Source organism: Sander vitreus, chromosome 16 (assembly GCF_031162955.1).
Source record: "Sander vitreus isolate 19-12246 chromosome 16, sanVit1, whole genome shotgun sequence".
In the NCBI taxonomy this organism is placed as follows: Eukaryota; Metazoa; Chordata; class Actinopteri; order Perciformes; family Percidae; genus Sander; species Sander vitreus.
Window position 1 is genome coordinate 11730323 of NC_135870.1, and position 105138 is coordinate 11835460.

General features: G+C 40.6%; 6 protein-coding genes across 9 annotated transcripts; 2 read left to right on the forward strand and 4 right to left on the reverse strand.

The window, feature by feature from the left end:
- The first annotated feature begins 19059 nt into the window (after positions 1 to 19059).
- prag1 (PEAK1 related, kinase-activating pseudokinase 1) lies at positions 19060 to 40869 on the forward strand. The gene is made up of 6 exons (XM_078271018.1): positions 19060 to 19316; positions 22789 to 23130; positions 23233 to 24986; positions 33893 to 34038; positions 35540 to 36303; positions 38196 to 40869. Exons 2-6 carry the CDS (start codon positions 22864 to 22866, stop codon positions 39354 to 39356), a joined length of 4092 nt encoding a protein of 1363 aa, XP_078127144.1. The 5' UTR covers positions 19060 to 19316; positions 22789 to 22863; the 3' UTR covers positions 39357 to 40869.
- Positions 40870 to 43952: 3083 nt separating this feature from the next.
- edf1 (endothelial differentiation-related factor 1) lies at positions 43953 to 47159 on the reverse strand. Its single transcript, XM_078271672.1, has 5 exons — positions 46918 to 47159; positions 45819 to 45870; positions 45500 to 45660; positions 44626 to 44719; positions 43953 to 44538 (listed from the first exon to the last, which is right to left on the reverse strand). The coding sequence occupies exons 1-5, from the start codon at positions 46993 to 46995 to the stop codon at positions 44477 to 44479; spliced, it is 447 nt and encodes a 148-aa protein (XP_078127798.1). The 5' UTR covers positions 46996 to 47159; the 3' UTR covers positions 43953 to 44476.
- A 386-nt stretch (positions 47160 to 47545) lies between these two features.
- Positions 47546 to 50763, reverse strand: LOC144531508 (uncharacterized). Of its 2 annotated transcripts, XM_078271673.1 has the most exons (5): positions 50613 to 50763; positions 50108 to 50161; positions 49872 to 50013; positions 49660 to 49767; positions 47546 to 47953 (listed from the first exon to the last, which is right to left on the reverse strand). In XM_078271673.1, exons 3-5 carry the CDS (start codon positions 50010 to 50012, stop codon positions 47789 to 47791), a joined length of 414 nt encoding a protein of 137 aa, XP_078127799.1. In that variant the 5' UTR covers position 50013; positions 50108 to 50161; positions 50613 to 50763; the 3' UTR covers positions 47546 to 47788. The 2 variants fall into 2 exon arrangements, with proteins under 2 accessions (XP_078127799.1, XP_078127800.1); XM_078271674.1 differs by lacking the exon at positions 50108 to 50161.
- Positions 50764 to 53417: 2654 nt separating this feature from the next.
- prrc2b (proline-rich coiled-coil 2B) lies at positions 53418 to 79186 on the reverse strand. The gene is given in 31 exon segments (XM_078271676.1): positions 53418 to 54083; positions 55281 to 55490; positions 55933 to 56005; positions 56166 to 56242; positions 56443 to 56610; positions 56776 to 57016; positions 57173 to 57300; positions 57416 to 57510; positions 57610 to 57802; positions 57977 to 58078; positions 58286 to 58573; positions 59624 to 59700; positions 60110 to 60245; positions 60340 to 60455; positions 61541 to 61704; positions 62633 to 64669; positions 64871 to 65078; positions 65196 to 65379; positions 66760 to 66998; positions 67114 to 67453; positions 68010 to 68172; positions 68282 to 68366; positions 68677 to 68840; positions 68944 to 69065; positions 69254 to 69567; positions 70100 to 70243; positions 70423 to 70486; positions 72250 to 72352; positions 72815 to 72992; positions 73100 to 73277; positions 79027 to 79186. Coding segments are annotated over 30 exon segments (6696 nt in total). The 5' UTR covers positions 73215 to 73277; positions 79027 to 79186; the 3' UTR covers positions 53418 to 53915.
- Positions 79187 to 81973: 2787 nt separating this feature from the next.
- Positions 81974 to 88667, reverse strand: LOC144530902 (inactive phospholipid phosphatase 7-like). Its single transcript, XM_078270648.1, has 3 exons — positions 88400 to 88667; positions 87485 to 88233; positions 81974 to 83772 (listed from the first exon to the last, which is right to left on the reverse strand). The coding sequence occupies exons 2-3, from the start codon at positions 87972 to 87974 to the stop codon at positions 83384 to 83386; spliced, it is 879 nt and encodes a 292-aa protein (XP_078126774.1). The 5' UTR covers positions 87975 to 88233; positions 88400 to 88667; the 3' UTR covers positions 81974 to 83383.
- A 565-nt stretch (positions 88668 to 89232) lies between these two features.
- Positions 89233 to 102679, forward strand: fam78ab (family with sequence similarity 78 member Ab). Of its 3 annotated transcripts, none has more exons than XM_078270650.1 (3): positions 89233 to 90459; positions 90544 to 90847; positions 97624 to 102679. In XM_078270650.1, the coding sequence occupies exons 2-3, from the start codon at positions 90585 to 90587 to the stop codon at positions 98147 to 98149; spliced, it is 789 nt and encodes a 262-aa protein (XP_078126776.1). In that variant the 5' UTR covers positions 89233 to 90459; positions 90544 to 90584; the 3' UTR covers positions 98150 to 102679. The 3 variants fall into 3 exon arrangements, with proteins under 3 accessions (XP_078126776.1, XP_078126777.1, XP_078126775.1); XM_078270651.1 differs by having other exon boundaries at positions 89233 to 89734; XM_078270649.1 differs by lacking the exon at positions 89233 to 90459 and having other exon boundaries at positions 90507 to 90847.
- The last annotated feature ends 2459 nt before the right edge of the window (positions 102680 to 105138 follow it).

The following is a 105138-nucleotide window of genomic DNA, read 5'->3' on the forward strand; positions in this document are numbered from 1 at the left end:
AAGGGAGTGACGCAAGCACTGCAACGGTCTGCAAATCCCCAAATTTTTCCTGTTGCAACATGTCGAAAAAAGTGTTCTAGGAACGTTTAGTTCTAAGAACTGCAAACATCCCTCCGGTCGGAAAGCCCCTAGTGTTGTTGTACAGTTAGAGGCTTTTCCTTTGAATAATCTAATCATTAGCAAGATGCTGCTCTTCCAAAGTGGCTGTCACTGTTGGTACATGTCAGTGCTTTTCTTCTTTACTTGTACTGTACTTGGATGAGGATTATATACAACTAGTAGCAGTCTGTTTTTTTTTTTTATTTCTTTTTTTCATTTTATTAAAATAGGACTGTTTTTATTAGCCTAAATAAAACCTCCAACCAACTCGTGAAGCTAACTTTAGCTTAATTAGCTAGCTACAGCTGATAAAGTCCGAAAGCGACAGTTTTCATTTCAGATGACAATCCCAGTTTGGTCTATAGCCTACCTACTGCATACTGAATACTACATGCTACATTTTGGACAAATAAGTACATACTGCTAGTATAGTAGGCGGTTTGGAATACAGCCTCTGTCTGAAATTAAGGAGCCATTGTTTCCAAAGTTACTGAGGATTTTGAGTAGTATATTTCTTAATGTCATCATCATACACTGCATGTAACGTAGGGTCAAATCAATCTGTTAGTTTACAGCCAAGTTTTCTGAGCTGATCAGGGTTTCTTTTTTAGTACAGCAAAATGTTTATGATACAAAGTCTTTAAATTGCAAAACTAAAACACTACTGAATAATTGAAAGTGTTGTTCCCCTGTTCAAGCTGGAAGTGAACAAAAAATGTAATCAATTGCAAATTTGGGACCTAAGCCAAGACTTGCCCTGCCATTTCCCAGGGTCATGGACAGCTAATAAATGAAGTACAGCCTTGCTAAGAAATAAAAAATGGAAATGTCAATATGTTTCCTCATCCATGGGTTGTTTGAACGATTAAAGAGAGAGTTTTTTTTGCCCTTTTCCAAACGGCAGAGTAAGTCTCTTTGTCTTTGGATCATCTATTATTGCTGGAGGCCGGTGTAATTGCACAGAGCACCATTTTCTGATTCAGCACTTCCACCATGTTAGAAAAGCAATCAGGATTGTCCCACAGCGATCCGCTTTATTGCTCCACTCTCTCCGTCTTTTTTCAAATGATGTGGAGTGAAACACAGAACAATGTTCAGTTATGCTCTAAGGCCAAATCAGGCGGAAGCTTTTCTCCATCTTGTCGAATCATTGTGTTTGTGTATACGTGAACTCTCCATCTGTAGGACGACATCCTCGCTGCTGAGGTTTGCACAACAGGAAGATCTTGTCCATTGTCTCATTGCCCAGGATTTATATTTCTTCATCTTCTCTTCCTCCCTCTATTGCTTCTTTTCCTCTAACTCGCCATTCTGCTCTGCTTTCCATCTTGCTTTTTTAATTCTTTCATTTATTTGTGTATTTGTTGTTTAATCATAAACATGCGCTCTTTTTTGTATTTAAACCTGCTAAATGAAATTACTTGGAAGGACGGAGTTCCCACAAAATAGGTTCAGCCTAAGCTTGTTGAGTCCTGTAGTTCAATGTTACAAAACAGAAGTTAGTTTGAATATATCAATATTGCGTTGATTAAATAACAATTAGAAAAGCATTCCATCACATTTGAGAGATTTATTGGGCATGTCTGATACAGTTGGCTCATTTTATTGATTATGTCTGGAGCATTAGAGCAAATCCAGCTCCAGAATACAAATCTGACCCATTTGTCTATTTTAGCTCACAACCAAAGCAAAGAGACTGATTAAAAGAGTTTCTATTACAGTAATATGTGACCCAAGTCTGCAGGCAGATCAGCATTAAGGCCAGAAAGTGACACAGTGAATATTCATCTGTATCTGTAGTTAGTTGTTTAGCTAACCACTAACATGCTTGCCAGCCAGGCTTGCACTGGTCAGTCACAATATTTCTCCTAACTTATTTGTATTTTCGGTATAGTTTTGCCTTTTGCGCCCCTCTAGCATTTTATTCTAGAGATATTTCCGCCAATAAAGAGTTATTGAGGTTTGAAAATAACTAATAAGAACAATAAGTTCACACAGTTTATTCCAAAGACGTACTATTGACTCCTGTCTTAAATGTCCTCTTTTGTGGAGCGGTTATACTCCGACACAGAAGGTTCAATTTAAGTGGTTGGTTCAGCTTAGCTAATAAGCTATGATAGCATCCGGCCATTTTGGACACTCTGGCTCTCCGTTCCCTCAAAGGTCATAACTGTCAAGACGGCTTGCTATTAGTCAACTGCACAAATTGCATTGCACTTGATACAAAATACTGAATTAATTGATTTCACCATTTTTAATGCAGGTGTAACCGTTGCTTAATACCAGATTTTTTTTTTTTACCAGAAAGTTGCCTGGGACGTCTACTTAAATGCTTCATCTAATTCAAGAATGTCTTCATTAAAACAAAATAACATTCCTGTCCCCAAAATGTTTCACCATATTCCATACTTTTTGATCATTTAGTTCAATCTTCAACCTTAAGAATCAAACCATGACCATTTTGTAACACATCACCAGTATCACCATTTCTGTCCATTTCTGGTATTTATCTAAATTGTTTCACTTATGACTACATCCTCAAAATTACGCTGCTTCCAATTTGTTCTTGTGTCTAATTTTTGAATAACTAAATGAGTGTGAGGAGAGGAGAGGAGAAGAGAGGAGAGGAGAGGAGAAGAGAGGAGAGGAGAGGAGAAGAGAGGAGAAGAGAGGAGAGGAGAGGAGAAGAGAGGAGAGGAGGGGAGAGGAGAGAGAGAGAAAGATTGAAGATGTTAGAAGGGACACACAAAGATTCAACGGTAGCCAAACATTTGCCTCTAAACGGACCACGGCTGAAACTCCAAACTGGGCACACTTCGGAAAAGAGTAATAGAGCAGGAGAAACCTGCACCTGTGGCTGTTCTGTCAACTAATGACAAGCCATCAGTGATCTCCGTTGTGATGGGGCTCACCAGACACACGCAAAAACACACACAGAAACCAGACAGGAATTCCTGGTCCCCCACCCCCGCCCGCCCCCCCCAGACAGGTGCTGATTAAGACAGCAAAGCCCTTCTTTTCTTCTTCTTGTACCCTACTTGGCTGAGGTCAAGAGACTGAATATGAGAGGAAAAAGCAATATAGAGAGAGAGATGAAGATTTCTTCTAGACCACCCACCAACATCCTCAGGATCTCTTCTTCCTCTTTTTTTTCTCTCATGTATAAAATCAGAAAAGCGAGGGCATGTCGCCAAATTCTCCCGTCTCAACAGTGTGCCAACTGATTGTACCGAAAAAGCTGTACAGCTCCGTTAGGGATAAATATGCAATTGTTGCAACGACTAACTAACCTGGGCTCATATAACAAAGAAACACAACTACTAAAAGGCTAACCTAGCTCATAGGATTAATTATATTGTCTTCTCTCCCTGCGTGTTGCGTTTAGCGAACAACAAAAATGAGAATAAGCTGGCCTGGATGAGTGTATGTCTTTCCTACTTATAGAGGGGTTTGTGCTGTGTTAAACTGACTCACCCATCCGACATGTCGTTTCTCGTTCCACATTTCCGGAGCCAGGCCTGCTAGTGTCCATCATTGGATTTTAAAAGGTGTATTTACAAAAGTTGTGTTGTGGTAAAACAAGAATAGTCTTTCAGCGTCTTTGTCTTTAATTGTATTCTCTGTGTGGTTGTGTGTGGTTTACAGTGTCAGCCTGCAGAGTGCTGTTTCTGTGATAAACAATCTCAATCTGAATCTCCTGAATCAATCTCCATTCTGCCGTTTGGCCTGGGTTAAATCAGCAACACACAAACACAACCCCTCATGTGTCATGTCAGTACTGGCCCTGTCCATCAGCTAACCACGCCTACTTCTCTAAAGAAACTAGACTGCTATAACACAATTAATGTAGTTTTCTATTTACTGGCTGACAGCAGATAAAATCAGGGCTTCGTCAAGTCTCAAAGTTTCTTCGGAAGCTGTTTTGGAATTTCCAAACAGATAGAAGGAAATCCATACACATTCATAAAGCCTTTTGGTTTTGTTATGTTCTGTCCTCTATTCTCTTTTAGATGAAGCTGCATTTTACCTTACAAATCCTTTTTAAGTTTGCTTCTCACTATTACATTTCATTACCAAGCAATTTGACTCCCATTCTCAGTGATAATAACTCTGGACAACCCTCCATTCTGCTGAGCGCAGCAGTCTGAAACATACTCTGCTTTTAATATTCATGCTATTGTTGTGGCTTTCCTCGCCCCGTTGTTAATCTGGAAGTTGTTTGATATGTGAAGCCAAAGCGCTCTGGGGTTTCTTGTGGTGGTTATTGATGGAGAATGGTATGTTCTTTATGACTGAAGGATCAGTGAGATTGTGTGGGAGCAAGGACAGGACTTCCTCTGTGGGTAGATGGGATGTTTTTGGTTATTTATTCTGTGGCATTTTTTCCCCTCCTTACGCGAACAGCATAAGTTTGTGCAATAATGGGTCTGACAAGACAGCTGCCTAAAAAAAACAGAACTATGTCAGTTTTTATATTTTGCATGTGTGTTACATTGCATGTGTGTGTGTGTGTGTGTGTGTGTGTGTGTGTGTGTGTGTGTGTGTGTGTGTGTGTGTGTGTGTGTGTGTGTGTGTGTGTGTGTGTGTGTGTGTGTGCGTGTGTGTGTGTGTGTGTGTGCTTGATGACTCGCATGCTTCAGAGGAAAGCTTGTGTCTTTGGTACAGTATGCCCCTGTACTTTACAGCACTCATTAAGCTTGGTTGGATGGTTACTGTAACTCATTAAAGGCTGGTTTGGCATGGCCCAGTGCGTGTGTATGGACCCATAGAGGGATAAGATTTACTCGGCACCAACTGAGGGGATGAGCAGTGAACAGACGGTTGATCATACAATATATTTTGCTCCATTATGGTGCTGCACTTTATAGGAGTATTTGGACATTTTGGGAATGAAAGTTATTCGCTTTCTTGCCGATAGTTAGATGAGAAGATCAGTGCCACTCTAATGTCTGTGCGCTAAATATGAGCCAGTCTGTGCGCTAAATATTAGCCGATTAGCTTAGCTTAGCTTAAAGACTGGAAACCAAGGAAACTGTCCAAAGGTTACAAAATCCACTTACCAGCACTACTACATAGCATAGCATGACTAAGCCGTTAGTGTAGACGTAAGAGTGGTATTGATCTTCTCATCTAACTTTCGGCAAGAAAGCAAATATTTCCCAAAATGTCAAACTATTCCTTTAAACAGATAAAACAAATCCTACTACTTTTCTATTAACAAAATGCATCCAGCAAAATACTGTTTACCATTCTTCTATACCATGAATTTTTTTACTACTATTATTATCATCATCATCATCATCATCATCATCATCATCATCATCATCATCATTATCACCAGTGTATTATTGGTGGTAGTTGTGGTCATTATTCACAGTATATGAAACTGTAATAATAATTATGCCTCATTCCAAATTTAGTTGACTCTCACTCCTCATCTCTTTCTCCCTCGACACATATATTCATTAATCACCACATTTTAATTTAGCGCCATAGACTCTGACCTCCTTTCTGTGTCTGATAATAACTATGAGAGTGAGCAGGTGCTCTCATCATCCTAATGCACTGGCTGGTAATGCGATCTCCTGGATAGACAGGTTGTAAACAAGCTGTTCTTCGTCTGTCATCTCTTCAAATCCCATGGGGCAAAAATTATGCTCATCTGAATTATTAAAATGGACATACGTTTGAATGACTTATCATCATGTGATTTGTTTTCTTTTTTTTCAGTGACTCGAGTCTGTTCAGTGTGTTCCGTGCCATCGTCCGTCCGAGGGGCCGTCTTCCTTCATTTTGGCCGATTTGACATGTATAATCGGCGGGGCAGGCACTGCCGGCAGTCAGACTCAAATGAACCATCTGAGTGCTAACCCGGAAACAGGGTGCGGAATGAGCATGACTAGAGTCTCTCAAAATCTGACGAAAATCTTTTAAACTGACCTTTGTTGATCTGAAATGAAGACAGATTCAGCAACTGCATGGCCTATTTCTCGCTTAAAATGTTTTCAGAAACACGTTAAGTACAATGTGAGATCGTATTCTGAACAAGCCGCCATGACAGTCTTTAAATTTCCGGAGAACCAAGACCCACGTGACGCGTTCGTCCAATCAGCTGCCGGTTTTCATTTTTGGGCGACAATACAGATTAGCGCCGCCTGCTGTTATAGTGACGTATTACATCTCGTCGCTTTGTGTTCCAAGGCACTTTTTTGACCAACTCGGGGAGACTGATCAGTCCAACTGCCTTTTCTACTGACGTTTGGCCGTCGGCTCTGTGTGTCTGGGCCTTAAGATCTGCTGCTACATGGTGAAAGTGGTTTGAATTTGTCATTGTCATATTAGTGTGCGTCTAAAAGTCTTCAAGATCCAGTTCAAATCCCATTTAGTCATCCCTTTTCGCAGTCAAAAATAATGTCAGTGGTTTTTCTTTAAATGTATTGTTAATAGCTTTTTTATAACGATCTTTTGTTTGTCTCAGCGGCTGGAGGGGTGTGTTGATGCTTGATTGACAGTAGCTGAGGAATGAGAGACAAAGCAAACGGGGTAAGTATAGATACGGACCCTATGCCATTCCCCACGCCGTACCCTATGCCGTACCCTACGCTGTACCCTACGCAGTACCCTACGCCGTTCCCCACGCCGTACCCTATCCCGTACCCCACGCCGTACCCTATCCCGTACCCCACACCGTACCCTACGCCGTAGCCTGACATGCGCCTCTTAAATAATGTAACTACACGTCACGGCGACACAGACTGCAACAACTGTGATTGGTCCACTAGCCTGCAAGCTAACAAGCTAAGGTGGAGGACAAAGCATGAGTTCATGTAAGTTAGATAATAAGGAGAAAGATAGCTAATGTGGGTTTTGTTCAAAGTCTGTGGCTCTTATGTTGTGTAACAGGCTGCTGTTTTGCTGTGAGTGTGACTAACAACGGTGACACGGTGTGTTTTTAAAAAATGAAGTGATTTGATTGGCTGTATGGAAACCAATTCTCCATCTACATATACAGTGAAGTAACAACATAATTAATGCAAAGATGCACCATCATGAAACAAAAAAAAATACAAATTCCCCCCCTTTGGTTTCTGATTTTTTTCCTCAAGGGAATGCAAAGGACATGTGATTTACAGAGTAGATATGCTGTATCAGACAAAAAAATAGCTGACCCTGTTTTCTTATCCTCTCCCCTATCCTATCCTTCCTTCTTCTCCTCTCTCTTTTTAATTTGGTGGGGCAGATGTTTGGGTGCAGCAGAGGTTAATGCATCATTCTTCCATCTCCTCTGAGACCTGTGTCCACAGACCTGTTTCACGCCATTATAAAGTAATTGTGATACACACACACACAGACACACACAGACACACACACACACACAATATGGAATATGATCTCTTTCACTCATAACATGTTTTTAGATTATATTTTAGAAGATCCTCACCCAATCCCTTATTTTGTTGATCAGTCTGGCATAACTAACATAACATCACATTTGCTCAGCTTGTTTAAACATTTAAAATAGAGCAAAGCTGCACCTTTGGGAAATACAAACAGTTGACAGCAGGATCATTACTACCTGGATGTTATTGGTCTGTAGTGACTGGAGTAAATGTTTGTGTGGCTTAAAGCTTCCCACAACTGCCTCTGTTATTAAATAGAAAAAAACAAACACTGGTTATATTTCATATCTCTGACACATGGTTTAAATACTGTATAGAGAAGAGGATCATATAAATCTTCAATGGTAATTGGAAAATACAGTAGATATTATAATACATGTAAATGTATTTCATTTAAAGAATATTTTCGGAACAGTGCATATACGATGGTGATTGTATTAATCATTATAATGACAATCATTACAGCAATCAGGATATTACTATCACAGCTGCTCGTAAGCAAGATGCAGATGCAGGATACGATGGGTGATTTGAATGCAGATGAGACAACCTATTGAGGGAGAGGTAATGCTTGTAGACGCTTCTCTCTATGTGAAACTTGGAAATGCAAATCAGGTTTACCAATCATGACAGGATTACCAGAAGGAAGCATAACTTGCATGCAGACTGCGTTCCTCTGACGCTTTATTAACATTCTATTCTGGTTTACACTGTGAACGTATTTGTTTTGATCCGTGCCTGGTCAAAGATGTTTTATTGTGCGACGCTGCTGCACTGTAATAACCCTCACATATTGATTTCCTTTGAATTTATTTATAATTAATGCCACTTGGGCTGTGTTTCTCTCTCACAGGCTGTATTTTAAGATAGCAGTGAAGTTCTGCAATGAGGCACATTATAGATTAGATGCTACAGAATTTTATTTTACTAATTGTATTTATATTTTGTTCAAATGTATTTGAAAAAAAAAACTATTCTATTGCATTCTTCTATTCAATGCAATATGGGAACATTTTTTTTTAATCTTTAGTACATTTGAGATTTAAGATCTTGCTAAATGTTTCCCATTTAGTTGACTCTAGGGTTTTAACACTGATGTTATTGTTCTTAAAAAAGAGGCTTGTAAACAAAGACTCTGGTGAGGAGCCACATGCATGCGTGACTAAACCCAGGCCCTTTGTCTCTGGTTCTGGTTCAACACACAAATGTAAGTGAGTGAGGAATCACTGGACTGACAGGTTCCCTGCAACTGGAGCTGACTTTGGCTTAACCTGTGTGGAAAGTTGCATTCAAGAGGCTGACCAGATATGAAATTTTGCGCATTCCTCAAACTGGTCTCAGAAGTATAGAGGGATCTGATGAGCCACAGCTATATAGAATTTTTGATGGAACAACCAAAAGTAGGATCATATTTGAGTATTGAACCATTTCACATTTTGAGAATCATTGTAGCAACTTAGCAATAACTAACATGTCTGACCAAGAGACAAAAAGTATTCATAACTAAATGGAGGTTCCCTTTCATGCAGCACAGTCCACTACATTCCCACTGACGTTTAAGTCAATTTAGTCTCTGCTAAACTTAGAACAACCACCACCAAACTGAATGCACTCTGATACAAATATAAATCTGTGATACAGGCACAGGAGTCAACCACAGCCTCTAAATAAAATGAGAAGTAAAGTCGTTCAAATCTTCCGTTTTCATCTCTGTTCCCCAGACAGACAGAAGTTAGGCTATTTCTGAAAACATGACTGGCTATTTTTACATGCTGGAAATGTCACCCTCTTGTTTACTGATTCTCTCTCCAACTTCACGGCACACCCTCTCCTCTCTTGTTCTCTATCCCACTCTGTCTGTGTGCTTTAAACCACAGATTTAACAAGCAAAGATTAAGACAAAAGTAGATCACACCCAGTTTCTGACTTTATAAGACGTGTCTTTTCCATATCTGCTGTTATAATTATAAAGCAATCTGCCTCTACTCCCACTAACTGTTCTGTTTTTTTCTCATTGCCCTCAGTTTTAATGTTTCTTTGTGTTAACCACCCAACTTGTTTTTTGTTCTTCCATCACCTTATTTCTACACTCCCATCTCTGTTGTTAATATCCTCGCAATTAAATTTAACAGTGTTCTACACCAAGTCGCTGCATTAAAAATTTAATTTACTGTACGTGTATGTATCTGGTGAAATTGGACTTCTAATAAACTTGGCAATCATTTAATCCACCATGATAGTTGGCGGAACAAGACAGTGGAACAGGGAGCCAATTTTAAAAAAAAGACGAAGTTCTATTAGTTCCTATAATAGTGCTGCAGCTATCGATTATTTTAGGAATCAAGTATTCTGCAGATTTTTTCATCAATTAATCAGATAAGAAATACTTTTAGGAAAGAGGTTTCCTTTTTTCTAAAAAAGCAACCTTTTTTATTGCCTAAATTGCATACAATTGGCAAAAGTACATTTTTGATGGCCCAAATGTAAATCTTTTTCACACCCTTCCCCTTCTTGCCTCTGGCTCTTTGCACTGGATATGCAAAAGAGCTGTTCACTAACCAGAGGGTAAATGTGACTGTACAAAGCTTACAGCAGGGCTATTCAACTACACTGTTCAGGGGGACACATTTTAAAAAGGCTAATACTGAGTGAGGAGAAAGAATAAAGAATGCAGACATCACCGGCATGGTCTGTTGACACATTCTCTACAGAAATATTGCCCCTCCCCTATTTCTCTGCACACAGTGTCTGGATGGCACGTGTACAAACGGCTTCTTCACCAAACATTTAACAAACAATTTAATTAAAACTGCAGAACAGTACCAAATGTTTCAACATTTATAAGTGCTCAAATGTTTACTTCAGTAATATCTTCATAAAATGAACAGGAGCATATTGTACACCCCAACATCCACCCCAGCACCTTCCTACAACTAACATGTGATACAAGAACATAAAACATTTGGGGGGGGGGGGGAATGTTCCAACCGAACATAATCTTGGTAGGTATTACATTTCCCTCAAAACATAATTGATAAAATAAATCAGATACATGTGAAGGTCAAGGTCAATTACACCTGGATCTGGCAGTGATAGACAGATTTATTTTGAGCAAAAACAAGCTTTAAAAAAATTATCATCCTAGAAAAAGGATTAGCGATAGCAAAAAAAAACAGTGAGAGTGAGTTTATAAATGTGAATTAATACTGATAAAAATTCACATCCATAGGCTACATGAGCTTTCACACATACAGTAAAACACATGCACAGTCAGCACTGAAATAATCCACTGCATCTATTGCACACATGAAAGGTAAAAAAGGTGTTACAACTCTTTTAATGAGCAGCGCTCTCGTCTTTGGTGTTTGACATGATATAAAGACATGTGACCTCCAGGAGGCCATCAGAGGGTGGAGAGATGAGGGGGGAGGTGAAGTCTGGAGGGTACGTGTGTCTGGGAACCAAGTGTTATTCACACGCTACTCATCACCATACATCTCTGTTCTATACAGAGCCTCAGGCACTTCACCGAGAGAGGGGCTTTGTTAGGAGTCCTCTGAGTGTTTGTGAGTGAGAGTTATAAAAAGCCGCCTGTGGATCAACAACTGTACATTTCATTTGTCTCCATCTGACTAATCATGGGTTCATCGTTCATTCATTTACTCATTTGTTTCTCAGACCCAGAACGCCCTGCATGAAGAAACAAGTCAAAGGAAAGCCAGCTGTTCAGCCCAGGAAGCGATCAGAACAAGACAATGCTAACATGATTCCAGCTTTCCCTCTCAAACTTGTTTTGTTTAACAGAAGCCAGTGCATATTTAGAAAGTTGGTCACTTGTGATGTTTCGCTACACATGTGGCAGTAAGTGGATAACAAGTTGAAGAGGGTTGTTATTATCCACAAAAGAGCCAATTAGAGCGCCGACCGTACAAAATCCCTTTGTTAAGGACCTGAGAGTGACAACAGAGTAGTCACAAAGCTCACAACTCCATGCCAACTACATCATTCACACTTCCTAAATCCTTGTTTCAGGTAAGCCTTTTTAACAACAACAAGCTTTTAAATGAGCTTCTTAAGATGCTGTGTTAAATTAGAAATACAGAAATAAGAACAGTCGTGCACTGGGGTTCAGATTGAGACTGGAATGGTGGGTTGATTTGTTTTTCTTTTGGTCCCTTTGTTTCACCCCAAGCTGATTAAAAATGTACCCTTTGCCTCTGACCCACATAATGAGAGTGCACCTTTCTTTGTTCATTCATCATCATTCAGACAAAACACAGATAGTTAGGTGGGTTCTTTAATAATAGGCCACTTAATGGATAAGTATGTGTGAGATAGGGAGAAAGTGAGATAGACAGAAAGAGACTGCACATCCAGTCAGTCAAAGTCTAATCACAGCACTGAGGATGATCAATCTTCTGGGAAACACTGCGAGGCAGACAGGAGGAGACCGCAGGGTTAGACAATGATGCAATGTTTGTGATATGTCGAAATTGGAAGTCACAACTTAATGTCCATTGGCGCACACCTCATAGCATTCCTGTTAGAAAGCAATATGAATAATAAATACTTTGGAGTATTACAGTAGTGTATTGTATGGAACTGTGATGGACTATCTTTCTGCACTTGAGGGAAATGGTTTCTTTAGTAATTATGGGTTCACTCTCTTAGAATTGTGGCAAATAAACCTTAAGCATCACATTGTTTGACTTACTGCATTTGTTTTAATGAACTGTATTGTCTATATAATTTCCCATTTTAACTGTGTGTCCCATCACCTACAGTAAAGCTATTATCTCAGCAGCAAAGTGTTAAATACCTCTTGTGACTTGGGTTTTCTCTTTGTTTCCTTCTGTTTTCTTTTGTATTCTGTTAACATTGTATTGCATTACTTTATTTTCAGTGGGGGTTTTTTTTATTTAGGTTTGCTTGTTGTCTCTGTAAAGTAAATTTCACATGATTTTGTGATGAAACTGTAAAAAATAAACCTGACTTGACTTATAAATAATTTCAGAGGCTGGATCTGCTGATGTCCTTAATACTAATGAAATGGTTTTATGACTTGGCCTTCGCAGAGGGAGTGGTCTTACCATGATATCAAAATCAGTTGTGAAGCAGGTGTTTCAGTCACTTGCAGGCATAAAATAAATAAATGCAGTCATTCCAGAAACACAGCAAAAAGCCAATAAGTCTTTCTTTTAGTTTATTAGGTACAAATATGCAAAACTTGCCAGTTTTGTTTTATTTATTTATATTGTAGTTTTCAAAATGCTGCAAATGTATTAAATGTAATAAGCATTTTGATGTGCATTCATTTATCCATAGTTTTTTTACTTTATGAAGATGCAGATTTCAAGCAGAAACCTGTTGACATAGTTGCACATTCATTAAAAGACAAAATATTTTTTTCTTACGTTTATGGCTTTGGCCTCATTTCACTACTGTTTGGTTTGGCCTTGTCTTGTGGTTTGTGGTTACTTAAAGAATGTCGACATTTATAAGGAATCATGTAGTACTTTGGAATATATGATTGTATAAAGGTAAACCTCCACAATCACGTTTATGTGTCACATCACAAATGATGTGGAACATCTTAGAAATGTATGAACTCCTTTTTTTCCTCCTTCAACATCAGTGATTTTAAAGTGCCACTACATAACAAAAGTTATCGGAACCGTTTCAGCCCATAACCATTTCCTACCATATACCAGTGAGTGAGGCATCAAATCAGCCAGGTCTTGACAACTTTATTGCATTTTGGTGAGAGGCATACATCTGGAGAGTAGATCTGGTGCATGGTCAGATTTGTTTTACTTAATATGCTTCTGCTGCAGGTTTTGAAATCTTATCATATATTTAGTGTTAGACAGACAGCAGTTATAGCATCATAGACAAAACAATCATACTATAATATATGTCTCTCTCAATCTCTGTGTGATTTGTGCTTTGGCTTGGGAGACTTGGGTAAAACTGCAGGCTCTCTGATTTGGCACAAAACTCTAACAAGTAATAGATTCCTGTTACCACAATGGCAAAGCTCTTCTAAAGGCATTTGACAACGATTTACATTTTTGTAGATGACCAGAGCTCTGTTTGTGTGTGAGAGAGAACCCCCTCTGAGAAAATAGGGCTTTGGCTGACTTGTTAAAAAATGTTGAGCCCCCCCCCATGAACTCATACACTTCCAGTGCCCTGCTATGATAGCTGAGGCCTGGTCGGACCTGGGCATCTGTAGACGGCTAATGCATCTGGCAGATGGCTCTGTGTGTGTGTGTGTGTGTGTGTGTGTGTGTGTGTGTGTGTGTGTGTGTGTGTGTGTGTGTGTGTGTGTGTGTGTGTGTGTGTGTGTGTGTATGCACATCTGTTTGTGCTTATGTGTGTTAAGTATTCAAGCAGAGCGGCAGCCCCATCCCAGCACAAACAGGTCAATGGTGTGCAATAGGTATTAGCGGAGTCTGGGTGTGAGCCAGATGAGCAGCCAATCACAAACTGACCAGCTGCTATGTGTTTGTGTCACTGCCTGACAAACGTGTCTGTCTGAAAGTCTATCAGCTTTGACCCAGCAGACTGTAATGAGATTTTACCTTCTGACTGGAGAAAAATATGAAGTATGTCTCATGTTTCTTTTTACGATCCTGTGTACATTTATCCAGCAAAAATGTAAGTGTTATACCATGGCTACAGAAAATAGCAGGTGGGACACTTCACATAAAGCTCCGGTCTGTAGTTTAACTACTGTTTTAAATCAGTATGACAGGTAGGCTTATAAAATTGCAAAAAAGGAGGAAGTGTTTTCCTCCCTGTAAATTACCATTTTTCTTTGAATTATATCCTCAGTGTTCCTTCATGAAGAAACACAGAAGTCTCCTGAATAAATTTACATTATTATATGTTAAAATTATGGCAATGAGTTTCAATTATTTCAACTTTGAGAAATCCATCAAAAGACTGGTTGCACGTGGAAACAAATAGCCCGGCTCTGTCTAAAGTTAAAAAAATATTCCTAGCAACATGCCTTAAGCTCACTAATTAACATATCGCATTTGATCAGAAACAGAAATGTAAGAATGAGAAATTGTGGTTTTACTGTAAATTACCTGCTGTATAATAGCCTCTGTATTTATTGGCGAACAGGAAGTTACTGCCACTAGCAGCTATTTGCCATGCTAAGAAAATTGCCTCCTGCCTCTATAGCTCCATGCTTAACGCAGTAAAGAGAGTGGTATCAACATTCTCATCTAACTCGGTAAGAGAGCAAATAAGCAAATTTCCCAAAGTTTCAAACTATTGCTTTAATGTTGTTGGGGTTTGTTTAAACCAAAATGCTCCTTGGGTGTCTCTTCTTACACGTTTATGTACACAGGCATGAACCTCTGACTTCTTATCCAAGAACCATTTATTTTCTAAAGCGTCTTTTGTACTTCCATTTCCTTCCAAGCCTTGAAATGAAACAAAACTTTTAACTTGAAACCCTCTAATAAGACTCTATTAAAGACAGGTAACTATAGAAACAATACTTATTCTTCACATTGTGTTACCAGTTAACTCCTAACCTAACTATGGCCTACAAGCAGAATTTCAAAAATGAATGATGATTTAAACACAGCCTCTCTTTGTGGTATGCGTGTGATAATGCACTCTGAGTTGTCTGGATGTGAGGTTTATATAGAAAATAATTAATTGCCTCTACCTCAGTAAAGTTTTGAAATAGGATAGCTCATGGTCTAACTTTAAGACATACTGTATAGTATACTATTATAAGTAATATGGGTAAATTAAAGTGAGATCCCATAAGAAAATCCCTCAATCTCTATAAACAAATTATGTGTCCTATTGATGGTTAAGTGTTTTGTGTGCGTTTTGTAATCAGAGAGAGAGCCTGTCGGGACAGGTACAGGAATGCAACGATGGAGGCAGTGGAGAACCATCATCATGGGAGACTGTGTAGGTGATAGCAGGTACTGTATACAGAGTGGGTTTATGTGTTTGATTGTGTGTGTGTGTGTGTGTGTGTGTGTGTGTGTGTGTGTGTGTGTGTGTGTGTGTGTGTGTGTGTGTGTGTGTGTGTGTGTGTGAGGTGCTCTGTCTTGCCTTGTCTTTGGATTTCTACACCAACTCCTCTACACGACTGCCATGGCAACCTAGAAGGGGAAAGGCACTACATCTGACACCCATCTCTCCCTTTGAGACACACACACACACACACACACACACACACACACACACACACACACACACACACACACACACACACACATACACACATGATTAATTCCTGCCGCCTAGCTCTCAGAGGCATACAGTTACACAAGGGGGTTACGTTTGACTGTTCAGGTTTTAAGAGGGGTGACCTGTGGAGAAGAAAGTGAGTCCTGAGGGAGCTGGTGTACATTCAGCCCCTCTCGCTCTTTGTAGTGTTTCCGACAAGCAGTAAACAGACTGACTGCAAACAGAAATTCCTTCCTTCTTTCATCCTTTATTTCAAACACCTGTTGAAAATGTTCAAATTTCACTTCAACTTTAAAAGTTGAGTTTTCAGTTTTTTTTCAGCAGAGGAAAATCTGAAATAGGATCTTTCAAATAGGATGTCTAATGTCTCAAGTGACTGACTAAAAAGTATTCTTCACATGCAGGCCAAATGCAAACAAAGACCTTTTGGTGTCGTGACAGGATATCTTTTATGGGGCCTCCTGTGGTAATGGGAAGTGACACACAGAAACAGGCAGAAACCTGAGCATCACAAAACCTGGTTTGTCAATTAGTTCAAACAAACACAGTAAGAGGGTTAAACTCTGAACTTCTCCTCTTGGGAAAGAGAAATCTATAACCCTGGAAATCTCTGTGGCAAAGACTTTTGTTGCACGTCATACCCCCCCTCTCTCTGTCTCTCTGTCTCTCTTTCTGGTATGGACAGAAAGTTGAAATGTTTTGTAGAAGGTTGATGACGACACAGCATTTTTAAAGACTGCATATACTGTATACATTTTGAATGTTCAGCTAAGTGCATCTGTCCGATACAAATCTACAGAAGAGCCCTCCTAATCTACTGTAAAAAAAACCCCAAAAAAACATACTCTGATATTCACTCTACTGAGCTTTTATTCCTAACAGACCCATTTTCAGCAGTTTAATATTACTCTACATATCATGACTGACAGTAGACTCTGAGGAAGAGATCCGGTCCTATGTGACCTGAGTAATGCCTTCAATCATCACAAGAAGTCTATTTCTTGCTACTTTGCATTAAAACCCACTTCTCTCCTTGCTGAATTGAATTTGAAATGATTGTCCCTTTAATAATTCATCCATGCTGAGAATAAAAAGCGAGCAGGTACATCAGTCTGAATGCTGGCAAAGCAGTGGACATGTAGGGCTGTGGAGCCTTAATCCATCTTTCTATGCCAAATTGGATGAATATGTTTTCAAACATTAAATATTCTATTATTTATTTAATATTCTATACTTGAGTGATAGTGGTCATGGTGCAGAGGTACAGGCACATCAGGAGACAACATACATCATATAGAGTTGCCAAAGTGCTGCTCATATTTCAGCATCCTGACATTGTATCTGGGACCTGGGCAGTTTATGGTTGGCTCTTCTCCAACAGCATCTTCATGTTGCAGTGTACAGAGTACAGAGAGGTTGCCCCTATTCCAGTCTCTCTCACACAAACTCACAGCTGTCTGCAGCATGTCAACAAACTGCTAATTGATCAGTGTGCATAGTGTGGCAGAGTCTCTAATGGCCAGATTAACATTAAGTAGCTCTGATTCCCTTCATAATTTAAGGAAGCACTATAAAATATGAGCAACTCCAAATGTTTTATGGGACACGCTGTACACAGCCTGACAACTTTAGCCTCATGCCAGCACAAGCAAGAACTGCGCATGTGACATGCAATACATTTAGACTAATGGCATCTTTGATTTATCAGTAATAATTTATAGATATGTGGTGGTTTGGTCGATATAACGTGAATCAAGAAAGAATCTAGCAAAAGAAATATATTTTCCCACACTTTATTCTTTTTTTTCTTTTAATCACCCTCGTGATTGTTCTCACTATGCAATTTCTACTGAAGAAAGTGGGAAAAGGTCTAAGTGATTCCAGCTCCCTGCTACGCTCCTCTAATTGGAATGTTCCTACAACATCTCAGCACTAAAATCTCGGCTTTTGATGGAAGATTTATCTCAGTGTGTCTGGGGAAACAGTTTTATATGACAGCCATTCCTGTGAGCATGCAGATTGACACCACATCTAGTTAACAAGAAGATTCTTAGCACAGATACACACTACTAGAACAGGATATACTATTTCCTGCATTAATTTAATGTAAGATTAAATAATAGTTTGCTATTTGCAGGCCAAGTCTAAATAGCAGAATGTATCTAGAAGCTTCCCTGTTTTTTTATGCAAAGCACAAGTTGTTTGAAATAGCCCATTATGAGAATTATTACATGCCTGTACTGCCAAAAATAGATGCAATGCAACACACGTTTAATCCTCTTGAGAGGATTGTGACTCTATCCAAATTCAACAGGTGGTCTTGTAAAAGATATCACTTTTCCTGGATCCAGTCTCTGCTGTGTCACTTATGATGATTGTCTCAGCTCTGCTATAAATCCTTGCGCGAGGTTTAGGAAACTGGTGGGTTCTGTGTCCAATCGATTCATGTACATGGATGTGTCCTTTCACAGGAAGTAGACCAGAGCAATGGGGTCCTCAGAGAGTAGGGAAGGGTTACTTAATTTGGGGGTTAACAGTGCTGTGTTTTCTCTTCAGGGCCTGTCTTTTTGGCCTTCTTATGACAAACTAAAGAAAACCATAAGGAAATGTATGATAAGAGCACAAAATAGAGCAGATTCTGGTTCTGTTTAAATAAGTCAAAAAAGCCAACTGATAGAACCTTGATGCAGTGTTATTTCACAGTAAGTCATCAGAGGAGATGCTCAGTTAAAAGGTTAATCTCTACGGATGACCGCCTTCAGTCAACACAGCGGCTGTGTTTGTCACTCTGTGAGTTCTGCTTCTCCTTTTGCTGCCTCTAATGGAAACCAGCAGGGGTCCAGCCTGGCTCGGTAATAGTGGCAGTGTTTTTCTATCGCTGTCACCCCAGGCATGATGAACAGAAGCAGGAGCAGTCCAGGGGGTAGTAGGAGGGAAGGGGCAGCAGAACCCAGGGAAGCTTGTACACCATCATCACCATCACCACATCCACCTTTACCACATCAAAGGGCTTCTGATTAAAATGAATTGCTTGCAGAATAAACCTGCACAGCCCATTGGGGTTTTAATCCCAAATTGTTTGCTTTTATGAGACCTTGTATCCTTTACCTTAAGCTCCAACTTTAAATTTGGGGGGAGGTTTACAGTCCTGTAATTTTCTGCAAATCAAATGACAGCTGGGTTGTAAAAAAACATCCTTATGACAGCTAAAAGAACAAAAGCCTTAATGAAAATCTGTGAGAGTGGCTACTGACCAGACCGCACGGTTGGTTCGGAGCTCCTCCCACCTCCTTGCGCTCTCTCCACGCTGCTGCAGAGGACTCCTGCTCCGCCTCAGCACTCCACCTCTGCACAGAGCAGCAACAGCAACAGCAGCAGCAGCAGCAGTAGCAGCGAGAGCCGAAACCAGCCTGCAGCAGAAGCAAATTCCTTGGTCATTATCTGTCGCATGTGGAATACCTGACGGATATCGGCTTCTGCGGGAATTAGAAGAGCAGATACGACACAGTTGTGTTGTGGATTTTTTTTTTTGTCTGTTTTTCTTTTTTGAGAGCTTTTGTGTTGCCAGGGAAGAGAAAGTCCGAGCAGGTAAGCAGCCAGTCAATAAGCACTAGATAACCTTGGCTACTTTAGCATGGTTACATTGTAGCTATTCTTTTTTTTCTTCTGTGTACACCTATTTTGTTGGTACAGCGATAGCCTATTTGTTGAGCCAAGTTTTTACATTTTCTAATTAAGTAGGCTATTGTATTAATGCATAATAAATCAACAATTTTTTGCCAGTTCCCTGGGTGCGGGAGGACATAAAGGATTATTCTGCTACAATAATGTACCGTAAACTAAACTTGGCTACAGGCGAGACAAGTGTTTAGCCAAATATTCATTTATCAAATCCAAAAAAGGAGTCTTAAACCGAAACACATCGGGTGTGTAACCTATGCCGAATGTGTGTTAACTAAACGTGCAACCAAAACATTCAAATCAATGGTCTTAAGGTGGAAGTTTTGTGGTATTTGTCAAAAGTTTACAAGTTTTGGCGGAAATCCCTACCGAGTTTCGAAAAAGCAGGTTGTGCCCTCCCCATGAATGAATGGGCTGTGTGAGTGAGGCAGGCGTGACAAATGTTGCTCGTGAAAGCATTTGTATTCAAAGTGGGTGATTACGCGCTGATGTGACCTGGTTATCAGACCGTAATATGGACTATAGGTTGTCTAATTATTCTGATTATGAATGACTGGACTGTGTTATTGTATAGTAATTGTAAGTGTATTGGCCTTTTTTGGGCACGGCACAGCAATTCACTTAAAAACAGTAACTGGGATAATGTAGTGAATTATGTAACAGTAACCCCTAGTAATAACCATCAGATTACCTATACTTAATTAAGGCTGGCTCACGCATATGTGCGTGCGCGCTGCTGTGTTTGGGGGGGGGGTGTCTGCGGTGTCTGCTGCTGGTGCTTGCTTGCTTGATGCTGCAGAAGGATTCAGACAAAGTGTAGTTTTACTAGCTGTTGAGTGTTGATAAGCCCTCTAACCTTTACCTTAATTACTCCTCTTGCTCACCATATCTCTGGGCTATTTAAAATGTTACCATTCAGTCTGACATTGCATCCTGACTGCATTCCTACATAGTTCTGTGTTTTTCAAGGGAAACTGACATATACATTTGGCTTTTAGACTAAGGATATAATGTTTAGAGTCCTTCACATAAGGGTAGTGGGTTTTAATTTATCAGCAAAATTGAATGTGGTTTTTGAGACATCTAGTGGCCAGGCAACAGTGTGATGTACAGAGGCCATGGGTACATGTGGCTTCAAGGCTCAATGTCTTTATTAGGTGGCCCAAATGTAGAAATTCCACACCAGACCAACATCGCCTCAAGTAATTTGTTCTTGCACTCGTCTTATTTGTCCAGCCCCCGACTTCTAACATGCTCATGAGATATTTTACATAGTCTGTTTTTTTATTGAAGGCAGGCCTTGAATTTTGTCAATTGGCTGGACTTCTCGCGGTTATGCCCTCTGTGTGTTTTTACAAGAGAAAGTGAGAAATATTGGACCTTGAGCTTGAGAAGGTGTGGGGAATGTAGACAGCGGGGGCTATCTCTGTTCAAACAAGCAGGGATGAACACGTACACAAGAAGAGGTAGAAGAACCTAAACTGAGGTGCAGTTTGAGATGTGTTTCAGTTTTCTCTGGAAATACAGAAATGAATCTGAAATTCAAATTCAAATTAAATTCCCACATGTCCACTTCTGTTGTTTTCTTTAATTCCCTGCAGGGATAGTGGAACAACATAGAGTCAATTGTCCCTGTCAGTTTGGTCTTAACTTACTGAACACACCAGTGTTCTGTCTGTCTATGCATTGTTATTGCCTGATTGTCCCACAAAACCCCCTAAACAGCTTCTCGATTGGCAGTCATTCTGTTCTCTACAGCAGCAGGCCTAGCACATTTATAATCAGTCATCGCTTCATATGACTAATGCACAAGGCCAAAAGATGTTAGGCAAGGCAGTTTCCTCTGTTGTCGCAGGAACGGTTAAACAAACAGTGAGCTAGTGTGTGCTTTCCTGCCCAAACTGAGTCAGACAGAACAAAGAAAAATGTAAACATGTATTATCTTTACCAACAGGAAACGCTTCATTCCTATAGTATTAGTAAATGGCAAGGTTTTCAAACTGGAGCCATTAATTACAAGGAGTCTTAAGAAGTCCAAGCATTCTTTATTTTTTGTTGTAGTGTTTTTTGTCAATAAACAATTGTATAAATCAAGAATCACTGTGGCTAATACAACAGTCATATTTAGGCTACCTAAGTGCATACAATATATATACCACTTTTAATTGTCTTAGGGTTTTTTTTCTGGATAATGAGTGATGGTGGGCTCATGTTGATGTTTATCATTGCACCTCAGCACCTTGTTGAGAGGCAATTAAAGCTGTGTAGAGAACATAAAGAGGGACACCCAGATGCAAGGAAACATATGATCTCTCGGAAAAGGTGTTGATCTTCTCACTGTCAGACCAGTTAAACAGAGCACAGAAGAGGGAGAGGAAGGAGGTGTGTGTGCGTCAGTTTGTTTGTGAGAGGACACACATGTTGAGTGGGAGTGTGTGTGTGTGGAAGGGGGATGGGATGTTGTCGTGGTTGTGAGATTCACCCTGGTGAGACTTTAGACATTCCTGACATTCCGACCTCCGGGATGCTTGAGGCTCCTCCGTCTTCTTCTAGCATGTCGGGGGCTGCAGAGGACTCTGGAGGGCTTTGATGTCCCTCGGCTCACACCAGCAGGCCCTTTGGTTGAACAGAAACCACATACCCTCTAATTTAGGAGGCCATGGGAACAAGTAGCACAGCACACACCAAGTCTTCTTAAGTTACATCTGTGGATGACACTTAAATCCTTACGGAGGTCTTCTATGAGCTTGGAAACACTTTTCAGCTTGGACCTCCTCATCACTGTCTTCACAATTTCAAGTAGACGTCTGAACTTTTTTTTTTAATTACCAAAATCATACAACTCAGGTGAAAAATAAAGACAAATAATTAGAGATGCAGCTATCCAACTTTTTCTCTCCGATTCCGATACCTCAACTCAGGGTATCTGTTCAGAGCCGCTACCCACGCATTTTAGCGAAAACAACAAACACATGTTATATGACATTGGCAAAAACACTGTATTTAATGTGGATCAGTCATATTATGGCCGACCCCCAATCTGCTTTATAAGGTGGCGTATCGAATTGGTGCGTCCCAAGACAAAATGAGCAGTCTGTCAAACATTTTGATGTTCTGAAACTCTGTTAGTTGTGCGTGTGGAAAAGGAAATGATGGGATAAATTAGTGAAGAGATGTGAAGAGGGGTTTGTTAAAAAATAGTTTTTTGACAGTTCTTATGTATATGTGGGATTCTGATTATGATACAACCTATGGGCAGAAAAGTGATTACATAGACATCATGACTTCATTCTTTTAATAATGTACCTCATTCTTCTCTCTCCTCTACATACTGCCTTCTGATCAACATCTTGTGACGTTGCAACCTTCTGTGGGTCAGCCATGATGGTCCATCCGGTATCTGCCACATCACTCAACAGCCACTAATGACCGAACCTTATTTAGCAAATCAAAGATGTCAGCGTGCAGCGACTTTGCAGAACACGTGTGGAAACCCGGCTCTTGTAAGAACTGCTTCCACCCGCTTAGTGCACACCAAAAGACTGTCAGCGGCCTGGATGCTGTGCCAGCCGCTTGTTTGAAGAACATCCTGGGAGGCGATGAAGAAGCGGTAGTAACAGCGCCTTCACCTTACAGCAAGCCAACCATCGCAGTCAGACCCACTATGATGAGCCTTGATACCAATGAGTCGATGACTGATGTCAACATGAACATAGAGCAGGTGATTCTCTTACATTTATCTTTCCTGTAACTAACCTCAGACTCTATTTCTGTTCAGAATGATGTATATGTTATTTAATGTGTGCTCATGTTTATGTTTTAGGAGAACACAAAGAGCCCAGTTCAGCGTTTGGGCCTGAAGAAGCTCCTGGACCTGTCGTCTCTTTACATTGACAGTAACGGCTGCAACAAGACCCATAGAGAGGCAGTTCTTCAGAGTCCTGAAACCAAGATGGACTACAACAACTGCTTCTCTCTGGCTTCCTTATCCCCCAACATCCTGCCTAAAGACTCCATGATCATCAGCAATATCTTCGTCACCCAGGAGGAGGGGAGAGGTTCTCAGAGTTTAAAGAAAAATGCCAATGGAGACACCTGTAGACCGCAGAATACAACTACCACTAAAACCAAGAGCACTTATAATGGAATTAGTGTGACTACCATGGCAAATTGCCAGGAGTCCCATCAGGCATCTGTGGAGATACCTTTTTCTGTGGATATTGTCCCTTCCAGTCCTGCCAAAGTTCATAGCAATGGTATCAGCAGTGGGAGTCCTGCTACTGTTACAACTAAGACATCCAGCACTTCTACCACTTTTTCCACCACAGCCTTAAGTGTGGACACCATTAGCCACAATTCCGCACCATCGCTCCACTCTCCTCCCGTACTGTCTGAACAGAGCAGCCTATTGAACTCCTCTTGTTCTTATCATAGTAGTACAGATTCACTTCCTGGGGCAGAGGGGTCGGGAGAAAGACAAGTTAGGTCAGGGAGCTCCCAAAGCCCACCAGCCATGGGTAGCTCACAGTCATCTCCCAACTCTCCTAATGGACAGCCAGACTCTGAACCCATTTATGCAGAGAGCACCAAGAAAAAGCGCAGGCCGCAAGGAAATGGGTTACAATCCCATCTTATGTGCCCAAACCAGACTAAGAACTCATCCCAGGGCTCTGAGCTTTTAGGAGAGAGTCAACGGGCCACCATCACTGTAATGGCCGCTCACACAGAGGAGAACAGGACTTTCTTCCTGAGCAGTCCAGATTCAGCCATCAGCACCCAATGTAACTTCAGCCCCACAGCACGTAAAGACCCCAGCAGCCCAGCCTTCCGCTGGCCCAGCCCCAGCCACAGCTTACCTTCTTTGGTCACAGAAGCCAGCCTTACCCCCGCTCTCCACCCCAAGCCTCAGTCTAGCCCACCCATTCCCCCAAAAAGGACCACTCGTTCCCCCAAACTGGGCACATCTAGCCTCTCACCATCCATGTCTTCTCCAGTCCCTCTTCCTGATCTCCCCAGACTAGGTACCTCCAGCCTCTCACCGTCCATTTCGTCTCCCGTCCCTCTCCCTGAACTCCCCATGCTTTTCCTTGTCTCTGCTAGGGAGGGCCACTTCAAGGTCCATACAGAGAACCACAGCTCAGCAGCATCCGAACGCTGGCACAAGCCCCCGCACCACGGTTCTGGCTGGAACTGTTGCATCGAGGAAGAAGAGGAGGAGGATGAGAGAGAGCGGAAAGAGGGGGAGAAGAAGAAGTTGGCCGCCAACCCAGGGACAACCTCTCGGGTGTCAGGCCTGGTCAATGGTGCCGCTGTCTGGAAGGAGGCCAGGGACTGGAAGGCCCACAGCAGCCCCCCTTCGATGACAGAGCCAGGCACGGCCCCCCTGGCTGCCCCCAACAATGGTGCCTGTCAGGGGGAGACTGAGGGCACCGGTGTAGAGGAGGAGGGCAAGCATAACGGGAGCATGCCGTCCAAGCAACCGTTGCATGGCGGCTCATCAGAGCTGCTGGCAGCAGGGAAGGGAGCTGTCAACAATGAGCCCAATCCACCGCCTCCCCCACCTAAGAAACTGCACAGGTAAGAATAACAAAGAACTTTTTATTTACCATTTACACAATAACAATTATTAACCCTCAAATAGGACAGAACACTAGTACTGTATCTGGGTATCACTATATTTGATACATTTAAAAATATATATATATTCATTATTGATTAACCTATTTCAGTTACTCATGTTGACAGAAGAAATGGCAAAATGCCAATTAGAAGTTAGTGGAGGTGTGCGACAATAACATTGCTTACTCAGATTGACCAATAGAAACAAATCATCATAAAGGTATTCAGTTTACTATATGAAGCAATGAAAAGTAAGCCGTTCTTGATAATTAGGAAGCTGTGACCACTAGATGACGAGTATTTTCTGTAGATAAAGGACTTAGATGAGCTAATTATTAATCTCACCATCGTCATTCCGCTTCATAAATTAGTTCCAGGTTCACTAACTATTTTTGATGCCATTTTTTTTTAACTCTCTTTAGTGCAGCTTAAAAGACTCAGTGGTGCAAAGTCTTATCTGTCCACATGTCATTTCCAACAAATTACCTTATTATTAATTATACATTTCTCATAATAATCTTTATGCTAAGTATGGGCAAAGCACAGTAAATGCACCAGTAATCTCAAGGAAGGGTTGGTCTTAAATATTGTTTACAATAAGTGAACTATGTAAACGAAAAAGTCTAATAGAGATTTAATTTCACGCTAGTATACTAAACACTTGCTGTAAGATGAATGCTGTGCATTCAGCAAACTTAAACTGCCCATTATAGCACATATTTGCGTGCCTTCTCTTACCTGTGAGTTGCATTAGAACTAATGGGACTGTAATTCAGCCATGGCACTATGGTTTCATTATATTCCATAATTTAGCACTTACAACATGCACTATAGTCTAAATGCATAAATGTGTTTTGCTCTCTGATGGTATAGTATAGTATATATATATATATATATATATATATATATATATATATATATATATATATATATATATAGTGTTGGTGCTACTTATGTAATAGAAGTATATTGCCTGTGACTGCACATACATGCATCTTACGGCTGTGTGAATCTTACTGTGCCTTCTCCTTTCATAGAATCATTATTCAGCCTTGAATCAGCCTCCATTCTTGCAGCTTGTGATCATTCAAACTGTTCCGGCATATTCCTCAATGCAAGCCTTGTTCTATTCATGCCAGTAATGTGACTTTTTCAATTCTAATTAACACACAAAATGGGTCTGTTAAATAGTTCCCTGCTGTGTCACATTGCTGTAAATTTGTTTTGGCTGCAGCACAATATACAGAACTGTTGAAAATAATAATAATAATAATAATAGGCCTTGTTCCATTGATATTGTCATACAGGGACAAAGCTGTCATTAGCACACGTTCAGGTGCATCTTTGGGCAAAAGAATGTTCATATTTTAACTGTTGGCATCACTTACAGGATGTGCAGAAACATAAATTTTCACCTTTATTCAAGACACACATTTTTGTGAACTACTCTGCTCAGGGCTTCTAGCCTACATAGCCATTTATTAGCAGTAACATCTGCAAACATGCTTTAACCTGAGTCTGCGTGAGGCTAAGAATACACTTCGCTGTCTGAGTCAGCTACACCAAAGAAGAAACAGAGAAGAAGCCTCGTGGTGCAGTTAGTAGAGCATCAAATGATCTCCTCAAAATAAACTTTGCTTTGTCTGGGACGGTGTGATCAGGTCTAACACACGACTGTGACTTCCTCAAGACAAACAGATGTTCTGCCATCTTGAGCTATTAAAATTTCTGTGTTTTGCTGTCAAAAACACAGATTGCTGATCACATTTCTAAGGCACTTATGTTTGTGGTAATTCTAGTAAGGACCCATCTCTCCTGTTATGACATTGCCGACATTCTGCGCTGATAAAAATACACCTTGTTGTGACACATGTGGGAACACGCCTCGAGCCAGCCAGCGACAGTTGTGGCTTTCCAAGTTTAAAAGTGGGTTTCATGTATTTAGTCAAGTCTCCCCGGTCACCAGGCAGTACTGGAAACTCAATGACAAAGTCTTGCAGGGAATCATAATCTATATCTTGTCTGCAAAGCAATCAAAACTTCATGGAAATGTTTATTATTGACAGAAAAAGGAATCTTGTGTGTAGCATGAATAAAAAACATTCACAATACAAAGATTCACGTGTACATGCACCTCGTGAGGCATCATTTTGATGTGCTGAATCATTTAAAAGCCACAGATGGTTGGAAAAATCAGCCTCCCAGAGCCTTTGATCACATGGAAAACACCAATGCTTCTCTCTGTTGTTCCTCGTAACAGGTCAACCTACATATCATGTAGTGGGTCAGCCTAAGTGGTGTGTTTGTGCATGTGCCTATGTCATGCATGAGTGTGTGCATAAGTACTCTTTAATGGGAAGGCGTGTCCACTGGTCAGTGAAGGTTGCCAAAGGGAGGGGCTTTAGTGAACAGATTGTGGCCCCTGGCAACTCCCAAACTGTCTCAGTCTTGGTTTATATCTGTGGTCGGTTGCCACCAATAGAAGTAGAATTTATAGATCAGCCATGTGGATTCAAGTCCACTGAGTTTGACTTGGGTTTGAATTGCCTTTTGCTCTCTAAACTATCATTCCAAGACGTGCTGCCCCTCCCTCCACGGAGCCACCCTGATCCCTTCAGTGCAGCAGAATAGATAGCATCTTGATGCTGTCTGAAGTAAACTACTAGGTCAATGAGTGAATGCTATAAATGAGATATGGGTGCTTAAAATTGTGCGCATCTAATGGACACTGTTGCTTTTCCTGCTGAGAGGGACTTAAATACACATATGACTCGTATGGAGCCAGGGTTGTGTTACTACACATGGCGGGGCTTTAGAGAGCCACCAGTCTGATCCAGGGGCATTTTGTGCCCGCCAGCCTGACAAGGACCTTTGCCTGTCCAGCATGAGGTAGGCACCTGATAGCATCTTATTCTCATATGTGCCCCTTAGTAAGCATTGGTGATGCATCTATCATTAGACTTGTGAAGCAAAGTGGTGATGTTCTTGTTCGTGCAGGAAAACGGTCACATTTTGAGAGCGTTTCAAAAGGAAAACACACAGCATATTTTCACACCTCTATCAAGAGCTCGGTAGTTGAAATTGTTTTTTTTAACGGCACAGTGGCAGATGTGGTCAACTTTTTGCTCATTCTTTATTCGCCCCCCTCTTTCACACCCTACCTATTGCTCGTCTTCTAATCTCTTCTAATCATTTTCTGCCTAGATTATCTTTAATTCTTTTATATGAGCCCATCCTGTTGGTAAGATTAAAATGCGGGTAAGATGAAGAGGATGATAAGTGAAATTGATTCAGTGTTACTTTATGTGATGTGGGGAAAATCAATGAAAGTGTACTGAATAAGGGAAAGACATAGCTGACAGGGAAGAAGATAACAAGGCAAGACTGGAGCAGTTTGTAAAAGATAAGGATTGGTGTCAAGCATAAATGGATCTTTGTTTCAAAGACATGGTTTATATGGCTATATAGCCATGGTAACTATCAAGGGAAAGAAAAAATACATGTCATCGTTCTCTGCACTGTGTTGTAACATACAGAGGTTGCACAATAACACAAGCACAATATAACAGTAATGCAATAAATGCTACCTTTTGGAACAATATTTTCCAATACAACAGTACCACAAATACCGTACAATCAGTTACTCTAGTCTCACCAAAACTCAACATTGTAACCTTCCTAAAGGTTGTGTATGTTGCATGGCTGTTGTAGGGGATTGCATTACATTGTGCGGGTGTTAATGATACCACCTACACCCGAGTGCATTGTGCATGAGTTAGCCTGCTTTCCTACCTGACTCCCCCATATTTTAACAAAATCCTGAATTATGTATCAACCTTAATGCATTACAGTATTTAATTTCATCACTCCGATTCTGCTTTTACTAAAATATCATTGTCTCTACATAAAATAGCCCTGGAGAGCGAATGTGTGTTTGACCGTTTGTGTCGCATTTGCACACCGAAAAGATACACATTGTCTACTACGTCATTATTTTATACTAGGGCTATAAAAAAATAACGCAGATTAATCCATTCCATATTGAACTTTGACCCGGAGCCGTTCTAGCCACTATTCGACTGTAAAATGAAGGGGGGAGACGAGAAAGCGCTGCCTGGATCATTGATTGGAACATTTACTTATAAAAATCTTCTTCCTGAATAGGGTTGGGTACCGAAATCTGGTGCTAATACGGCACCGGTGCCTTAACAACCGGTATCTACCGGACCGAATAGCAACGCAAATTTCGGCTCCTCATTTCGGCGCCACTAATATGTCTGCACTGTTCTCTGATGGTCTGAAAACGGACGTTACAGGCAACAGAAACATTGCTGCACGTGACGCTAGTTAACACTACACTCAACAGCAGCTAACGTTAGCTAGTAGCTGGATTAAACACGGAAAATGCTGACAGCTAACGCTAAACGGTGTAAAGTATGACTGTATTTCACTGTAGAGTATTCCAACACCGGGATGTAACAGTCTGCAGCTGCAACACAGACGGTGTGTTCAATGAAACTGGTAACCTACAGCTTCGTGGTGCATTTAAAGTTATTGTATAAATGCCCTTCTCCCATCTGGTGGTTGTTTTTGTCGTTCAACAGCAATTTACTAGTGAAATAAGTTATTGTTATAGTTATTACATTATTATTAAATTATTTAATTGTGACCATATGGCCTAGAAATAAACAAGCCGTTATTTATTTATAGTTATTCGTTAAGGCACCGGGCAAAAATGATGTATGCGATTAATTTAGATTAATTAATCACAGAGTATGTAATTAATTCGATTACATTTTTTAATCGATTGACAGCCCTATTTTATACATTACATTATAATATTATATATTTATGACAGAGAAGGCACTAAATAGGTAGTCAGGAAGTGAAACCAGTTGTGTGAACCTGATCCACAACAACAACACTGCAGTTTAGTTTGGGTCTTATTTTACACTGTCACACTGCTATCTGTAGCTAGTTAGCTGTAACCCCAATCCGATCCCCTTTTAAACTCCCCCAGCTCCTCTCACACATTTTATTAATATCACACACACACACATACACACACACACACACACACACAAGATAGCATGTGTTGTCAACAGATCCAGTGTGTTACTTATTGTAGCATGATTGTTTACATTCCAAATCTGGGTTACTGTCATTGCACGCAAACCTTGTGTGACAGGTTAACTGGGGCGATCACGATATCTCACGTCAGCTTTTGTTTTAGCAAAAGAAGTGATTAAATCTATTCTGAGAAAATAACCAATTAAGATGTTTATTAATATATGTTAAAACAAAGCTTTTTTTTTTGTCATGACACCATGATTTTGGAAAATTGAATTCAGTTAAAATTCATTATTCATTTTGATACTGTCTCTATCAGGTTGTAGACAACAAGTAATTATAGCGCTAGACAATTAGCTAGTCATCAGAATATTATTGGCAACATATTGTATAAAATCCTCAGATTAATTCCTATGCAAAATAATTGTTAGTTTAAGCTCCTAAATGCTTATATATGTATACGAGATGGTCAAACACTTTACTTAAATGTTTTGAAAGATTACTCGTGTTTCCGCCCTTACATGCAAAATACTTGTTGCACTTGTGGCAAGCGAGAGAAAGAGAGAGAGAGAGAGAGAGAGAGAGAGAAATTTCTTTAGCAAAAATGCATCGTAAGACGAACGTCGTAAATCGAAAAGAAATTGGAGTTGTGATGAAATTATTATTGCTTTTACTCCCCCCCCCTCCAGAACCTATAGCAAAACCGATAATGTCGGAGCTTAACGATGTCTTTCATAATTTACCCCCGGGGCCCATTTAATACCGGGGTTCAATACCCATCCCTACATATGTGTATGTTTATTCTTACACAAAGTCCTAATGTGAGTCAAGGTCTTTTTTGCATGCTTGTTCAGAAGGCTCATTAATCCATACACATCCTCCCGCAGGACATAAGCAATGACATTCTTTCACCAAGGAAAATCTCATGTTTTGGATACAAATCTGAGAGATCTAGAGTGTGACATGCACAGGTGCACACATGCACATAAGACTCATAATTCCTGTGCCCATTATCATTTCTCCGCTGCCTCAGCATTTCCACTGCCTTTTATCACCGTTCTTTTGTCTGTTAAACGATAGCGGATCCTTTAGCTAACTGCCCACAGAGAATACCTAACCCTTTGTCTCCCCCCTGCACTCCTCTCCTTTTCTCCTCCTCATCTGTTTGTTCTGCTGATTTACGGTGGAATTGAAGTCGGGGTCAGCAGATAAATGGATAGAGGAGTAATTTTGTGATGGAAGAGAGGAAAGAGAGATGAAGGGATGCTTGCAGTATAATGAGACAAGTGAATGGCTGTCACTCAGCCTAATTGGTCACCTTGATTAGGAAGTCTGCTCATGCACAGTTTTCATTGGTATTATAAGTGACCATCATGGTAGTCAGGCAAACTAAACAATAGGGCTGCAGCTTTGGATTTCTTTAGTAATCGAGTATTCTACTGATTATTTCATCAATTAATCGGATAAAAAATACTTTTGCTTTACAGTAAACAGCAATAGTAAATATACAAAAGAGAGGTTTCCTTTTTTAGACAAAGCAACATTTTGATTGCCTAAATTGCATACAATAACAGGGATAGATGCTGATATTTTTAAGCACGGGCTGCATGGGCAACCAAGCCCCTTATTCTGTTGGCAAAACTACATTTTTGATGTAATGTAATGTAAATGTAAATCTTTTTCGCCCCCTTCCCCTTCTTGCCTCTGGCTCTTTGCACTGGATATGTAAAAGAGCTGTTCACTAAGCCCAGGTAAATGTGACTGTACAAAGCTTACAGCAGGGCTATTCAACTACACTGTTCAGGGGGACACATTTTAAAAAGGCTAATACTGAGTGAGGAGAAAGAATAAAGAATGCAAACATCACCGGCATGGTCCGGTGACTTCATTCACGTGCATATTAAGTACGTTGAACAGTCCGTTCTCTTAATACATGCATGCGTCCGTCTTGCGTTATTATGGAACCCACGCAACTTCTAAGCAAGACCCGCCCTTCAGTAGCATTCACACACTACTATTAGACAGGCATCCATGCTTACGCAAGGTAACGTAACTCGATTTGTTCAGATCCTATCCCCTGACCAATCGGCTATCCTAACCTTAACCACTCGAGGTCAATGCCTAACTCCAACCAATCGAGTTGCTTCGTAGGGCGGGACTTGCCTAGACGTTACGTGGGATCCATGATAACGCGTCAGTCTTGTGTCCAGTGTCAACCCGTTGTGCGCTTGTAATAATCATCCGTGCGGAAACACAATGAGCGTACAACGTTAGTTACATTGATCAAACAAAGCTTCGAGGCAAAGAATTTTGCATCAAGGATTTTTAGTAATGAAATTATTCGAGTTACTTGAGGAATCATTTCCTACTGAACAAGAAGAATGCAAAGTTTATTTCTAGCAAGTAAAAAGAAATACAGCAAGGTGATGAAACTTTTTAAAGAAGAACTAACACAATTTGTCTTTTACAATAAAAAGCTGAATTGAGAAGCAATAAAACACACCCTTAATCAATTCAATACCCTGAGGGGTTTCACTGCTACAGCTTTTTCAAAATAGTTCTGTGGTATTCTATGCCTTTATTTATAGTCTGTAGTAGAGAGATAACAGGAAACAAGGGGAGAGATGGGAAATGACATGCAAACGGCTTTACCTTGTCTGATATGACCCATAGGTAACGGTGGCTAATGTTATGAAACTGCAGATAGATTTTGCTGTGTAACTGACATTAATGGAGTCAGTTTGCTGACTTTATTACCCCTCACTTCTTTACGTTACGTTTCATGCTCTAGCATGACAGAATTTCAACCGTTTTATCACAAAAGTAGAACAAGAAGTAAAAACACCCAGGTTACCTTTGATGGACAGTTTTCTTTAAAAGGGATCAAAATTGATGCTTTTTTTATTCCACACATTCTTATTATTTGTTAAAACCTGGCGCCTACATTACCCACAATGAAACTCCACCGCTGACAATTTGGTCAGAGATTCACATGTGTTATGCTAGTAGTGACTAATGTAGCTAGCCTCAAGCAGAGATGAGGAGTGTGCTATGGAGTCTGGTGAGCTCACTTCTTTAAACTCCACACCCCCAGATTTTTTATCATTTTCAAACGTGCAGTATTCAGACCACTTGAGACAATTTATCAGACTTTGAGTCACAAAAAGCTTTATATGACTTCTTTCATAAATGCAGCAATACAACCAAAGACCTGTAAACAGACTTTGAATCTTGGGAAATGTAAGGGAGTTTACCTGTGTTCAGTGTTCAGCAAAGGTTACATAGTTTCACTGTAACTTAGTACCTGAGGTAGTTCACTGTCTTCAAGAAGGGGAGTCAATACCAGAAACAAGTAAAACTGTCCTATCTGATAGACTCATAACGTGCCCTGAGATTATATTTTTAGTTTTTAGTGAGGTTTGTTTGTTGCAGTTATAAATCAACGCAGAATCAAGAAGTGTGTGGCTCGAACAAGGAAGTGAAACTACTCCTGGCGGTACAGTGTGCTCTGTTACTTGCACTTGTTAGTTATATACATATTGCATTAAGAAAGCATCGAGGGGAAGTGGGGTGGTTCTACATTTATTAACAGATGCACAAAAAGAAAAATATTCTTTTTCAACAAAAAACCTACAGACCTAACCAGCGGACGCTACTCTTTGCTTGGCTGATGTTTGGCAATGATGTCAGCAATGCAGACAGAAAGAATATACACAAAATATGGTTTGAATGCATGTTTGTTTTTATCTTATTTGTCGCAACATATTCACTCTTTTGTTTTTTTTCCATTACAGAGGGTGCAGTAAGATGAGTGGCAGCAACATGGAGCTGGACCGCTACAGCCAACAAGGGTCAGTAGAAAGCCCTACTTCATCTCTACGGGGGCTGGGAAGTTCCAGCCTACCCCCGGCCTCCACTGACAACCTGACTGCTGACACTGGTAAGTACCACTCACAATCATATTATTATATTTTGGTGCAGGTCCATTTGCTGCAGTAGAAACGTGCACAGGGAGTCCAAGGATCATATCTGTCTGATAGAGTAACTGATAACACAAATAATTTGTAGTTTATTAAGCAAGTCAGGTGCTTTTACAGACGTGTGCTTTAGTTGATATGTTTGCCTGCATGTCAGTTGTCTTGCTGTTCAGACACTGTTCACCATGTTCAACTATGAAGATTCACTTTGTCCGGAGTGTAACTGTGCAACAACAGTGAAAAGAGGAAAGGGAGCGCTGCAGTCCGTTAGCTTATCTCTTCTCTTCCTCTTTTGTGAAGGGCACATTCACACTTTGTATTGACTGGGTGTTCATTTTCATGACGTGAGTTTAAGATTTCTACAATCACCAAACCTGAGACGTGTCTCAGAATGAGTGGCATAAATCCTTGGTTTAGAAGTTATTGTCATCCTTCATATATCCTCTGTGGCGCAGACGCTTGTAATTGCTGTAACTTCCTGGCCAATGTTGTTGGAAGAGATAATTATGGACTCTGATAACGAGGGAAAAAGGGCTTGGCTACATCCTATAGAGTACTTTTTTTCCCCCTTTACAGTCTTCCCCCTCTGTGAAAGCAGTTATTGAAGACTGCACCACACAATTATCTCAGTATATGTCTCCTCTAGTGTAATGTCAAGTTCCAACTTTAAGTCTTTAATTGATAAATGGATCATAATTGGATGGATGCTTTAAGTGTCAGCTTGAACCCTGGATTGTGGAACTTTCCAGCTCTTTTGAGGAAACGAGGTATGTGTTTTTGCTAAGGCTGAGCAGTAGGCAGTGACAGAAGGGGTGTAGTAAATAAATCAAGTTCACAGCTGTCACCCAGGAATATGTGAGTCTGTGAGTACAGTGGGGTTACAGGAAATTAACTCACAAGGACATTGAAAAGCAAAGGATATACTGTGTGAATCCAGTGAAGAGAAAAGCCTCCAATGGTTGTTGGTCTCCAAGTTTTCCAAGTTGACATCTGTCGCTTTTTTCTGTGTAAGGAATAGTTTGAGAGTTGCTTATTTGTTTTAGATGACGCTCTCACATCTGTCTGCTCAATATGAAGCCACGGCCGCTTAGCTTAGTTTAGCATAAAGACTGGGAAGAGGGGGAAACAGTAAGCCTGGCTCTGTCCGAAGGTATCAAAATCTACTTACCAGCACCTCTAATGCTCACTAATTATACCTGGTTTGATTAAGCTGTAAGCCAAAATGTTTAACTATTATATATATATATCCTGAAATGTGAAGTTTGATTCATACTGTTTATATCAAACAAGATTTGTTATATTTGTGTACTTGTCAAGTAGTTTTGTTTCTTTAACTACTTAAGTCAAAAGGTGGGTTCCTTATATAAGCAGTACACTGTACTTCACTGATCGTGACCTAATGCTTACTTTTATTTTAAGCAGACATGCTGACTATAATAATTTCATTTCTTTTTATCTTCTTAGGTTCTCGGGATGCACGGATGTCTTGTTCCTCTCCCTTTTCCAGAAGTCCAGTGGCCTCAGCTCCAGGCTCTCCTCACCCGCCCTCCTTTAACAGCTTCAGTAACCAGCCACCTCCACTCCCAGAGAAAAAAATGGTCAACCGCACTGTGTCAGCTCCCGATAGCACGAACGGAAGACCTTTTGTCCGGGCCTACCCACGCCTCCCATTCACTGGCTCGGAGAGCAATGTGTGTCGACCTGCTGATGTTAGCTCCCGGTCCAGTTTACCGTCCAGCCCTGTTGACCCACGACCCATTTTCTCTTCCAATGAGTCTCTGGAGCGTTGCCATGCCCCCCTAAGCCGACCCTCGAGGTCCAGGACATTGGATGAGCCACTGAAGACTCACGGGCGTCTGGGTGTCCACTGCCGAAGCAGCGTCACCTGCTCCTCTTCCCCCCAACTCAGTGTGCCCTTCTCAGCCTCAGAACCGGGTTCTGCACCAAATATGGGCTCCAGCCTGCAGCTCCAGACCCTTCTGAGTAACATAGACAGCAGGGAGGGAGTGTACTCCAAACTGGGAGGTCTGTACGCCGAGTCTCTGCGGCGCTTGGCTCTCAAATGTGAGGATCACTTCACTCGCTCCCAGAGGAACCCACTACGGTTTGAGGAGAGCAACTGGTCTCTGTTCAGGCTCACCTCCAACAAGCCAAGCTGCAACTCAGGGGACGCTGTGTACTACTCTGCTGCCTGCGCCTCAGACCCCAGCAACTCCTACGCTGTCAAGGTAATCCCTAAATATTAGGCCTAATATTTTATATAGTGTCTTTGTCAAATATGTGCTTGGAATAACCATGTTCACTTCCAGAATGTCTTAAAGTTATAATCCGTAATAGTTCAGTACCGATTAATTTGGTGATACCTGTGGTTGCTGGTGGTAACAGTAAAGTACAGTGTAATACTGCAAGTCACAGACTTCTGAGGGCAGCAAACATGACCAGCTACTTTGTCAGAAATACAACAAAAGCGCAGCTGGTCAGTCTATTTACAGCGTCGCCAAATAAACTATTTTGTTTGAATTAGGAAATTAGTCAATAATAAGCACTTTTCCATCATTCAAACAACAGCAGGGCACAGGGAAGTTGGTCACCTTGCTGATCCACTGTCAAAAAATGCCAAAAATGACAATGATTGTGATGACAAATACCTGCGTTTCTTGTTTCACAATAAAAGCCACCACACCATTTGGACACTTTTAATGTGAAGCAGCAACAACAACAACTAACAAGGAAAACTAACGTATAGAGATTATTATTGCAGAAAAATGGCCAACATAAATAGTATCAAAAACAGGATTTGAGGGAAATCTTAGGGATTATAATTTTAATGCTCAAGAGTAACAGAATTATGTCCATATTTTTGCAACATCATCACTCGACCTGATACAGTTTAAATGTTTATTTAATTGATTTTTACAGGGATTGAAAAGTATTTGCTGATATATGAACATTATAATTATTTGATGGATGGCCTGAGGTACAGAAGACAATATGTGTAGTATTGTACATAAGTGTTGGTTCTGTGTTTGGCTGTTGGTTGTTTTCGTATTGTACAGATTGTGTTTATTCTCTCCACTCAGAGTTTGTCGTCAAGAGAGCAACTTGCAGCCCACTCAAGCTCATCTTTACTGTTTTTGAAGGAATAATTTGCACAGTGGGTGTTGTAAATTGATCCTTTAAGCAGGGATTTGACAGTTTGAGGATAGATAGAGGAGATTAAAATCGGGCAGGGGTTTTGTTTGTTCTTAGGCTACAGATGGGATGGCCCCACTACGGCACAAACCTTCGGGGCATGTAGCGTAAATAACCAGGAAGAAGAAGGGTGTGGATTCAGTCTTACTAACCTTTGTCCCAAAGTCATTAGTGTTGAACAAAGCAGCAGCTGTTTGTACAGTATGTGTTGTGCCACAGCCTTGCTTAATATCTCTAGGCCCAAGTAATCTTTTCATTCCAGGCAGGATTTACAGACAGACACATACATGCATGTGCGCACACGCACACGCACACACACACACACACACACACACACACACACACACACACACACACACACACACACATAACCAGGGCCATTCAGCACAAGTATGAATGATCATATTATAATCTAAAATCAGCATTGATTATATACAGTATGTGTTTAACGTTATTAATTGTTATTCAGACCAGTGTGTTGCTGACTGAAACTTGAACCCCATGAATGTGATTTTAGTCCAGCTGATCACTAAGAAGAGATTATATTTATAAATCTGACCCCAACACAAAATGAGATTTGTAACATTTGTACGTTTGTTTTAGAATTCAGATTTTATTGATATAGTGTGAATTTTCCCACATCTTGCAAGGGAATGACAGGAATGGAGGGGCTGTAGTAGTTGACTTAAAGACGTTTAGTTTTGTAAAGCATTTTTTGCATCAAGGACATTGATTTCACTTGAATGAGAGCAGGAACTGAATTGGCGTTGACCTTGGAACCTCGCTAACAATAGTTCCTTTCTTATGTTTCTTGGCTCCACTCCCTTACCATCTCTGTGTGGGGAATTCTTCTCTCCCCCCTCGGGCCCATTCTTCTCCTTTGCTTCATCCTTTCCTCCCACTGATCTTTGTGTTTATACGTCTCCAGATCTGCAAGAGTCCGTCCATGGACGCCAAACAGGGCCATCTCTACGGTCTGTCAGTGCAGCAGAGCATGCCCCCCCACTTCAACCTCCAGCAGGATTGTGGCCACTTTCTTGCTTGTGTCCCCCAGAGCATGTTGCCTTCTGACGAAGTCTCTCTGCCCACCACACCTCCTTCATCGCTGCCTCAGCCCTCCGTGTCTGCGCCTGGCCAACAGGTAGAACGAGAGCGAGTGGTGGTCATCACCTCTGAGATCCCTCGGCAGACGGCAGCTGACTTCGTCAGGGAGTGGGCGGCGTTCCATAAAAGTCAGCCCGAAGTCTATGAGCGGCGTGTATGCTTCCTCCTCCTGCAGCTCTGCCATGGTCTGGAGCACTTGAAGGAGCACGGGGTCACGCACCGCGACCTCTGCCTCGAAAACCTGTTGTTGGTGCCTCATCTCCGCAGGCCCTCCCAGTTCCCCCAACAAACCACCACTGACAACGGCCCCAGTAACGGTTCAAGTGGTGTAGACAGTCAGCGTCACCTTCCCCGGCTCCTCATCAGCAACTTTGCTAAGGCCAAGCGTCGCTCCTCCGAGGATGCTGCCTCAACCAGTGTTGACCCTCGCATCAAACGTGACCACGCCAGATTGGCGCCTGAGATCGTCTCAGCAGCCCAGTACCGTAAATTTGACGAGTTCCAGACAGGCATCTTGATCTATGAGCTCCTCCACCAAGCCAACCCATTTGAGGTGAGTCCAGCTCTGAAGGAACAAGACTACCGCTGTGAAGAGTTGCCTCCAATCCCCTCTGTCTCCCTTTACTCCGCCGGCCTCCAGAGGCTGGCCCAGCTCTTGCTCCAACCTGACCCCATCAAACGCATCCATATCCAGGAGGCCAAGCGCATACTGCAGAGCCTTCTCTGGGGCCCCAGGAAGGACCTGATGGAGCAGCAGCGGGAGAGACATGGACAGGGAGTTGGCTTTGTCGACGGATCCCGACACGAGGGCCTCCTGAACTGGCTGGATGTGAAACGGGCACTGCTGATGATGAAATTCGCAGAGCGTTCACTGGAGCCCGAGAGGAACGCCGAGCTGGAGGACTGGTTGTGCTGTCAGTACTTTTCCTCGGCTCACCCTCTGTCTCTCTGCCATACTGCTGAACTGCTCTACTCGCTAAAGTGACACTAAAATGTGTGTGAGTGGAGCCGAATTAATGTGTGAATGTGTGTATGAGAAAGACCAATAATGTCAAAGTTAATGTCCTGACACTATGGATGGGAGATACTGTGAACCTACCCAGTGTTTGCGCTACTGCTGCATGCATGAGAGCGGTGCATCAACCTAGCCGTCGTCCACTCTCTACCTTTTACACAAACAGACTTACTTAGCAAACTTAGCAAAGAAATAACCAGTAAAAATGCAGCTGTTTTTAAATGTTCTTGTAACAGTCAGACATATGGACAAAAATCACACAAACATTCACTTACCGACTAGAATCCCTTTGTGCCAGTGATGCTGATAAATACATCTGTAAAAAAGGAAAAATATGGACAGTATTCATAATTCTGTAATACATTTACCAAAGTTTCATGTTTGACACTGTATTAAGACATTTTACCCACTCAGAACAGGCTAATAATGCATAACCTTATTCTGTGTCAGCCAGCTTTGCAAAGTAATGCTGTGTGATATCTATGTAAATGTGCAGCTAACTTTTAATTTTAATAGAACTATGAGGTCACTAGCACCTTTTCTGTCTTGTTTATTCATGGGCACATAGTGCTGTACTGTATACTGTGTAAACAACACAAATGTAACTGTTACCTTATAACAGTTAAATTACAGGTATTACAGGTAAAGGTTACCTGTAACCTTACCATTACCGATAATGCAAATTCCTCAGTGAATACTGGTGTACTAGTACACAAGCCTAGTCACAGCATTGCACAATAAAGACTTTAATTAATCATAAGCCATACTGTCTAACACAACTCAATATTAATTGGATTGACAAAAAACAATTGGCAACATTGGCGATTGCTTCTACTGAATGGATGCCCAGTTTTTCCTTGTGCTTACTTTAAGTATATATTTAAATATTTTGACATTTGTCACAGTGCCTTTTGTTCTTTGTATACGTTAACAGTGACTCAAAAGCCAAATGTAAATATTACTGATCATTCGTCCTTTGTGAAACTGGCCTTTCACCAAATGTTCTATGAACAACTTTGTACAGTAATTTGTAGATGATATTACAAGAAAAATGAGCCCAAGCAGGTCTTAAAAAGCCATGAATATCAGCAGCAGTTAAAAAATATTTATGTTATAATTTGTTATCCTGTAGTAGTCACTGGAATTTCTGTTTATTTTCATATGTGGATTATCAAGTTATTTGTTTCTTTGGCACAGCAGCAGCTGGGCCTGTTTTCTTGCCTCCTGTGACCCATGTAGGCTGCAGAGAAAGCTTCAAGTTCATACGTATTTTATCTCCAACAAAGAATTTCCTAATGAAGTCAAGAATTTAACAGCCTGCACCAGGTTTTAGTCCATGATTGACTGATGTTTCTAATGTTGCAGAAAGAAGAAAAAAACATGTTCAGAACTCACAACTAATACATTATTGATTTGAATTATTTTGTGTGTGCCTCAACTATTTGCATCTATCAATAAACTGTGCATATATTTTCTCACAGTATTATCTGGTGGTTTGACCTTTTTGTTTGGATGCATCCCCTTTAATGAATGGGCTATTAATGTTATTTTGGCATAGGCAGCTGCCTCTACTGTGAAACTACTAGAACACCTGCAAAAGATTTCAACTTTTAGACAGACATTCCTTGCAAATGGTAAAATTCAACAGGAAATGAGGGCTTGATTGGAGTCCAGTCCTCATGTATTGTGACACAGGGTCTTGAGTGTTATTTTGATGTACAACATGCATACAAAGTAACTTAGTCTTTGTTATGTGTATTGTCTTACTCTATTTTCCAACTTAAAATTCCTTTTCCTCTAAAGTACATTTATGCAAGGCAGTGCGGCATCTATTGTAATTGCAAAATGAAAAACCTTAACCATGTAACAATCAGGGAAATGTTTGAATATACATAAACTACAGTAGTTCTTTGTGCAGGGATTAAAGCAATTGATGCAATTTTCAAACTGAAAAAAATATAAAAAGGCACAAAACTAACAGACAAAGAAAGCCGGCTAAAAGAGAAGCATCTACTGTTGCAGAGTAGACAGAGAGCGCATTGCACGGATCAACACAACAGGTTGTATGTGGAGTGGAATCTCAATTTGAGTTTGGAGCCTCAGGCCAAAACTAGACCCCAGACTTCCAATCCTCCCCCCCTCCACGTAGCTTTCTGCTTCACATCACTCCTTCAAAACCACTGGCTGCTCCCTTGTCATAGGTGGAACTATGTTGCTATGGTGTTTTGACCAATGGAATGGCATTTCCAGGAACGCAGTCAGTCTCTATCTCCCTCTCTCACCGAGTGAAGCAGCCTGTTGAGCAAGAATCCAAATAACCCCCTGGTAACAACAGTAAGGCTCCCTCCTTTGTTTGTCCAGTGAACACTGGTCAGGAGGTTGCATACTTTATTTGAGCAAATATGCAACCCAGCATACCGTCTTCAGCACAGAACCTAAGAGGACAAAAGTTATTAAAGTAATGTGAAACATAGAGGACAGTTAAAGGAAAACTACACTCGTATTCCCAGTACACAAACGTAATAACTGTTCCCCCACCCCACCACAAAGTCACTACTGTGCATCCAGCCATAGTTACTTTGTAATTACACTGTCATTATGTCTATTACATCCAACTTTCTATAGCATCTTTCCAAAAGTGCATTTACCTACTTTTCTTTCACAATTAACCTCCAACACATAGCCCCAATACAAAGACACAACATATATTTATATGTGCATGTCAGCATTTCTTTGGAAACACAATAACTCCCCCAGAAACCATATACAAGTATGTTTACTTAAATGACAGTGAATGGTGCTTAAACTATATTTAACCCATACTTATCCATTAACCCACACTAAAACCAACAACTTTGGATATGTCACGCTCATTGTTGGCTGGCTCAGCTGGCCTTAAGAAAGCTATTTAGGAAAGTTCTCAGCCAGGACAAATTTCCATCCACACTGTTAACTTACAGCACAGCCAGTGGCTGATTTGACAGTAGCCCAGAGTGCTCCTGCTCCGTCAGTTCAACATTACTACACACTTCACACTAGTCACTTCACTAACAGTAACACTGGGGAGAATTGCCAGTTGAAGGTCAATGGAGATGTAGGGCAGCTAGGATTGTCCCCCGCCTGTGTCCTTGCTGTTCTGGTTCCATGTTTGACCTCATAGCCTGTGGGCTCCTGCACACCACTGTTTGCAACAATTAATCTCATCGGGTAAAGCACTCACTACTGCTAATTGAACAGCATACGTTACTCCTTGACAGATTCTACTGTATGTTATTTCCCCCCCCCCGCCCAGAAACACAGCTCAAACCCTAAAGCCATGGACCAGCCCTATAGTCCTTTTTCACAGGACATATTTTGACACATTACAGTAGGAGAATCACATGTGCTTTTCTGGGATGCTTGAATATCAGAGCCATTTTTAATATTAGTTACACCTCACCTGTGCTTTTTCTACTATGACGAGTCAAAATGTCAGCTGTGAAAAAGGCCTGTTAGGAAACCCATTAGTATAGTCACAACATGGTTCTTCAGGTGTGTTCTGCTTCCTATTATATTTCCTTGATGCTTCTTTCTAATAATGGCCACATGGATTTACAGATGTGCTAGGTGCACCACAGGGTCTTATCTCACCAAACCAGAGACTGCAGTGTCGGCCTCAATGGAGGTTTATCAGGACAGAGGACTTCATGGTTTGCACTGCTTGACGTCTGTATGCTCTTTTTCATCTCTGGCAGTCTCACCTGAGGAGGCTTCTAACCTTGCTCAAATCTTTCTTTACATCAGTCCCCTCTTGCACTTCCCTTACCATGCTGTTTGTGATTTTGCAACAATAGGGTCCATGAATCTTTAATAAAACATAAGGCAGCCTTACCACTAGCAAAAGAAAGCAAATTTCCATAACCCATGGTGAAAGTGGAACACTGAAGAGAAAGAAGCAGCTACTTAAAGTCAAGCTTCATCAATGCCTGTCATTTTAGAGTGTTGTACATTTGAAGGGGGGCAGGCATGTCTTCATTTTAATTCATTTTAAGTTCATTTTTAAGACTCTAAAAGATACATAAATGCCTGAACATTTTAAAATATATCTGCAAAAAGTGCCTACATTCTTAATTGATACTGTTGTTCAAATTATGCACCTGTGCTTTATCAGCAGTTGTAAACATTTAAATGTATAGAGCAAGATTTACTTTTTGGAAGTCTTAAAAAAGAAATTGCAATGTATGTACCATGTTAGTGTTTTTACATAAAGCATAAGTCAAAATGTTTTTGCACAAATGTCTAACTGCATTACAACCTTTTTGCGGAACAGTCCCGATATTTGTGGTACTATTCTGACATCTAGTGGAACAATATTACTACTACATTCAGTTTTCAGGTTGTTGCAGCACTTGTCATTATGAGGCATTCACTTCTAGAACATTGAGTTCAGCGGTTACAAATAATATCCGAGTTGTTAGAGACAGCTTTGACAAAACTGCAAAGATGACTTTTTAGGAATGTTTAAGAACACTTAACACTTTGTTATGAAATACTGTGCTACAGTGGCTACAAATGCACACCCAGTAATGTCATGAACTGTCAAACTTTATTTTTTAGATCAAAACAAAGCACAGCATTAAAAAAAATTCAACACTGTAAATACACCCACTGTCTCAAGTGTGTGAAAAAGATGCAATCAAGCACTTTTGGCTTAACATCATGCTCAGAATTAATGTCAAACTAGTTTGTTTGGTCATGAAAAATAAGTCTACTTTTTGAATGGGTTTACATTACTATCAAAAAGTTTAATTTATCATGCCAAAGCCTAAGCAGACATAGGTGAAAAGAAGGTTCACAGAACTTTGAGCTTGTGACGTTGAAAAATATGTTCGATCATTCATTGATTATGTGGTCAAGTAACTGTTTCAGTATGCAGCCTGTAATGCAGTGGAGCACCAGGTCCTCAGGCAGGACACAGGTGAGATCAGCCCAGGTAGTGGGAGGGAGGGAGGGAGGGAGGGATGGGGGAGATTTTTTGAGGGTGGGGAAAGGGTTTTGTTTTTAGAAACAGGGAAAGATGGGACGGGAGGGCTGATTTCGAGGCTTTGTATTCATTTCTTCTTGGGTTTTGCCTCCAGTGGTAGGCCAATATCCTTCCCACGCAGTTTCAGCCCTGTTAATGACAAAGGATGAACATATGTGTTATAAAGCTGGCAATTGAGACATAATAAATCAATCAATTAATTAAGATTATTCTTACCAATTGCTCTCTCTATCTTGCCCAAGACCTGGTTGTTAGGAATTGCTTTCCCACACTCGTAGTCTGCAATGACTTGAGGCTTCTCATTAATTTTCTGAGAAAAAGATTTTGCCAAAAATAATACAAATTATAAATTTCTTTTAAAGCTGCATTTTTCACATTATTGCAGAAAACTCACACTAGTGTTGAATTTTTTCATCAAAAAAAAAAAAAAAAAAAAAAAGAGAAACAGTTGTGTATGTTTTTATTAACTTGATAATAAGAAGAAATGATGCTAAGGTTTGCACAGGAAATGGCTTTCAAAAAATACAAAAGTCTGTTTAGTAAAAATGAGCTTACTGTGCAATAAGATTTTGTTATACTCAAAGTAAATTGTATAATCGTTACATATATTTTGGCTCTCATTTCACAATTTAATATGGTTTGTGTAATTATTTGATACAGGCCTGCGCATTGCAATTAATTGATACTTCCAAAAGACTTTCAAAGTCTATATCCTAGCTAAGAGATGGTATTCAATAAGAGACAGTGTCTCACAGATCTTACAGCCTCTTTTGGTCAGGGAACCCATCAGGCTTTCTACTTCCTACTATTTTGGTATTAACCTCTAAGTGGTGTTATGTCAAATGTGGCTGCAAATTGGTTCAGTTATCACAATATGTGGTGCAATGTGCTTCACTGTTACTTTGTCTTAGTTTTCTACTTTTAGGTGTTTCCCCCCTCTGTACATCACTTTGTGCAAGTGAACTTCAGATTCACCAACATACATAATCAAGGTAAACAATGTTTTACAAATGCAGACAAAAAGGCATCTCTTCCAGCAGTACTATCAATTGTTACACGTTTTCAATGTACGAGAAGTCTGTATACTCACAGTAGCCAGGTCTTTCTGGGTCAGACCGTTATCCTGTCGGCCTTGCTGAATGTACTTGCCCACCTCCAGGGGAACCCTGTCATGGTGAAGCTCCTCTGTCTCCCGGTCCAGTTTGGCTGTGTTCTTTGTCACAAGATGCTGTTTGTTCTGCCCTGCAGACCCTGTGTGACAAGCAGTTGATCGAAGTAAGCCTTGGGCATCATTCAGGGAGGTAGATGTGCAAAAACAGCATCATCACAGCACAAGCTGTTAAAGTCATGTTTTGCCTGCAGAATTACTATATAGAAAATAAAAATGTGTACAAAAAGTATAAATTTACATTTCTTGGACGTCTCAACGTCCTGCCCACGTCTCTGAGCTGCAGTGATTGCCTAGAAAAAAAGATGTACAAATCTTACATTTCAAAATATATTCCTGATTCATTGACTGTAGCTTGCATAATGACCAGAGAATGCTCTATTCAGCTAGCTAATAAGTAACGAATCTGATAATCCAAGTATGACGCATAGCTAAGTTAAACAAAAAGGACAACATGAGCAGCTGCTTAGGCTGGAACGTTAACACTATCTTTCGGCCAACATTCTCCATTCGGCCAATTCTAAAATTTCCATCGGGAGGAATAAAGTATCTAAGTATCTATCTATCTATCTATCTATCTATCTATCTATCTATCTATCTATCTTCATTTCCCAGAATGGACCGTAGCAACATGTTCCCACATAATGTTAAAACAGCTGTTAACGTTACAGTAACTAACGTTAGATGTGTGCTGATTTGTCTCTGTCATTTAGCTAACGTTAAGGATATCTAGCTACGTTTACAGCACGACCTTCGGTGTTTAACTAGCTAAAGTTACATGTTTTGCCAACAATCAAGTTACCAGACATCTGCATGGGGGTTGGGCATGACGTCCTATCCCACTTAAAAGCTAGCTAGCTAGTTATGAGCCTAGACTGTACCTTAGTTAGCCGAGAATCCTTTTAAGGTTCGCTGGCTAATGCTAATTGCTATTTTTGTCACCGTCACATATTTAGCGTTCATTATTGCAATGAGAACACTAACAGATGATACGTCACCCCTAAAATCACACCGCCTAGCTAGCTAGCCAGTTAAGTTAACGTTACCGTTACATCCCGGCCGTTATTAACTGGTTGAAGAAAGAGACAAACGGCCACATCCACTGTTGTTGTTATTAGCTAAACCCTTCATGGCTAAACCACGGAGCATGAGCAATGTTTGCTGGTCAATTTAACCCGTAACCACGTTTTACTAACTTAGTAAATACACTATGAACTAGCTGTTTACTCGGGTGTTCACTATAACACCAACCCCGAGTTTTGGCTACTTTAGAGGATCAATAGTTAGCTAGCTTCAGAACAAGTCAGGAAAAACAGACGCAACGTTAGTGAGGTGCTAACCTGCTTGGATTTGGCCTGTGCAGCAGTCGGCCCCTTCTTCCTCAAGACAGTCACGGTATCCCAGTCACTTTCTGCCATGTTTTCAGGGGTTCACTCGTTATCCGTAATTTTTAATAAAGGTACAAAAATAAGTACAACTCAGTGTTCGAAGTTACCCCTTTTAAGTAAGGTAGTGTTACTTGAGCGGACTAGACACTCCTTCCAGAATTATCATCCACGCGTTCTGCCAAAGCTTTATTTACAACAGAGTGATGAACAGTCACATAATTCGACGAGTTTCAGCAGCGACCTCTGCTGGTGGAGCACGCTGACATACATCCACATGCCAGGTTTACCACCGTGTGATGGTACATAATAGACGATTGCACATTTAAAACACACATTACATCAGACAGGCTGAAAAATCACACTGCCTCTTATCCAGTTGTTACAAAACATCAGTTTGTATCTGTTGGCTGTTTTTGAGAACAAAAATTCACAAATTGCCTACTACACAGTTATTTATCAGGAATTAGTTTAGACATTACTCTGAATAATGTATTACTGAGTGTACCAATATTGTGTTTTTTTATTTACACAAAATTTAAAAATAACAGTTTCACAGGATTTCACAAACTTTACACAAAGGTAGCATGGAGATAAAATTAGCCATGATTTTAATAAAAATCTTGCATGTTCAACAACACAACAATACAGGACATAGAAAAATGCTAAGTATTACACAACATGTAAAACTTAGCATCATAATGAGTACAAATGTACCAATAAGAAAATGTGCAAAGAGTTTTGTTTTCAACCATCAATTTAGTGAAAGCCAGCTGTACAATATTTTTGCACTAATTGCAACCTTTGTTGATCTACAGGCCACAGTCTACCAGTAACAAGACATTTCAGAGGCAGCATCACTGTTGCGTCGTGTGCGGATGGGGGACCAGCCAATCTCTGATTGGATGTCCTCAGCCCGGTGGAGACGTCCCAAGCGGTAGCCATGTTTGGAACCCTGTTTCCCTGTCCATGCGCGAGGCTTGGGATTCATCTGGAAATAGATTAAGAAAATTATTGAAGAGCATTGTACACTGTCCGATGTATTTCCAAGTCTCAGAAATAGTCTAGAAATAACTAAAATGGCAAGGACCCTAAGGTGGCTACTGTATTTCTACCCAATTTGGGGTACCCGTTGTGGCCTGTATCAAAATGTACTTTTTATACAATTCATATTTCAGTTGGAATAATGCTTTAAGGTGCATATCTTCAAGTACATTTCTGTTTAATCAAATCATCAGTAACTAACTGGCATACAGCAAACCCAGTACATGGTAGTATTCCAGTTTTGGAATACTGGTTGGTAGTGTTGTAGTACTCGAGACCGGTCTTGGTCTCACTTTTTGAAGGTCTCTGTCTCGTCTCAGAATCGACCACATTTTTACTCGGTCTTGTCTCGGTCTCGGATGAAGAGGACTCTGGATTTTATTTTCAAGACCGCAACCACAACTGCAGGATATCACTAAAACTGCCTGTGTATTGTCTGATTTATGTGTTAACCGGTGCTTAGCGCCGCCCAAGACCATTGTGATTGGTTTAAAGAAATGGCAATAAACCACAGCACATTTTTCTCCCATCCCAGAATGTTGTGTGGACTAGCCAGACCTGCCTTTCCCTCGTAGAGCCTGGTTGAGCTTTGCCAACCACAAGCGCCTCCTTTCCTCTGATAACTTCTGGCATTATTCACACCTTTTTAAGGTGTGAAAGGGTGGATTGTTGAAGATAAAAAAGTTAAAACCATGCTTGTTATGAAAACAATGTACATGTGGTCTTATGTAGCCTGCAGCTAGATCTAATCAATACTGATTAAGCCTAATCAGCAGTCGACTGCCTCATTCCAACCTAGCTCCAAAGAATGATTAAGTCATGACTGTCAATTTGCATACTAGAGGAGACTGGTCCTCACAGGAAAGGTAACTTTTGTCTCTGCCTTTTGGGGAGCCACTCCCTGCTGGGTCAGACTTGATTAGAACAAAGGAAATGCAAATCTCTGTAAAGTTGAATAGAATTGAAACTAGCATGATAAATGACCTTTGTCTGTGACCTGGAGTAAAACAGAATTCAGAGGTGTGTCCTTATGCTGGGAGAGTTTTCATTCAAGGAAAACACCCACAATTCCAAAGGAATATAAGGTGAAACTTCACAATGATTCAGGACTGTTTTGATGTAATTCCTGAAGAGGAAGCATGCAATTTCAGTCCGCTGTCAGCTGCAGTGTAACATTTGCTTTTTGTCATGTCATTTTCATCATGTTGTTCATTAAACCTTTTGCTTAACTTTCAATTGGACAAAGCCTCTCCTTCGTCCTCAGAAATCAAACGATCACGTCTTTTTACATTTTCTTAACACATTCCTCTCCCTGGTTTTTAATAACTTTTGGAAGTCGATAATATCCCAAATGTTTTTCTCGGTCTGACCTATTGGTACAACCTAAAACACGGCAATAATTAACCATTTTCCTTGACGCCGTTCGGGATCTACTTCAGTGCCTGTGCTTTGTTGTGATGCGGAGTACCTCCAACATGGCGACTTCGGGTCTGATGACGCGTCGTGAAAACCCTCTATTTAAGACCCTTTTTATTATTATGGAATAACTAGTATAATATTCACAGTTCTGTTTAAAAACAACAGAAGAGGCGTACTGCCAACTTTTGCATGCACATTACCCAGAGCCCCTCTGAAACGCTATCCGTTTCTCACCTGAACAAAAACAGTTGTGTTCATGTGTAGAGTCTCCACTCGCTCTGACAAGTGATTCAACCATTCAAGATGGTCAGCGATAGACCGGGTAAGATGATCACTATTGCTCTGTATCAGAAGAAAATAATGTCAAAATAGAAGAGAGCGCACAGAAAATTAATTTTGATTAAACAGTTTTTATTATTCTAGATTGGATTGCGTGCTGAACGTACCCCAGACAAGCTGTCCTTCAGTTCAACAGCAGCAAGGCGAACATGCTCCAGTTTGTCAATCTGCTCTTTCAGCCGGTCGTCAAGCTCCTGCATCATCATCAGGCCTTCATCGGGCCGGACACCGCCCTTCTGGGTCGCCATCCTGGGTCACAGAAAAACACTTGTTATTCAAAGAAAACTGCAACATACTGTGACATTAGATCTTAAATGAAAATCAAAAATGTAAATGTCTGTACCGTTAAATAGTGTTAAAAGCTTTGCTTTACTGTGTATCCCTCTGGTGGTTATACCTAAAAGTAAATGGAAGCACGTGACAACCATGTCACTGATCATAAGAAATACAACAAATATTGGTTTTCCCATCAACTCAATATTACTTGCCACTGGATTAGAACCACACACGCGCACACACAATGTAGTCCGTTTTACAAACAAGAGCTCGATCCAGGTAACGTAAAATGGCTGACATAGTTTCCTCTCTGGAGCGACATGGATTTTTACCCCTTTAATTTGAGTATTAACGATACACTTTGAGAAGAATAGTTTTGCTAGCGTTTGTATGCAGGGATTTTATGTTTTTAGCTAGCAGCACATCATGGTCGCATATCAAACATAGACTGTAGTCTATGATATCAAACGTAGGATTCGGTTATTCGCGCATGCAACACATCACGGTACAACATGTCTCTACTACAGCGAGTGCCGGGGGCGACGAAAAGTTAAAAACAGAAGTGAAGTTACCTTGTTATATGACGAAAACACCCAAAATGCTCGGAGGTAAAACGCCAAATCCTGTGGTGAAGTACGAGATTTCGCTCTGCGACCACAAAGGGAAAACTTTTTGTCCAGACAAGCCTCTTTTTATCCTGCAAAAATCAGGAATGTGACACTTCTGACGTCACGTAGCCTGCTTTTTACAGGCGCATTATTATTATTGTGATGGAACGGCATTTGTTATTAATGAAATAGTGACCAAACAATGGAGAATTGTCGATTTGATTTCAAGGTAATAAGAAACAAACTTTATTATAATCGCACTCAATATGGCAGGTGATTTAAAAGTCATCCTAGTAGTGCTGGCTCATAAAATCCTAAATTATTCAAAATGCATTGCTGACATTTAAGTGTCTAGAACAGTGCTTTCCCAACCTTTTATATTGTGACTACTTTAAAATAAGTATACCATTTGTGACCCCTCATTACAGGTCATTCGTGTATATAGTTATGAAGTTATTATACGTAGTTATGAGCAGCTAAACCAAATGTGAAAGCAAAAAAATAGAGAAATAAACAGACACATTGTTATAATTTTCTCTCATATCCCTTCGGGACCCCTTAGACTCATCTTGGGACTCCTTGCTCCTAATTAAAATGAGTACAATTCCTAACTAGACAAGTCCAAAGGGAGAGCTTGCTGGACAAGGGTTGACAGTCCAGCCCGACCAGAGTATTTTTTTAGTTTATTTGAGGACTTGGAAAAAAAGGCTTTTAATTTAAACCTGGTTATTAAACTGTAATAAATAAATAAAAATAAATAGAGTAACCAAGCACATCCACAAACCTTTGTGTGCATGGAATACACCGTGTATTGTAGTTATGATTTTATGGCATAACCATGCATGGCAAAACTATCCATCCAAACCAAATGTTTTTGTAAAAACTTATTTTAAAGTGGAAATCCTTGATTGAGAATAAGGTCCAAATAAGGTGTAGCTAATGAGAAAAGATGCTCAGGTGCCTGGAGGAAATGCTGTGTGAAAAGCTAAAAACACCACATATGAACGGTCAGTGTTTTTCAGATATTGTACTGGACACAGCCTAAATTCATTTTCCCATCATTTCTGCTTTCACAAGAATTTGATGCATGATTTTAATATGACAAAGTGAGAATACAGAATCAACAGTACATTTAAGAAAACACAACTGCTTTATTTCTTTTCTTTCAATAAGCTCTTTTTAAACAAGGGAGAGTAATGACCAAATATCTGAAAGGATAAAGATCAGGTAGGATAAATAGAATGCCGGATCAGCTGTAGAAAGCACTGGTCCTTTGACAAAATGAAATATGCATCTTAAAAGTAAAAACCTCAGGGCAACATTTTGGTGCAGGTACAATGATGAGAAGCATCATGATCTTTTGCAGTAAGGGATGAGGCAAAAAAAAACAAACTCCAAGCCCACTAAACCTAACAAGTGAAAGCAGTCCATTCTGAGAACACAGTGACCTTTCCAACGTTAAATCCTTTATAGTGCCACAATATCTAAAATGAAATGTGGGTTTAAGCCTCCCCTCGCTGACAAGGCTCGACTGTACAGTTAAGTATGCATATACATATATACCAGTGAAACACTGTCAAAGATAAATCTTAACATTTTGTAGTGTCATGGAGCGTTATGGTAAGCGGTAACATTTAACCAGTTATGACAGGCATTGTGAGTTTCAATAGAGTGTCCATTACAAAAAACAGAATAAAAGATGATTCCAACAGCTTCACATTTTCAAATAGAACAAACACTTTTAAAAGTCCTTCGTAGTCCACTGGAACTGCAGTGCTCACAAAAGCTTAAGCAAATAACGTATTTTATTCAACAAGCAATGCTATATGCCCCTCGTTTGTGATCATTAGCTTCTTGTTGGACCCTGATTGTGATTATAGTTAGGCTGCATTTATTGCTAGTGCCACCTCAGAGACCAGATGCTGAATAATCAAATGGTGATGAGTCTGTTTCTTTGCAAGTCCCCCACAGTACTGTTAAGTGGGATTTTACCGGAATTAGAGAGGAAAGTCTTTCAAGAGCCTTTAAAAGAAGAAAGCTTAACACCCCAGACTTAGGGATGTAAAAAATCATCACTTACATCACATGTTCATTAACAGACAATTTGATGAATTACAACCCAAACAAAGCGATAAGAAAGCAAACATTTCAATCAGCTATTTTGAGGGGTCCTTATAGCAATTGCGAATGCAGCCCCCCCCTGCACACACAAAAAAAAAAAAAAAAACACTTTACAATAAGCCCAAAAAAATTGTTGCCAGCTTGGTTGATCAAAATCCACACAAGTCGATGGCAGCACTATGAATGCTGAGTTCAGGTACAGTCTTTGTGAAATGTTGCTCTGTTCTAAGTAGGAGTCCCGCAATTTTACACACATTCAGCACATCACATGCACACGCTGTATCAATACCAGTGAAGTTCCCATGGAAGCAACATGATTTTGGTAAAATGTCCACCTTTTAGTTTCAATTTACATACAGAAGAGAGCGAGCGACAGGATGTAAAAGCAAAGAACAGAGTATTAAGAAAAGAAATGATTTCTACCAATCTAAGCAGTTTGCCACAGTTCATAGGCTGGGTGAAGTACCCCAGAAGATGCATTACTTGACTTTTGACATGTTGACATGCAATGATGTCCACAAATTGGTGGATTTTATTAAGAAAGTAAGTCCTTTACCAATAGCAGGAATGGGAGATGACTAACATTAAATTTACCAGTGAAAATGCCAATGAAAAATGATTTAAAAAAAAAAAAAAAAGTGCCCCACTGCATTTCAAATTTGTTTAAAAAAAAAAAAAAAAAAAAAAAACTTTGCTTCCTAATAGTGAGTTATATCAAGTGTCTGCCTGATATTAATGGCAACAGTCCATAAGAGGGAGTAAATACAGTTTGGCAAAATGGTATGAAAAATGAACCATCTGTCTGAGTTGGCCATTTTTATTTTCCCCATCTTGAAGAGAAACAAAAAAACAAATCTCTTCTCTTTACCAATCTCCCCTTAAAAGTGACTAATAATAAATTAAAGAGGACCTTGAAGCGATCTGCTTAAAAGACTGTGTGTCTATGTATATATTTATATATATTTATATATCTCTATACGTGGTGTGAAATGGTGTCCAGTTCTGACAGTTCAAGAAGGGTAATTCATTATGATGTCTGCCCCTTGCCATGGTGCCTTTGGATAACGTGGGTCTTGGAAGGCTCAGACATTGGTCAAGGGGCTTGTGTTGGCAGGCTAAGTGATGATGAGGATTTAAGGTCCATTGTTATGCCTTGCCCTCCTCTACTTTGACAGCCTGGGGTTTGATGGCTCCAGTGCGTGCTGGTTTGGCTTGCCCTGTGGAGGGTAGGGGCTCCTGGAGTTTGCTGGTCATGCCCCCAGATGGTGTCTTGCCCTCACCCACTGCCTTTCGCACTTCTCGCATGGTTTTATTCTACACAAAGAAAAGGCAGAGTTACTAAGACCTACAGCACAGCATGGAAAACCATAGGTTTATGCACTAACATACTGATGCTCAGCTATCGGGTAAAAAAAACAAAACTAGATTCCAACAATCTTTTGATGATTTTCAACATCTGCACAGTTTGTCAATTTTAGCAGTTACTTGGACAATTTATGCTTTGTCTGGAAAAGCAGTATTGGCAATTACTTATTGTTGAATGTAACAATTATAGTGTCAGGCAGGAAAGCTTCTCAGCTATCCAGAACACCATACTTCTACCTCATTTACCATAACATGCTTATGATTCTACAGAGATAATGATTTAGTCTCATCTCTGACCCTATTTTTAAGGCTTTTTAAATGCTACTCTAACTTGACCATGTCTTACCATAACTATCATGCTGAATCCATGCTATTTTTCTATTTTAGACCACCAACCATTTGTAAAACATTTTCATAGTACAGTTTAGTCTATAACAGAGTTTCTGCAGGTTTCAACAAGTCAAATTTAAGACTTTTTAAGATCATTATGAATGAAATTAAAGACCTTTATCGCAACATCAACTGAGCCCTAAACTCAGTTTTTTCAAGCCAAGTAACGCTGAACTTGCACTTCCCCAAAGCTGAAGAATAAAATATTTATATGTCGGTGGTACAATCCGAAAGAGACTCGCGCCAATCACACGAAAGCTGATTGGCTTCAATATAAGTTGCATGTTGGTCTCATTTGTAGTCGTAATACAGCGAATGATATTTGCACTAGCAAAAGAAAAAACTAAATAACAAAAAAATAAAAAAATTGAAAAAATAAAACGGAGCATTAGAGGTAGCTTTGCAAAGACGTAGGAAAAATAAGACCCGTTTAAAATTATTCAAGACCTAGAACACAATACTTAGCGAATTTAAGACTTTAAGGCCTAAAAGTTTGATTTTGAAATTTTAGACTTTTTAAGACCCCGTGGAAACCCTGTATAAACACATCAATATTACCATTATACCAGTATGGAATTATACTATCCAAGATAAGTCTTACAGCACTACAAATGTATCCTGTCAAGACCTCTCAGATATGTTGACTACATCTCTACACTTAAAGTCAAAGGAACATACAACACAAGCAATGCAAATAGAGAAGAAAAAGAAAAATGGATAAAATTAAATTACCTATATTTACAGTGGGTGGCTCACCTTCATGCCATCCTCTGGCCCTTTAACATGGGGCTCGGGGGCCGAGGGAGGGGTGGAGTGGGAAAGGTCACGGCCAGGAGTGGGGTAAGGGGGGGGGCGGATGATGACAGGCTTGTTGACCTGCATGACTGGTCTCTGGATGGGGTTGGGGAAAGGACCAGTGGTGGGGGGCCGCATGTGCATCACCATGCTGCCCTGGCAAGTTGGGACCTATTGGTCCCGGGAAAGAAGGGGAGGGGGATAAATGAAAACACAAATAATTAGCATGTTAGTATTGAATTTCTTAGGGGAATTTTCAGACTTGGTCCAAATACTTGAATTCAGTCGCAGGTTTGTTTCTTCAATTGCATTCCATCAGTGTGTTTAAAAATATAGTTGGTATACTGCATTCCAACTTTGCATAATGACAGGTGATGCAAATGTGGATGCGTTAAACCAATCATGTTATTAACAATGTGAACCCTGGGCAATCTTTTTTGAAAGATGGACATGGAAGTACTTTTTGACAGCAGCTTTCAGACTTTTGAAAATGTCCCAAGCTCATCAGCATTAGGTGTTGCTAAACCTCTCCCATTGGCCCAAGAATGAAAATGTCCCAATCAACATTTAAATTAAACATATCTCAGTATGTATATAATGGAAAAATAAATACCTGTTGAGCAAAATGTGTAGGCAGAGGACCCCCAGGACCAGAGGGTTTCCCACTGGGGCTGGCAGACCCAGGCCTGATGAGGGGACGGGAGAAAGAAAATAAAGACAGCTTTACGATCCATTTCCTAAAATGTGTATTTTTGATACACCATGTCACACTTGTTGACGGAGCAAAGCCGCATGTGTGTTGTAGTCAGTTAATTTATATTATTTGCACAAGTCATTTCCACTCACCTGTAGGACCCCCCGGATATACCTGGGGAATGATTCTTCTCAGAGAACTGGAAGCCTTTCATTTCCATCTGTGAGCCCTGAGTATTGGGCAATAACAAAAACACACTGTCAATTCACATAAACAATGTGTGGCCTAGTTATAGATAAGATATATGCAACATTATACAGATTTGTCTACATGTTTTTGTGGGACAAAATGGGAGTTGACTTCCATTATTGCACTAATGACTGAACAGATCAGTTTTTGGTTGAGCAACAAAAGATGAGTAAGTCACACCTCTCGGCTGCCAGTCATGACCGAAGCCTGGGAGCCAGGTGGCAGCATTCGGCGTGGGCCCCCGACTGACAGGTTTTGTCCCTGCTGTAGCTGGATGGACTGTGGGAGGATGAGATGTTGCTGAGCTGAGCCATAGCGCAGCTGAGAGCCTGGTAGGGGCATGGTCACCTAGTGAAAAAAAGGATTTTACTGTTATTTAAACCAACAGTCCCAATTATGGTCTGTTTATGCGATAAAGGCTTATACTTGCTGGGTTAACATGAATGCAATGTACAATTTAATAAATCCATTTGAAATAGCCAATATGAAACTGAGCTTCAGCAAGCCACTAACCTGGATGAGCTGAGAGTCCATTAGCTGGGAGGAACCCATACCAGGCCCTTGGTTCATCTGGCTGTCATAGACTAGCTGCTGGCTGCCATTCATAGGCTGATAGTGTGAGCCTGACTGTGTCTTGACCATGTCTGAGGGCTGCATGCCAGGGAAAGCAGAGTAAGGCCCTTTGAGAGGGGCTCCGCCCGACAGCACCATGGGGCTGGGCTGCGACAGGTTGGGGTGCATGTAAACCTGGGACCTGAAAGGAGCAAGACAGGGCAGCAGTGAAAAGCATGAGTGAAAGGAAAATATAAACTACATGGAGGTGTCACATACATGAAATGGATAATATGACTTAAGTGAAGCAAATGAATGGGCACAGTAGAAATTCCATGATAAATTGAGGGGGCAGTACCTGAAGGGGGGAATAGAGTTGAACATCTCTTGAGACTGAGAGACAGGTAGACCTCCCCGAAGCCCCAACTGAGCCTGAGCCTGAAGAGACGTGTGCAAAGAGATCGGAATCTGCTGTGCTGCGGCCGCCTGAATTAATGAACAAATGTAAGATAATGACAATTCTGCTGATACACAAACACGCCTCTGTGTGTGTGTGTGTGTGTGTGTGTGTGTGTGTGTGTGTGTGTGTTTATCTCTCTACCTGTTGGTAGGTCTGCTGCTGGGTCATGGGCGGTACAAGGCGGGGCTGGCTAGGAAAAACATGTCCATCCAGATACAATGGGGGAATATGATTACCTAGAGAAGGGACATTAAACAGGCTGTTAGTTTAGTTCCCCTTAAAGATTAAGCCTCCATTAAATAGAATTTTTTTTTTTTTGAAAAAAAAAGTTTTACCTTGCATGGACATGGAAGGTGCTACTGATGCCACAGGCATCGGCGGCATTGAAACCCCTCCAAAGGAACTGTAGCTAACACCACTGGATGAGCCAACGCTGCAGGGAGGCTGAGCACCTGAAGCACCTCCGCCAGGAGAGCCCTGCTCAGGGAGGGACTGGGAGTTCTCCCACGCCTTGCGTGCGGATTCCATCTGAAGAAAAATAAACATTTAAGGTTGATATGCATGTTTAAATAACACTCAGCTTTGCCTGTATGTTCCCACTATATTCGTTTCCATTCAAGAAAGGGTTGCATAAAAGGACATTCCTTTGTTATATGTATGTAAATATATAGCTATGTATACATTGGATTGTTATACAAATACCTTGAGAGTGAGGTCAGCACTGGGAAAAGATATGGGGTTGAGGTTAATTCCAGGCTGTAGGTGGTTGGAACGCAGCATGGGGATACTCTGATTGAGAGCCGTCTGTTTAAAAACAAACAAAAGATCAGGATCAATCAGTTGCATGTCAATATCGCTTATTTTTAAGCAACAAAAGAGACTTCTATTATAAAAAAAAAAAAAAAACTTGAAGCATAACCGTGGTGATTGTCACATCAATCTTTGATGCATTTGGATGACCTTGTTATTTTATTTACAAGACACCACAAAAGTACAGATATAATCACTCACATTGGTGGTAAGAGCCTCCTGAAGCTTGTTGACAGAATTGGACACGGGCACTGGGGTGGAGCCCGGTGGTAGGCTGAAATCAGAGTCTTTGGCACTGACACCAAACTCAATAGGAGGAACAGGCAGCACAGTGTCCACATGGAGGTCCACACCATTGACTGGCGTAATTGGGCCACCTTCCAGCCGATCAACAGCTTCTGATCCCTTACGGTGCTTTAGGGAGCGTTCATTTCCGATAGGCCCTGGCTTGTGCTGTTCTTTACTCTGCTCTGGGCCAGCATCAGAGTCCTGGCCAAAAGAAGAATTGGCAAAAATTTGTTTACGTTTCTCAATTGAATCAAATACCGTTGTAGCCAATTAGTTATATGTCAATAATGAGGCAGAAAAAAAACTAATAAGGGATTCAGAAATGGTTTACTAGGGGTGTAACGGATCACAAAACTCACGGTTCGGATCCTGGTTTTGAGTCAAGGATCTGATCAATTTTCAGATCAGCACAAAAAAGGGGGAATTTAAATGATTTATTAAAAATTTAATAACATTAACTTTCAACAATAATTCCTTCTTTCCCCAGTAAATTGCGGTTAAACGTCAAAAACAGATGAGAAAAGGGTATTTTACAATAACTTTGAATGCACCACGAGGTTGACAACAGCAGTGACCAAGTGCTAGTTTGTGTCTTTTAGCTCTTAGCTTTAGCGGCAGACTGTTTTATATCCATGGTTGTACATCCCGGTGTTGGATTTCTCTACAGTGAAATACAGACACACTTTACACCATTTACAGTTTAGCCGTCAGCATTTTAACCGTGTTTAATCCAGCTACTAGCTAACCGTAGGCTAATGTTACCCAATGCCAAGTGTAACGTTAGTGTTTACTAGCGTGACATGCAGCGATGCTTGGGTTGCCTGTAACGTCGGTTTTGGAGCATCAGAGAGCAGGGCAAACATTTAAGTGCCACCGAAATGAGGCACCGAAATCCACGTTAGATAGCGCTCGTTAAGACACCAGTGCCACATAAGCAACAAATTTTAACATGCGGCATTCACGTGAAGTGAAAATTCCGTTACCTGTATCTTTTCACGGCAACCCTTCATAGAAATTTATCAGCTTACTTTAAGTAACGGCGACAGTAAAAATGCATTTCACACACACTATTATTATAGTTAAACTTTGCAATTGATCCGCGGTTCACATGCATTCCAAACCGTGAGTGTTGATCCGTACGGACCACAGATCAATTATGGTCCGTTACACCACTAGTTTTAACTGCAGACAAACAACGCAGACACAGAATATATACAGTCTAAGTTCCAATGAGCAACTGCATTGTACTACCTCAGAGTTGGGCTCGCTCCCAGTGTAAGACACCTGTTTAGTCCAAGAATCTCCCCCTGAAGACTGTACTGAAAGAGCTAAAAAAGATAAATAAATGTCAATTCGTAAAAAATCTAATCAATGTATCTATTTTCACACAATTTCCATTCGAAAAAAAGCCTAAAACATCTAATTTTTTTTTTATAAATGTTGAAAAACTAAAACTGACATTTTAACTAAGGATGCATGTTTTAAATCATTTCATCTAAACATCTCTTCTTTCTGGCTGTTTGAAAAATAAATATAAGGTTAAGAAATGTCATCATAAACTGTCTCATATAATATTTTATAAAACCTGCACAAAGCTAACTTCTGCTATTTGTAGCAATAAAGCAAATATGCTTTAACAATTTCAAGTTACTATAATGTGTCTAAGGCTACTGCTTAATAGCCCAGACAAAAGCATCAAGAACAAAGGATTGACACAACGGTATGCATGTCTCCTACCTGAGCTGTTTGTCTCCCAGATTTCAGTTCCCAGGTTGTTGGAAGAAAGCCCTTCCTCAGGTTGTTCAATGCCCAAGCTTCCCTGCTTTTTGGCAAAGCGTGGCGGTATCTTGGATGTGATAGTTCTGTTTTTTCACTGGCACCTAATACAGGCAACAATGAGAAAAGCTCAACAAACTACACATTTTTTGTTTATCCTTGGCAGAATTACTGAGCATATGTTAACTTACTGGAGCTCCCTGTTCCTTCCTCCTTCTATCATCTTCCTGTGGGCGTCTTTGCTTTTTTGACAAGGCATCCTGGTATCCATCTGGATTAGAAACTGGTCCCCCTGTGTCCCCCTCAACTACAAAACAGGCATATGGTCAATGCAAAATTATCTGCAGATAGGTAGGAAGTGCAGTACTGAACATTACCTGTTTTTCGGTTTCATCATCAGGTTGGTTTGTTTTGTGTTTTTGTTTTTACGTAAAAGGTCCAATATGTAATACTGACAACTAGTGTTTAAAATGGTTACTGCAGTCCAAATTACAAATACTGGAGAGTCGTCTCCCCCGGCCCCTCCTTCCCAGCGTCGAAGTTCAAGGGGGTTGCCAGGTTGCAAATGCTAAACCCAACGTCCCACAATGTCAATGTTAGCTAGATGCTAGTCTCGCATTGCCAGACATTACTCCACAGCGCAGCGGAGCTAGATGCTGCTATGTTGACGTTTATAAAAGCCCATGCTTTCGTGGAGCTCTGTACTCGGCTGACGGTCACATTCTATTGGCTTAACATAACAATGACTGCTATTAAAAAAAAAATATATATATATATATATATATATAATATAAATTAATGAAGCTCAACGCTTGCCTGTTTAGGAGGAAATCAGCCAACTCTGTGTCCTTTTGGGCTCTAATCTAATCTCCATCTTTTAAATGCATCTCTAATATTCATACCTCTGTTTTACCATGTCTCTGGTCATGCAACGGTTTAGAAAGGTTTTAGTTTTTTTAGGTCAGGAAGATTGAAATATCTCTGTTAATCCAGTTTGTTTGGTTGCTGCTACCATCACTGCAGCCCGTTGTTTTTGAGTCTCATGTCTGGCAACCTGGGTGTCAAAATGGGCAGTTGACACACAGGCCAAAACAAAAACAGACATCCTGCCACAGAATGGAAATTTGAGGATTCAAGGAGAAAATACTGACTTTAGCATTGTTGTCAGAGAAGTTATGTTTCCTTAATATTTGATGACATATTGTGGTAATTTTGTAATTAAATACAGTAAATATTACATATTGAACATTTAAATGAGATCAGTAATCAGTATTTACCCTAAAAATGTTGCAGGGATTTTTTTCAATGTAGATGGCAACAGTTCACCTTTAGAATGTCATTTCTATCAACATGGACAACACAAAAAGTTAAATTGAAAAAGATTGAACTCACTTGGGTAGCTGCTGAGCTCATACTGGGACAGAGGTTCGGCTATGTCTGCCTTGACAGGTCCTTGCTTGAGGTCCTTGTCTAATTTCTTCCCTGAGGGCTCACTGGGCTCCCTCTCCTCCGGCTGCTCTATGCTGTAGACTGGGCCCGACTCATCTGGGCTCCTGCTGAAAAACAGGAAAGAGTAAGACAAATGGGTTTTAATTGGATATGGCAACACAACCAAATAACATCGAGAATCTTGTGGTCAATTTGAGTAACATTTTGGCAGTTAAAAACAAATATCTAGAACAAATCTTTCAGTTAGCCACTTAAGTTCAGCAAAGGCTACAGATGACAGGTGGAACAACAAGAAAAAACCCCAGAATGACTTAAAATTCAGGTTCAGGAGGGATGTGGTCTACAGTGTTAGTAACCAATCCTCCTGTCAGGCACAGGTGCCTTTCCCACATTCATCTAGCCAATGAAACTGAGCTACACCCTCATCTAGCACCAACTGCATGTTGAGAACTGCTCAGTAGCTTAGGCTTTGTTCAATAGAAGGGATAACATTTTTACTTCCTTAAACAAAGGAGCAGAATGGAATCTTAAGGCTAGTGAGTAGTGACAAATCAGTTTTGGTCAAGAGACAAGAAAAAATTACTCCTCAAAAGCTAACCGTTGGTACAAGTTAACAGACACAACAACAGATACCTGTTCACTAACAATCCAGAACTTAACTAAATCAGAATGTCCAGCAGTATAATCAGTGCTGGTAAAATGAAAGCTAGGTATCTTATTGAACAATTAAACGGTTTCTTTATGTAGAGTAAGCACTTACGCTCATACATTTGTACTACAAAATAGTTTGTTTGCTCAAATAAAGGTGAGCAAAGAAATTGTGTTCAGCCCTGTTGCTGAGTGTAAGCCAGAGTGTATTTACTGTAAACGATAAGGAGACACCCTGTGTTTTTGGTTTCCAAAATTAAAAACTATAACAAGCAGACACTAAAGCATTAAAATAATTCACCAGCACATATTGAGGATGCGTCACCCAGGTGGTACAGGATAAGGACAATTACTTCAACTTGAAGTTTGTTCTATTATTCACCTCACCTCTTACAAGAAGTCCCTCCATTCTGCCAACTGTCACTCCTGTTGGAGGAGGTAGGGGGATTATCAGGTGAATGTCTCATCTTGCTCACTTCCAGCAGTGATGGTTCCCCTTTTCTATTCTGCCGTTCCACCAATGGTCTCTGGCTGGAGAAGCTTCTCTTGCAAAGTTCCCTCTTCTCGCCTGAGCCTGGTTCACTATGGCAAGACTCTGAAGGAATATCACCATGTCCTTGTGTAGCTGCCCCTCCACTTCCACCTCGTTTCTCTCTCCAGTCACCAAAGTCGCTGTTCTCTGATCCCGTCTCCCATTCCTCTGCCTGACCATGCTGGTTAGAGCGTGCACCAGAGTAGTGGCCACTGGGCCAGTTGTCTTCCCCACTGCCTTTGGGGCGACCAGGCCATGGGTTTGCAAACTCTCCATTTATGTACTCATCACTTGTCCACTGGTTTGTGCCAGGTTCGCGTTCTTGTTGTAGACGACGAAAGCGGGGAGGCTTGTCTTGACGGGGTGGACGCCGTCTCCTTAACATCTGCCTATCAGGGTTGTCATTGTCAAAGTAAAATTCTCCTTCACGGTCCTCTGTGCCATTTTCCATGAAGGAGCCAGTGAATTTAGGGGGGTACTTGAGAGTCTCCCGTTCAACAGGTGGTCTGCGGGAATAAGTACTCTCAGCTCCAGGACCATAACCATTTTCTTGCATGGAGCCACCGGTGCTGCTAAACTGGGGCCCACGGCCCCTCCATGTAGAAATGTCCCTGGATCCTCCAAAGCCTCGACTGTAACTTCCAGTGGTGTTCAGTCTGGGAGGCAGCATGCGACCTCCAAAGCCCCTGCTGGCCTTGGCCTTTTCTCTGGAATCTGGGGCCGTCTGGTCATCTGTGTAAACCTTGTTGGATCTCCAAGAGTCTCTATCAGCCTTACGGACTTCTCCAGACTCTGTGTAACCTTCTCCATTTTCAGATCCCTTCTGACGGCGCCTCTTGGGCAGTTCCTCATACTCAGAGGCTTCACTCAAGGTCTCACTGACATTTCGCCTGCGGGGCTTGCCTCTCTGGAACTCCTCCACCTTGACAAGGTCCCTCGGTGGTGCTCTGCCTCTGCCTGTCCGCTGAGCGCCGCTGTTGTTATTGTTGTTATAAGCCCCTCTGAGATTGTCTCCACCTCGGCCACCACGGGTTCCACCTCTTGAGCTAAATTCCCTAAAGCCTCGACTGCGGCCTCTACCTGTTCCCCTGACTGCACCAAAGGCCTGTTCTTCATCGATGAAGATCCAGTTATTACGCCGAGGTGCCTGGGGCTCCCGATTTTCCTGGCTATCTCTAGGTGACTGGCTCTTGCCACTGTCCCAGGAGCTCTCCTTGGGAGAGTCGTCGCTGTGGGTGTTCACAGGCCTCTCTGTTTTGGTGGGAGCTGGTGACTGACGCTGCCTCTCTTCGGACTGTTTCTCAACAACAGGTGAGGCTGCATGCCTGTTGCTGGCAGGCTGGTTATCTTTCTTCAAGTCGTAAACATTAGTAAGGACTTCTTTCTCCAGGCGATAAGGGACAGGCTTCTCTTCAGGCTCAGGTTTAGGCTTCTCATTCTCCTTCTCTTCCACTTTGAGAGCCTTGAGTACTGGTTTCTTGATGGGCCCAGTTCTGCGAGTCAAGGTGCGCCCACTGGTCTCAGATGGCTGGCTAACACTACTACTGGAACTGGGTTCGGACCACTGGCTTTGAGCATTGTTGAGTCCTCCGTCTTGTTTCTGGCCTCCATCTCTCTTCCAATTGTCCTTGGAGCCATCTAAGGTCTCATCGTGTGATTCAGAGCCGTCTTTCAGATGCTTGTCTCTAGAGTCTTGTTTTGGGTAATCACTATCTGCATGATTCATGGAGTGGTTCTGAGCAGTGGTCAGCAAGCCTTGTTCATGGTGTTGGTATTCTCTGTCTGGGCCTCGGCTCTGGTAAGCATGATGGGGGATATCATCTTGGGGGTGGTTCAAGCACTCATTGGCCCTCTCTTCATAGGAGTCCTGTTGGGGGCAGGCCATATCACTTCTGTGGAAAAAAAGATTAAAAAAAAAAGATGAAGAATGACAAAACAGACAGAGGCCCACTAAGTGGAGCCTATGTCACTAAGTAGGGGTTTAGGCACTAATATTGCTTTGTGAGGTCAGTTCCAGGGATTTCTTTTATCAAAATACAAAACAATTGCCTTAATTAAAGAACTGCAAAATTCACAGGATCTAATATACTGACCTGTCATCTGGCTGGCCACTATCTGAGCTTTCATGCTGCCTCTGGTAAGGTGGAGTGAAGCTGCGCAAGGGGTAACCATCTTGGTTCCACATAGGGTAAGGCTCAGTGGAAGGGGCTCTTCTCTCTTGGTGCATGTTAGGATGGCATCCCTCATCGGAACCAGGGCTGTTCAGGTGGTCTTGATGGATCATGGGTTTCATCATTCCTGCTGAAAACATTTAGTGTTCAAATAGGAGTTTTTCCATGATAAAAAACCTGAAAAAAAAAAAACTGATTTCAAATGTGAAGGTATGTGCTCATTTTATTGAGTTAGAGTGGACAGTACCAGGGTAGTAGTCCACAGGAGATCGTCCTTGGGTCATGCGGGGATCCATGAAAGGTGGCATCATCATCCAGCGGGGATCAAACCCAAGGACATGTGGGGGGTAGTAGCCTCGCTGGCCGTGGCTGGAGCCAGATGGGGCAGGGTGACCTGACTGCTGCCAGTGCTGCATTTTGTATACTTGTTCCTGTAGAATGTATACAACAACTGGTTAGAGAAAATTAAGAGTCCTTGCTCTGTGTAAAAATGAATTCTAACATTCAGCTAAAGCCAATATAAGAATTCAGAGTTAGCAAAGTCAAGAGGATATTTTCCAGTGTTAGTCTTCTTAGTAGGGATGTCATGAGAACCGGTACTTGACAGTACTTGTTTTCTGCAGTAGCGTAGGTACCGTTGGTAACAAAGATGAGTGAGGTTGAAGTCATTAACATTACAAACTGTAAAACTTCTAATCCTTATCCTGAAACAGGCCCTAAATGTTTGTTTGAGGCAGCTGGGATTGTTGCTGTGAAACCAGCTAATGTTATGCTCCATGTAATGTTTGTTAGTTATTTGTCAACGACGATTACGTTATAAACTACTTCCTAATGGGCTACCATGCATTGCCATTCAGCCTGTGTCCTGTCAGCAAAATGTAGCCTAATGTCACTGGATTAAATAATTATTGAAATGTTAATGTTTTAATAAATCTTTTCGACCCGCCACCATGTCAGTGAATTTAAACTAATGCTTGCATTCAGAGAATAAGGTGTGTGTGTGTGTGTGTGTGTGTGTGTGTGTGTGCATGTTTATGAGTGCACCTTAGCACTAGTTTTATTAGTCATTGTCAAACAGTATGTTTGATAACTAAAATATCTCTCTCACTCTTTATGTCTTTTTTTTGCCAGTATCAGACTGGAGAGGATGTCCTCCAGGAGAGTACAGTGGTTAAAGTTTGTTTTTTGTAACTGTTTGTGATTTTGTAATTGAGCCTTTTTGTGATAGTTTTAGTTTCATTTTATTTTAAGAGAACTGAAAAAATTTGAACCCATCCTTTAATTCCACATTTACGATTGAACACAGAAGATGTTAAAGCTGCTCTCATCGGCTGTTCTCTGGAAAGGAGAAAATTACCATATAGTCAATCAGCCTTTTTTGACTTGTCATAGTAGGAAAGGTTCCGTTCTATTCATGTGTCCCAGTTAGCCATGGCACTGGAATTCAGCCATCATTCATTCTATAATTTACAACTGTGTTGTCCTACACTGACAGGTGAAGTGAAACTTTGCAAATTTTCTAAAATGAATAAAACCACCCTCTACCGATTGCATTTCTTGTTGTTCTTGCATGAGATAACCAAACATCAGCTCCAAAAAAATCCCTGACAAGAATTGACAACAGAAAATCCAATCAAAGACAAATAGGTTAACAACCTTCACAAGGTTGTGTGCATGTTGATGACCGCAACCTTAAAAAAATCTTTGCTTCCACAAACTCTTGAAACCCCTCTTCTCACAAACCAGCCACTAATACATTGACACATTAGTCTGGGATCAAGACTTTATGGGTTATGGGTCCTGGCGCGCACCTGCTGCTGCTGCTGTTGTTGTTGTTGTTGTTGTTGTTGTTGTTGTTGCTGCTGCTGCTGGTGCTGGGGCTGCTTTTGAAAGCGGGGTGGAATGGGTTTGGAGGGATGACGTCCACTGTAGTCTCCTGAGGGGGAGGAGGGCTCCTGGACATCATCCTCGCTGGCACGGTAGTTAGAGAAAGCAGGTTCCTCACGGTAACTATGGCCAGGAGAGTTGTCTGGGGGACACTCAGTTACATCTGGAAATCATTTAATCGTAACACATGCTTAGAATTTGCGGTTATAATCTGCAATAATCTTTACATTTTATATATAATACATAGGCCTAAATGTACAAGTCTACATGCAATGTACCTTTTGTGCTGTACTTCCAGTTCTCATGGAGGCCTTTACTCGGTTCCCCGTCTGGGGAAAGTGGAACTTCTTTGCCCTCTCCCTCCTTCTGGCCCTCCTCTGTCCTTGTTGTCTGCCTTTCAGTCTTCCCAAACTTTTCATCCAGCTTTTTGAGTTTTTCAGCACAGGCAGCCAGCCGTTCCTCACGGGCACGCCTCTCTTCCTCCTCCCGGCGTCTGCGGGCCCTCTCAACAGCCTCTGACAGCTCAGGTGACACATACTTCGCCCTAGCTGGAGCCTGAGACTGGCGCTGGTGATCTTCCTGGTCAGCCAGTGGCTCACCTTGGTTTTTCTGCTGGGTCTAGAGATGGAACAGAGGCAATTCAAGGGGGAGGTAAATAGTATAGTATATAAAGCACATATAAATCTATTTATAATGTGTCCTTTGAGAAATGGTTTAACTGGGAAATTACTCTTAGTGACCAAAAGGATTTGCTGATTTTTAAAGTATGCATGCTTAGAGGTTGTTATCCCCTTTCCCCAGCATTGATATTTTGGGTAACAAAACAAACATGTCCATTTCTTCAAAAAAAATATTCCTGATAGTTTAATTCATGTTTAACTTTCAAAATTCATCCAACAGATTTTTCATATTGAAACTGGCCAAAAAAAAGGCAAGTGATAAGTAGTCAGACACATATCTCTATGGTGACTGCAAGGTCATCTTGAGTCTCACTCAAGGGTATTTGAAGGCACACTGCTATTCATATGCTCTGTAGCGTTGCCTTACCCTCCCCAGTCACGGAGGGATTAAAGAACAAGATGTGTTTTAACTGTAGATATCTTGAGTTAATCTGAGACAAGACATCCCAGAGGAGGAAGATGAAAGTGGAAAAAACATCATGGTGTGTTGTTACCAGGGTGTCTGTAGAGAGATATCTGCCGTTGGTCTTCCGGGGAGGCTCGTGGTGGTGATGTTGGTAGGAATAGCTCTCCTCAGGGCCCTCCTGGGTGTAAGACACCTCACCTGAATTTAGGGAGGATTGGCAGTCACGCTGGTTCTCCCTCTCCCATTCAGCCCTAAAAAGTAACAGATCAAAATTAAACCAGGAACCCTTTAAATAATGACAAAAAACAAGACTGTGAGCCTATATAGAGCAATAATAAGCTATCAGGAAAGAGATCTTACCACATCCTGTTTTTATCACCGTGGTGGTCTTCTTCGTCATCACTGAACTTAAGCTTCTCACTATAATCAACTTCCTCATGGAGTCCTGAAAAAACAACAAACTAACAGTCAGCGGCAGTAATGTAGGATGGAATATAGAGCATTGGGAACAGGCTTTCGTATCCTATCTGCATGCTCTTTGCTGGTTAACTTACACATTACAGAAGCTGAACTCATTAATGAAGTCAGAGCAGTAAATGGTAATAAATGCTGGTTTATGATGACTAACTCAGCAAAACTTCACATGCACACTAGTGCAGCAGTGAATATTCATAAGCTTGAGAAGAAATTTAATGTAACACAAACTTCACACATTCAACTGTAATCTTTTATTCTGTTAAACAAGTAATACTGACCAGCCCATCCATCCTCGCAGTCATTGTCAAGCTCATCCAGATCCTTCAAGTCCTCTGGATTAATGATGGCTGGGCGTTGCGGTCTGTCACCAGGCCTGCGGATGGGCTGAGACGAGGGTCGAGGTGTAGCGCGGACAAAGCGGTTCTCTCTTCTCACATCACCACTGCAATCAGAGATGGTAGAAAGACAAATTAACAAATCGCCAAACCTCTTGGTAAAACTACTTAATTAATGGATAAATACTCTCACATTGTGAATGTACTTACTTAAGTTCAGGTTTGGCGTAGTTCTGTCTAAAAGTGGGTTTGCTGTCAAATCGGGCTGGGGCAGCTACGGTGGTCGGAACATGGTCTGTACCCGGGGCTTCACGCGTCTCTTTAGAGCACATCTGAAAACAGCAGGATAAAGCAATGTGTTCATAGTAGAAATACACAGAGCCACCTAAAGGATTTGAGATGTGTCTGGCTATATTCAACAGCTAATTTTGTACAAGTAAAACCAGTAGACTGTCTGACGCTTTTTTATTGTTTGTTTGTTTTACAAAAAAATGGCCTTAAGGAGTCACATAGTACTTACAAATGCAGGCAACATGTCATGGTAGACAGCAGTTGAAGTATGGTGAAGCTGGTACTGCAGGGCAGTAGGGACGGTTGTTCTGCGGACTGGCTGGGCGGGTCGCAGGGAAGGCTCCTTGGGGTCAAGGACTGGTGACTGAGCAGTCACTACACTAGAAGAGGTTGTGCCGGTGGCAGAAGGGGGGTGGGATAAGGCTGGAGGGGAGCCAGTCTCACCCAGGGCAGTGAGCTTACCCTCAGGATCTGCCGGCAGGCCAAGGGTCAGGGCAGAGGGTTGAAGGTTCCTGCCACCACCTTCCCTCCAGCTCGTCACATCTTGAGGTGGGGAGAGGGAGATTTCAGAAACATTGATGAACTAATTCTACATGGAATGACTTGCCCTGGCGAAAAATGAAATTAAAAGTAATACCACACTGTTTTTAATCTTATCGCCATGATTTTAATGACAGAAGTTAATTGCGTAGTGCTAAGTCGATCAGTGCTCTCTGTATCACTGAAACAGCCAATCCAGAACATCCCAAATTGTCTGGTGAAACTTCAAAAACGACATCTATTCACCCATTTGCCACTAGGGACAATTGCCCGACCCAGGGGTGGCGGCTGTAAATCAGTGACAATATGTCAACATGTCTGTTGAGGAGTTCTACTTGTTTGAAAAATACTCAAGTACAGCATGACATCAACAGACACACAGCACTGGGTTGTAGAAACTCTCTTCCTCCCATTGTTGGAAGTCTTTTCCTTTAGTTAATGTCAAAAATCTTGCCACCAATTTAATAATTTGCTTTTCAGCAGGCATCATGTTATCTATGAGACTGTCAGCCAATTCCTAAGCGTTAAGACTTACTCTGGGGGCGGAGGCTTGGTCCGGGCCCATACGACGGATCGAAGCCGCTTCTTTCCCTGCCAGCCCTGTCCTGTTCTCCAGCTGCCTTCAGTGTGGGAAATTCCTCGTGAGAGAAGGGCTGAAGTCGGTTTGAGGCCCTTGAACCTGATGTCATTGAAAGAAGTGGCATAAAGAAAACTGTTTGTCTAACTTATGCAAACAGAAGAATGCTGTGCCAATTGCCATAGACACATAGGGGTCACAACCTGGAAATATGATTCACCATTAGAATGCCATTTCATTTCAAACACTCTTCTCATAAAGATAAATCTGAGATGACTCACCATCTTGCTCTACTGCCTTTCCATTTAGCTGGGCCCATTGCTTTGGTCCACCTGTGTTTGTGTTCTGTGGAAATGAAGAAAACCAAGTCACAGTCAAATATCTTTTGATTATGTCTCTTTGACCTTTGAGGGTTTTTTCCTGACAAAACAGTTAAAAACAGCCAACTCCATCTTGATCTTTTCTCCGTTTTAGCTACACTGGAACAGAACAGACACACTGAGTCAAACTGAGACCCTTAATACAGCCGAAAGTATATAATACACACTGGGACAAACGGAGAATGTATGATATTTTCCATCAAATACCAACACTGATTACAAGGTAAAAATTGTACTGCAATTGTTCAGTCACATTTATTTTAAGACTGCAGTGAGTTTTCTTGCACAGGAGTGGCATTTTTTCCTGACTTTTTTATATATTTAAAGGGTTACTTCACCAATTTAGCATTAAGCTTTGTATCAGTAGAAACACTGTAGTATTTTCGAATGACCGTGCTTCCCTCCCTCATGTCCCCCTGAGACGAGACGAGAGATCTCTGTATTGTGGGTCTGGAAAAAAACCTTCCGATGACGGAAAACGACGATTTTTGCGGCGTCGGAAGATTTTTTGCCCAGAGGAAATGGACTACAGTAGTAGGAGCTACTTCCACATGTTTTCAACCCTCCCATAGGGGGTTGGACTGTCGTCTTTACCTGAAGGTTGCCGAAGCGACGAGTGTCAGCCATCTTGAAGCTTCGCTAACAGGGAGCTCCGTCTTTTCAGCAGAAAACTTTTACAACAATGATGTGCATTCAAACTACCGCACATGTGTACCACCGGGATACATTGGTACAGATCGGAGAATATGCAGGACACTTTATTACAGACGGAATACTCGACACACTACGCGAGCTTCGCCTGCTACGGAGAGCAGCACCTCAGCCTGCGGTGTCGCCCCGATGCCGCTAGCCGGGGAGAGGGACCTCAACAGCAGTGTGCAAGAGTGGAAAGCAGCTAGGTGGAAAGCTAACGCTAGCGGCCACCTGTTCCATCAATCTTGCTTGCAAGTGTCCGCTCATTAGACAACAAACTGGACTACATCCAACTTCAATGAAACTCCCAACGCGAGTTCAGAGACTGCTGTGTTTTTGTTGTTGTGGAAATGGATGAACAGTGTACTGGACTATTGTTGTACCGGCTGTGTTTATACTTGGTTACAGCCCACCAAGCGCTAATGCTAGTATGCGTTAGCTGAACTTTACGGAGCCTATAATGTGTGTGCACTAAACGTAGCCTGTTTCGTATGTCATTTTTTATATAATGTCGTTTTTATATATTTTAAATGTGTAAGCACTTGAGCCACGGTGAAACGTTGTTTTGTGTATATGGTTGAAATGACAATAAAGCACATTGAGTTGGGTTGACCGTCTCACTGTCTGTCTGTCTGTCTGTCTGTCTGTCTGTCTACGGTAGGCGTGGCTTGGGAGTGGACTCTAAAGCAGCGAAGCAAGTGCATTCTGGTATTTGGTGTCTTTCATCCACATGAGCCAAACACACATTTTCTGTCTTTTCTCAGCCTAGAAGCCACCAATTTCTAAAAAAAATAAATAATAATAATAATAATAATTCACATTTCTACTACATAAGTGACCCAATTTAAAGATATATTTATCTTTCCAACGGTGAAATATCCCTTTAATGAAAACTGCCCTAGTCTTGCAGTTGTGTGTTAAGGAGTGCTTTTCGAAGATTAAATAAGAGACAGCAGTTTCAAGACAATCTTGATGATGGCAAAAATCTGCAAAAAATATCCCAGGATGAACATAACCATAGCTACACATACACACCTCCTGGTTGGCTATCGGTGACGGCTTCTGAAGATTGGAGACAGATTTCTGTAAAGCCAGCTGCGGCTGCAACTCCGGCAGCTGTGGTATTGATGCAACAGAACTACAAATAAGCACAAAAAAAGAAAAAGTTTTGTAAAATTTAGTCCAAAGCGGGCCAAAAGATACAATGACTTGATAAAAGGCACAGAAACACAATAATCTAGACTGACATGCACTGACAGACTGGACAACTATTTCTAATCATAATAGTAAAAGCTTTGCAACAACAGCATGACTTTTACAAAACTATTGTACTTTTTCATAATGCTGACTTAATACTTAAGACTTAATACTGATAAAAGTGTTTAAAGTTGACGCTCGTCTTTCAGAATGCACCTTCCTATTGCAGCCAGTGTAGTTAACTTACTAACTTTTCTTTTATGTTCAACAGCCTGGCTGTCAAACACTGTAGTGCATAAAAATATAAAAAAATTACTTTTAGCACAGTGGATTTACCTGAACTTTGTTATAATGATCAGCTGAGAGAGTAGTTTCAGCAGTGTGTTAACCTTTCTCTCCTTACCTCTTTTGATCGGGTTGTTCCTGCTTGTTCGCCCATCCTGTACCGTCTTTCGGCACAATAATCACGTTGGGATCGTTTCCTTTGTTTTCAGACTTCAAGCTCGGCAGGTGAGCAGGTGGGGGCATGCGCCGGGCTGCGGCCACTTTGCCAAGACTCTGCAAGCCATGTCGCGGAACTACTGGGAGAGAACACGCAGGAAGATAAAGCAAGAAAAGCGACATTACCAACGGGACTGACACATAGTAACGGCGATGTAAAGAATGTAATCTAATAAATCAACCTTACCTGCGTTTTTCTGAGTGTCTATTGATTTTCCCTTGTACTTGTCAAATAGGCTGAGTGAGGAATACTTGCTTTTCCCATCCTTGGACTTGGTTATTTGCCCCAAACGATCGGACATTGCGATGTAATGTCATCGAGTATGGAAATTTTTCTTTGCGCCTCTTCCCAGTGCCTTCTGATTCTACAAAGAGAAGAATAAATGTCAACCTTAAGTAGACCTCACTAAGTCAGTTTTCATCCACCTGTTTTTAATGCGCATTTTTTTTTTTAAATTTGCACATAAAAACCTGAGTGGAAAAGCATTAGCATCGCAAGTATCGCAAACAAGTTTAAATACTTGCCCGAGGTGGAAAGGTTGGTGTATCAGTAAAAGCAAAATGCAACAAAGTACAATGGAAACAGATTTAGTGAATAAATAATGCATACATGAAACATGCAGTGTTTCCCACAGAATTAGACCGGGGGGGGGGAGGGGGCACACAACCTCAGCCGCTCTAGCAACTCGAGTTCAGCCAGCACAAACCCCAGCAGCGGGGGTCTTATCCCAGAACTGGTGCTGGGGTTTGTGCTCAGCTGGCTGAATTTGAGTTGCTCCAGCCGCTAAGGTCTCTGGTGGTCCTGAGCTGGTGAGGAGGGCCGCAAGGTGAAGATCTTTGCTCCAAAAAACTGCAAATTGTAATTAAGGATTTGAATGGTTTTGTTTTTTTCTTTTGGTTACATAAAAAGACCAGAGAAATGTAAATATAGGGTTAATGTTTTCAAAGTTTAATAAAATCAACTTTGCTTGAAATGTTTCTCCAGCTTATGAACACACAAAGTAGACAGCAGGGCTGTCAAAATTGATTATTCGTTTAAAAAAAAAAAAAAAAACACAATTTAGAATATATTCGAATATCTATTTAAGCCGCGGATTACACCGCCGTCACGGACCCGTTCGTAATTTGGTCATAAACAACAGAGGCTCTTGCGGTTCCATGAATTTGTACGACGATATTTTCTCGTCTCTGTAGTTAAAAGGGAACTATGCCGTTTTTTTAGCTTAATTTACCTTAACTGAACAGCTTCGGAGTCATTGGAATGGTTATATGACTTTTTTTGGGTTGAATGGTGGAGTCAGACAAGTAAACATCGGACCTGCGTTTTCAGAATGGGGAGAACAGACAAACAGAAGCTGCAAATCCGATGCTGACCTGGCGTTCTTGCTGTTGCACGTGTAAGCATCTTTGGGATAAACTCAGTTTAATCTTTGTATTTCTTGTTATTGTGACCTCAGGATGTTTGCTATTGTCTGTAAAGGTTTTTATTATGAACGCTGTCTGTTATGGGCTAACTAGCTAGCTTACTAGCTGTCTACCTCAGTGGACATGTCTTTGTGCATTTGTCTGCTTATTTGAAAACAAATGCACATGACCAGAGGGAGAAGATGGGAAGGGGGAGAGTCGCCAACGAGTTTTTACAACAGTGTTGCCAAATCTCTATTCCGAAGCTGTAGGGGGAGCTCTATAGAGAAACCTGCGAGCAAAAAGCGAGAAAACGGCAAAGAAATTGCCAAAACTGCATAGCGCCCCCTTAAAGAGTTACGTAAGCGTCTTTGTACCTTCTTCTTCGCCCTCATTTTTTTGTTTACTTCCAGTAGCAGCAGTCGCATGATAGAAACGTCATCAACACGGCCACTCGCTCACTGTGAATTTTCTTCCCAACCGGCAGCTGGGCTAAATCAGACAGGAAACTGAACGTTTAGGCCCAGGCCCACAAACGATCGAGCGAGGCAGATAGCCGTGGTAGAGCCGTTTTTTCACTCTATTCGAATATACATTTTTATATTCAAATGTCTTTTTACTATTCAAATATAAATTCGGATTTAGAAGTTGACAGCCCCAGTAGACAGTGGGCTGTTTGCCACCACTGTGCCACATTTTCTTATGTGGCCGACCACTGCCGATAGTTTTAGCTCGATGGGTAGCACTGATGGGTACTATAGTTGGTAGTGACAGTCAAGCATCCATCTGCAGTGAATTAGAGAGAGATTTCTGATCTTTCCAGCCCAACCCAATGAATCAGTATTTTACCCATAAATACCAGTGCAAAGCAAATAAAGAAACGGAAAAGCAAAACTTTATGCCAGTTCCAACTTTTAAATCAGACATACTTTGTTAGTATTGTAAGCATATGAAGCAACTGTCAAATCAGATTCAGCGATGTAAATATGGATGGACAGTTTGTTCTGGTTTTCTCTCTGATCTGTTTTTTAAATTAGAGACAGACTATTTTCTCACACATTTGCGGTCAGATGGGTGCTGTGTATAGTTTTTGCAATGTGTTCATGTGCAACTTTTAACAAAGATGTAAGCCAATGTGAGGTGACACATCAGACGTCCTATGTCAGTGCTAGTTCTTCCATAAGTCAGGACCCTTGGCCACATAGTGATCATAAGCATTTCAACTGCCACCTCAGCAAGATCCCAGTACAAAAACCACTTGCGCCATGTTTTTTTATTATGTGAATGCTACCACTATTGTTGTGTTTTTTGTAATGTTCAAATGTTTAAATAAAGGAATTAATATATATATATATATATTATATATATATTTTTTTTTACACGCCGTGGTGGCTACTTTGGTATCGAGTACTTTTGGTGGTATCCGTACCAACTGCTAGATTTTTGGTAATGTGACATCCCTACTCCTGTCCTTAAAAAGGAACACGCCAACTTATTGGGACTTTGTCTTATTCACCGTTAGATAAGTCCATACATACCCTTCTCATCTCCGTGCGTGTTGTAACTCTGTCTGACGCACCCACCGCTAGCCTCACTTAGCCCAGATTCTGGGAGGTAACCAACTAGCTCTAGGCTCCAACTAGCCTACTATTCCCAATAAGTGACAAAATAACGCCACCATGTTCCTATTTACATGGTGTGATTTGTATAGTCACAGCGTGTACAAATAACATCACATGAGACACAGCCATCTTCTAACGTATACATACTGGGAACTATATTCTCAGAAAGGCGAAGCACAGGATCTGGGCTAAGCGAGGCTAGCGGTGGGTGCGTCAGAGTTACAACACGCACGGAGATGAGAAGGGTATTTATGGACTTATCTAACTCTGGGGGATACGGTGAATAAGACAAAGTTCCAATAAGTCAGCGTGTTCCTTTAAATGCACGTGACTTTATATGAAAAAGTGTGATTTGCTCCTTGTCTACATCTGCTATGAAACTTCAACTTCAATTTTTGTTTATTCCATATTCTGACCTGAGGGCAGAGACACCAACATGTCCAAATTGTCTATGACATGTGTCACAGTTCCTTGTGTAGGATTACTGGTATTTTGTACAAATACATAACTTACAAACAGCACTGCATTGCTGTGATCAAAACCAATGCTAAAGACATGCTGCCCTTCATGTCCATAAAGTTATGCAAGTTTAAACAAGATACATTGACTGTTTACTCTAATGCTACACACCAATCAATCAGAGCACTGCCCTTTTTTCACTTATCTCTATGTTTGATGGAACAGTTCAGGTAAGTTAAACGGGAACATTGTTTTCTGGTATACTTCTTTTGAGTTTTTCAAATATATTTGTTCTATGCTTTGATCAAGTCTCCACTCCACTTTGAAGTCACTGTAAACATCTGTATGGTTTGCACCAAAAATCTGTCAAGTGCGATTAACCATTTCCATTGGTCGCACCAATGCGCCTGCAGTTCTGTTTCCGTGTGTGTATGTGTGTAGCGTTGGGTTCAGAGAGGAGGCAGATGCCACCCAACAGACAGCTATAGCTGCGATCAGTTGAACTTGAGATGTGGTTCTGAAAGAGACTATTAGCCTGTAAAATAATTATCTAAACTAAGTAGCAATATGTATAAAAAGCAAACATATGGTAATAACATGCGAGACACTATTATCTAATAACGCTTAAACATATGACTGCGGCAGCAACAGGCGCGGTAACATTTTTGGATGCACCAAAATTATGTGCTGGTGCACCAATGAAAAAGTTAATGTAAGACGTTTTTCTGGAGCCCTGTAATGTAGTTCACATCTGACAAAATCCATAACTTACATACTTGGATAACAGGAAATTGTCAGCTACAAGGCTCTGTGTTACCTAACAGAAATATGCTAATATACACCAGATGTAACGCAACAATATACAGCAAATACTACGGTAACTTTTAACAACACTAACTGCAGAAGTACACAAAAACATGTGGATAAACAAAATTATGAAAAATGAAATATAACAGCATCTCATTAATAAGTTGAGCTCTTATTAAACCTAGATTTGTTCAAGACAGGATGACATATTTCAAAATTAGGAGGGATTTTCTATACAATATAAATTATATACACTTGAATCTGCCACAATTGTCAAGTGGCAACAAACATTTACTAGAAATAGCAGTTACACCAGATCTACCAACTGCATTTCCATAAGAATCAGAATTATTTTATCTTAAAATGAAATGGTTTAGACGAGGATGAAGATATAGTGCACACAATTGTGTTTTCTCGAGTTAAATGTTGCGATACGTGACCAAACAACGAAAGAACATTTGTGTGATGGCTAACGTTATTTGCGCTCACATTTCAAAGTGACTGCTTCACACGAATAACGTTACCAAAACAATGTGAAGAGATGGAGAGACAAAGCCTTAATAATGTGAGCTAAATGTTCGTGTTTTTGAGTTTATATAACGTTAGCTGCGGCCGATGTTTTGAATATTTTATACACAAACGTCTGCAAATCAATATGGTCGTTTCAGCCGAATACGAGAAAACCCATAACGTAGGTTATCGAAGGCCGCTCCGTTAAAGCTCCGCATAGGCGTTTTACCGGGACTACTGGGAAAAATCTGTCCATCAAGGTCGATTTAGCAGAGTATCAAAACAGACCATGCAATTACCTTCTACTTTGATTACAGAATAGATTACTACAAGGACCACCGAATTATGAATGTAACGTTAGTTGACGTTTAGAAATGGAAGCTAGCATTATGACAGCTAACACATTCCTTAACGATATTTGCATTTTAAAGGTTATTTCAATTAGACAACCAATAGAAAATAACACGTATTACAAATGAATATACTAGCTACAAGTATGACATAATTTTGACGACCGCAGAATAGCGTTAGTTGTAGCTAGGTGTCCTTAACGTTACCTCGTTGATAAAGCTAATTCCAGCACATGAAACTGACACCAGCCAGTTCGCTGCACGAAAACAAAAACACAATCTATTTCAACTAGTACGATACAACAAAATCGGTAATGGTTAAATAAACAGATAAAGACAAAACAGTTACCGAACATTACTTAAATTGTAACGTAATAACACGAACGTCAAAAAGGACCATAAGTGCAGTTGCTAGCCATCACTAGTAAAATATGCTAGCTGGTGGCTCAAGAAAAATAGCTATGTAAACATGGCCAACAGTGGCCACGGTACTGTAGGGATATTAAACTGTGTAGACATGGCTAAATTACTGTTTTTGTTTTTTTCAAGCAAGCATGCAGAAATATCAATACGCCGCATATTGTTCTTACTTAGCATTAACGTTAGCTAAGTTAGCTTCGATAGTCACAGCTTGTTCGACAACAATCCCGTTCAACTTCCAGTCTAGCTAGCATTCAAAAACAACCCTGGCAGGCCGGTGATTTCACCGCATTTGCATTTATGCTTGACATTATTAAACACACGGGCTTTTTTTTTTAGGAAATCTCTATAAAACACTCAGACCCATGCTTATATTTTGAACCTTTGGTGTTTTTTCAGAACGGTCTCACGACTGCGATGGGAATGTAGGACAAGGCGATTAAAAATGGCTGCTGCCCAGAACAAAGCAACAATAAAACTGGGCAGCGGAGAAGACAAGCAAAACTGAAGATTTGACATAACCACCCATATCCATAACTCACCGGTTGAACGACTTAGTGTATCTTCTGATCAGTGGCAGTGATATATTTCCACAAAATGTTGTCTATTCAAAGGATGGATGGCGATTGAAAAGCCCAATCTTCATAGGTTGAACCGATCGCAGCGTTGTTGCTGGGGTCCTACCCGGCCTGTGTAGGCTTGGTCGGCTCGGTTCAGAGCGTCATACGTAACCGAACGTCGTTGGCAGGGAAACACAACAAGCGCCTCTGCTGGTTTATTTCTTTTAGCACCTCCAGTAACACCCTTTTCTTTTTTTTTCTTTTTTCGCAATGTTCATTAGTCTTTTATGAATATTAGATAACAAACTGCAGTAAATGTCACTGGAGTAAAACTAAAAATATAATCTGAAATGTCAGGCATATTAACATTTAAATAAAACATAATAACAAAAAATGATTAGATCTATAACAACTACAGGGTAGGGTATTATAGAAAACGTAGCTAATGCTACTTCTATCTATCTATCTATCTATCTATCTATCTATCTATCTATCTATCTATCTATCTATCTATAAATACATAAAAGTAGGCAACTTCAGAGATAATTTGTCTTTTGCAGCCACAAAGTAACTGTAATCAATAAAAAAAATCCTCTTATGTCGAAATGCATTCTGTTCTTTTAACATCTGGATGATGATGTCATGGACTGCATTTATATATTTCTTTTATCCAAAGATATATATCTCATTCATCCATTCACAACTAAATCTATGTGGCCATGTGGCCTACATCAATACCCTGTAAATGTAAAGATATGTGAGGAATACATTTTAAATGTATAGATAGAGAAGTGAAATGTAAGACTGTCCCCTCTCATAATTAATCTAAACAGTGTATCACGCTATGTCAGTGAGTATGGTTACATTTACATCAGTGTCCAGGTTTTGAGTCAGGTATGACTGAGTCTACTTACTGGTATGACTAATTTCTTACTGAATTTTTTTTTTTTTTTTATTCAATTGAAATATTTCCACCCAAAAATGGAAAAGTAAAAACAATCCGTGCTTTCTTCTAGCTTTTCATTTATCTACTTATTTACACATTTACCTGTTATCCCCTCTAAATTATAGGTGCTATTTTTGTAATGCTTCATCTGCTTCACAAGAAAGTTGTCTGTGAAAGGAACATATATGAACATGCTTGCTCTTTAATGTGATGTGATTTATTTAAAATATATACGATAAAATAAAGGGATGAAATTAGGCAATGAGAATGAAACAGAGATGCAGAACATTCAAATCTGGATAATCATCAAATTTAATTCCAATGGATTCAAGGATTTTTCTCTCTGTATCATGCTTTTTTTTTTTTTATTGATTTGCTGTTTTTCACAGGTCACAGTCTGAATAATTTTAAATAAATAGGGTTTTGCTGCTTTGAATCCTTAAGACAATAAAATATTGCCAGAGCTCATGATAGCCAAGACAAGCAGAACCCTAGAGGGAGCACTTGTCTCACTCTTCTTCAACCATTTGTTTTAAATGGCTGCAAATATCTTTCACTGATCCACCAGCTACTGTATGTTTTTTTGTTTTCTCAGTAATAAATTTACAAAAGTCACATTGTACAGATTTGGACTATACACAAAAATAATGATGAATTTACACAAATGTTTATTAAAGCAGTTAACATTGAGCCTATAGGAGTTATGTTTTGAGTGTAAACACATAATTCACTCCACCAATTTGGCCAATTTCAATTTTTTTTGAGTTTATTACATTTTTATGCAGTGACAAATGTTTTTATTAGCCTACGATGCATTAAATGGTGATATATTAGACCATACTGTTTATCCTAATGAAAGAACATTTCTGAATACTTAGGAAGATGAGAAAATGCAAATGTCACTGACAATCACCAGAATACTTGTTTGGCTTTATAACATAGGTTACATACCTACATGATACACAAAGGTCAGTGGCACCTGGAAAGTTGTGGTGTCTAATGTTTCCCCTGAGCATGACATAAACAGAGCACAAAGACACAACAGAAGAAAGTGTAGTGTCTGTTGAGTCAGTCCATGTGAACGCTGCTTACTCACGGGGATATTTTGGGTACATTCTATGCAGGGTTGTAGAGGCCTTAATTCTGGCGCAAAAACAGACAAACCTGTATTGGAACAAGCTCTAATTTTGTGATGTTGCACATGTTTTGCAAATCCTTCTATATGAAGCTATAACTTAATGCATGGTCATGACATGACAGCAAAGACTCCTTTACTTTGAGAAACTGTAGAGAAAAAGTCCTCAAATACCATGGTGTCAAGTTAGGCTACTGCAGCTTAACGACACTGTCTATTTTTATAAATCTCCACCCATCTCTTTGTTTGCATACATAGTGATATTAATTGTGTTTATGTGAAAACTTTGTTCCAATGATGGCATTGATTAACATGAACAATCATCCTCATTTTGTTGAATGACATGGCATCTTGCATTGCATTCTTTCTTTGTTACTGCTCTATCAAAATTTTAAAAACAACAACCATTTGCTCTAAATGTTTGACGTTTTTTTTCTGATGTCTAACAATGCACACACAACCAGATAACACATAAGAATCTCGGACTGCTGAAACTCTTTCCCTTCCGACTCTGTCAGAGGGTATTTTTAAAGCAGTTTCAGTTCCTGCTATTTGAACTGTTTCAGAGCACACACCATTGCACTGGTGTTGTTTCCTATCAGATTTTTCTGTGGTAAGAGCCATGTGACGGGAAACTAGTGTCAACGACTGACTATTTGGTATAAAATGAGATGAATGAAGTTAAAAACAATCACAAGACTGAAACACTATGTTAAAACCACTCAAGCTTTATGTCAAGTAAACATTTACTTACACAGAGCACACTGAACACGTAGTTCCACTGTTGTTGGCATATACATAGTATTCGATGACGTCATTCGAAGGGGGTGTCGGCCATATTGTATGGACAAACCTCAGTAAAACCGCATTTATTCACACTTAAAATAATAAAACGCAAAGGCAACCACATTTTACTTACTGACAGCCCACCACGCTTTATTAAAGAGATGGAAAAAACAAAGTAAAAACATGACATACAGATCCCTGTATAGAACAAAGCAAACTAATATACACAAAACTGTATTTACACACCAAACCACACAAAAAACAGTAGGTTTCATTCAAAGGTCCAAAGTCAAAAGAAAGTTACAATTTGTTCAAAACTGATATTGCAAACAGATATTTTTTACTTTGTATGCCAACATTCACACACACGTCCCCATTTGGACAAGCCAACTCCAATTAACTGGTGTTTAGTCTGAAATGTGTACCCGAGGGTATAGCCTAAGTCAGAAACACACACACACACACACACACACACACACACACACACACACGCTTCAGTTGTTTTGTGGGGCATATAATCAGCCTCACTGACAAACCATAAGCATCTGTTAGACTGATGTGCAGTAGCCTGAAATGAGAAATATCTGCTATAAAAAGAGAAATGAAACTCATTGGAGCATAAATGGCACGTTGAAAGGAAATTATATTTGACCCTGTAAAAAAAATATTAAATTCTGTGCAAGTGTGACATTTCTTTAACACAATCAGCTAAATTGAGTGGCATTAAAATAAGTTCATATTTGATCAACATTCAGTAAGAACAGAATTCCATCAGAAATATACAAACATAATAGTCATGCCAATCAGGAACAATATGGAATATCCAAACAACAATCACTTTATATATTTTAGTGTTATATCCAATATTACAGCCTCACACCACACACCGTGTCCAATGTTAAGTATATCAATATTTCAAAATAAAAGCACAAATATAAAAAAAAAAAAAAGAAAGAGAAAAGAGGAAGAGGTAGCAGGGAAGGAGGAAGTAAAAGGAATTAAGATGGCAAAGAGAAAGGAGCACACAGACAGGAGAGATTTTGTTGAATAGAAAGTGGTTCAGTTTTGGATAAATGGTACCAGCTTTCAATACTGCATGAGAATTAAAAACATAAAAAAAAATCATACATGTACATTTTCACCAAATCATTGTCAGTTTTCAGTTTTCTTAATTTCCCTTATATTATTAGTACGCAATTGAAGTTAAGGAGCAGTAGAGGTGTATTTTAGTAGGTTTGACTGAAAATACTAGAATTTGTGAAGCATTATGAAGGTCTTGTAATGTCTTGTTAACTGCCAGTCTTGGGTGTTAATTGCAAGCCAGCATCTGATTCCATATATGAATGCTTTTCTATTCACATAGAACTTCGGACCCTTTAAAAAATAACTTCATCAGACCTATAAGTCCTTGACATTGCGAGGTTAGTGTATCAAATAAGCTTTGTGTGCTAGCATAGCCTTATATCAAAAGCTCAGAAAAAGGGGCTCCAGCTGAGCGTGCTTATGGAAATAAGAGTCTGACAAGTGCTTGATGAGAGCCACACTGATTCCATTAAGCTAAAGTGGAGCATGCCCAGCGCAAAGCCACACACCATATCAGTTAGGTGGTGTTTCCCCAGCAGCACGCGGGACATGCCTACCAGGAGGGCCCAAAGCACCAACAGGATGCGGAGCGGCACAGCCAGGACCAGGTGGGACAGCAGGAACTTGGATACCATAGCGGCCCGGCTGGCATGAGCAGCAGGGAAGGAGTAGATGTCCATGGCGACGCAGTCCATGAAGCCTGGCATCATCTCCCAGGGTCCTCTGCGCTTCACCAGTCTCTGTACTCCAGCCACAGTCATGACGTCAAGAATGAGGGCTGTTTGCGAAAAAAGGGAGTCAGATTATAAATGCTAAACAATTTGGTTGACATGCTATAACCTAGACAATTCAAGTAATTAAGATCCTTTACTTAAAAGTAATACCTTCTTTTTTTTTTTCTTTTTTTTTTTTTACAGTCTATGAGTAGTACCAATAGTTGACTTTTTCTGAGTGCCACCATAAGGTTCACATTTGTGCTTTTGAGTGAAATGTCTCAACAACTATTGGATGGATTGTCATGACATTCAGACATTCATGTTGCCCTCAGGAGGAATTGTAATAACTTTGTGATCATCATCATCAGGTCAATATTTTAAAGTGTCCAGTACTTTAATTTCTGACTAAATACTTGCAAAAGTTTCCCATCAGCCTTGGCTGTAATTTGTGTTTAGCGCTAATTAACAAATGCTAAAATGCCAACATGCTAAACTAAGTTGGAGAACATGGTAAACATTATGCAGCATGTTAGCATGTTGAAGTTAGCATTTAGCTCAAAGCAACTTTGTCCCCCTAGTACAGCCTCACAGAGCTGCTAGCATGGCAGACTCATAGTCTTGTTAATCTGAAAACAATACTGGACAGAACAATTAACATTTAAGAGTGACAAACTGGACAGCGTGGTTCTATCGTGACTTTTTATATAATGTAGTGATTCTTCAAATAAAGCAGAAAGCATCTATAGCACATATGTAAACAGATATCTTGGTGACCAAGAATAACCAATAAGCCATACAGTACTGAGAAGCATTTGCTTTGAGTTCACATACCGGACACTTGCAGATGCCCTTTATAGCTCCATAGCACTCCCAAAAATATCCCCAACATTGCCATCTTTAATTTCTGTTCAAGTCTGCCATCTTCACACACACTCAACCAGCCACAAGCTAAATAACTGTCAGTTGTCTGACATATTGGTTTTGCTGCCCTACTTCTCATTCCAGTCGCCCACTCGCTGTCCTAACAGGGCTATTATTTCATTCTATTCCAGCTCCTTAAAGGCAGGCTAGTGAGGTGGAAGATAAATCTAAATACCAAAAGGAAGAGATGAAGGAACAAAAGAGAGGTGGGCAGACTAGTAAAAAGAGTAAAAACTGTTCAGGACATAAGCTAAGCAGACAATGAAACTGGTAAGATGTGAGTGAGGACTTTGGTGCAGGGCCCTATGGTGCCCTCTGGCAGTCCACATCCCAAAGGTACTGATGGGAGGCAGAAGGTGAGCCAAGCAATGAGGCATCATATTATCAGCTGTAAGGACAACCCTGTTTGTGGTGCCCTTCAGCTGACTAAAGCAACAGAAAACTCCATCTCCAAAAAGTGCAGAACAGGAGTTGTGTGTGTGTTCAGCTGATGAATGTAAGCAGAGTATTCACTCTCCTTTTAGCTTTGTTTTGGTCTCCACCAAAGCAAAATATCTATCTCTTCAACACTAAATGCTCCACTACTTTCTATAATTATAGCTGCTTCAATCGTGGTATTGCTGAATTATTCTACGAACACAAAATCAAGAGCTGCACACAGGTGGCATTATGAAAATTCAATTAAAGACAACAGCTGTGTGATGTCATGTGTTTGTTACTATCATCCATCCATGCAGTCCTTAAATACTGTACATGGAGCTGGGCATTTAAATTACACCAGACTCTGCCTCAATGATCTTATCAAGAGAAGCAGTGATAGTAATGTTATCGTATTGTTGTGATCACAACTGCATACCTGAAGCATCTACCAGTTCTCTGTATCTTTCCTCTTTGAATGAATGTTTTAAAAGAAGTGTGGGTGATATGAGGTAAATATGGCTTCTTGGAGAAGTAACTAAGTAAAGAAAGAAGAAGAAACCAGAAAACACCAAAGCAGAGCTATACCTCAGTTGATAAGAATGGGAACATCCTCTGCACAGTCAAGGTCTGCTTTGGGAGTCTCTGGCATGCTCAGTAGTGTTGTTGACAGTCCCAGTCATTTCAAAACACTATATGGGAAATATTTCTTCACAGTTCATATGCTCATGGCAGTGGAATGAATTAAACCGAACCTGACAGGCCAGTCTTGTTTGATTACTTTCCTGCTAGGTGAAAACAAAACAGAATTTCAGTCAGCATTAAATAGTAATTCCCCACCCACTGTTCAGCACGTTTGGAGATTTTCAATAGAAATGATCCTGGCCAACAAATAATGAATCAGCATTTGGGGCCCAACAATGTCCCAAACACAGTACAACACTGTCCTCAATCCACAGATTTACAGACTTCCAGTCAGAGCTCAAGGTAGCCACAGCCAGGAGATTTGTACTGCTTTTAGGTCAATCATCTGTGTTTGGGTCCAGATTGTGTGTGTGTGTGTGTGTGTGTGTGTGTGTGTGTGTGTGTGTGTGTGTGTGTGTGTGTACAGTACATGTGCACTTGCCTGCACACCCCCTCCCCCACACACAAACACAGTACCCCCAACCATTCACAAAAACGTTATCTCATATAGTCTGCTCTGCTCTTTGCTGTATAATATGTTGGCTTTACACAATTTTTACCATTAGATGGATGGACAACTTAGTACTGAATCAACAATAAAGACCTTTTATTTTAAATGTTTCACCTATTCCAAAATGTTGTATTTCAATATTCCTGAATACTGAGGTCCTAAACAGTCTTGGAATTGCATAAATTGAATATGACTGGAAACCTGAGACTCTTGCGGATTCAATTAGCCCAACTGTATTCACGTGTGATTATGTTAGTCCCCAGAGTAGCCATTTCATAGTAGTGAGACAATTATTTTTTTAAACTTGACTTCACTGTATAAAATGACCTGTTGTGACATCGAGAATAATCAAACTCTCATGAAACTTTAGAACCACAAACTAGAGACCTAAGGCATTCAGAGGATTTATTACTTTCCTAGGTGTATTGCAGTCAGAGAAGCCCAGATTATGGGATTGATTCAAATGTATTAGATTTTTCAGCTAAAAAATGTATTCTGAAAACTAGGGCTGCACGATATGGGGAAAATATGCAATATGCGATAACGTTGTCGAATATCGCTATAACGATATGACTTGTGATAAATAAAGAGATATTAAAGTGTACTCAGTTCTGCTGCTTTCAGTATTCTGCTAAAATACAACAAACTGCTTGTTTAATTTAAAACAAATGAAAGAAAATCATTTTCAAAACATGAACATTGAATTGAACATAAAAGGCGCCACTATTTTCTTTCAACTAACACAAAAATCTCTGTCTTTCGCAATTTGTCGCAGCCTTTTGCGATGTGTTTATTGTGGCAGTTGATATCGCGATGACAATAAAAAAACGATATAGTGTGTAGCCGTATTGTACACTCTATAACAAAATAGGTTTCAAGATTAGTAATGCTGTTTATGCCGAATTCATACCCTATCTATGTTATGCTAAAAATAGTAACATCAATTGTTGCCTCTCTTTAGATGGCAGGAGTGAAATGAGTCATTTCACTCTCAACTGTCAGTCAGACAGTTGGAGAACAGTTCGATACAAAATAGGATGTAGGCTTTGACAACTATCATGTTTTCCCAAATGATGTACAGAGTAAATGGCTTGAAAATATAGGACTATAGCTGCCATTCATGGTGGGGAAAATCTCCACAGGGGATCATATACCCCCGACGTTTACAACATCTGGCTCCGCCCCTGCCTGAGCTACTGTTGAAGTTTTGGAGAGGTTGGTGAGTGTGGTGTGCCATTTACCAAGCAGCAGGTTGACCAGGACCTCTTGCCCAGCCAGAGTGTTACTCCTTGTGAGACACACGATAGTGCCAATGATCCAAGTGATGCCGTGCCCTGTGAACGCTAACAGGGCGACCATGGAGCGGCAGCCTCCCCAGGAGGACGACGTGTAGGCGCACACCCCCATGCGCTTGGACAGACAGATGTCAATGGCGAGGAGGGAGTTTTTCGCTATTCCCTTAAATGAAGGGTTCAGCAGCATACAGTCTTCCTCTGGCATTTTGATGGGCTCTCTCCTATCCTTGCTGCCACTGTCGGTAGGTTCTTCACTCGGTTGGCTTGTTTGGTGCTTGATTTGACCCGGTCGCCTGGCGCTGCCTCGGCTCTCAGAGGGGCAGCCAGCGCCGCCGCCGCCGCCGCGAAGGGGCTGGTTCAGGGATATGAACTCAGGTCTGCTCAGGACGCTGTTTCTCTCCCTCGTCCTGGATCTCACACTGTTACTCGAGGGCATGTTTTGGATAGGGCCAAGTTCTCCTCTGTGGGTGTAATAACCAATTGTCAATCTCCAGAAGATAATTGAAGTGGTGCGAGTTCACCACGACAGTGAAACGTCCCAGGATGAAACCCCTACAACAGTCCTCCCCCTCCTGTGGCCTTAATAGATATATTTAGACCCACTGGAATGCGCGATGGCCATGCTGTTTATACCCATGCACGCTGGGAGAGTGTATTGAATGGCATTTGCCTCGGCCAGTCCAGTGAAACCCGATCTACAGCATGGAGATAAAATAACAACATGAGCATCTTGTTACGCCACAGCATGGCACAACTACACAGTTAACAGGTGCTTCACTGCGTGTGCTGCTGAGAAAAACAGGCTCAGTGTAGGAAATGTGCAAGGAATAGGCTACGCAAGACACGGTGTTGTCATCTTACCAAGCGAAGGCTTCCCTTCTGCCCTGCAGTCTCGATAACACCTCTGGTATCCTGGCAGCGAAGAGAGGGGGATGTAGCATAAGGCGACGCAGGCAAAACCTGAAACAGTTAACCGTCAGACAATATCGCCAACAAAGGGTGAAGACGAAGCAGCCCAGCTAGTGCAGCATTTGGTACTGCCGTGAGAATTTGACGTAGCTTACGCACAAACCCGATTCAACCTCTGCAGTGCGCTGTGCTGTGGAGCGGAGTTCTCCAAGGTGCTTAAACAGACAGCGGCAGGACAGAGGAGCACCATATCATGATGTCAGCTTTACAGAGACAGAGGGAGGATTGTCAGTGGTACCATGCTGCTAAACAAAAAGCTAATACAAATAAAAGTAATTGAATAGCCTAAATAAATATAAAGATAAATAATGTGTTTTGTGGATAAAAGCCTAATAAACAGTTAATCACGGAAAAGTATAAACAAAACAAAATGATCACACGTTGTTATTATTATTATTATTAAGTTACTATTCATTTCTCTCCAAGTTAAAAACGGTAAGGAATATGATCTAGTCAGTAAAACATGATAGTGCTGCTATAGGCTGTTGATTAGTAATATTAGCCTATCGTTAGCCTATTTGAAGACGCATGCGTATAAGTCTATAAACATAGGTCTATGGGCAAAATACACAAAGGCTCAGCGTAGAAGGTGTAAGGTGAACTGTTAAAACATGTATAATTTCATCTTTCTGTAGGCTGAAATCCGCTACGCCTACATTTCCCAGCATGCCTGCAGCTCAGAGCGGAAGTGTCGTCTCAAAGATACTTATAAAGCTGCTTCCCAGGCAGCTGCATAGACCAATGCGTAGCGGGGTGAACCTGCCGTGGCAGCGATGGGACGAGCACGGAGAAATGACAGCTTGTGCAGGAATTTAGGCTAAACTGCATCCCATCACTGACAGGACTGCAACTGTCGGCTCGGTCGAACTATGTAACAGCGGGCATTTCTCCCTTTCGAGGCGTTATATTTTTATTTATTTATTTTTAAATCTAAGAATGGATCCGGTGAAATGGGTGCTAAAGTTAACCCAGCGGTGTCCTTTGGATGTTGCGGTGCTCCGTCTCCAACTCGACTAGGTTTCAATGCTTGTGGAAATGCTACCTCTCTCTGTGGGACGGTGAAATAATTTGCAGCACTAAGGGGGATAGTAACAGGAGCGGGTGTGAAGGAGATAACGGAATTACCTCTCTGACCGAAGAACTGTGTGAGCCACCGTTCACTCTGAATTTCTCCAGGATTTCACCCTGCTGAGGACACTGGAGCCTTTCCAGGGAATTGTTATATAGGTAGACTTATTTTTGCATGTTGTTTTTGTCGGCTGAACATATCCAATTCATGCAATTTCACTGCATGAGCCGTTCATTTTAAGAGATTTAAAGAGCGTTCAGTATAACGCTCTTTAAATCGTTAAATTGCACTTTTTATTGGGAGGAATTGAAGCTCTTGCGGATTAAATGGACATACGGCTGCTCCACATAATGTGAGCGTCAGCTCTGAGCTGCCATTTGTTGTTTCTAACTGTCCGCGTGCACTGTCCAGCACAACATTTTTGATTATGACTCTTGTCATCAGCTGGACATAGAGCATTAGCCTTTGGATAGTCCAGAGATTAGTTGGTAATGACATCAAAAATCACACAAAAGATAATTTGACGCCAAGATGTAACATTATAGTTTTCGTTAATTATTTAACTCATAATTAACCAGAACCTTTTACGTGCACATTTGCAATGGATGCATGTTGCCAAAAGTCCTTTTATGATAAAGCACATTTAGGAGGAAATTACTTGTAACTTGACAGCATGAAAACATCAGTGCACGGATAATGGGAAGTTATTCTACCTGCACATGTTTGATGAAGTTGCGTTTACGCACCGGAAAGCATGCGCTCTACAACTAGGCAATGAAGATTTTTTTAGGCATGCTTTCTTCTTTTCTGAAAGTAGTGTTGCATCAAAGATGCATGACTTTTTTCACGAGACAGTCTGCTATAAATAAACATTTTTAATCTGGTAAGCTATATTTTTTTTAAACATGATTTGGATCCGCCTGTGGTGATTTTCTTGCTGTTTCCATGCGTCTTTCTTCTTCTCCAGACCTCTGGACGTTGTTGTGGATTGTGTTGCTATTTAATGCAATGGGCTGTATCCAGAGTATCAGGTGTAAGCCTAAGAGTTTCCGAGACAGTATCATCGTCCAGGAGGTGAACACTTCCATCGACCCAAATCCTACCAGCATCGACGAGTCATCCAGCGTGGTCCTGCGCTACCGGACACCGCACTTCCGAGCTCAAGCCCGGGTCCTGGTGCCGCCAGTAGCCGGTAAAGAGACATGGACCATCGGCTGGATTCAAGCCTGTAACCACATGGAGTTCTACAATACGTATGGAAACAAAGGGATGTGAGTATCATGGGCTCTACTGTTGTCAGGCTTTGACGGTCATCATTGTTAGGTGATGAGCATGTGTTGAACATTTGGTTGAGACTCATGTACCAGGAATTAATGGGAAATATTAAGTATAATGCTTTATGTTTGGAATATTGAATCCCAACACTATTCAGATGGACACTGCCACAAATCAGATTATGTAATTTAAATCAAGGTTGACAGGCTTACTTTGAAAATGTTTTTTTTTTTTAATCACAATTACTCTTTACCACGTCAGAACTTTGCTCATGGGTTACAGAAACAAGTTAACAACACATTTTTAGTATCGATTAATTTGCCAATTATATTTCCGATTAACCAATAAATTGTTTGGTCTAAGACATGGAAAATGTTTTGTTTTGTCCAAAACCCATATTCAGTTTACTATCATATCCACAGTTTTTACTTGAAAAATTACTGAAGCGAATCAATGATCAAAATAGTTAAAGATTCGTTTTCTGTTAATCAACACTTTTACATATATTGTGTTTGCACCATCCAAATCTGATTAAAACAGGAGACACTTCGGAGAAGTGTTTTTACCCAAAGTAGAGAACTACATGGAGAGAGTTTCAAGTTTTGAGATTGGACTTCAGTAGAAGAATGCCATTTCAAGTAGGCCTACATTAGGCACTCATGGCCAAACTGGCCAGACAGAGGAGAGAAACGAAAAGAGTCAACCAACCACCAAAAGAAAACCTTTAATTTCAGTGTAATGGCATTGTGAGAGTGTTGGCGTTCCTGTGTTTGTCTTAGACATTATGCTAAAATTATTCTTCAGTGGAAATATTGTTGGGTAGTGAAACTTGTCAATCTGCATCTGGGTTTCCCAGTTGAACACCAGAATTAGTCTGTGCTGTGCAATCAAAATATTACACAATAACATCTGTATTGAGGAAGATAAGTAAATGATTTATGGAAATAAATGGACTTGTCTGTAAGTTAACTTTAATGTTCAATCAGTAGCTCAGCTATCTAGAGTATGTGGGCTTGGGGCTGCATGCCTGCAGGCTACAAAGTACTTAAAAAGCTGACAGATATGAGTGCAGGACATTGGGATGGAAAATAATTGCTATGACCTTTCAGATCCCTCCACTTGTCAATACACAGTTATTTAGCACCAGCTAGCGATTACAAATTCAGCTTTAAGGAAATACGCTTATGACACAGAGTGATTTGTTAACAGGTCTCTTTCTTCTTTCTTATTATCTGTCCCTTTCTTTCTCAGTGTGTGTGTGTGTGTGTGTGTGTGTGTGTGTGTGTGTGTGTGTGTGTGTGTGTGTGTGTGTGTGTGTGTGCAGGATAAATATATATGACAAATGTTAGACAGCTAGCATTATATAGTTATATCCTGTATTGGGCAACCACAAGCAAACGTTACGTGTGTACGCAGAATATGCTTTATCTGTAGATATTGCAGCTAAGGATGTTTAAGTGCTGTATGTCTAAGATTAGAGACAGTCCCCTCCCCAACACCTCTAACCCAGTTTGGCCCTGAATATGTGTGTGTGAGAAATAAAGAGACAGTGAGAAAGTCTTCCTTTCTAAAAGTCCAGTGTGAGTAATGCCTTTTGTAAACTGTATTTGTGCTTTCATCCAAGCAACACTATTGTATTGTGTATATTTACTCTTTTATCTAGCTGAAATTAAATTGTTACGCTCTTTTGTCAAGTTATTTTTTTATCGTTCATATAGAAGGAACATAGACAGATTCAAAAACGTCCAATTTTGAAACACAATATATACAAAAAGTAAAATAGCTCCCCACTTTGAAGTTCAAAACATAAAATTGGAGAAAGGTAATTCCCAGTGTTCTGTACTTTACTGGGCTCACAGTAGTAGCCTAGTTCTCTTCTTTTTAGTAAAAGATTCTTTTCAAGACGGTATTAACATCTAACAAACGGGATGCAAAATAGCATGAACTTGTCATTGAAAAAGACTTAAATTCTGAAATTTCAAACACTGTCACAGAAGTGGGTCAGTTATTAAAGAGTAATGGTTAATCAGCACTTTAACATATAATATGTGCTTAAGAACATAGCTCCTAAGGCAGGAAAGTATCTGTGCCCACACAAAATTAAGAGATAACATTCTCATCAATTCATGACAGCTTATGGTACTATACAGACTGGTCTCGCTTTGCCAGACCTTCCTCCACACGCTGCAGAGGAAGGTCTGGCTAGTCCACACAGCATTCCGGGATGGGAGAAAAAATTGCTGTGGTTTATTGACATTTCTTTGAACCAATCACAAACAGTGAAACAAACCACATCGACAAAAAAGATCAGTGATCACAAACTGGAACTAACCGACATGGATGTAACAGACACATATACAGCATATAGCCCTATATATAAGGGTTTTTAAATGCACCCACCCACAGATCCCCTCTTTGTGCAGTGTCTACGTTATTTATTCTACCCCATGTAGCTCACACACTTAAACAAATGTAGCCTACGTTACATGTCATGCTATACCGCAGTATTAAAGTCATTAAACTTCATGACCACATTAAGGCCACTTATTTTTCGTGTTCATTTTTTAATCCGCTCTCAGGATGCAAAAGATGAGTCTGCTCTCACTGCTGAGACTCTCATACTAAGTAGTTTCTTTGATGGCAATAATGTGTGGCTTTATGTGTGTATTTATCAACAGGCAGGCACATACGGATGGGTGGATTACACGAGGCGTCTTGCACTGTTGTAAAAAATAGGAACTGTGGCAGAAGTGAAACTAAAAACAAGGAAATGAATATTCATCTGTTGTAAAAATTAGCACTGGCTAGAGTGATTAAAAAAGAAGGTTAACCCTTGTCATGAACATTAATATGAAGTTAAGAACATTAAGTATTCTTTAGTGGAGCAGTGTGTAAGTGTCTACACACGACACATACAGGTGGTGAGGCTTGAGCATGCTGTAGTTCAGGGGTCTTCAATGTTTTTTAGCCAAGGATCCCTTAACTGAAAGAGAGACGGAGCAGGGACCCCCTACTATATGTTGCATATTAAACTAGGTCTACAACAACTTGTAAGGCAGCCTAAAGCCTTTATACAGTAATGTGAAAAAATTAGGACACCCATGCTAAAGTTGACTAAAAAGAGGAATAAAAAAAATCATCTTTTGGAAAGTGAGTTTAATGCCTTAATTAAAAAAAAGAGGAAAAATCCAATCTTTAAGGACACCAATGTTCTTTGTGAATGACAATAATGTATCGTAAATAAATAAATGTTCTTCCTTAAAATACAGGGGACATAAGTAAGTACACCCCTATGTTAAAGTCCCATAGAGGCAGGCAGATTTTTATTTTTAAAGGCCAGTTATTTCATGGATCCAGGATACTATGCATCCTGATAAAGTTCCCTTGGCCTTTGGAATTAAAATAGCCCCACATCGTCACATACCGTTCACCATACCTAGAGATTGGCATGGGGTACTTTCCATAAAATCATCTCTCAATGCAAATCAAACCAGCTATTAGGCTAACTGAAATAAAACCATGCCACGGCATTAAGATCAATTTCCTAAAGATGATTTTTTTATTCCTCTTTTTAGTCAACTTTAGCATGGGTGTCCTAATTTGTTCACATGACTGCTATTCAAATAGCCTAATAATTGTTGGCTTGATTTTATAAATCATGTTTTGATGGTAAACATACATGTGGCACAGTGAATCCTTAGGGTGAACTGTATCTGTGGGTGACTACCTTACCTATAGGCCAGTAAGCAGTGGGGACTTATATTTACTAATAATATGTTGGATTCATGTTAAGACTTTTTAATTTTTGAAAAAACTTTAAAAACTAAACAATAATTTGGAGGCCCACCTGCATTGACTCTGAGGACCCCCTAGGGGCCCCGGACCCCCTGTTGAAGATCCCTGCTGTAGTTGATTAATGAATTGCATTGGAACACTATTTCTTCCTTTCTACACATCCACCATCTGTTATTATTATCAACAGAATTCTGATTGACTAAACAATGTGCCCATAACATGCAAATGAATGTGGCAGCAAAGTTGCAGAAACAGGAAATGAGCTGTGTTTCCACATTACTCAGTAAATATACGATTTCTCAGTGAAGCCATTCCTCGTTCCTCGTGTTGTCATCAGACCTAAAGCTTATAAACCTTTTACATATCACCAATCTAGTCTGCTCAATTACAGCTCCGTGAAATCAACTTCCATTTAGAGTAAAACACATGCAATCTTCACAGACAACATGTCACAGAAGACAGCAGATATCTTTTGGATGCATTTGGTGTAGCTATTCAAGAAGGGTCTTATATTCTCTAACATGTGGCAGTGAAATTGGACTAAGATATTGGTTCAGTCAATTTCGATGTGTAGAGCACAGGGCCTATAATCACTGACGGTTTAATGCCATAGGCAGGGTCCAAAATGAACTCTTTTGTCCACCAGCCAAATGGCTAGTGAATGTCCAAATTTTACGAGGCACTTAATAGATGAACTGCCAGTGTTTAGTTTGGTTGGTCAAGTTTGCATTTATACCACCAGTAGCAGCAGTTAGACGTTTCAAATACTGTATGTATCTAATAAGGGTAGCTAACTGTTAGAACTGTTTATATTCCTTTTAATGTTAGCTATCTGCTCCAGCCATTTATCCATTACTTTTAGCTATCTGTTTAGACTTCTCTGCTCACTTGCTAACTTGTTTGCACCCACTCTCAGTCACAAACTGTGGTGTTCAGGTGTTACAGCTCACTCCATATGTGGATAATATATATATATATATATATATATATATATATATATATATATATATATATATATATATATATATATATATATATGTTTTAGTCAAATCATAATTCACAACCTTTCCAAGTACCCCCTGGCAGCAGCAGAAGTAGAACTTTCCCCTGGTTGGGAATCACTGTGCTATAATGCATTGGCAACATTGGCCTTAACCGTCATGCTCTGGAGTTACAATGTGAGGCAGTTTAGTATTTTTTTGTTGTTGAGTAAATGCTTTTTTAACATCCCTGTGGCTTTATCACAAACACTCACACCACTTATTGCAGACCATTTGGTTGTGACAAAGCAGGAAGCAAAGACACAAACAGGAAGTGAGGCGTATCTCTGCAATGTTCTCCCCACTCATGATCAAAGTTCCTCAGCAGGTAGACGACTCCACATTGTATCTGTGTGCAGTCTACTCTAATTGATGTGTATTTGCTTGCCCCAAACATGCCATTGCTGCTTGCTGCAACAGTATGTTTGATGTACATCAAAAATACTTTTTCACCAGGACAGTTTCACAGCAATTCATGTACAGGACAGTCTCAGTTTGGCTGTCAAACAAACCAGCATTTAGGCAGTGTAGTGTATTATTTTCGAGGGAAGTACCACCTGATGAATTAAAATGCTATGGACATTACATGTTATATATGGCCTCACAAGCACATGTGATAAAGTTCATATGCTTGTGAGGCCATACTGTCTGTGCTGTTAAAAATCCAGAGATGTATATCAAGCCATGTGCTCATAAATAATAAATAAGAGAAGTTTTCCGCTGAGAATCAGATGCAGATATTCACTGTTAAAATATCATCTAAGTTCATGGCAAAATGGAGAATTGCTGCAAAATGTTTTGGTAGCATCAGTTGAGAGGATTAAGTCATTTTCAGAACATGCACGTGCGCACACACACACACACCCGCATGCACCCGCACGCACGCACACACACACGTCAGGCTATTATCATGCCTGACGTGCTAATCTCACCCCCTTGGCAAATACATAAATCAGAATGCAAGGCCAGGATAAGCAGGCAGTAAGTCATGTGGCTGGTGATCACACTGTTGTCTCCTCTGTCCTGCCGAACCTCGGCTTCAGGGAATGAAAGGTAATCTTTTTTCTGTTGTGGGCAGAAAATCTATAGGTGAGGCATACCGTAGGTGCCAGGTCACTTAAGCCATTCAGTGTTGCCTGCTGCTTGTGTCACAATATTTTATTGTTGTATTGTATTTCTCCTCTGCAGTTTAAAAATTGGCGGAAATATCCAACTGTGAGGCTTTGAGACAACTCCTTGTGTCTGTCATGTGTTGTTGGATATACAGTGATATCAAGAGGGAGACTTGTAGTCACACTAATTTGAGATGCAAAATTCTCACCTATTTACAGTATACAGAAAGGTATTAGACAGGATTAGACAGGAAAGCTTTTAACATGAGGAATCCTTTGGTTTATTGTGCCAGAGATAAACCTAATAGATCATTCTGGTTGATTACAACTTGGGTCTTATTTTTGACCATGATTTATATCAGTAATAGAAATGATGACATAACAAAAAAAGAAGTCAGACGGATCATGAAACATAGGTAGAGGCAAGCAAACAGTAGAATTATGACCCAAACTGTCATCCATTTCAGTTTAAAGACAACTTCCTGGTTCAACTTTGGCTTACTGTACTTGTGCAAGCATACCGTTTTCCTGTATAATTAGGCATTATTACAGTCAACATAAGCTAACTTCCAGTTTAACTTCCAAAAGAGTTTTAAATAAGAACTGGCTTGGTTGTTGTTGTTTGCTTATGTTTCCCTGCCCCATCAGACTTAGTTGTAGCGATGATGATGATGATAAATACAATGTTATTATAACCGATAGAAATGATGACCAAAACTATGATCAAAAGACCAAAGTGGCAATAAAGTGTGATTATCCTTTAATCTCAACAGCCACGCTCCATTTCTGGTTGAATTCTCATCTGTGACTCCTTTCAACTTCCAGGTCAAGTTGGGAGCTCCCCGACCTGCGTGATGGCAAAATCCAGGCCATTAGCGACTCGGATGGGGTGAACTACCCGTGGTACGGAAACACCACGGAGACCTGCACTGTGGTAGGCCCCACCAAGAAGGAGAGCAAGTTTACTGTTAGTATGAATGACAATTTCTACCCCAGCGTGACCTGGGGAGTGCCCGTCAGCGACAGCAACGTGCCTCAGCTTAGCAGCATCCGCCGTGACCAGAGCTTTACGACCTGGCTGGTGGCCATTAACCAGGCCACCTCAGAGACACTTGTCCTGCAGACAATCCGCTGGAGGATGCGGCTTCACATTCAAGTGGACCCAGAGAAGCCTCTGGCTCACAGGGCTGTTCTGAATGAGCCCGTGGCCCAGGAACAACCCCAGATCCTGGGCAAGAATGAGCCCATCCCCTCTAATGCCATGGTCAAGCCCAACGCCAATGACGCCCAGGTGCTGATGTGGCGGCCAAAGAATGGTGACCCCGTGGTGGTCATACCACCCAAATACTGACCTGTTTCACTGACCAGACTGGCCTTGGATACCTTAACAGTATCATCTATTATTTGTTTTCTTTCTTTTGTTCCTGCTCATCACCAGCTCCCACTGCTTTAATCTTTTCCCTCCTTTATGCCTCTGTATACTTCTCTCTTACGTTTTAAAGAAGACTGACAGAGAGAAAAACAGGCAAACGAAACCAGCTCTTAGAAAAAGACCAGCTGTTGCTCTGAGGTCGGGGTTGAACACACTTTTGAAACTGGAGCGAACAAACTGCAACCATTCTACCTTCAAACTGGGTCGGGTCGCACTGTGCTAAATGAAATCATTGCAAAAATGAAAAACAAGAGCATTTCTTTGTTTTTTTTTATTTCAGTTTTATATTTTGGCTGTTTGGGCCAAGTATTGTGGGGTTTGTGAGTGTGGGTGTATTTAAGTATTTACATGAACATGTCTGCGCACATGCTCCATACATGGACATGCACAAACCTTATGTATGAATACCAGTTGAATTTTTATTTATGGGCTGGGAAAGAGTGCATTTAATTTAGTTTTTTGTTGCATTGGGTGATATTACTAGATTTTAGTACTTTTTTAAAAACATGCAAGACATTCAATCCATGCTGCCTTAAGTTTACATCGCTTTCCACTGCAAACTTTTTTCGCCTTAAACAAAGTGCAATGCAGTATTTTGCTCAATTGTCCCATCTCTTCCAGGCTGTTGGTGCTGGCATGTGTAGGTTTAGGACAGGAACAATACCACAGAAGAAGACCCGGGACTGAAGGCTTTTATGTTCAGTTGCATTTACCTGACAAATGTATTTTATCTCATGAGTAAAACCAGCATTCTGCGTAGACACAGTTATACAACCAAGCGCAAGTGCATTATGCAACCCTTGTCAATAGCACTCAACACAATAATAATGTGCAATAACAACTTAAGCAAAAAGTAGGAAAGCACTCCACCTTATTTCATTCACTTTATTCTGTTTATAGGCAGCCGTAGCATTCAACATCAGAACACAAGTTTACCTTTGTCTGTATCACTCCATCTCAGGGCCCCTTTTCACTTCCTTCCCTTCTTTCATCCATCCTGTCTGGCCTACTCTTTCTTGCCACAGTGAGTAACTAAGTGTTTGCATTGCTCACATTGAACAACCAATGCTTTGATTAATAAGCAGCCATACACAGGGGAAATAACTGGAGACTTAATATTATAGAAAGAAAAGGGGCGTTATTGATTGGAAGGCAACAAAAATCAATAAAATGTGTATACGATTGACAGCAGAGCAGATAGCCTGCTGTTTTTATTCTCCAGTTATTAAGATCAAAACATGTCTCTCATGTTAACAGTGGTTTTTGCCTTCCACTATTCTTTCTCTCGTTTTGAGCCGTCTTCGAGGCTGAGAAGCAGAGCAGGAGGCATGCAAGTTTGATCCTGACTGCTCGGTTGGCATATAGATGACCCACTTCTGTGCCCTGCCAGTGGTAGCTCTCGCTGCAGAAATGTGGGGTTTGTCTTCCTTAAGTTCACCGCCAGCAGATGTAAGACACAAGCAGACGCATACACAAACAGCTCTGGTCAGCTAAATACCAACATTAAATGAGATGTCAGTTTAGCTGTTGAGCTTTCAAAAGGGCTTCAGCTGCAAACTTAAAACTCTTAAAAGCAGAGAAAAATTGCATTATTTGGCATCATGAGGAGCCAAAATATGTGTAAAAAGTTATTTATGTGCATACTATTTTAAAATGTGTTAACGAGCTCTGTTAGTTTGTTCTGTTAATGGCCATCTTCTTACTGTTGGCTCACCAAGTTCCTGTGTTTTGCCTCCAACCAAAGAAATAATTTGCATAGTAAGTCTGACCTGCTCATGTATTTCACAAAGATCAGTAAGCTGCTGCTATTTCAGTGTATTAGTGTCTCCCTACTACCGGCTGTACAAAGCATTCATCCATCAAACAAGCCACATTTCTTTGTGTTTTTTTTAAGCTATTCTGTCCATTTAACCATTACAAAACATAACTATTTTATGATTCAACTCATTTGTACTTTGATTTGGCTAATATTTATACCAAGACTGTAAAGGAATAGTTCAACATTTTGGGAAATAAGCTTATTCACTTTTGTTGCAGAGAATAAGATTACAAGATAGATACTCTCATGTCTGTGCGCTAAATATGAAGCTACATCCGGCAGGTAGCTTAGCTTAGCAAGACTAGAAGCAGCCTGGCTCTGTCCAAAGATAACAAAATACACCTACCAGCACCTCTAAAGCTCACTAATTAACACATTATATCTCATTTGTTTGAGCCGTACAAAAACCAAAGTGTAAAAATTACAAGTTGTGGCTTTACAGGGTGTGTGTGGGGGGCGGGGGGGTTCTAGATGACCATCTCCTGGCTGTAGCTTCATATTTAGTATACAGATACGAGAGTGATATCAATATTCTCATCTAACTCTTGGCAAGAAAACTGCAGAGCACCATGCGGATTCATGTTGTAATATTTAGCTGAACCAGAGCTAAAAAAATTTATAACCACGATAGCCTCTGCTCTGGGTAGGCTGGGTCGCAGGGCTCTGTGGTGAAGGAAGAAGAGAAGTAAAAGGCTATTGGGGGACTGCTGTCATAATTAGATCTGCTGTGACACACTTACATGCCCTAGATGGACTGAACTGTGCCAAGTCGTGCCATGCAATGCAAGGGCCAGCTAGAGTCATGGGTGAGGTTTAAGTGAGATCAGATAGCAAAGGTCAGGGTCAAAGTGTTTGCGTGACAGGGGAGCCGTAAGTCCTTAATGCAGACAGTCGAGTGGCGGTGAGGGAATGAATATGAAGATGACAACAAATTGAACCCATTTAGACATTAAAACCAGCTTAAAATAACAGTGACATTTACCAAGCGCAACTTGGATGTCAACCACAAGTTATTTCAATTTGGGGTTTGTTTTGAGGGGAGCAGAGAAAGCTCATGACTCATGACCTTTCACTTAACGTAGCATTTGTATCAGCCTCATAATGTCTTGTGATGATCTATTGACACTGTGGATAGTACTCAAGCTGCACTGTGTAGTTAAACCTTGACACGCAAAGTGTCCCACACTCACATCATGTGTGTGTGTGTGTGTGTTTAATCCCATTTGAGGGATTTAGGCAGGATGAGGAGTTTCACTGATGTGATTCTGTTGTTGAGTCATGAATCTCTCTCTCTCTCACACAAACAGTGCAGGGAAGGTTACGTCCTTGTCATAAAACAGGGAAATAGCTTGCCCCCTCTCTGTCTCTGTCTGACACACACACACGCACGCACACACACACACACACACACACACACACACACACACACTCACTCACTCACTCCCTGAGGGGAAAGGAGCAGGCCTGGCGTGGTATCCGATTGTCATAACAGTGTCACATTGGCAGTGTGAACTTATTTATCAGCCCTGCACGTGGACCGGCTGAACACATGCTGCAAAGCCATATTCACAAACACCTGTTAACTTACAAACAGGAAGTGACACGTGTATTTTTTGTGTGGTTAAATAAGAGTGAGTAGGTTATGAAAGAGAAATGGAAGTATTGAGGTCACTGAGTAGGTGCCTGTCAACATCAACAGCATTTCACGTTATATTGTAGGATAAGGGCACTAATAGTCTTCTCTGTGTGTGTCTGAGTCTGTTTCAGATGTGTAAATGATGTGTATTTTATGTTCGCACAACAGAAGAACTTCATAAATGCTTTATGTGCTTCCTTAACTAAGCCACAGAAAAACAAAATCGCACATTTTTAATTTGCTCTGTGGAGGGCAAAAGGTGCCAAAATTGGACAAAGCCAAAACTATGCAGAAGGACATTGTTAGTAACTCCTGAACTCTAAAACCTCTTGGCACTTAATAACAGTTCTGCTTTCAGTTGTTTTTGATCATTAAATGCATTAGCATATTTGTATTTCCAGAGAAACATCACAAAGTCAAAATGTAGCCATGTGGAAGATTAGTGTTTTGTGCTTGTAGGGCTGTGCCATGTGGATGAAAGCCTCCTCTCCTAATCGCCTAATCTACACCATTACACTTCTCCTGAGGGCTGCTACCTTTGCTTCAGAACTTTATGCAGTTATGTAACTCCTATGACACATCAGTGAATCATCATCCTTTTATTTAAAACAATAAAACATCCCAAGTTCACACTCAGGACCTCCTGCCTTCATCCTGCCTTTGACTTTTGGTTCTATCCCATGAAAAAGGAAAGTTCAGTTCATCTTGCTGTTCTCCTTACTTCAAAAATGAAGTCAACATGGTTTAAATACAAATGTAGCACATACGATAATGTGAGCGAACATGTATGCTTCTCATTTAGTTTGGCTTGTTTTCTGGAAATACATCACTGGAATAGTTAAAGCCGTTTTTTTTTTTGTATAGCTTTGACTTTTACACCGATACTTGAAAATGGGTCAGTTCTGGCAAATATTTAAAACTGTGAAAATGCAACCCCTGAAAAAATACATAAAAAGTTTTTTTTCATGAATGAATAAAACGTACGTAATTATTATGTGTTGTCCTTCCTTTTCTTTTTAGCTTAAATGTGGAGATATACCTATCCCGATGTGATTTCCTTTGCTGTCTACATTCCCTTCCTTAATGACTAATTTATACTGCATGACTGTACTAGTTTCATCCATACATGTGTCACTTCAGGGTGATTCCTTACCAAACATGTTGGGCTGTTTGTTCCTTTACTGCACAAATCAAAGAACCAGATAACCCTCTGAGTCCTGACAGAAACGTTGAGTGCTGAATTGAAAAATCTTGAAAGCCTGTACGCGTATGAACAAACCCAGAGGCTACGCATACATGGCTGAGCACATGATGCACTGTATGCCTCGGAGAGTCAAGAGAGTTCTACAGCATCAGAAAGGATGTTACTGCTCTATGTATGTCTCTTTTTGTTGACGACAGTGATTAAAAGCAATGTAAAACGATAAGAACTAAGGACTAAAGAAAGGACATCTAGTAGTGTGAAAGGATGGGATAAAATCAGGAGAGGATGAACAATATACACACTGTTACCTTTACAGCCAGTGTGAGCCAGTACTGGTAAAAAAATACTCCAGTCTCTGTTGAAGTGTGGATAATGGCGACTCATGAAGTGACTCTTTCTATTATCTCTCCTCCATCTCTCATTACTGAGTCCTTCACAGTTCTTTTCAATCCTATTCATTTATAGTAGCCTATTATTTTCTGGATATTCATTTATACTTTGTTTTCATTTACACTTTCAGCTATACTGCTATTTAAAAGATAAGACTGGCAATATATTGTTTTTTCAATAAATCCTATTAAAAGACCAATACTTTCTGACTTCCATACCCTGCATGTGGCATTACATCTTTAAAAAGTGCTTACTAATATTTCATTTCATTTTCAAAAAAGGTTCAGTAATTTCCAAAAACAGCTGGGCATTGGGACTATTTTCAACTATGAATTAAAATACATTTGTTAGTGATTATTACAGTATGTGAAATTTACCTAAAATAAAATGCAGTGCCTGTGTTCTACGTAGTGAAGGAACATGTCAGCTAGTGCAAAAGTGTGGCTCATTGATTTGTTGTTGAATGTTTCAGGCCATATTTTTTGTAGGACAGCTGAAGACATGAAAGGGGGAGAGAGAGAGGGGAACAAAGGTCCACAGGTCGGAGTCGAACCTGCAGCCTGGTGCGTCAAGGAACAAACCTCTTTATATGTGCATGTGCTCTACCAGGTGAGCTACCCAGGTGCCCTGTGTGGCTTATTGATGTGATTTTAATAGTTTCAGAGAACAATGGAGGTCAATGGCACAGAAGAATAATCTATATTAGGCTTTGACAAAGCAGGCAATAATTGTAAGTATGATCAATTTATTGTTTGTTTTATTTTTTCATGGGATTTGATGGCAATAAGTTAAATATAAAAAATATCTGTGACCTTATCCGTTCATATATTCTACTGTTTATGTGTAATATTTCTATTTATACTCTTATCTTCAAAGGAGATTTAAAGGATATCAAAAAGTATAACTGACTTAAATTCTCAGCATCAGAGGCACAATGGAGCAATGACTAAATCTCAGTGGCTTTGGAAACTCTTTATATCCCACCAACACACAATCATTGGGTCAAATGAATCAAAACGTATGAATCTGAATTAAGTCATTGAAATGCAAGACAGTACGCGGGTATGCTGAACAGCAATAATAGCAGATGAGTACTTTTGCACCGCTTCTGATCTGCACTGCCATTATAACTCTTTACGGAGTTCTCAAGGAATTGCAAAGTGCTCTATTGGGTTGCCTAATTTTCAGTTTATCACTTGTTATATATTACATAAAGCACGTAGGTAAGGGCTTAAAATGAATCTTTAGTCAAAAGCGTAAGAAGGGAGCTGATACAGGCTCAGAGAATCACTGCAGATATGGAGGACAGCGACTCACAAATCCTTAGACAAGTTTGGGATTTAGTCACTGGTGGCTTTAATGAGAAGTGTGAAAAGTCTGGATAACAGTGAAGTAGAGAAGATAGAGGTACACTGATACTATATTTGGATTTAATGGTACAGAACTATGTACAGCTTCTGTTGAAAGTGTTTATGCAGTGTTGACAAAGAATCAATACTTTCTGAAGGCACTGACTGTGATGTTTATGTCTGTTATGAAATGATCAGAGATCGAAGAGGCCACAAACTGCACCGTGTTCGGATCACTGCGCTTTCAATGATGTAATATTCCGTTTGGCCTGTTGGATTCTCAGTCAACACAAACGGGACAAATGAATGAAGGGAGAAACAATGAAGGATTTCTACTTGAGCCACATATTTTCCTCCAGTCACAAGTTGAGATTCATGTTGATAGTATTAGTCACAGGGTTTCTGCAGAGTTCTCCAAGTTAAATGCAAGTCTTGTTAATACATTTTTAATACCACATAAAACGCAATTTAATAACGATTTTACAACCGACCACAGCATGGAAGTATGAT

Coding starts and splice junctions, on each gene's coding strand:
- prag1 (XM_078271018.1), top strand. CDS start 22,864: ATGTCAGCGTGCAGCGACTTTGCAGAACACGTGTGGAAACCCGGCTCT. Junction 23,131..23,232: donor TCAACATGAACATAGAGCAG/GTGATTCTCTTA, acceptor TTTATGTTTTAG/GAGAACACAAAGAGCCCAGT. Junction 34,039..35,539: donor CAACCTGACTGCTGACACTG/GTAAGTACCACT, acceptor TTATCTTCTTAG/GTTCTCGGGATGCACGGATG.
- edf1 (XM_078271672.1), bottom strand. CDS start 46,995: ATGGCAGAAAGTGACTGGGATACCGTGACTGTCTTGAGGAAGAAGGGG. Junction 45,871..46,917: donor CACAGGCCAAATCCAAGCAG/GTTAGCACCTCA, acceptor CTTTTTTTCTAG/GCAATCACTGCAGCTCAGAG. Junction 44,539..44,625: donor CAAGATAGAGAGAGCAATTG/GTAAGAATAATC, acceptor TGTCATTAACAG/GGCTGAAACTGCGTGGGAAG.
- LOC144531508 (XM_078271674.1), bottom strand. CDS start 50,012: ATGGCGACCCAGAAGGGCGGTGTCCGGCCCGATGAAGGCCTGATGATG. Junction 49,768..49,871: donor TGAAGGACAGCTTGTCTGGG/GTACGTTCAGCA, acceptor CTTCTGATACAG/AGCAATAGTGATCATCTTAC. Junction 47,954..49,659: donor ACACAACTGTTTTTGTTCAG/GTGAGAAACGGA, acceptor ATCTATTTCCAG/ATGAATCCCAAGCCTCGCGC.
- LOC144530902 (XM_078270648.1), bottom strand. CDS start 87,974: ATGCCCTCGAGTAACAGTGTGAGATCCAGGACGAGGGAGAGAAACAGC. Junction 83,773..87,484: donor CCTGGTCAACCTGCTGCTTG/GTAAATGGCACA, acceptor TTTCGCAAACAG/CCCTCATTCTTGACGTCATG.
- fam78ab (XM_078270649.1), top strand. CDS start 90,522: ATGCGTCTTTCTTCTTCTCCAGACCTCTGGACGTTGTTGTGGATTGTG. Junction 90,848..97,623: donor ACGTATGGAAACAAAGGGAT/GTGAGTATCATG, acceptor TTCAACTTCCAG/GTCAAGTTGGGAGCTCCCCG.